At 38.6% G+C, this 109,759-nt stretch overlaps 4 protein-coding genes across 11 annotated transcripts; 2 read left to right on the top strand and 2 right to left on the bottom strand.

Annotated features, from left to right (window-relative positions):
• Positions 1–5,091: 5,091 nt before the first annotated feature.
• LOC120422189 (uncharacterized) lies at positions 5,092–12,549 on the top strand. Of its 7 annotated transcripts, none has more exons than XM_039585566.2 (14): positions 5,092–5,262; positions 5,365–5,416; positions 5,495–5,688; positions 5,752–6,792; positions 6,861–6,998; positions 7,057–7,518; positions 7,578–7,689; positions 7,745–8,010; positions 8,076–8,267; positions 8,520–8,561; positions 8,838–9,036; positions 10,578–11,393; positions 11,451–11,626; positions 11,693–12,549. In XM_039585566.2, exons 3-14 carry the CDS (start codon positions 5,598–5,600, stop codon positions 12,172–12,174), a joined length of 4,017 nt encoding a protein of 1,338 aa, XP_039441500.1. In that variant the 5' UTR covers positions 5,092–5,262; positions 5,365–5,416; positions 5,495–5,597; the 3' UTR covers positions 12,175–12,549. The 7 variants fall into 7 exon arrangements, with proteins under 7 accessions (XP_039441500.1, XP_039441504.1, XP_039441501.1 ...); XM_039585565.2 differs by having other exon boundaries at positions 5,097–5,239; XM_039585570.2 differs by having other exon boundaries at positions 5,092–5,416; positions 6,864–6,998.
• A 16,772-nt stretch (positions 12,550–29,321) lies between these two features.
• On the bottom strand, positions 29,322–86,280 carry LOC120422187 (short neuropeptide F). 2 transcript variants are annotated; one of them, XM_039585562.2, is made up of 9 exons: positions 85,979–86,280; positions 85,855–85,907; positions 49,922–50,012; positions 48,025–48,182; positions 35,390–35,800; positions 35,251–35,328; positions 35,110–35,190; positions 34,866–35,027; positions 29,322–30,215 (listed from the first exon to the last, which is right to left on the bottom strand). In XM_039585562.2, the coding sequence occupies exons 3-9, from the start codon at positions 50,007–50,009 to the stop codon at positions 30,165–30,167; spliced, it is 1,029 nt and encodes a 342-aa protein (XP_039441496.1). In that variant the 5' UTR covers positions 50,010–50,012; positions 85,855–85,907; positions 85,979–86,280; the 3' UTR covers positions 29,322–30,164. The 2 variants fall into 2 exon arrangements, with proteins under 2 accessions (XP_039441496.1, XP_039441495.1); XM_039585561.2 differs by lacking the exon at positions 85,855–85,907 and having other exon boundaries at positions 85,979–86,279.
• Positions 86,281–92,486: 6,206 nt separating this feature from the next.
• Positions 92,487–95,396, top strand: LOC120422192 (DNA replication licensing factor Mcm6). Its single transcript, XM_039585573.2, has 4 exons — positions 92,487–92,732; positions 92,790–93,823; positions 93,881–95,100; positions 95,163–95,396. Exons 1-4 carry the CDS (start codon positions 92,641–92,643, stop codon positions 95,265–95,267), a joined length of 2,451 nt encoding a protein of 816 aa, XP_039441507.1. The 5' UTR covers positions 92,487–92,640; the 3' UTR covers positions 95,268–95,396.
• Positions 95,397–100,095: 4,699 nt separating this feature from the next.
• On the bottom strand, positions 100,096–101,332 carry LOC120422198 (proliferating cell nuclear antigen). The gene is made up of 3 exons (XM_039585580.2): positions 101,152–101,332; positions 100,588–101,093; positions 100,096–100,525 (listed from the first exon to the last, which is right to left on the bottom strand). Exons 2-3 carry the CDS (start codon positions 101,081–101,083, stop codon positions 100,239–100,241), a joined length of 783 nt encoding a protein of 260 aa, XP_039441514.1. The 5' UTR covers positions 101,084–101,093; positions 101,152–101,332; the 3' UTR covers positions 100,096–100,238.
• Positions 101,333–109,759: the final 8,427 nt, after the last annotated feature.

A 109,759-nucleotide genomic window follows, 5' to 3' on the forward strand; every position in this document is an offset into this window, starting at 1 on the left:
CTGCGTCGTTCTGCTAGGGGTCGTTCGGGAACTCCGGAACACAATGCAACATGCTTTGCGTTACCGGTTTGGACATCGATATAATGGACGTATCAAAAGTACAACATCGAGAAATTAAAAGTGCAACATGGTTATGAAAACTAAACTCAGTTTCCACTTATTTCAATAAAAAAATAAAATAAAATTTGGCTAAAATCAGAATCTTGTACTCAAACATCATACAATGTTTATCGCAATCTATCAAGAAATTAAAAAGAGAGATGTGACCCGGTAACATAGGGTGAAACTTCCACAGCTGTCATGGAATACTTCACAGCAGCTTGACAGAAAGTTTAACTCCTTGTTGCACTTTTAATTTCTCGATAGATTGTGGTATATATATCCCAAGTAACCATCCAGCACTAAAAAAAGTCATACATCAGCAGTAGTTTGGCATTCCATTGCTAATCAGTCACAAAACAGCAGTTGCTAGTGCAAATCTGCACGTATTCAACTGCACTATGCAATGCTGACTAATTGCTGGTTTAGTGCCACCACTAGCAACACTGCCAAGCTGTATTTCACCAAACTGGCAACTCTTTTATCATTATGAGAGAAGAGTGAAAGAGAGAGTGTGAGAATATAAAAAAAACAAGATGTTTGTGTCTCGCTTCCTCATGGTATAAAAAATAAACAGAGCGAAAAGTGCAAGCGGACTTGCTTCATTCTCGTAAGTATAAAACTGTCTTAATTTCGATTATTTGAGCATAACAATTCAATGAATTCTTTCAGGAAATGGGTGCTAAAAGATATTCCAGCTCTTACTGCGGCCATTCCGTAGTTCATGAATTTATAGGCCAAACAGGAATGGTGCGATTTCAAGGCTGGAGATTCTGGATTTGCAAAGCCGATTTCAGGTGTGTAACGTTCGTGGAGTTCCTGGGACCCAGCACAGGATTGGGATGTAGTCAAGATGTAGTGACCACGGTAGTGACGATCGAATCGTATCTATTGTAGTGTAATAAATGATAGTAAAATTTACTGTTTATGTTTTTTTTTATATACAAAGAAAAATGATGTAAAATCAGAAGTGAAACTCTTCCGAAGTGGTGAATCGTCATTCATTTACAGCCAATATTGATAGCTCGATTGTTCCAATGCTGCAAAAGTTTAATTGAATGCTACACCTCTAATTTAGGCGTGGTGGCACGGGCGCAGGAATCATCAATCTACGGCAGCAATTTCCAACAAGTGACATCACATCTACCAACTAAAAATAGAATTTCCGACACGGTCAGCTGAGTCGATAAAGCAGAAACAAAAGCAATACCAAAATAGAATGGAGAGGAGCGTGCAGAAGGAGGAGGGAGAGCAATATTTTTGTCTCTCATTTTTTTTACATTTTCTGCAGGGTGGACAACAACAGTAGGGGCCAGCACTAAAACAGCCGAGTAAAGTCCAAACTCGGTCATTATTCAGCACTGAAGTAGCTGTTAGTGCTGTTTTCAAAGCTTCTCAGCTTTTACTCACAGCTGTAAATGCGCTTTCAGTGCTGGACAGTGACCATGTTTTAGTGCTGGATGGTTACTTGGGTAGACCTAGAGAGCCTGGAGCTTATTAGAGAACGGACATCTCAAACCAAAAGTACCAATCGAAGCACGACAACTGTCAAACGGAGGTACCAATCGAGCAAAATCCTTTGTCTTATGCTCGATTGGTACCTCCGTTTGACAGTTGTCGTGCTTCGATTGGTACTTTTGGTTTGAGATGTCCGTTCTCTAATAAGCTCCAGGCTCTCTAGGTAGACCACACTCTACACGGTTACTGAAAATCGCACTTTTGGGAGTTCAGAAATCGCACTTTTGACAGTTCGCTTAAACGAACTGAAAAAAGTGTGATTTTGCGAACTCGAAAAATGGTAAAAATCGCCAAAAACCGAGTTCAGTTAAGCGAACTCTCGAAAGTGCGATTTTGGACGTAGCGAAATTTTTGAAATTCGTTGAAACGTTTCGTCTTTATTGTTAGTTTGTTTTTGCGCTCCGGAGCTTCGGGTTGATTTTCGGGTAAATATAACGGACGGATTTTTCATGGCGAAAAGGACGGATTAATGAACAAGAGTGCAAGAGGAATCCGTCCGCCGGTGGACGGATTGCCTTCCAATGTTTGCGAAAAGGTTCCGGCCACCGGTGGACGGATTACGGCACAAGGTTTTGCAAGAGAAATCCGTCCGCCGGTGGACGGATAACGCACAAGGTTTTGCAAGAGGAATCCGTCTGACGGTGGACGGATTGCCTTCCAATGTTTGCGAAAAGGTTCCGGCCACCGGTGAACGGATTACGGCACAAGGTTTTGCAAGAGAAATCCGTCCGCCGGTGGACGGATAACGCACAAGGTTTTGCAAGAGGAATCCGTCCGCCGGTGGACGGATTGCCTTCCAATGTTTGCGAAAAGGTTCCGGCCACCGGTGAACGGATTACGGCACAAGGTTTTGCAAGAGAAATCCGTCCGCCGGTGGACGGATTACTAGACAAGAACGCAAGAGGAATCCGTCTACCAGTGGACGGATTACTGGACAAGAACGCAAAAGGAATCCGTCCGCCGGTGGACGGAATTATTTAATGATTTTTTTTTTTCAAAACAAGTTTAATAATTATTTTATTCTAGTTTCAGGCCGTTTCGTGATCGCTCGACCAAGATGTGCAAAAGAGGTGAACGTCGCCGGTTGAATCTTCCCGTATTTTCGTATCGATACCATCACCATCCGCAAGAACTCGAGGTCAACCGCTTTTGAACCGGTATGACCTAGGTTACGATCAATTATGTGCTGTACTAATTATTATGCAACTAACTTTATTATTTAGGCCGGCTCTAGAGATTCCGAGTCACTCCGAAACAGAGGATATCAGCAAGCGCGGCAGCACAGGGCACGGATTGGCCTACCTCGAACCGGAATTCCACGCTCCATGATTCGGTACTCGCCAAACTCGTTGGTCTCGCTGGTGAAAGCTTCTCGTAGCAGCAGTACTAGCGGCTCGTACGGACATCTGTCGGATAGTGCGCTGGGACCGGCGCTTTTTGCCGGGTCTACCCGGACATCATCTGCCTACAGCCAGCATGTTCCCGCTTCACCATCCGCCTCAGCTGGGACATTTTTTGGCCAAGTCGCAGGTAAAAAGCTTCTTCAGCTTGTTCTTCAGTGGATTTCCCGATCAGCACGAACTAACATCGAACTTTCTATTTCCAGCAAATCAACGAATTCTCTAGCAATAAGCAGGAATAGACAACCTCCGTGTCCAACCAGTGACACGACAAGAGGCGGACAGCACAAGCAATGCTCTGCAGAAGACATCCCGCGTTATACGTGAACCAGCCCCGCACGTCCTAATGCACAAGACAAGTCCTTCGAACGGGTCGGCCATGGTCACCTTAAATCATCAGCTAAACCCAATGTCAGGTTCTAACCTCGCTTCCTTTTTGTAGTTTGAAGTTTGCTTAAGAACCTCAAAACCCATCTGCGATCACACACCGGCGAAAAGCCGTATACCGGCGAGTACCCGGGTTGTAGAAAGGCGTTCAACAACGTGTCCGACCATGCAAAACACCAGAACCGCACCTACAGCATTGCGGTAAGACTAGTTTTAACAAGCTGTGCCTGTGCTGTGGCCTCACGCTAACCGTTGCATTACTTTCAGAATCACTACCCGGAGGACATGCAGAGTGGCAAGACAACGAGCATGAGCAGTCGGAGCATCAAGTTGGAGTCGGACGCACACTCGCCGGGTCAACCGCCGATCAGTAGTCCGATGTCGATCTCGGCGCTTACTGCTAGGCTGATGGACGATTGCGACGGTGGCAGCATGCAGCTGGGCAGTCTCGAAGTTGATCCGGCTTGGCCGTACGCGGACGAGGATTTGGAGGTGAGTTTGATAGTTGACCTAGTGACGTATTGAGCTTGTCTTACTTATGGTCTCTTTAATTCCAAGTCCCCGATCTGCCATTTGTCCTGCGGGAAATTGTTGACCTCGGTGGTCCGGCCACAGCGACAGCTGGTGCTCGCCTACCGGAAGTACTCGGAATCGGTTCAAGAACCAAGGCACGACTCCGTCATCGCCCCTCGCCAAGGACAACTGCCAGACGACGGATGGGAGTTTTACGACGTCTGCCGCTGTCGTGAAACACCAACACGATGATGTCGAACGCGTACCTGAACCCGGATCAGCTACGGCGGGATACTTCAACATGCGCTCGGCGGATATCAGCTGGCGGAGAAGCCAAGCATCGCTACGGAGCTCGATCTGGCCGATGCGCCCTTGCAGCTACTACAACTCGTCGTTCGACGATCCGATCCCACCGGGAAGTTCGCAGCGGTCCAGATCAATGTCTACGGCAATGGATGGAAGCCAGTCAGCAAGTTTCACCCCAACCAGTCGTGTTTGACGAGCTCGAAGAGGGTGAGATTGATTGAAATAAGTTGGACGTGACGATTTCCAGCAGCAGTCGCCTGACAAAACTGCTTCCTCGCCCCAGTTTCCTCCTCGAAGGAAGTAATCGGTACATCGGTGAACATCACCTTGGCGGCCGGGACAACCTCCAGCAGCAACGCTTGGTCCTTCTCCTGTTCATTCAGGTCACGGTAACAGAAAAGGTCGGATCTGCAGATGAATAATATATAAATATATTGTACTTCACGAAACATGCTTTTATGAATAAAAATAAAAAAATTCGCTGTTTATTTATTTTCAATTTCAATTTATTTCGGATTCCAAAGAAAAAGCTAAAGCGCCCAAAGATAGGCAACCTACAAAGCCTCTAAAGCTAGTGAAATATTTCGCCATGCTCGAACTCGGCAGTTCATGAAAATCATGATTTCGCCAGTTCGACCAACTTTACCAAAAAAAGTGTTATCCGAGTTGAACTCCAAAAATCATGATAATTACCATTTTTTTGGTTTTTTTTGGTAAGCGTGTAGAATTTCAACTGACATTTCCCAAGTGTATCCAAATCATGTCCGCGATGCTTTTGCGTTCCGTCTTTCGCGCACACGCCTTTCCCATTCATATTTTTTTTTCTCTTTTGTTTGACAACGACCCTTTTTAATGATTTGACAGCTGTTTTTGTGAAAATCATTAGCTCTGTCTGGTCTTGGGACTGATTGTGGCCGAATATTTTTGTGCTATTTTCGCGAGTAAATCCAACGTTTTCCGAGTAAATTGTGCTTAATTTGTTAGAGATCGACATCCTCGACAATAATATCGCAAAGGTGCGTGCGAAACCTACGGCCAGGTTGGAAAATTTGCCATTTTCGTCGCACTTTGAGAAACGGTTCCCTTTTCGTCGTAAGCTTTCTTTTTTCTCTCTTTTGATTGGCTGCAACAAAACAACAAGGCTGCCTTGGATTGGAACCAACACAGGCGAATGCCAATAAATAAATATTTTGGTAAGTTTAGTCGGGGCTTTAGCAAATCTCAGTCTAGAGCGAGTGTTTTCTATTTCGCACTTGCACTTCTTGTTTCAGGGTGTTGCAGATGAGTAATCGAACGACGACGACGTTGCTGTTTACGACGACTTGAGAATTTTTACTATAAAGGAAGTTAGGCTGCGCCAAGGCCGAAGCCGTCATGGATCCGAAGCAAATTACGGCGCTGGCAAAGTTGCTGAAGGAGAGTGGCGATAAAGTGCTGAATTGCGAGTATAAACTATCGTTATCGGGTAATAAAATGTTATTAATTGACTGGGGGTGGAATGGGATTAATTTGCATTGTTTTGTTTTAGGGTCGTTGATGCGAGCGCTGAATGATTCGTTCAGTTTGATTGTGGACAAGAATGAGATTCTTCCTCCGCAGGGTTTCCAGGTGGTCAAACCCAACAATGCCAAATCGGACGTGTTCCGAGACCTGCAGTTTATATATGATTTTGTCCAGAAGACGGTCATACTGAGTTTGAATCAGTTTATAAACGATGATCCGTACGAATTTGCGGTGGACATTGCCAAGTTTAGAAGCTTACGAAAGTTGGAGATTCAGAAGATTCCGATTAGTCAGGTGATGGGCATTCAGCAGATGCGGTCTCAGCTGGTTGAGATAACGTGCATTCGGAGCATAGCGAATGTGAAGGAGATTATCACCTCGTGTGGAGGCGATAATGGGAACGGCTTCACGTGGAACGAGCTCAAGGCAGCCAACTTTTCGTACAATATGCTGGACCATATTGATAGTTCGCTTGAGTTTACACCGTGGTTGGAGAACCTGAACCTGAGTCACAATCAAATTGTGAGCGCATCAGCAATCAAATGGCTGCCAAATCTGCGCGTGCTAAATCTGAGCTTCAATCGCCTCAGCCATATTCCTTCGTTTCACGTCGACACCATGAAAAAGTTGCAAATTTTTCACATCTCGAACAATTTCATCGAGGATCTGTCCGGAGTTTCGCGTCTGTTGAGCCTCAACGATCTGGACCTTTCCGGGAATTGTATCGTAGATCACACGGCACTCCTCCCGGTCAGCACGCTGTCCTCGCTGTGTTGCCTCAACCTGAAGGACAATCCGCTGGCCTGCCATCCGAAGCACCGGCAGGCGAGTGCTCGATATCTGAACCGGAACACGTCCAACGCGAAATTCGTTCTGGACGACGAACCGTTGACCAAGTACGAAAAAACGCTCACAGGAAACTACGACAGCTATCACGCGATTCTGGTGCCGCGGAGTCCGGGAAGTGTCACGTCCAGCGGGTTCAACACTCCGACGAGAAAGAGCGTCATCAACACGCCAACGGGAAGCATATCTTCGAAGAGTAGCTTCATGCTGGATGTTAGAGGTAAGTGTTTTAAGGTTCTCTTTTTGTTTTTTAACTGAAAATTCTACCATTTTTACCATTTTTTACAGAAGACATGAGCAGCTCAATCATCAGCCAAAAGAAGATCAAGGTGCGACGTGCAATCATTTCGGAAGACGAACCGTCCGAAAGTAACCAACCAAAAGTGACCAAAGTAGAGTTGACCGCGGCGTCGGCCAATAGTTTAGGTAAGATTGTGCGCTTATTATCTCAATTAGTGCTAACAACAATACTCCCAATCACCAGAAACAAGCCGCGACCATCTGGAAACGAAGAAGCAGCTGGAGAACCTGCGCAAACAGTACGGCAGCGAGTGGCTCCAGAGCCAGGCCGGCGACATGGTCAAGAACGTGATCGGCTTCGACCCGTCCACGGAGAAGGAGTTTGAGAGTGTGATGCACTACGAAAGTGACAGCAAACGATCCGTGACGACGGCCCCCATCGATACGAACCACTTTGACCAGTCCGGAGGGGACGCGATGATGATGACGTCCACGCCCGTTGATCGGGACGGTTCGACGTTGATGGAGTCGATCGAGTCGCCGATTAGGCGTGGGAAACGGTCTGAAAATGAGGCAAACGAGTCCGATTTTAAGAGTGTGCTTAGCGATTCGAACTACTTGTCGGTGACGGGGACGACCGTTGAAAACACCAAAAACTCGCTGGATCTGACCAATATCTATGGGAATGCGGCGGAGGTCGAGACAGGTGAGAATTATATTGTTTGATGGAAAGGACGATTTTAACTTTTTTTTTTAAATTTTCAGAATCGGAAGTGGAGGAAGATGAGCGTTGCTACATGGTGAAAATCAAAGAAAATCCGACAGAGTTCTGCCTAATAGTTTCGGAAGCGAGCATTCGGGAAAAGGACAACGGAAAGTGAGTTTTTCTATTTACCAACGTCCAACACACTTCCTACCGTTCACTCTTCCAGGACGAAGACCCGCTGGGGCATCAAAACGCTGCAGGCGTGCGAGCGGCCCACGTCCACGACCATAATCCTGCTGTTCGACACGATCAAGCGGGACAAAAAGTCGCGGACGTACGAGGCGGACGAGCTGACCTGCCAGGAGCTGGAACACTACCTGCGGGACATCCTCTCGAAGCGTCCGCTCTCGGAGATGAACCAGAAGCTGTACAAGTGCGTGGTTTGCAACGCGACGTTCTCCCGTGAGGTCAACCAGAACAAGTCGATGGACGGTGAGCGCGGTTGTTGTTGAGGCGGGGTGAAGTGGGGGTGTTGAAACGTTTTGGTTTGTTTGCAGATCTTCAGTGTCCGGAGTGCCAGGGAGGGTATTGCATCGAGATCAAGGAATCGCCGAGCAAACAGGTGCTGGAGAGTGATTTGAACGTCAGAACGGTGGTTCCGGAAGCTGATACGACTGCGGACGAGTCGGTTCCGGGAACGTCCGGACTGGGGGCGACGTTGAACCAGAGTGGATCGAAGAACAGCATTGGTAAGTTTGAATTTTTTTGGAATTTGAAAGGTCCGTAGCTAACTAGAGTGCTAGTAGTGGAACGCCGAACTAGAACTTCTTCCCCAGCAGAAGTTCCAGTTCGCTAGAGATCGGTAGAATGTGTCTGTGTAGGTCCAACCCTTTAGAACCGTAGCGATTGAAACAAACTAACTAAACACTAATCGTGAACGCTTCTTCGTCTGGTTTTATCTACTTTGTTTCGGTTTGAACTAAACGTTAACAAATCAACAGTACTGCCGGTAGCATGGAAGTCACCGGTGAAGAACAAACCGAGTAAGATGCTTGTTTTGATTTTTCTTTTCTTTTGAAACAGAGTAGAATCAATATTCAAATTAGAAGAATGTAATTGGTTGTAGGTGATTGTAAGTTGTCCAAAGTGCTTGAATATCTTTCTGCTCTTGTTGCGTGTTGTGGTATTGTGGTCAAAGAATCGGAAGTTTAAACTAGATTATCTCACACAAGGTTTAAACTCCCAGTTCTGAAAGTGTTGTCTCGATCCGGCAAACTTACCAACAAATCATTAAACCAAACAAAAATCTTCACCCACAGGATCGGCCAACTCGCTGAACGACTCATCGTCTTGCTCGCGGATTTCCGAACCGACGAGTTCGTGCGATTCGAACCAGAGTGTGGCGGGAAGTACCAACTCGGAGCGCGATCGGGACGTCGATCTGCAGCTGGGCAACGAGAGCGACATCGAGATACTGAGCAATCCTAGTCAGAGCAGCATCGAGGTGCTGGATCGGGGGTGAGTAAATTCCAAGAATTACGAAGAGCTAAGGTTTGAGTACATCGAGCGGATTAACGAGGGCACGCCCACGGGCAACTCGAACGAGCAATGGGGAGCCCTCCCGAGCATCGTCAACACAACGGCTACCGAAGTGATCGGCACGACCAGAGGTCGCAAACCCAAAGGGTGGTTCGATGCGGAGTGCCAGTGAGTAAAGGACGGGAAGAATGAGGCAAGGAAACGTATGCTGGTTAAGGGTACGCGCCGAAACTGTGACGGTAAAGTGAGTTGCGAAGAGCTGAGAAACGAACGCAAGGGGAAGATAATCTGTTGACAGATATAAGACAGCGGTAGCGGCCAGGTGGATGGTGCTCTTTCAACAGCTGTGTAAGACACGAGAGAGAATCATCGAAGTCGAGGACAGGGTACACGTTGAGGAAGATGGAATAGCTGTGAACCCGCCTACGTTGGTGCAAGTAGCTAAGGCTGTTAAGGAGATAATTTGCGGGAAAGGGCGGACTTCCGGTCGAACTTTTCAAGCACAGGAGTAAGCGGATGACCGAGATTCTGCACCAAATCATTCTACACGTTTGGTACGAAGAACAGCTTCCAATCGACTGGTTAGACGGGCTCGTCACCCCAATCTTCAAGAAGGGACAAAGACTCGATTCCTCAACTTAGTGTACAAAGTACGCTCGCGCATTTCTGTGGAGCAAGCTGAGATCGATGACCGAGACTTTTGTTACCAGTGCGGTTTTCGAGCGATCCTCGACATGTACCGAGAGTACAACCTGCAAACACACCATTTGTTTTGTCGATTTCAAGGTGGGGTACGATTCAGTCAAATGAAACAAACTTTGGAAAAAAAATCTAGAACACTGCCTTCCGGCGTAGTTAATTTGACTGATTCGTGCCGCGCTCGACGGAGCTAAATCAAGCGTTCAAATAGGTAACGAAACATCTGAAGCTTTTGTAACGTTGCGTTGGAGGAAGATGCTCGAAGGTCAGGCGTGCAAAGAAACGGAACACTCATCACCAAATCGCACAAGCAGCTTGGATACGCTGACGATGCTGTGTTCTTTCCGTTCAAGCGGGAACCTTCGAAGATCGGACTGGCCATCATCAACACTACCAAGACCAAGTATTTTACTGCTGGTAAGGTGTTTCGGAGGTGGTAATACATGGGGAAAGATACGCGGTGGTGGATGAATTTGTATATCTTGGTACAGTGATAGTAACCTGCGACAACGATGCTGCAAACAGGGCGCTCTACGGTCTTCGTAGCCAGCTAATGCCCCACAGCCTAAGAACGTCTACAAAAGTTTTGCTGTACAGGACCTTGATACACCGTGTTGGCTAGCCCGATTTTCAACAAGTTAGCTTCTTCTAGCTTATTCCGAAAAGGTCAACATAATTATTACGAGTCCGAATCCAACATATGGATGAGCAGCCCGGAACCTAGACCGAAGTGGCAGATATTTCAATATGTTTGAACATGCTAGTAGTAAGTCGATAGTGTTAGTTGACTAAATCATATTTCTCCCCAACTCTTCTCACAGCTTCCACCCCAGCCGAAAACACTCGGAGGAACGGCGCAACCTACAACTTCCACCGGACCTGGTCGCCACGGCGCTGGAAAACACCAGTGACGACTTCAAAATCGCATCGTCCACCCTCATCAACCAGGAAACGTCCACCCACGATCTCATTGCGAAGGCCACCGAAAGCTTTGCCAAGGCCGTCAAGCTGGACGATGCCGAAGGAGAACCGGAGGGCAAGGAACCAGCCTCAGCAGCGGCAAAGTCGCCACCTTCGGCAGCGTCGGCCCAAGCACACAAGAAAAACTATCTGACGGCGGCCAACCTGACCGAGAGCAGCTCGTCCGGGTCGGTCACGGACAGCGTCTGCACGGCGTACGAGTCGAATCAAGAGCAAAAGCAGAGTTCGACGTCGGACGAAACAGTCGATAGTGACAAGTCAAAGAAGGGTGACAACGGGCTTAAGACGACCGCGGCGCAGCAATCGCCCGCGGTCAAGGCGGAAACGTCCGTGATCAGCAACATGCTGGGCGGGTTGTTCCAGTCCACCAACATGCTCATGTCCAAAACACCCAAGGCGAACAAGTCGGAAACGTCGCTGAAGCTGAACTTTGAACCCATGCGGTACTCGTACACAGATTACGCCAATGTTGATCATAGGCTGAAGCTGTACCTGTATCAGAACCTGTTTGAGGACGCGAACGAATCGCTCAAGTGGCTCGTTTCGTGCGTCATATTTGACGAGAACAAGCTGGAAGAGTGGCCAACGGGATTCGACGGGCTGTTCATCATGTCCACGACCAAGTTCTACGTCATGAAGAAGACTGCGGCGGAAAAGTGAGTCGAAGTCGAAGTGATGCCTTGAAAGAGATGCTAATGTTTTTTTCTTTCTAGCGATGATCCTGCCAGCTGGATGAAGAAGCACTTGTCCGGAACAATTGATCGTGTTGGCATCGCTCAGGTGCTACCGTGGAAGATCGGCATGAAGTTTGTGGTGAGCCAAATCGGTGGAGTTCACATTATCTTGCAGGACATTCTGCGGACGGATTGCCTCATGCTGTTCTTTGCAGGTTCGTTACAATCATATCAAGCTCTCCTCTCAATACTAAAACGCCCTCTTACCCCTCCCCTCGTAGACAACCCACTCCCGGAGTACTGCACCCTCGACTATCAACCGTCGGAACTGCTCACCGGTAAGCTGAACAAGGCCACCAAAGGCGAAATGGTCAAAATCCTCATGATCATCAACTTTTGCGACGTGCTGTCCGACGACGTCCTGCAGAGCCTTCAGCTGTCCACGCTCCTGCTGACCGACAATCACCTGTACCTGTCGGCGGACATCAAGTGGCTCAGCGACAGCAGCAAGTACCAGATCGAGCCAAAGTACACCCAGCTGATGACGAATCTGGTCGAGCTGGAGGACATCAACAGTCTGTCGTGTCGGCTCAACTTTATGGACGAACAGGAGGACAAGTACGAAACGTGGCGGATAGATTTCGCCACGGACACCGCCAAAGAGAGCGCCGTCACGACGGTCTGTCACTCGTGGGAGAAGATCTTTGGAGTGCCTTTGATAAGTAGTAAAAGCAACAACAACAACAACAGCAATAACGAATAACAACGGCTGATGCGCGACGGAGGTTCAATTTTGGTTAGATTTTGCGTTGAATCTGGACCGGAGGTCTGGTTGGTAGAATTGAACAATATCTCTAAGAAATTTGCGTGTTTAAGTGGCATGTTGAAAGTTTGTTCGTTCGATCGTAAAGTGATATTAGATCTTACAGAAATCGTGTTTTACCAATTTTTTCGAGTGTTATCATTTGTGTAACAACATATTTATAATATTTTACCATTATATTTTACTGACAATTAGATAGAAGTAGGAAAGATTGTGATCGCTCATAGACAGTCTCAATGTGTTTAACTAAAATGTGTATAGTGATGTAAATTATATGGGCTACCTGATGAATAAAGTTTATCGTATTAAACCGTCGATCAAAAATGTTTTTCCTCTTCCTTCTTGTCACTAAACATTGATAAAACTAAATCCCTAAACAAGACCTTCTCATAGTATCGTCACTTGGAAGGCACGCCAACAGGTAAGTGAGAAATTCGTAATTTTTTGTAAATTACATAGTTGAGGGAGTTGTGTCGCTGAAATCACGGAAAATATGTCCAGAATAACGGTATCTCGTCTCAGAGGGTCACAAAGTATCCGAACCTTATTGTTTGAACACGAACAACATTCCAGATTAACGAATCATCTCTGCGGCATACTTCACGCAGTAGGCCTGGCCGCTCTGACGATTGCAATGTTTCAATACACTGTGAAGCAAAAGAAATGACTCCCAAATTTCAAGCATTGTTTTCGAAATTTCGAAACAAAAAGTATCGCTTTATTAAAGTTAAAGCTAGTAACCGTCTAACATATTTGGCCCTTTTTAAATGTTGCTCCAGAATTCATGACAATGTTTAAACTTTTTCCAAAACTTGTACGTCTTTTATTTATCGGTGGTCCCAAAATTCAAAATTTGTTAAAATACCGCCAGTGGGTTTGACTAAGGGTTAAAAGAAACACCTGTCGCTATTTCTAAATAACAAATCTAGTGTTTTTTTTGAAAAGGTCCTATAAACCAAATTTTCATTTTTCGCTTTTTGGATGTTTTTGAATACCCCTGACACAAGGCGATTCTAAAAACACCCAAAAAGCAAAAAAATAAAATTTGAATTATATGACCTTTAAAAAAAACTCTAGAAATACAAATTGAATGTTTTCAAGCACTTTTAATGTATGATTGCTTTTTGCAATTTCTAAAAAAACAAATATTAAAAGGTTGATTTTTGTACAGGTAATTTTTGACCAAAAACATACCTCTATTTTGACAGCTTGCCAAAATGACAAGATTTTTTTTAGTTTTGCTGATATGTCCTCTACACAAGCTTTGAACAATAAAATGTTTCATTGAGAAAAACCTGAGAAATTGCTAAATCTGTAAAAAAATACATTGACCCAAGCTCACCCCCCCCCCCCCCCAGACTAGAGGTGGGCAAAAAAAGAGAGAGCCGCTCAAAGAGCCGGTTCACTGAAAAGAGCGAATGAACCATGGCTCACAAAAAAAGAACCGCGGTTCTTTTTTAACTTCGGGCTTTTAAGAACCATTCCAGGATGGAATGATTCTCAAACTTGTTATAAATATAATTTATTGAATTTCGAACAAATTGTAGCATAAAATTTATTGTTAAGAGTTGAAATATAATTGTTTATAAAAAATAATCACAAAATAACATTGCTGGCAAACACCACTTAACAAAAATTAACTCATTTTCAGTTTCCTACTTTTCTTTTAAATTCCAAGAGTAAATGATTTTCTAAACAAAATGAAAAAAAAAATCATTGTGCAACTAATTGTACATTAATGTGTTACCAAAATACAAATTTGAGCACTTAAAATTGCTTAACATGTCAAATATTATCAAACATCTTTTTTAGAAAAAAAATGCTCTTGTCCGATTAACTTTGATGTTTAAAGACTTAATCGATTAAATCAGAATGTAGCAAAGAGTTCACAGATTTTTTTCTCCATTTTTTTGAAATTAAATATGTCTTTATTGAACTTTCTTATAATAATTACATTTCTTTTACATGATAAGTGGTATGGCCTAATGCTCTTCATCTTTGTTGTATTTTTCGTTTTATTATTAACTGATCACATTTATTTATTTGCTTCAAATTGTTTTACATTATTGCATTGAATTGAATACATTTGGGTAAAAAAGAAAAAAAACACTTTAACAACTAATCCTGACTTAAAACTAAAAAAATATATATTCATTGAAATATTCAAAATCACTAGAACGAGTAAACTACGAACTGTATTTTAAGATGAATGCTCCAAGAGTTCTTACTTGTTCCTGGCGAGTTTTGCACCCACGCAGAGTTGTTGTCATCTCGATGAAAATGTTCAGAAGTTCTTGTGGTGAAAACATGTCACTACTGCCTTCACTCGTTGATGTTGGTTGGTTTTCCCTCGGTTGCTGACTGAAGCCAGGAGGTGTTGTATTCTCTGCAACTTTTTGCCGCTGATTCAACGGCAATGGCTGCAGATTTGGAACCACTCGAACAGATCCCGCTCCAGGTGACGCCAAAGCAGGAAAATCCACGTCCGTGTATGCTGGTGGTGTTTTGCGACGATTTGGTTGGTGCCTCGTCGTCGCTTGCTGCCGAATTTTTACAAACTCAGCTCGTTTTGGGCAGCTTCGATTCTTGGTAGAATGGTCGCCGCCGCAATTGAAGCATTTTGCTTCGATGTTCTCGTTGATTGTTTCGCAAGTTTGAGTTTTGTGCTCACCTCCGCAGGTTGCACAACGACTCTTGATGAAACAGTTCCTTCCACCATGTCCAAACTGCAAACAGTTCGAACACTGTGTCACGTCACGGTGCACTGGACGATAACGTTCCCAAGTCACGATGATGTTGAAAATTGCCCGAACTGCCTTCAGCTCAGACAGCGTTGTTGATCCTTTCTCGAGATGAACCAGGTACAGTTGATCACGATACTTGATATCCTTGTTGTGTCTCGTCATCTTGAAGACTTCGATCACGTTCAACTTAAGAGTTTTGAGCTCTTCTTTCAGCACACTCACATCCATGTCGTACAGGCCTCGGAGGACCTGTTTCATGGGGCGTTTACCTGGATCGTCATGGCTGTAGTATTCAATCTTGGTGTTGTTCAGGAAATCCCGAACGTAGTTGTAATCCTTTCTGGTAGGTAGCAGAATTTTGAGTCCATCAGCACACAAGCGAATGGAAGCTCGTAAAGCACCAGATTTGATAAACCCGGTCAGCCACTTTCGCACCGAGTCCGATGACGATGTTTTCACAAAAATGGGTGGCAACTTTTCCCGTCGTTCAAATTCTTCCTTCTCGCTCACGTCCACAGGGAGGGTAGCGAACTGGTTTCCAGACAATTTTTGAGCGTCCTTGCTCAAACTGCCTGGCTTTGCAGGTAGCGCTTCGGCATTCTTTAGCTTCTTCAAATCTGCCGATCCTGCTGGTGAGGACCGCCTCTTTTTCTTGCCCTGAGGCATTTTTGCACTTTTTAAGCACTTTTCAGGAGCTAAAATCCAGGAGTACCTCACTGAATGATGGTCCACAAAGGAATGATTTTTTTCTCCAAATAAAATGCATTACTTCGATTTTGGCAAAAATAAACGCAATTTTAAAATTGATAGCGATTTCTTCAAAATCCTAGATTTCAGTTTGGATGCCATTCAATTATTTCAGTGTTTTGGTTCGAGTAGAAATCTTGACAAAGAGATCAAATTATTTATAAAAGTCCAATGTGTGAAATAACTTTAAAAACCATAGCATTCTAAAAAATAATCTTTTTATCAAAAAATTGAAAAAAGCGAAAGAGCCGTTCAAAAGAGCGGCTCCTAAAAAAGAGCGGGTTTGCCCACCTCTACCCCAGACCCAATGTCACTTATAATGACGGTTTTTTGTTTTATTGAAATGCATAAATAAGCGTACAATGTATACAACGTATACGCTCAACCTGTCTTTCAATTACGAAAATTTTGATACCCAAACATCTATAGGTCATCGCTGAAATTTTAAAGTTATCGTAGTTTTAGTGGAAAAAGTTGATTTTTTTTGCGGATTTCGTCATTTTCCCGTTTTTGCGCGTGGCGCGTCGATAAACTCAGTTTTTATATTCAAAAGCGTTACTTAATCTACCCTTAGGTGGTTGGCGCCTTCCTCACATTTAAAGGTTGCTATCCAAAATCCAAAAAGTGCGTAAATAACACTTAAGTGCTTATAACTTTTGATAGGGTTGTCAGATCTCCAATGTTTTGGGCGCGTTGAAAAGCTCTTTTGAATACCTATACAACGATAGGTCGCACGAGAGATCCGGACAAAGTTTTCATCAACAGATCTGAGATCCGGCCTCCAAAAAGCGTATAAATAACACTTAAGTGCTTATATCTTTTGATAGATTTGTCAGATCTTCAATGTCTTGAACGCGTTGGAAAGGTCTTTTAAATACCTTTCTGAAAATGTATAGCATGACGGGTTTTCTTACAAAAACCACCATTTTTACAATCTTCCGGACTTTTGTTAAAATCGTTTTTTTAGCATAACTTTTGAAGTACTTAACTAAACTGCATAATTTTGAATAGCGACTTATGGGACCCCAAGACGGATCGAATGACGCCAAAACGGACAAAATCGGTTCAGCCAGTGTCGAGATAATCGAGTGACAATTTTTTGATCAACATCCCTCCACACACACAGACATTTGCTCAGAGTTTGATTCTGAGTCGATAGGTATACATGAAGGTGGGTCTAGGAGGTCTAATTGAGAAGTTCATTTTTCGAGTGATTTTATAGCCTTTCCTCAGTAACGTGAGGAAGGCAAAAATCATATCTCCGAAACGTACGGTTTGACATCGCCAATTTCTTGATATGTTATGTGATTTTTCGAGGAATCCGATAAAAATATTTTCAGACATAGGTTCTTTGGTCCAGACACGGTCAAAGCGCCATTTTGAGTTTTCATGCGGCTTTTTGAAATATTAAGCTAGATTTTTGAAACTTCTTACTATTTTTCCCAAATAACCTCTCTTTTGCGTCCAAGACAGCTAAAACCGGATGAAATGGCGCGGAGATATGATTTTTCGAAAAAAGAGGTTTTAGCGAAAAATGACGAAAATTGCCATTTTTTGAACCACCCTAGCACGATGTCGGTCACCCTAATGGCCTAACAAAAAATTACGGGTCTAATTATTTTGGCCTATGTGGTTGATGCCTTCCTCACTTTTTACCAACAATGGGTAATATGAGTGGTTTGGACCCATATTTCAGCTATTTTTTTTAGATCCAGAAAAATAAGTACACAGTTATAACTTAAGCGGTCAATACTCGAGACAGGGTTGTCAGATTATCAAAGGGTTTTCGATTACCTAACCAACGATGGGTCGGATGATGGATCCGGACATCGTTTACATGCATATAAATGACATCGATCTAAAATTTGGCTAAAAATCAATTTATAAAAAAAGATTTTCTCAACGCATTAGAAAGAAGAACTCTTTAAATCGAGGAAACTTTTAGGGTTGGAACTGGGTGATGAATAAAGAAAATGCGTAACGTGATTTTCGAATGATCCCACTTTGTTTACATCTACAAAGTAGGAGGCTGTTCAAGCACAAGCATGACTTTTTTCTTACTGGTAAATGAGCTGTTTTATAATCAGTGGAATGTGTTTTATTCTTCTAGTTCTAGATTTTTTTTTTGCTGGAAAATTGTGTGTGTTTTCAAGTTTCGATCGTTTAGAAGAGGTTTTTCCTTTTTACGGGTGACGAAGAACTGTGACGAAAGTGTCATTCTGTGATGTCGCAGATAAATTCCCTGGCTGATTTTGGAATCCTGCAGCTCTTCCTGGTCTAGCGAAAAAAAAAAACGCTAATTCTAGTGAGCCTTATCCACAAAATAGAGAAGATTTCCACTAAACCTGTAGATTTTCAAACGGTATCAAACAATAAAAACAGCTTTTGGATGGATACAACCGCATCGACTTCATAAACAACTTCCATTCATAGTTATACAAAATTACGATCTCGCCTTCAACTTTCTTAGGATTTCTTAACTTCAACTCCAGGTCCTCAAAAGCCACACATTTTTCATTCTTGCAAAAAAAAACATTTTTTAATGATCGATAACAATACTCTTTACTTTTGGCGAACAGTAAATTGGTTCCACTTTGACAGTTCAAAATTGAGGCCGTTTTGCGAACCACTATTCAGCACCCAGGGTTGGAAGTGTGACTGCTATTTTATGGCAATGTTTTTAATTTTATTTTTTTTCCTGAGGTCAACTTTGGTTGTGTTTTGACAAACATTTACAATATTTTATGTGAAAATAAGTATGCAGTAATTTTTGTATGATCATAGACTCTGCCTCTACGCATTTTTTAAATTTAAATGATATTGGTAAAAAATGCAGAAACATGCAAAAAATAAATAAATGAAAAAGTGGATGTTAAAACATGAAAAATAGGAGTTGGCTTATCCTAGCCAAATACTATCGGAAACAAACATTAACTAAATATGATAGATAAAAATAAAAATAGAAACGAGAAGAACATAAAAGTAAAGTTTTTCGTAGAACAAAAGTAGTTCAAAGTGACTCCATGGGAAACATAAAAAAAAAGTTGAAAAAAATGCCCGTTACAGGGTTATCTACTTTTTGTTTTTGAGGGTTAACTGTGAAGCCGATCTAGTGTATTCTGAAATTACAGAGTGAACAGAACTCATAGAACTACTGATCCAGCGTAATATTTTACAAGCATGTGTAAATAATCATTGTGCTTTATATTTTAATGCTTCTTCATTAAATTCCGCAAATAAGGGATGTAATTTGCACAAGTTATTATTAAATAATAACTAATAAATAAATAAAATAAATAAATAATAAATTTTATTTCGTTTGAAATCAATACTTTGTATACTTCTCTCAAAAGATGTGACGCACACGTTTAGCGCAGATTGGAATTTGAAGTGTTGTCTCATCGCTGCATGCACATCCCAGGTCAGGTGTTCAACGAGGCGAAATAATGTGCACAGAATGCACCACCGTGGAAGGATTAAATTGAAGCAACATGAGTTGCATCTTTGCCGGAGGAGCGAGCTATTTGCTGCGATGCTGCGTTCTGATAAGATGACACGTATTTGATTGTCACTGCAATCGTTTAACGCAGGTGTAAGTACTTGTTTTTATCTGTTAATTTTATATCTTGTGGGTTACGGAAAAACTCTATTTAAAAAAAGTACTGTTTGTTCACTGTTTCTTTAATATCAAAATTAAAAGGTTTCAGTGCACTCCAACTAAACTTATGTTGCTGCAAATTGGTGTCGATTGCGGGTGAGGTGCTATAAAAAGGAAACTTGAACAGTTCAATTACGACCGTTTTCTTCAAATAGATCCTGTTTACTTTTTTCTTTGCCAGAGACACTTTTTGTTTGCCAAGTGGTGGCAATTTGGAGTGGCCAGTATCCATTAATTGAGATGTGTATTTGCTCTATTTGAGAAAGTATCACGCAGACATCTTTAAAGTTGTAACTTGCAGGTGGGAAAATCTTGTTTTAACCTATTTCTTCTCAAACACTATCACCTTATTATGCCTCAGCAAGAGGCCACGAATAATGAGGACGGATGACATATTTTCCCATCCTGATTGAATAACGTACGACCATACGAGTAGAAGTTGCACACGTGTTGTACATTACATTATCGTGCGTTACAAACTGTCTTACACACGCGTTCAAATTTAACTATTAAGTGCTTAACGATGCAGAGATTTGCAGCAATTTTCTGCCGGTGGACATTAAATTTTGCAACTAGAACAAAAGGATGTAACAAAATTGACTTTTTGGCGGGCATTCAAGGGTTTGTTCCGGTGGGCATACTAAGCCCAAATCCAAAATATGAGCTTGATTGGACGTAACAGGAGCAGGCGCTTTGCATTTGAATTTGAAAAGGGGTGTAACCCGTAAAAAAAGATTTTTTCAAAAATGTAATTTTTTGAGGCATTTTGGCCACTGAAGCGTTTATTTTCAACATCATTGGCGTGTAGGCCAGATCCTTGCGCATCTTTTGGAATTTGGAACACCCTGGAGCTCAGTACAGACCTTCAAAGTTTGGCATTTTTTTTCGAAAAATCGGCCCGGCTATAAATATATGCGTCCTAGACGCCATTTGATTTTGCTGGGGTAAATTCTTCGAAAAAATGAAAAACTTTGAAGGTCTGTACTGAGCTCCAGGGTGTTCCGAATTCCAAAAGATGCGCAAGGATCTGGCCTACATGCCAATGATGTTGAAAATAAACGCTTCAGTGGCCAAAATGCCTCAAAAAATGATATTTTTGAAAAAAAAAACTTTTTAACGGGTTAAATCCTATTTAAAATTCAAATGCAAAGCGACAGCTCCTGTTACGTCCAACCAAGCTCATATTTTATATTTGGGTTTAGTATGTCCACCGGAACAAACCCTTGATTGCCAGACAAAAAGTCATTTTTGTTACCTTCTAATACTCATGGAGGCGCGTGGTGTTTCAGGTTTTAGATTTCGCTATAAACTTCTTAACATTTAGTTTAGATTTCTGGAGTTTTTTTTGAAAAGGTCCAATAAACCAAATTTCTAGATTTTGCTTTTTGGGTGTTTTTGAAACCGCCTTGAGTCCAAAAAGCAAAAACTGAAAATTTGGTTTATTGGACCTTTTAAAAAAAACTACAGATTTCTGGTTTCACATACCGTTACATACGTTTATTTATCGAAACACAGTTGATTTTTTTTATAAAAGTTTATGGAAATATAAAAGGTCAGAAATGATTCTCCTGATTCTCTCGCCTTTTATCGTTGTATGTGAATTAGGTTTTAGGACCTAGATGCTCGTTATTACAATTACATAATATATTACAATTATTCAAATTCTGTGAAACTCCTGTCTCAATGCTGCTTAATTTTCCTCAGAATATTTCTATTGTACTCACTCTTCTCCAAATGCAAGGTTCAAATGGAGACGCATTGTGACCCATTTTATTTTGAGAACTGATTCTGATTTTAGTACGTGTGATGAAACAGTTCATTCATGTATTGGATTCTTAAATATATTAAAAAATCAAAGCAATCCACTTTCTGCTCATTTCAAGGCGTCCGAAGGTTAGGTGTGGTTAGTCACCCAAAACCTCTTTTAAGCAAATGGACCGACTTCAATTTTCGCTGATGAGCAGTTTGGTTTTCGCCTTGGGCATTCAACTACTCATCAGTTAATGAGAGTTTCGAATTTGATTCGAAGCAACAAAGCTGAGGGCTATTCTACTGACGCTGCTCTTCTATACATAGAAAAAGCATTTGACAGTGTTTGGCATAAAGGTTTGATTGCGAAATTGAAAAGGTTTAATTTTCCGATTTATATCGTGAAAATTATTCAAAATTATTTGACGGATCGTACTCTGCAGGTATGTTATCAGAATAGCAAATCTGATCAACTACCTGTACGTGCTGGCGTCCCTCAAGGAAGCATTTTGGGTCCAATTTTATACAATATTTTTACTTCTGACTTGCCTGATTTGCCCCCAGGATGTCAGAAATCACTTTTTGCTGATGATACAAGCATCTCCGCCAAAGGTAGAAGCCTTCGTGTCATCACAAGAAGATTACAAAAAAGCTTGGATATTTTCAATTCTTATTTGAAAGAGTGGAAAATTACTCCAAATGCTGCAAAAACTCAACTTATTATTTTCCCTTTCAAACCAAGGGCTGATTTTCTTAAACCAAAAAGTCATCACATTATAAAGATGAATGAGGTAAATTTAAAGTGGGAGGATCAAGTGAAATATCTTGGACTTGCTTTTGACAAAAACCTTACTTACAAGGATCACATTGAAAGTATCCAGGTTAAATGTAACAAATATTTTTATATTTTATCCAGGTTAAATGTAACAAGTATGTTGCAAGTTTCTACTCATTTCTAGGCGTCCGAAGGTTACGACAGTCGAGGCAGTCCATTTTGTGTCCTGTATGTTTGTCTATTCCTTTCTATTGACGTGGCTTTTTTTCTTCTTAGTTAGATTGTAAAGTTCAAATATCGCGATCGTCTTTCTCGTTAGTCAGTCGGGTTTTTTTGTTCTATGATTCGCGATTGTTTCATGGGAAAATTCGTTCTTAATTGCGTTAGCATAATATAAATTATATTTGACCTTTCGTTTCCCGCGAAATCACCTTTTAGCATTATAGCTCGTAAAGCACGGTGACAAAAATTGTTTCAACGCGATTGTTCAAGTCCTTCAGATAACTCATAACTCATCAGTAATTAATTGGTCGCTCATCTTATAAAAACTTAAAAGTATAAATAGTCTCAGGTCAACTCTACGTAAATGTGTTACGCTGAGTATAATATTTCACCTTTTAATTACACACAATTTTGATTCTATCTTTCCACAGCCGACTGTCTAAGATTAAATCATTTGTGCTAAACTCAACACCAAATAACCGGGAATGGTCTCATCCGATTGTTTGCCTTGAGAATACATAATACATCACCCTATCACTCAACGAAATTCATTGATTATTGGGCCACATCATCATCCTCTATGATGAATCCTGGCCATTACCCTTTCCCACTAACAAAATCCCAAGTAGAAGTAGTTTTCCGGCACACGCGGGGGTGTGGATATCGTATAGAACCCACCCTTGGTAGCAGCCTGTGCTAACTAACATTCCCGTCCCGTTCCCTCGAGATCTACAAACTGACATGGCGGGCGCCGTTGGTGGCCAATGACTGTTTCCTATTCGCACCGGCTCTAGTTTTGATAATCGTGATGTTTTATCTTTTCAGCGCATTCATGCATGCTGTTGATAAGGGAAACATTATTTGATCGTTGAAGCGTATGACCGGTTGTGTTGATAGGATATTACGGTTCTGTTCAGCAACGGAGAAGGACAACCATGGGTGGTCTCTCATGCTCATCCTCATGCTCATTTCTAGGCGTCCGAAGGTTATGTGTGGTGAGTCACCCAAAACCTCTTTTACGCAAATGGACCGACGTTTTACTTCCCCATCCGATAGAAGGCCAGGAGGATAAGGCGGGAATCCAATCCGCGCCCCACAGCAACTTAGGGATCGACAGCCGAAGCCGCTAACCACCGCGCCACGAGGCCCTCCGCTCAAGAATAAACTGTTAATTTATAAGCAAATTTTCAGACCTGCCATGCTTTATGCTGTACCGATCTCGACAAGCTGTTGCTTAACCAGGAAGAAAAAACTTCAGAGGATTCAGAACAAAATTCTGAACATGATTCTGAAACTTCCTCCCTGGTTCAGCACCTGTAAACTTCATCAATTAGCCGAAGTTGACACTTTGGATGTTATGTCCAATAGGATAATTGATGCATTTCGACAAAAATCATTGCAGTCTTCAGCTGCATTGATCCGCTCATTATATAGTTTATAAGTTAGTTTTAAGGTATCCCTTTTCCCTTTTGTACATGTAGGACCTCCTACTTTGAAATCAGTGAATAGCGAAAGCTACAATATTTCATGAATAAATAAAAGTTGCTAGTATTGAACATTGAGGTGAAAAGTCATCGATTGTGATTGGACACTCAATAATATTTAAACTGAATGAATGTACATGGAAAAGAAAACTGAATAAATATAAATTAAAAAAAAAGCAAATGGACCGACGTTTCACTTCCCCATTCGAGCCGAATGAAACTTTGTAGACATGTCATCAAAAAAAAAAAAAATTGACGGGCTTTCCGAAAAAATACACTGAGTGAAAAAAACACGCCAATTTTATGATATTTCTGATTTTTAAGTTTAAAAGTCAAATTTCGAGGGGGAGGCCATGATTTTTTTCGTTCGAATTTTTTGTGAAGATAGCCTAAGATGTTACAAAAAGACTCACGAAAAATGCAGGATGGAGCAACTCACCTAAAAATATACAAAAATCATTTACTGAAACTGTTTTTTTTTTTGAAAAGTGGTCTAAACGTCAAAATTTTTGAAAACCGAACACGGGAATCGATTCTCCAGACAATTTTACATAAAAGTCTCCATATTGACCACTGTCCTAAGTCCAGTCCTTGTGAAGTAACAGCGGTTTTAAAATAAAAATGCTGCTGGTTTTTGACAATTTCTATAAGACAGACTTGATTTTTCAATCTCGTAAATATTTTTTTCCGGAAAGCTCGTCCAATTTCCCATAAGATTGTCTTTGACCACATTTCAGTTGGAAGTATGGGCTCACAGATATAAGCTAATTGCATCACTCATAACTGAAAACAGAATATTTTTTTCAGTGTAGTTCAGTGGATGGTAGTAACCTGGATAGTAAATTAGCTTAAATCATCAAAAAACGAGTTATTTCGAAAAGTGGTCAAAGACAATCTTATGGGAAATTGGACGAGCTTTCCGGTAAAAATATTTACGAGACTGAAAATTTAAGTATGTCATATAAAAATTGTCAAAAACCATAAAAAAACGATTTTTTCAGCATTTTTATTTTTAAAACCGCTGTAACCTCACAAGGACTGGACTTAGGACAGTGGTCAATACAAACATTTCGAACGAAAAAAAATCGTGGGCTCCCCCTCAAATTTGACTTTTAAAATTAAAAATCAAAAAATTTCATAAAATTGGCGTGTTTTTTCAATCAGTGTATTTTTTTCGGAGAGCCCGTCAAATTTCCTACAAGTTTGTCTTTGACCACTTTTTGATACGATGCAACGGCTTCGAGATACAGCAATATTTAAATTCCGAAATACAAACATGTTTAAAACCCTCACGCCCTTCTCAAATGTCATTATCGAGTGAAACTGGCTCCATATACACAAAAATAGCTTATATAAGCGTAGCATAACATGTCTACAAAGTTTCATTGTAATCGGAGAGGATCCGGTACAACCGATTCCCTATTTGGCATGGAATAATTCAATTATTGCTCGAATGCAATATGTGGGAGTAACGAAAAGCACAAATTATCCATACAAACTTTGGAGAAAACCCTTTCGGCCCTGTCAAAATATTTTTGAAAAGTTCAAAGTGCACGTGTTTCTAGGGAACCCAAAATTCATACTTCCCCTTGAGTTGAGCCTGCGCAGAAATGTTGTTGGTCAGTGTTACAGAATGCCATAACCACTACCTTATCAACGACACCAAAGTTGCATCAATCGATACAGTAAAATAAACTGTGATTCTACCCGGTGCTAGTGCTAAGAGATCATAAAAATGCAGTTTACATAGTTTACAAAGAGCATACTTGTGTACCTATGCTGTTGAAACATAAATGGCGCGCAAAAATGCACTCTTCCTTCGTCTTTCTTTATTTTAACACGAGCCTCGTTGGCTGGTGGTGGCTTCATCGGAAAAGCAGGGAAAAACAAACAAAAAATCAGTCAACAAGGTCTCGAGGTGAGGTGGCGGGAAAATAATGGCCATTATTTAGAGCTCCGGTGGATTGTTGGCTTCTTCCGCTAAAAGCTTAACACAGAGCGGCCTTCTGATTGCTGTTTTGCTGTCTTTTAACGAGTTTAGCATGAGCTGGCGATGCTGCTGCGGGGGACCAAACAGATAATAAGGCAGAATGTTTTCGTTTTCCGTGGGGTTGTTCGACCAATAAGTACTGCATACTCTCTTGACCATCGCAATTGGAAAAAAGTATAAAAGTGCCCCGGGGTGAATGATAAGTAGAAGGAAAAACTTTCCGGGGAGAATACTTGTTGCATGCTTGTGACGCGCACCTTAGCCGGAAAATTTATAATTGAATGTAATGTTCTTGGGCAAATTGTTGTGTTAGCGAGAACAGGGGTAAATTGTTTAAATTATTTAATTAGTTGGCGATTACGGTCAGATTTCGTATTTTTAGCTCTAGTTTATTTTTCACAGAAATTAAACTTTTGCAAATAGTTTTCAACGTTTTTCCCTCTCCTTCAAAAACGATCCCAAAAAATCAGGAGGCTGAAAAACTTATTTTTTCCAAAAACCTTTAAAATTTTCAATGTAGTTTTAAGTGCAATCTGCTTAAAACAATTGATAATGAATTTCCTTGCGTTTATGATCATTTTAACATGTTTGAGTTCATTCAGAAAATATTTTTAATTTTTGTAAACTTTCGTTGTACAATACCGCAAAAAAAAATCCGCGAAAAAAAATATTCTTGATACAATTTTTAAAAACTTTAGAGTGCAAACCGACTGTACTTCTACATAATGTATTTTTAATGCTTTCTGGTTTTCATTGATTTTGTTTGCCACTCAAAAAAACTTGCATCGGCAGTTGTTTACATTTCAATGCCTCTGTGCAAGCTTAGTGCAAGAGAGCACAGAGACATCAATTTACTGATAGATCTAAACTAGCACAAAAGATAGCCTTTTCAGGTGGTCGCAGTGAACTTAACCCATTGGACAACAACAACAAAATAGCAGATTGATCTATTTGCTACAATATTTTAAAAAAGGCATGATATTGGATTATTTGTAACAAATCGTTTTCATGAACAATGATTTGTTAAAAAGTAACGTTAAAACTAAAATATGTTCAATCGAGTCCTCAAAAATTAGTGTGATCCTTTTTATTTCACAATCGTTCTGAACGTTTGCTGGTCGATTCTGCACGCAAAATAGGCCAATAGTTGAAATTTGAACCAAGAAGAACCCAGCGTCCAAGGTATGTGAATGTTTTGGCCATGTATGAAAGTCGATACAATTTTCTTGGGGATTCAATTTTCAATCAAATTAGTCGTCTTTTTGGGTCAAAATATAGCCTTGAAGATAATTTCAGCAAAATTATTGCAGATTAGGCGATTTAGCTAAACTTTTTTTAACTGTGATTTTCGGCTGAAAATTACTATTCTGTACAAAATAGTGCAGTTTTGTTCTACAAAATCGCCAAATCTACACCGATTTGGCTGAAATTTTCACTGGGAAAAAATTGTTGATTTGTAGGTGTAAAATAGGAAGGTTCAATATTACCCCTTTTATGATGTAATATTACCTCGATTTTGACTAAAAAGTGCCAATAAAGATGCTTACTTTGATTGAAAATGAAATGAGTTATTCTCTAGAAAAATCGGAAAAATAATCCAACCCTTCATTGATTTGGGTGAAATTTTGTCCTTAGGGGTAATTTTTTGTCCCTGATGACGAATCCGAGCTTCATTTTTCAGTATCTCGTTACGGAGCGGCGGTACGACCTTTTAAATTTTTGAACATTTGAAAAAAGGTGCGTTTTGTCTTCCTCACTGAGGTAAGGCTATAATCCTGCTCTAAAATTGAACTTTGTATAAAAACGTCGTAGACCCACCTTCATGTATACATATCGACTCAGAATCGAAAACTGAACAAATGACTGTGTGTATGTGTGTGTGTATGTATGTATGTGACCAACAAACTAGCTCACGTTTCTCGGCACTGGATGAACCGATTTGGCCCGAACCTGTTGCATTGACTTGAGTTAAGAACGCCATTTTGTGCACCTCACAATGCCACATCTTTTGACCTTCACAGATCCCCAAAATTCGATTTCAATCCTAAGATATTCAATGAAAACCAAAAAAGCTTGTCGTGATATCTTGTCACTCCCTGAAAAATGATGTAAGTGCGGCAAAAGGCCAAATGGATTTCAGGTCAGGATGCGTTTGACGCACGTACAAGCTAGACTACCGTAAACATGTGTAATTATAACTCGGGACTCCAGCAACCAATTTCAACCAAACTTCGGGACAATGCACAGAATGGTCAGCCAAACAAAACGTGTTTGTTATTGTAGACATTGCGTGCTCTCATTTTTGTTTATTCAAACATTAAAACGCGTTTTTCTCGGAACGTCAAAATGGCGGGTGCGACAAGATAGTTCGACGACGTCGATTTGGTGGTCTAGTGAAGGCGAACGAAGCGCTCATTCGCTAAAAATTTAAAATGTTACACAGAAAATATTGTGCATATTTGGAAGCTGTAATTTTGGAAGGTTGAATATTACCTCTTTTATGATGTAATTTTAACTCAATTAAGAATGAAAAAGTGGCATTACACCAAAAGGATGTTAAAATTACTCATTTTCTGAGATAAAATTACACATTTTTCTGACATAAAAGATGTACCCGTTCCCAGATTTAATATTACCATGATTTTTTGTTTACTGTGCCAAGCCCTGAACAACATGAATGCGTTTTGGTCTCACCAGAATTATGACGGTTTGCTTCAATCATTTGTTCTTGCTTTCTAATAGTTTATAAGGCAATACTCAGAACTACTGTACACAGCAAAAAATCCGATGGTAAAATCGCATGCAAAAGCATGCACATCACCTTGGATATAATAAACACTTAATATTACACGCTGCATGTACATTTTTTTGCAAACACAAAAAAAGTTGCAACCGACGGGATTCAAACCCAGCACCAAAGTAAGGACTGGTGCCATATTTCAGGGTGTAAAATCACATAAAACTGCGTAAAATAATACAATATTTATTTTACACCCAGGCCTTTTACACGCAGCTGGATTACTACTTTTTAGCTGTGTAATTCTAGGTGACTGTGAGTTAAAAACAAAGTTAATGGTATCTGTTTAAAAAACTTTCTATTCAAATTTCTTCAAAATAAATTTGACGTTGAGACTCACTTTAACTGTTTTGAAAAATGAAATAAAAAAATCTGTTCATTATTTCAACAAATTGATAGATATCTGTACAGAAAAAAAATACAGTCAAGTACCTCCACTTCCCCTAGCATAAATATTTTTTGGAGGCAGCCATAAAATAAGTCTACTCAAGTGAACAACGCTAACAAGGTAAAATCCCCTTACGCCTATGAAAAAAGTAATTATTTTTATCACAGATAACTAATCACCGCTTAGGCCAGACACTGCACTGTGCGGATTGCTCAATTGAATTATTGCCGCCGTAAAGATTATCCTTACCTGTTGTACTCGCGCACCACCAACAAGGTGGTATTTCATTCTGACGTAGGAGTTGGTAGGTCCTTCGATTGTACCCGCGTGGTCCATAAATGTCCGAACCAGACTCGGCTTCAGCCGACGGACTTATTTAGGGCAACAATTTTGCTGCTGGAGTAATTATCGCGTGCCATCAGAAGCTGCGCTGGTGTTGATGATAATGATAATGATGATGCAAGGACGATAATCTCGCCACGTGGGAATAAAGGGGAAATGAGTGTGCACGATGGAAATTAAATGCCCGTTGCTTCTTTTTTCTCCACTAGAAGTGAATGTAATTGTTTATTTATACACATGTACATGTTTGCTGCTGTTTGTTTCATTCTTCTCGGCTTCAAACATTGCCCAAATCGGGCTGAATTTGCTGCTGCTTTTCCTCGTATGTTTGATTACGTTTTAACCTGCTTTCTAATTGTGTAGTCACAGGATGTACAGTAATCCTTCCTAGTGCTAGTAATACTTCAACTTGGCTTAAATTTTAAAGATTAAAATTTGAACAAATACTCGTAATTGCAACGATAATTGAAAAACGCCGTTGACTGGTGCATTAGATGAATAAGTTAGTGCTGAAAAATAATGCTTAGATTGCGGTGGCGTTCCCCAACCCACTCTCGAAACATCAACAGTTGGGTCGAGCACGACACCGATCTTTACAGTTTCGTCTTTCTCTATTTCACAGCGTAATAGATAAATATATGTATATATTTTTAGAGCTTCAACCATTGGTATTCCTATTATTGACACTAACCATCACACTTAGTCTGCATTAAAAATTGCTGCTGCCATTATATTTAGAGAAAGGGTAGATTTTTGTCTCCGGGGGGATTAGATGACTTTTTATGTAATTTTCCTTGCATGATGTGAATGCAAGTGCGATTGTTCGATGAAAACGATTTCTCGGTTTATTATATGTGCGGGTCGTGCCTTCAGAGCCCAGCTAATTATTGTATGAGTATTGTTCTCTACGGTGTACTTAATTAAACGTAACTGTTGATTTTGGGGGCCAAATTAAGCAAAGAAACGCTAAAACACAACAGTACTCAACCGATAAGCTTAACCTCCGTTCCGTTGTATCAAGGTCCAAATCAGAGTTATTTCTCGTCCATGTTTGATGATCCGGTTTCCTCGGATGCTGCCGTGTGCTGAAAAGAAAACAGAAAAAAAATCAACTGAAGCAATCATTTAGATCGTTTATTGTGAAAGCTTATTAAAACAGTTGGACGTTATTTTTTAAATTTGCTTTAATTTAAAAAAAAAAAACAAAATTAAGATTACCTTGAAATGTTTAACCGTAAGACCTTCAACAATCACTTTCTGCATGTGTATCATCATCATAATCATCACCATCATCGTTTTTCCAGCTCGGTTAGTTGCATCAAATTGCAATGCTACAAAGCAGTAACCATGCTGGAAAAATAAGCACAGTACACGGTCGTCGTGCCACATCCCGAGTAAGGCATAATAAATCACAAAAGGCGCGCTCAATTCATTCATAAATAATGCGAACTTATGACTGCAACTGAAAGGTTGGTATCACATACATGCTGGAAACGCTACTTTTTTTTTTGTTTCAAATCAAGACACTTGGTTTTGGAGTTTGGTGAGTGATAAAGATTTTGTTTCAAGTATGATCAAAAACGCAACCAACTCTCCCCCCCACCACCTTCTCCACAGAATCGCGTGCACTTTTCCAAAAATATTCAGATCTGTCCAATGGTTTTCCCTTCCTCATTAAGGTAAGGCTAGAACCCTGCTCGAAAAATGAACATTTTCTGAAAAGAATGCCCAGGAATGCAATTTGTACAACACTTTAATATTATGTTTCAGCATCGCAAAATTTCTAAAATCGTACGATAATATCAATCAAAATTGTGAGAAAATTTGACTGTCATTTATAAATTGGCAATTAATAAAATAAATAAATGAAAATAATCTATTATTTTTCGGTACAGGGCCAAAGAAAAACACTCCCGCGGTGGCAATCGCTTTAAGCTCTCGCTAATTACTTGATAGGCAACCGAAACATAACTCCGTAATCAAATTAACACTCGGGACAGGTAAACGCTTCCACCAACCACAATTACTCTGGCAAAATTCAGCATCATAGAAGCAACAAGAAGGGGTTGGCATTGTAAGGATATGCGCGATTGCTTCTCATCGCACACACAAGACTGAATCTCCCACAGAAATATCTTCAGCTCATTCCGGCGAGATGGTATCCCAAGTTTGCCGGCTGCACTACGGGGTATCATCGTTACACGCGTTTATATACACTAATTTTATCTAAAGATGTACAATTTGTGATTTCACCACCCGAAGCGCTTTCATCCACTTAACCGTAAGTGATTTGCCTTTCACCCTTCCCTTCCTTGGGTGGGAATAATTTTGCGTTAGACTGTTTCATGTTAAAGAAACATTAGTTACATTAAATTACATGATTTTTCATTATTTAACTCGATTTTGAGGCGAAAAAAAAACTGAAATACGATTCCATGAAATACATCGAACCAGTCTAACATTTTTGAACACGCCCGTTCGCAACCAGCTCCACGTGGCCTGTATATTCGAATTTATATGTTGTTTGCATCCGTGTCGGTCGAAAGGATAATTTGCCCGTTTAGCCACCCTCACTTTTCCACTCCCATGGAACGTGAATGTTGTCAATTTGCGTATGGCTTAGGGTGTAAATTTAACGCCTGTGATAATTAGTGCTGAAACATAATACATGCTCACACAAACACACATACATACACATACAGCCGTGGTGCCGTGTAAGCACCCATGTGTGGTTAAGCTATTTTGCCAAGCTAATAATTGTTTTTACCAGTGCTTAAGAGCGTTTTTTTTTGCACTATTTCATGTTTGCATTTCCTGAAAATATTAGTTTTTCTTTAAGCTGAGAAAATATACTATACCCTCAACTTCATATTTGAGATAAAACCACTCAAATATATAGACACATTAAAATAATAACTAAAAAGTTTTAAAGAGTCACTTAATTTTCAAATGCCGATATCAATTTGTGAAATAAATTTCAATTCAATGCCGTCAAGATCAACATAAATAAAATTCATTAAAAAAGATGGAACGGTACTTTCAACTCGCTTGAAAAATTATCTTATTTAATATTTTTTTGTATTTATTTTGAGGTAATATCTCCAACCAAAAGTTGGATCAAAAATCTTAAATCGTAGATAATTGCCTATTTAAACAACTGAAAAAACGTAGTCGATAGCAAAATCAATTTAAAGTAAGAGTAAGACTTAAACAATTTGGGTGTCCATGACTAAAATAATGATTTTTAGCGCGTTGTCTACAACTTTTCCAAAGACACGAAATCGATTTTCGAGCAATTCTATACAAAATCGGTCTTTATTCTTAAATTTTAATTTTTTGATTTTTTTAATCCGTCTGAAACCTTTTTTGGTTCCCAAGCCATTTTGCATCATTAGTTTGTCCATATAGTTTTCCATACAAATTTGGCAGCAATGAAAATTAAAAAATCTGTATCTTTTGATGAAATTTTTGGTCGATTTGGTGTCTTCGGCAAAGTTATAGTTATGGATAAGGGCTACACTGAAAAAAATGATAAATGGTAATTTACTTTGCTGATTTTTAATTTCACTTTTTGTCACTAAAACATGATTTGCAAAAAAAACACTATTTTTATTTTTTTTAAATTTTCCCAACATTTCAGAAATTTTCAGAACGGGCAAAAAATTGTTTTTTGAGTTATGATTTTTTGAATCAATACTGATTTAAAAAAAACGAAATATTGACCGCAACTTAATTTCCATTTTATTTTTCGATGTAAAATCAAATTTGCAAGTAATTTGCAAATTTGCAAGTACCTTAGTGAAATTTTCATAAAGTGTACCGTTTTCAAGTTATAGCTATTTTTAGGTAACTTTTTTTAAAAATTAGTTGCAGTTAGTAATTAAAAAAAGTTAGTGCCCAAGTTTGCCTAATTTTGAAAAAAAAATTTTTGATATGCTGAGAAAATTCTTTGTTGCTTTGTTTCTAATGATTCTAAAGATTTTAAAACAGAAAAATTGATGTTTACTACCCAAACAACCCATAATTTTCTTATGTCGATATCTCAGCAACTAATGGTGCGATTTTCAATGTTTATAAATAAAACTTTCGTGAAATTTTCCGATCTTTTCGAAATCAATATTTTCAAAAAAAAAATTAAGACTAACATTTCAAAAGGTCGTAATATTGAATGTTTGTCCCTGTCTCTGATTCTTGTATGGAGAAAAAAATTAAACAGCTCGACTTTTTTGGACACACTGAATCATTGGAATCAATCATGCCTAATTAAAAAGAAAAGTTGCTTTAGTTTGGATTTTTATGAATATTTGGAATAAAATAAATATTAACTAGGAGCTTTCATAACTAGATATTTTCCTTAAAATGAAATGAAAATATTTTTTTCCTGAAACAAAACTTTTCTATTTAATTAATTTCAATATTTTGAAGCGCATTTAAATTAAATCATAAATGCTGTTTATAAATCAAAATAGCTTTAATTCTTAAAGCATATTTATTCTGGATGCAATTAATTGCACTGCAATTCCATAATTTTGAATACATATGTTTTACTAAGTTGCTTGTTTTGTTGAGAGTATTTTTTACTTTCTGTACCATTTCAATAAATTGTTATACTGTTATTATTTACCTTAAACTTTGTGATATCATACTTTTTTCACACTTTTAAGTGAATTTCTGTTTTTTTATATATTATTAAATTGGTTTTAATGGTGTTACAGCACCTACACAAATTAAAATGTTTTCTGTTTGACCCAATGTCACCCCCTCTAAAGGGTGAGTTTGAGTTAATTTTAAAACGATTGGCATTTATGAACGGTGTGATTATACTAGCTTGATACTAGCCATATTCTGGGAAAATGTTGGTAAATTCAGCAGCATTCCCCGACAATATTTATTTCGATATAATTTGAAATGTTTTTATTGTGTTAAAATAACAACAGTAATATCGATTTTTGACCAAAAGTCACCACCACTGACGGTACATCATTTGTGGATAAACATTTTTGAAATCTATACTTATTTTGTTTTTTTTTTAAGATTTTTCACCTGGGAGGAAAAAGCCACGTGGTCATATAGGGGGGAGGGGGGGGGGGGGTTGGCGTGAAACCACGAAAAACCATGAGGGGGAGGGGGGGGGGCAAAAATTCTCCAAAAAAAGGCCACGTGGTTTATGCACGACCCCCAAGGCGCGTCGAAAAACCCCAGTTTTTATGTCCAGAAAATCATATTTCCTAATCGTGTTAATGGATATTTGCCCCTATTTAGGGTCTCTATATATAGTATACTACCCGTGTTCAAATAAATGTCCGATATGCATTTTTAAAAAGATAAGAAACGAGCTTGAAAGTTTGCAAAACTTTTTGTCATGATTTGTTTGCATCAAAATAATAAAAACTGGACAAGGGCAAGGATAACCATCAAGTTGAAAACTATAGATTCTTGAATAGTACGTCCTGAAATTAGAAAGGGTGTGTTCTTTAAGTGTTTTATTTCTCAAAATGTTGGATTGCTACCCCGTAGCCCTAAGACGAAGTTAGTCGTTATTTTTTTTAAACTCGGTATATCAATCGAACTTAAAGTACCATGCATCTCCACCGAAATGAGTTCCCAGTACTAATCGACAAACTAAAAAATACGGGTATAACTATTTTGGTCAAGTTAATCCCATTTTAGTCAAATCGGAGCACTTTTGATACATAAATTCCCGAAAATCTCACAAAAACCATCTGCCCACTCACCTCCTCCGAATCGACTGCCCGCTCGGTCGAGACCGTTGCTTCGTTCTCTCCGTCGGGACGATGCTCGTTGAAGCCGGCCCACGATGGATCGCTCCTGCCAAACCGTAGCCGCAGTTGGGGTGCCCGAATGGTTTTTTGCTGCATCACATCACTGGTGGGGAACTGGTCGAGGGTTGAATGAGGAAAATTCGGAAGAAACAATTAGAGTTGCGTTTTGTAGGTTGATTATGAGTGTGATATTTACCATACCACCAGATCGACCCCAACGAAGACGTTGCGAGGGGGCCCGTTTCTCTTCGTCCAGGAAAGTGTCATCGTTGGACAACTGTTGAAAATTCAAAGTGTTTAAGATTTGACGGCCAATGATAGGTAAGCTAGATCTTACCATTGGATCAGATCGTCCCCAGCGAAGTCGTTGCGAGGGAGCCCTTTTATCTTCTTGCATCGAGTTGTAATTAGAAAGCTAGACAATAGATCAATGATCCAGGTTATTGAAGAAACCCTCAATCCATCTACCAGCTTACCAGAGGATCGGACCGACCCCAGCGTAACCGTTGCGATGGAGCTCGCTTATCTTCCGCGAACCTGTCCATTCCCGTGGCCTCTCGGTACAGCCTGTCAGCAACGTTATCAGAGTCGGAATCGAACTCATCATCTTCACCGCTTTCGCGGCCCCACCGAAGCCGTAACGTGGGATCACGGTTCAGGTCGTCTCCTCGGGCGAGAACGGCTTCCCGGAGGGCATTCTCGTTGAACGTTCCAGGCTGGGAGCGACCCCACCGAAGCCGTTGTGACGGGGCACGCTTGTCCTCGAGGAAGGCGGCAGCGGCTGCTGCCCTGTCCGCGGACGATGACCACAACGGATCGCTGCGGCCAAATCGTAACCGCAGCTGGGGAGCGCGGATCGTCCGTGCAGGTGGCATGCTGTCCTCTTCCTGTGGGAAGAAAAATTGATTGGAAACAATATAGGTACGATTTTCAAGTTGTTGTGCCGTTTCAAATGAATTATTGTTATCCCTTTGCCAATTTGAAGAAAAAAAAAAAAAAAACAATGAGTTGATTGGGAAATATTTTCGACTGCATTATGCATTAATCCACACAAGTTTGATTTCAAGATGATTCAATATAAATTTTAAGTATGAGCAAGGAAATTTTCAATGAATCAATGTTTTCTACGTATTATTCATGTTTAAAACGAGTCGTTTACAACGGGTAACAAGCATAACATTACTTTAAACGAAAATGCCGACAAGAACAAGCTGAGTGCCTTTAAGAAGAGCTCATAGTGCCGATGCATGCCTGCTTCTACATACTGATGTCCATATTCAGATGGTAGTAATCAACAGTGGATTTAGAAAGCTAAATCTTTAAAATTGAGATTTGTTTTGTGTAACCCCATTTGAACATCAAAGCCACATCGACTGTTCCTGTTCGCATAAATGTCCCATATGTATTTTCATCAGTTTTGAGTTATTAATGCAGTTTGGTTCAAAATCGTGTGGCTCGGTTGTGCCTTCCTGGCATTAATAAAGTGAATACACAACACAGCTTCAAAAAAGTGTTTAAATAACACTTATTTTTTCAAAACTTGAGGCCTGTATTAAAACACTCAAGTACTTATAACTTATTGACTTGTTGGAAAAGTTTTTTGATTACATATCCAACGATTCAAAATATTTGAGATCCAGCCTCGAAAAAGTGTATTAATAACACTTAAATGCTCATAACTTTTGATGGGGTTATCAGATCTTTAATTTTTTGAATGCGTTGGAAAGGACTTTTAAATACCTTTTTAACAATATATTGCATGACGGGTTTTCTTACAAAAAACACCCTTTTTACAATCTTCCAAAGTTTAGCTAAACCCGTTTTTAGGGATAACTTTTGAAGTACTTTTCTAAGTTTGATTGTGGTAATTGAATAATAGCATCATTGGGGACGCGTAGTCGTGATTATTCAGGTTAATTTTTTCTCGTGCTTTTGTGTCGCTGTTCGTATGGGGTGAGTGATTGTGGTAATTGAATAATAGCATCATTGGTGCGCTGGGGTGAGTGCATTATTTGTAAAGGTGGTGTAAACAATATTCGGAGTGAAAAGTTATTTTTTTGTGTGCCTTTTGTCGTGAATTGTGTATGTCTTAATTTATTGTTTTGTGATTTTCAAAGCCCTTCCTATATCATCGTTAATCGGAAGGCACGGCGTCGGGTGGATTGTGTGTGTGTGTGTGCAACCAACCAAACGGGACCACGCGGTCGCTTCTTACAAATTGAGTTGTTTCCATGTATTTTTAGCTCTCATTCTATACATGCAAATAACTCGCATAGGCATTTGGAAGGTGTTAGCTCTGCCGAGCTTCGGTGACCCATTTCTACGCTGGCTAGCCGAGCGCGAGGTACTTCAGCTTTATCGACAAGCTCCGCCCTGAAGAACGTTTGCACCAATCGGATTCAAACGTTATTTAGAACTTCCGAACCCTTGTCAAATGGACAAGGACCCAGCGCGTATATAGTTGATGGTGGTAACAGTATTCCTAATTCCAGTCATAGCTCACCAAGTCGCGATGGCCTAGTGGTAAGCATTTTTGCTTACCAATCCAAAGGACGGGGGATCGAACCCCGACTCGAGCGACTTTGATTTTTCGTACATGTTCAGAGTTTCAAGATTTATATTTCCTATACTTTCTCGTTGGGAGCAGATGGGAATCGAACCCAGGACCATTCGCTTACAAAGCGAACACCGTAACCAGTCAGCCACGGCCGCTCCCTTACACGGCGGCGGGTGGATTGTGTTTAAATTTTTCGAATAAGGTTTTATTTGTTTGCGGTAAAAAAGCCATTTCTATGTAATGATCGAAAGACGCACTAACAATTTGGATCGTCGAGTTAATAGTGGAGCAAAATAACTGCGTGTGAGTGATTTTGTGTTTTAACCAGAAAGACCTTCCCATAGCATCGTTGCTCGGAAGGCTCGCCGACGGGTCTGTTATGAAAGTCCTCCCCATAGCGTCGTAGCTCGGGAAGCATCGAAAAGCCAATACCTTATCCTACTAACCCAAAAAAATATTAATCACGTAATGCTTGAAGGAGATGTTGTGGATTCAACGGTCTCATGCGGTATCAACATGTATATAGCGAAAAACTATGTGCTTGATGAGTCTGCAACTTCAACTATCGGACTAACATTCCTCCCTTTCGTTGAACTGCAGGCTTCTTGGGAGGGCGCCGATATTGACTAAAAAAGTAGGGTTCTTCAGAGGTTAAACAGTGAACGGATGGTTGGCTCCCACTGATCATTTTTGATTAATTGTTTAACTTCAGCTGATCTGTCAATAACGGAGTAGCAGCTCATTGGCAGTCAACCATGCTCATGCTCATAACTTTTGAAGTACTTTTCTAAACTTCATAATATTAACTAGGGTCTTGTGGGACCCCAAGATGGATCGAATGAGACCAAAACAGTCCAAATCGGTCCAGCCAGTCCGGAGATAATCGTGTGCATATTTTTCGGTGCACGGACTTACAGACATACACACGCACAGACATTTGTTCAGAATTTGATTCTGAATTGATAGGTATACGTAAAGGTGGGTCTACGAGGTCGAATAAAGAAGTTCATTTTTCGAGTTTTTCTTCATCGAGGCGAGGAAGGCAAAAGAGGTAATATTCAACCTACCAAATTTTCCACTCCAACATTTTTTTTACTGTGTAGGTTATCGTCAAGAATTAAGTAAAAACTGTGCATGTTTAAAGTAAGAAGGGGAAATATACCCATTTTAATCACTCTAAGCCGTTCGACCAATTCTCGTCACTTTTGCCGTTTTCCGCTATTAAATCAATATTTTCAGATGTATCAACAATGGAAAGTTGCTTGCTCACTTTCGTTTGAGCTATTTATTACTTTGGAACAGGCAAAACACTTTATGAAAGCTGTAATTCATGATCAAAGTACTGATAGGCCGATAATAGAAATAGGCTGAGAAAGGGTATAGTTCCCCTAGGTCAAATTATTTTTACAAAACACACAGTTGCACAGTTTTTTGCATCGAAATTTATGTAACAAGCACTCAAGTATCTCTGAAACTGCAGGAACAACAATAGATACAATTTGTGTCAGTTTCCAAGATATTGTTCATTAAAAGATATACAACAAGGTTATACTATTTCCTGATGAATATTACCCTTTTTCTGTGTTTATAAGAAAATTTCTCAAGAATTAAAAAAAATGTATATTTGAAATCAAAATTTATTTGAATTGAAATATATTTATTTAAAATGCAGCATTAGTATCCACAATAGTTTAATTCGTTCAATATTGAGCGTAAAATGTATTTTGTCATTTTGATAGTGTAACAAGATTCGAAAGTGCCACATAATCTAAAAAACTCTATCTAGATTCAGGTGGACATTCTGAGTTAGGGCTTCGTCCCCATCGTAGTCTACATGTAGGAGTTTCTGGACTGCGTCTAACAAAAACGTTGTTGGATGCGGAACTATCATCATCAGCATCATCATTCAAAATACTCCGACGGTGTACAACCTCAACAGCAGGCTTGTCATCCGGAATACTTCGACGAAAGGGACTTCCAGCCTAAGAAGTTGTTAAAAACAAAAGTTATATATTAAAAAAAAAACAAAACAAAAACGAATAAACACAATATTGCTGAAAAAATGAAATCCTAATAAAACATTACGTTAACGTTGGATTCTTTTTTATTTGAAAATAGATGTTGCGCACGGTGTGTTTCCTAGAACAAACTTAAGATTAAAAAAATCGGCGAGTATGGTATTTGAAGGGTTCTTTCCCGACATTTTGCGGAGAGAGCCGAAACAGCCTTAATGGTCTGAAAGGCTCTCTTAAAAAAAAAACATTTTGCGGGGTATACCGACATATTTCGTCGGGTGTCTAGAGCAACTTGTTTTAAGATATTTTTAAAGATTTGATAAGATTTTTCATTAGAAAAGTCGTTGAAAATTGATGGATTCATATTCATACCCATAACATTTCTTATGAATATGCCTTAAGACTCTTAATTATATATTTGACCTGCAATAAAAGGTTTCCGAACCAAATTTACCAGAATTATAGAGTCTGCGATCAGCAGAGAAGCGAGTCAGACGTGCGTCCCTCACAAACCAAAAAAGTGCTTAAAAAGTGCAAAAATGCCTCACGCCAAGAAAAAGAGGCGGTCCTCACCAGCAGGATCGGCAGATTTGAAGAAGCTAAAGAATGCCGAAGCGCTACCTGCAAAGCCAGGCAGTTTGAGCAAGGACGCTCAAAAATTGTCTGGAAACCAGTTCGCTACCCTCCCTGTGGACGTGAGCGAGAAGGAAGAATTTGAACGACGGGAAAAGTTGCCACCCATTTTTGTGAAAACATCGTCATCGGATTCGGTGCGAAAGTGGCTAACCGGATTTATCAAATCTGGTGCTTTACGAGCTTCTATTCGCTTGTGTGCTGATGGACTCAAAATTCTGCTACCTACCAGAAAGGATTACAACTATGTTCGGGATTTCCTGAACAACACAAAGATTGATTACTACAGCCATGACGATCCAGGAAAACGCCCCATGAAACAGGTCCTCCGTGGCCTGTACGACATTGATGTGAGTTTGTTGAATGAAGAGCTCAAAACTCTTCAAGATGACGAGACACAACAAGGACATCAAGTATCGTGATCAACTGTACCTGGTTCATCTCGAGAAAGCATCGACAACGCCGTCTAAGCTGAAAGCAGTTCGGGCAATTTTCAACATCATCGTGTCTTGGGAACGTTATCGTCCAGTGCACCGTGACGTGACACAGTGTTCGAACTGTTTGCAGTTTGGACATGGTGGAAGGAACTGTTTCTTCAAAACGAGCTGAGTTTGTAAAAATTCGGCAGCGAGCGACGACGAGGCACCAACCAAATCGTCGCAGAACACCACCAACTTTCACGGACGTGGATTTTCCTGCTTTGGCGTCACCTGGAGCGGGATCTGTTCGAATGGTTCCAAATCTGCAGCCATTGTCGTTGAATCAGCGGCAAAAAGTTGTAGAGAACACAACACCTCCTGGCTTCAGACAGCAACCGAGGGAAAACCAACCAACATCAACGGGTGAAGGCAGTAGTGACCTGTTTGCACCACAATAACTTTTGAACATTTTCATCGAGATGACAACAACACTGCGTGGATGCAAAACTCTCCAGGAACAAGTAAGAACGCTTGGAGCATTCATCTTAAAATACAGTTCGTAGTTTACTCGTTCTAATGATTTTGAATATTTCAATGAATTTACTTTTTTAGTTTTAAGTTAGAATTAGTTGTTAAAGTGATTTTTTTCTTTTTTACCCAAATGTATTCGATTCAATGAAAAAATGTAAAACAATTTGAAGTAAATAAATGAATGTGAACAGGTAATAAGAGAACGAAAAATATAACAAAGATGAAGAGCATGTAGCCATACTACTTGGAATGTAAATGAAATGTAATTATTATAAGAAAGTTCAATAAAGACATAATTAATTTCAAAAATTTACCAGAATTATAGCTTTTTTGGAAATAACCCCAGAATCTAAACAGATTACCCCAATACGACCGAAACAAACTTTCTTTGTACATTTTTTCATGAAAATACAGCAACAGATTGCCCAGAAAAAAAAATGAGCAGCTGCTAAATTTGGAGTATTTAAATAAAAACCAATTTAATACCTAAAAGGTTCAACAAATTAAGTTTGTATTTAATCTTCTGCCATTATACACCATGCCATTAAAAAAAATCGAGTCAATCACATAGTAGAGAACAGTTTCCAGAACAATTTTCCTGAAAAATCAATATTGGTTCATGCTCAGGTTCGCAAAACAAAATATGACTTTCTTCAAAAATTTAAAAAGTTTTAAATTCATTTAGTCAAAGATACAAAGACATCTGGTATAAATATAAGGTTTTTACATAATTTGAATATTTTTTCGGTTAACTTTTGTTAATTGAAGTTTCAAGTTGACAGTATTATTTTAATGTCCTGCCAAGTGAGACAGTTGAATAACTCTGGCTGTAGAGGTCGGATCAATCTCATATTTTGGTCAATGTTAGAACACTTTCATAAATAGAAAATGCATCAAAAAGCTCATTTTAAAATGATGATGAAAAAATACAAAAATCGTTGAAAGTTGAAAACCAAAAGTGTCTCATTAATGAATACGCTACCCTACATGTATCAATCGATTTCAGCACCTTTTCTGAACAAAATTCCTATAAAATCGAAAAAAAATCAAAACATAAAAAGTTGCTTTAGATTCCCGACAAAATATTTCGATGTATATACCCCGCAAAATGTCGTTAAAGGGCCCTTCTTTTATGATGACAAATATCATACCTGCAGTTTTTTTTTATCTTAATGTTCTTGAACAAATGCACCGATTGCAAAATTTCCAATTTTTTGCCGTATAATCTAATTTTTAGATAAGATTACACCTAGCTTTCTAATTGTCATTGGGTAATTCTCCGCCAACTCACACAGCAGTTGCCCCGACCCCTCTTCGATTTGCGTGAAACTTTGTCCTAAGGGGTAACTTTTGTCCCTGATCACGAATCCGAGGTCCGTTTTTTGATATCTCGTGACGGAGGGGCGGTACGATCCCTTCCATTTTTGAACATGTGAAAAAAGAGGTGTTTTTCAATAATTTGCAGCCTGAAACGGTGATGAGATAGAAATTTAGTGTCAAAGGGACTTTTGTGTAAAATCAGACGCCCGATTTGATGGCGTACTCAGAATTCCGAATAAACGTATTTTACATCGAAAAAAACACTAAAAAAGTTTTAAAAATTCTCCCGTTTTCCGTTACTCGACTGTAAAATTTTTTGGAACATGTCATTTTATGGGAAATTTAATGTACTTTTCGAATCTACATTGTCTCAGAAGGGTCATTTTTTCATTTAGAACAAAATTTTTCATTTTTAAATTTCGTGTTTTTTCTAACTTTGCAGGGTTATTTTTTAGAGTGTAACAATGTTCTACAAAGTTGTACAGCAGACAATTACAATAATTTTGATATATAGACATAAGGGGTTTGCTTATAAACATCACGAGTTATCGCGATTTTACGAAAAAAAGTTTTGAAAAAGTTGGTCGTCATCGATCATGGTCGTTCATGGTCACCCGCGACAGACGCGGACGACGAAACAAAGAGAAACGCAAAAAGTAACTTTTTCAAAACTTTTTTTCGTAAAATCGCGATAACTCGTGATGTTTATAAGCAAACCCCTTATGTCTATATATCAAAATTATTGTAATTGTCTGCTCTACAACTTTGTAGAACATTGTTACACTCTAAAAAATAACCCTGCAAAGTTAGAAAAAACACGAAATTTAAAAATGAAAAATTTTGTTCTAAATGAAAAAATGACCCTTCTGGGACAATGTAGATTCGAAAAGTACATTAAATTTCCCATAAAATGACATGTTCCAAAAATTTTTACAGTCGAGTAACGGAAAGTGGGAGAATTTTTAAAACTTTTTTAGTGTTTTTTTCGATGAAAAATACGTTTATTCGGAATTCTGAGTACGCCATCAAATCGGGCGTCTAATTTTACACAAAAGTCCCTTTGACACTAAATTTCTATCTCATCACCGTTTCAGGCTGCAAATTATTGAAAAACACCTCTTTTTTCGCATGTTCAAAAATGGAAGGGGTCGTACCGCCCCTCCGTCACGAAATATCAAAAAACGGACCTCAGATTCGTGATCAGGGACAAAAGTTACCCCTTAGGACAAAGTTTCACGCAAATCGAAGAGGGGTCGGGGCAACTTTTCCCGATTTCGTGTGAGTTGGTAGAGAATTACCCCATTTCGATGCCGGTTTACTCTCTTGTCCTAATCTTGCGGGGATTGCTATTTAGATAGTACAAAAGAGCACACGGACATCGATTTATTAACATCTGTAATACGCCATAGCATCAGAATGCATTGAAACATCACAGAAGTTAAAGCGGTCAGGCTTACTCCGGGACCCTCTGGGATGGGACATTGTATTTCCACGAATGCCCTGGCACTATTTGCCGTGGTTATAGCGCCACAACTCGCTGTTGGTTGTAACAGTAGTCCTGATTCCAGTTTCAACTCACCACAGTCGCCATGGCTTGATGGTTAGCATTTTTGCTTACCAATCCAAAAAAAAACAGAGAATCGAACCCCGCCTCAAGCGACGAGACTTTCATATGCTTTTAACTATCTCGTTGGGCGCAGATTAGAATCGATTCCTGCCAAACCTCGCCCGGATAAAGCGTAAGTTTAATATTTACAAAAAAAATAGCCCTTTTCGGAAATCTAAACCCCAGTTGTGTAGAAAAAGTTTTCTAATTAGTAAAAACTGCTTCAGGAAAGGTTTTAAAATGCATTAATATTGCCTTTGAAATGCTTCACAGAAAAAAATCATGGTAATATTACATCTGGGAAGGGGTACATCTTTATGTCAGAAAAAAGGTGTAATTTTACCTCTGGAAATGTGTAATTTTACCACTTTTCTGTTGTAATGTCTCTTTTTCAGTCTAAATTGAGGTATAATTACATCATAAAAGAGGTAATATTCAACCTTCCAAAATTACAGCTTCCAAATTTACATTATTTTTTTCTGTGTTGCTATCTAAGAACATTTCTCTAAAAGCAAAAAAAAAATTATATTTGAAATCAAAATTTATTTTAATAGAAATATATTTTTATTTAAAATGCTGCATTAGTATCTTCAATCGTTGTATTCATTCAACATTGTGAGTTAGGGCTTCGTCCCCATCGTAGTCTACATGTAGGATCTCGTGGTGTTTCAGGACTGCGTCTAACAAAAGCGTTGTTGGATGCGGAACTATCATCAACAGCACCATCGTTCAAAATGCTCCGACGGTGTACAACCTCGACATCTGGCTTGTCATCCGGAATACTTCGTTGAAAGGGACTTTCAGCCTAAGAAGTTGTTCAAAACAAAAGTTTTATGTTAAAAAAAAAAAACAAAAAAACAAATAAACACATTTCGAGCTGAAAAAAAACAAAAAAACAAAAATGAAATCCTTATAAAACATTACGTTAACGTTCAATGCATTTTTGGATTCATTTTTATTTGAAAATAGATGTTGCACCTGGTGTGATTCCTAGCACAAACTTAAGATAAAAATAATTCGGCGAGTCTGATATTTGAAGGGATCTTTCCCGACATTTTGCGGGGTAATCTGACATATTTTGTCGGGTGTCTAGAGCAACTTGTTTTAAGATTTTTTTTTAAAATTTTATAGGATTTTTCTTCAAAAAAGTCTTTAAAAATTTATGGAATCATATACATATCCATAATACGTCTGGGATGAACCCATGTCTGGGATGAATTATGAATATGCCTTAAGACTCTTAATTACTTGTTTGGCTTGCAATAAAAAGTTTCCGAACTAAATTTACCAGAATCCTAGCTTTCTTGGAAATAATTTCAAAATCTAAGCTGAAAACCCCAATACGACCGGAAAAAGTGCCCTTTTTATGGTGACAAATATCAGACATGCTGTTTTTTCATCTTTATGTACTTGAACAAATGCACCGATCGCAATTTTTTCCGTCTAATCTTATTTTTAAATAAGTTTACTCCTAGCTTTCTTCTTTTCATTTATTAGCATCTGTAGTGCGCCATAGCATTAGAATGCATTGAAACATCACAGAAGTTAAAGCGGTCAGGCTTACTCCGGAACCCTCTGGGATGGGACATTGTATTTCCACGAATGCCCTGGCACTATTTGCCGTGGTTATAGCGCCACAACTCGCTGTTGGTTGTAAAAGAAGTCCTGATTCCAGTTCAACTCACCACCAGCCGCCATGGCCTGATGGTTAGCATTTTTGCTTACCAATCCAAAAACAGAGAATCGAACCCCGCCTCAAGCGATGAGACTTTGATCGTGCATATGCTCTTAACTTTCTCGTTGGGCGCAGATAAGAATCGATTTCAGATCTATTCGCCTACAAATCGAACACCGTAACTAGTCAGCCAAACCTCACCCGGATAAATCGTAAGTTAAATATTTACAAAAAAAAGTTTGAACAAACTTTCATTTTTTAAGCCCTTTTAGGAAATCTTAACCCCCTCTTGTGGACAGTTGTGTAGAAAAAGTGCTCTAATTAGTAAAAACTGCTTCAAAAAAGGTTTTAAAATGCGGTAATATTGCATTTGAAATGCTTGCTATCTCAGAACATTTCTCTAAAAAGAAAAAAAATGTATATTTGAAATCAAAATTTATTTTAATGGAAATATATTTTTATTTAAAATGCTGCATTAGTATCTTCAATCGTTGTATTCATTCAACATTGTGAGTTAGGGCTTCGTCCCCAGCGTAGTCTACATGAAGGACTTCGTTGAGTTTCAGGACTGCGTCTAACAAAAACGTTGTCGGATGCGGAACTATCATCATCAGCACCATCGTTCAAAATACTCCGACGGTGTACAACCTCGACATCTGGCTTGTCATCCGGAATGCTTCGTCGAGAGGAACTTCCAGCCTAAGAAGTTGTTCAAAACAAAAAAAAAATTAAAAACAAAAGAGAAAAAGAAATTGCCAAAAAATGAAATCCTAATATTGCGCAATTCTCACTAACTTGGACCTCGCACTTAATTATTGCTATCGATCGCACTATTGCGACTTGTCAAACTGGCTTGGGAAATTTTAATTTTCTCAAAAAATGATCAAAGCGAGCCGATGTTGCTCACCTGTCAATCGCAATTTTAAAGTGCGAATAACCAGTTTGGTGGAAACTGCGACTGGAAATGTAAATAAACAACTGCTGGTTGCCTAGTTTTTGGAAATTTTGTTGTCAAAAGTGCGAGAGAAAAGTGCGGGCCAAATCCAAGTTACAGTGCAAGGATCAATAATACTTAAATACTTTTTTGGTCACTTCTTTTTACAAAAAAAAAAGATATGTTAAATCCTGCTAGAACGGTAGAACGTTTCTGATAGAATTCTGTAAGAATATTCAGCTCTGTAAGAACTCTGTTAGAATCCTGCCAGAACGTCCTGTATGGGATGCATTGTCTTCATAAGATTTGAACCCCGATATATCTCTTATGAGGCGAAAACGTTACCAGTAGGTTGGCTTGGCCATATTGTTTCATTTTATAAGGGGAAAGATGAGATTCCAGTGCAAAAATGGTTCTCAAATGTAGGTGCAGCAATCGTTTCCAGCGCTGCGTGCCCAACGTAGTCTACAGGAAGGACCGGGAGATCTTCTCGGAGGGCATCTCGTTGAAACAAATAGTTGTTGGATTCACAATGAGCTCGTCGGGTGACATCGGGACTGCCATCACGGAGTGCTTCGTCGAATTGAGATTTTAGCCTACTATGTTGTTATTGAAATGAAACATATAAATAAAACAAAATAATTACAAAATTAAAAGAAACCTAGTAGAGCATGAATGAAAATTTATAGAATCTGATGACACTATTGTTTAGCGATTTTTGATATTTAACTGAGGAGGAGATGTGATGTGCAACGTTAAATAATCAAATTGTAATGTACATCCACAGAGTAACAAGTCGAACTTCTTCGGAATAAAAAAACGTAGACAAACCTCCACCGTGTGTCCGTTTCAGCTGAAATCCAAACTACACCCTACTACAAAATAACTCATTTAGAATATAGTATCTCATGAATTTGGTCGAAAACGAGCATCTCTAAATTTTGTTTCAAGTCAACATGGGTAAAATTGGGGAATGTTTGTTAAATTCTGAGTGAAATCTGCAATAAGTCATTAGAAATGAGCGTGAGAAAATGCGATTCTGTTACCATTTGATGTTACCATATTGCTTTGTCCAAGTGCAACTTCTTTGAAATTAGAGCAGTCACTACCTTCGGAATGAGCTCTATACCTATGGATTAGGAGAAAAACTTAACTAAATGAAGAGAACTTAAAACCGTTTATCTAGTTAAAATAAAGTTAAAAGCATGATGACAGTGCAAACTTCTGGAATTGCATTTTCTTTTCTTTTTTAAAGACTGCAATCGACTCATGATCAGATGCGTTAATATTCAACAACATTTTAAAGTGATTCGTCATCTCGAGATCTCGGGACCCACTTAAAGCTAACCTTGATGGGGTGAAATTTCAACCACGTGACCGACCGCGTAAAAGGGCTTCCGAGAAGTGGGTGCCAAACTTACCTCGGGCTGCACGGGCATGTCGGGATCACTTCGCCGGCCAAATCGCAACCGCAGCGAGGGCGAGCGGACAGCCTTTCGTTTAATTTGATGGTCTGCATACGAAACTGGGGCGGCATACTCTCGTTGTAGCAAATATTCGTACAAGCCTTTTATGGATCCTGTATACGGGTGGGTTGTGTAAGGGGGGGAGAGAGAGAGACAAAAAGGGTGGCATTATTCTTTATTTTATTCTAAGGTCCACCGACGGCCACATCCAGCTGCAAATCGGCCTCCGTACGTCATGACCCGTACTGACACTGGATGATGGCTGTGTGCACGCAAAGTCTGAGTAATTAAACAGATGTTCTTTAGGAAATAAAGTCTTGCTGGGTTCATTTCAGGTGTGGTGCATCACAAGTCTTTTGTCTCGAATTCAGCATAAAATATATTACAAATCATGAAAATGTTTATTTCAAGAGTTCTTTATAGCACGACTTGTGTAATCGAATCATAAAAAAAAGTTGATGGCTTTGTTGAAATGTATACATTTGTCACATTTTTACCCGGAAAATTACAAAATAAACAATGACAAATTGACAACAGCACATGGGACATCATTATTTATTACGAAACCCAATTTGATAATCCTGTAACAAGTACGACGTTAAAGTACTAAAATGGACAAAAGAAACAACCCCTCTCGTACCTGTTGTAAGCCAATCAGCATATTATCCCGAAAGGTCTAAATTTTGTTTCCTTTAAATGTTATCAATTTCCGCTCTCCGGTGAGGACGAGTGGTATCGTATCCGAATCAAATACCAACCAACACGCGGCTGTTCCTCCAACTGCCTCCCACAATAAAGGCCGTGGTGGTTGGTGGGTGGTTAATAGAGTTGAAGCCGACTGACTGAATTTTGCTCCACCACCGACACCGTGTTGCCGTTGGTTGGTTGCCGGAACACGTGAGCAGGTGTACCGTTCGTGATTCAATTTTTGCAACGTTTTTTTGTTGTTACCCTTTCGCGTCGGTTCCACCTTCGGATGATGGATAACGGCAAGTTGGAGGGGGAATGAGGGTTTAGGTCAATCGACTTGACTTTGGATGTTTTCTTGTCTTTTGCTTGCTTTGAGAGCACGAGCCGAGGTTTTGTGAATCGGCAATGGTGCGTACATAAAATAATGTTGCTTTTTGTTGTTTGCTTTCAAGGAACATATAACAAAAAATGTCAATCGAATATTTATTGCTTTGTGTAAAAATATTATTTGACAGGACAATATGAGTGCAGTTAGGTTGTGATAAATCTGAACAAGGTTTGAGTCAAAATCAACATCGCTACAAAAATTGTTTAAAACGGTGTTGAACTGTTTTTTTAATCCGATGTTTAATTTGTAATGTTGTTTTATATATTTTTTTTTCGTGATAAAAGATAAAACAAACGTAAACATGCTAGAATAAATAATTGAAAGTATTAACTAGTATTGTCTTTCAATTAAAAATAATTCAACTTGGTTGCAATTGGTAGCAAGCTCTCAAAAACCTCAAACCTTTGGTTTAAAACTTGCAAACCAATCTGTTGAAAATTTATCTCAAAGTAACGTATGAGTAAGACTTTCTCATAGAAGATGGGATTAATATTTCATAGGAATTGATGAAGCAAGATTGCATTTTTAATGAAACTCCTCTCTTGCAACTAGATTAATTAATATTTCTGGCAAACGACGCTGAGCATTGCGGCTAAGACCGGGTTAGTTCGTTATAACTTTCTGTAAAACATACCCCAAAACATGGCTTTGAAAAGAGTTCAAGGGGTACAGATCAATTTGATTTTTTGCATGTTAGTTCATAAAAATCTTTCCCCCAGTTCTGCGGTCACAATTCCAGTATCACCGGTTTCCCAGCGTGAAGCAAACACTTACCGTCAGCGTTTTTTGTAGGTTCCGACATGAGTCCATTCATCCCCAGCACCAGGAGCAAACTCAGCGTTGTGAAATTTATTCGGTACATGTTCTGCAATGAGGATCGAGAGAAAGAGAAACAAAAATTAGGACAAAAAGAAAAGGGTCAGTTTAATTAAACTCTAATCGCTGCACCAAACTGGTTGGTTGGTTGACAACACTTATTAAAACAGGGAGGTGAAAAATAAAGGGGAAGAGAAGGCAAGCCATTATTTTCAAATTGGGATTCCCTGATGACAGGTGTTGAAAGTTTGTTTTATAACAGGATTCGTTTGATTGGAACAATTTTGGAGAATATGAAATAGAAGACTTTTAGGAGAGTTAAAAAATGGTTATTTTCTGATTGTCATATCTTAGTTAGTTTTTTTCAATTTTGACCATTTGCAATATTTGTTATGCCCCCAACAGAGATCTTTAAAAAAATATTAAAATTTAAACCAGAACCCGAATCCGATTTGGTTTAGAGTTCCGATGAATTATATTTAATATTTAAAGTTTCGATAAGTTATTCATAATATTTGTATTATGAATAAAATTTCTCAATATCATTAATTTTTAAGCGTAATTGAGTCCAAAGGCCTTATGTTGACGTGGTTGGCGATCGCCCACGAGTTTTTTTCTGTATGGCCAATTGTTCACGAAGAGGGTGAAGGGGGGGAGGGGGGGCTTAGTATGAGATTTCTAAAAAAGGGTCCACGTGGTTTATGGATTGTTCCATACTGCCATTAATCAAAGCATACCAGAACACCGTTTCTAAACTTTTTTTTTTCTTGCAAACAACGTCAAGTCGACATTTTGCGATGGGTCAACTATAGTCCACTTGGAACGAGCTCTCAAATATGATACTTCTAGTCCAAAAAGAACACAATCCATTAAAAAAATATATAATAATCTAATTTAACCTTTATGTAAATGTACAAAGTGCCATTTATGTTTTATCGTTGTTTGTAACAAAATCAACAAAATCAAATCAAGTTAGAAAACAATTCACAAATGACTTAGCATTTTTTGGTAAGAGGGGGTTTGAGCCTGAGGGTGTGTGAGGATCTATATTAAAACTATTGAAATCTGTTTGAGAAAATCCTACAATATTCTTGACTAAATGCTACGTCATTTGTGAGCGACGCTTTGCTTTCGAACATAGTGTTTGTTTTATGGAATGTTAGTAAACATCTATCAAGAATGGGCATCACAACTTTGAACGTGGTTGTAGCTTGCATAAAAACAAGGAAACTCAGAATATTTTTGAATCACCATTGGATTTGATTACAGGTATTTAAAGATAGTTTACAGATGACTTAATCAGAAGAAGAAGATGATTCAAAACAACCATGCGTTTCCATTGAAATTTCACCACCAAAACATTTTAATGGGGCCGCATGATTGTTATTTTAACGAATTCTTGTGGTTTTGATTCATGCAATGAGTTGCAATCTGATTCAATTCGGATTGCGCCATAATCCGTTTGTTCACGTAGGTGTAACGATGGTTTTGATTGCGGCAAAGTAATTGAAATGCAGCACGATCGCTACATAAACTCCTCGAGCTTATTTGCATACAGATTCTTGCCATAACTTTTAAGACTTGGTGCCGGTGGTTTTTTCTCAATCACCCATTCATATATCCCCGGCTTCAGCATCGCCGTCACGTAGGAAGCTTTAGATTCATAAACCTTAAAACGCCATCGCGTGCTAAAAGCTGTATTTTTATCTCATTCGATGTTGTCCCCTTTTGGTGAGGTGAGGCTAGGAAATTGTGTCCACATGTAATCTTCATCTTAACTCCTTTCTGTGTTTTTCCTCGTCGATGGTGACGGTTGTGGTGGCTGGCAGGTGTAAAATCAACAGGTAGACAAGCGGTATCTTTTCCTCGTGGCAATCGATATGGGTTCATTTCCTGATGATGCTGCTGCTGCTGTTGCATAGCGTCAGAGTCATGCCCTCGATCTGCCGGCAGCAGGCTTCCACATAAACAATTTCTAGCGCGTATCCCTCCAACATGGCGACGACACACGAACACTGGAGCAGAAGGAACTGAGATAACATCAGTATCAGGTGTATGGAAATGATGTAAAATCAATAAAATATTAATAACCGAACGTTTAGCAGGGCTGCAAGGGGTCTGTCGCACAGTTCAGCTCGGTTCGGTTCAGCCCGCTGACAGTTATTAGTCCAAGCAGCATCAGCAAGACAGTTTCGAAATCAGATGAACACTTGCGGCGTATTTAACGCCTTCAGTATCTTGTTCTTGACAAGCTGGTGGTGGCGTCTTGGTTGTAAGTCGCACATTTCCTCGTCTTAATCGAATTTACAACATGAAATTGAGGTTCGCTTTGGATGTGTATTATAGTTTCGGTTTACGTCGTGGTGAAATGTTAGTCCATTTTCACCCTTCATTGAGCGTGAAATGTGGGAAACCATAGGAAAGGTAGTAGCTCTTAAAGAGAAGCGGAAATGATTCCTTTGGTTGACCAAGCAAGGGTTTCAAGTAATTATAACAAACAACTGCCAATAAAAGGGAAGTAAGGCCTTAAGGACAACTCCTTTCAAATGTAGCTCCGTTTCCTGTTGCTGTATGCAATTTCGAAGAAACATTACTGTGCCATCCTGTTTTCAGCAATACGACTTTTCGACATGTTTCAATGACTTAATTTAATTTATTAAAAACAGCTAGCTAAACATATAACATTGTATTAGCAAACTAAAACACCAGCTTGTAGATCAGAAACATGTATTACAGTTAAAAAAAATTTCCACTTTTTTGCGAAAAGTAAACTTCCCGAAATGATACATCACTTTGGGGGGTAAGAAGAAAGGTATTTTTTAACCTTCCAAGGGTAAATTCAGTGTCTAGAATTGTTCACGGTAGGCTGACCCTGAAGGTTGCCCTTATAGTGCTGCGAAAAAAAACCTTTCAAGCTTTTTATATCATGCGGTGCAAATTTCATAATGATCGGAAAAAAGTCACACCATATTTTATTCTATTTTCACATCGCTTCCAAAGTTTTTAACACCACGAATAATCGGGGCCGTCTCGTAATTGATACTATGCAGACATCGGAACACAAAATGCTGGATAAAAACCCTCTTCCTTAAAATGTATGAATCCCTAAAAACCCACGTTCAAAACTCATAAAACCGAATCCGAGTCACGATGACTGGCGCTTTCCCGAGTCGGTTCTCTCGGGTAGAGTCGTCGTCAGTCTTAGGTCGAACACGTGAATTATTGCTCCAACTTGTGGCGCACGTTTGGTGACCCCGCCAAGAATGATAATTAATTGGAATTTATTGGTAAATTAGCCGGGGCAACTTTTCAACGGCTGCGAACCGAAGCCGGCCCCGAAGAAAACCGTGCGTGGGTGATAATTGCTGGGTTGGCTGAGAACAGAACGGTTGTTTAGAAATGATACAGCCTTTTCGAAATGTCATAATAATGAAAACTATCTGTCAACGCTTAGCCTTGAACAATGAACTATCAATGTGTGCTGATTTTGATGACACTTTTAGAATTCAGTGCTGTCAAACTTGAAATTCAAAACTTTATTTTATTTGTTTTAAACTTTTTTGAGCGTTAATTCAAGTGAATATCAGTGGATGTGTACATTAGGAACGAGCAGGACAGACTCTTTGTTTACACTTCAACTTTGGCCCATTAACATTGTTTTGCTTGAAATACGTCTTTGAGTTTTCAGGTATAAAAGCTAGTTTTCTCTTAAACCTTCATATCAACACATATAAAACACCGATATAGAAATTGTCTTTGGTTCTTCCTTACTAATTTGGGCACGGTCTATATTCGACACACTTGCTCCGTTGGAAGTTGTGGTTCTATCGTCGTTCACGAGATGCAAACCGCAATAGATGATGCCTCTATCAATCATGTTTCCCAATTAGCGCAGAACAAATGTACCGAACCGAACCGGTTGGTTTCCCGTTCCGACCGATGGCCACCGATAAACAGACCATACTGGAACCATGTGAGACCATCGTCATCTTTGGCCGGGTGTATTGCACATGCACATACACACACACTTGCGAAATCTAATTCATAATGAATATACCGCTCAGGTGGATGTGATTGTGGGCAGGGCAATCAATTTGCTACCTACCACAGTAATCGTAAGGATCGGGTGTCCTTTTAATGATGCCACACTGTGTAGCAAGCTGTATCAATCATTCACAAGAATTAGTATAAGTTTGTATGTCGAGGAGTAAGTTCCTAACATTAAACTCCTATTTTGGCACATCATATTCGCGCGAGACGAAACAAGCGGGTAAGCTTAAACAAATTACTGTTTCAATTAGTTTCGTCATCCTAAACCTACAATTCCTCTGAAAATCTCCAAAAAACAGTTTAATTTAGTCAATTATCATAATCGCCCACGCTTAATGTCCTTCGCGCTCCGTGGCCACGCTTGGCTTGTCGAGAGTGCCAATTTTATCAACCTATTAACGAGGGCTCTGTTCCGCATTTGACTACACAGAACTAATGGCTTGTCAAACAATGATGGGCGGGAATGTCTGCCCTCCCTTGAACACTTCCAAAAAGGCAGAACGAACGAGTTGATAAGAGTTAATTAGAGTTACGGAAATTCGAAAGTCCAATTACGTCGGCTACCGTGTGATAAATCATTTCAACGCACAGATTCGAGACATCTCCCTTCCAGTTAATGGTTTATTTACACAAAGCCCAACCTTTCATTGTAAGCCGCTAACACAGGGGTGCTCAAAGTTTCTGGAAGCCGGGCCAAATTTTAAGCTCAAAAGAGCTTGCGGGCCGTACAACGTACAACGTACAAAGAGATTATTTAAAAAATTAAATTACATTATTTTTATTTAAAATATACTAAAAAAGTATTAAGTATTTGGAAATTTCTGTTATTTTTTGAACATTTTCATTATTTCAAAAAATATCAATCAAAAATTTACATTTTTCCATCAGATTTGTAGATTTTATTGTTTATGGGTCATTCCATCTCAACTGTGCACGAAAAAGTGCAAATTTGAAAATTACCCTCTCCGATCCTGCTCAAATTTGGCAGAGCTGTTGATACTATCAAAGCATGCAAGAATCCCGAATTTCATCCAAATCGGACCACCCCCTCCATTTTTGTACCTCCCCAAAAAATTGACTTTTTGGCGATTTTTGACCAAACCTCCTAGTTTCAAACGGCGATAGCTCAGGAACCACAAATCTCAGAAGGTCGGTCTTAGACTCAATTTTGAAGGAAATTGGACGTAGAATCCATTTCCGTGATCAAAATTTTGATTAATTTATTTTTTCTACCTGTATTGCGCAATTGAAAACTTTAAACGGCCGTATCTCAAAACACCCCAACTTATTTTTTTGATTTGACCTCACCATCGTGTTCCCCGGCCAATTTTACATAAGAATCACTTATCGACAGAAATGAATATGTTTCGTTCCAGAGATATCGAATTTTAAAGTTTTGTGTTTTCTAGATTACCTACATCAGCTTCATTCGCCGCATCTGCTAGAAGCACACAGGCGAGCTGATCAATAACTGCTACCTGGTGTTCTGGGAGATGATTAATTTAATTTATATTTTTATAATTTTACGCAAATATTTATTCAAATGGCTAATAGGGAAAATTCTCGTATGTTTGCCAGGTTAAGTCCTCGCTCCTAGTTTCATCCAATTTGCTCATTTTCACTATTTGAACAACAAAATTTGCAAAACTTTTGATAGAAACTTGCTTGTTCACTTCTCATTGAGCTATTTATCACTCGATTTCAGTTGAAAACGCTTTTAATAAGCTATGGCAACATTAGAGGAACGCTGAAATTAGATGCTGTTCCCCTACCTTGATCAATCTATTTTTGTGAAAGGAATATTTATTGGGTTATTTTGAATGCACCGTTTTTTACGTGTTGCTAACCGTTTTAGAGTACCTTCGAGGCCATGACTAGGGCCTTTGTCATGGGCGGTAGCAAAATAGTGCCATTCAGCAAAACCCCAAAACCTGCTTTATTATTATTATTATTATTATTATTATTATTATTATTATTATAGTTTATTATTGACACTTTGCCATAATTTGGCAAATCTGATTTATGGTTTAAAAGATTGATCATTCTCCATTTGATTAAATGATGATTTTGGTCAAGGTACATTTAACACTCAAACGCTCGGGTAGTCATTTGACCCCTATTTTTTTTCTTAAAAATCTCATAACTTTTGATAGAATTGACCAATTTGGATGCTTCCGGGTGCAAAAGATCCAGATTTGTCTATATTTTCAACTGTCAGACGGAGGACAAATGTGGTCCATTTTTACCGGAGATATTCCGGATTCTGTTGGGGTACCTCGGCCCTCCTAAATGGATATTTGGCCAATATAATAAAAACTTTTCAACAGAATAAAATCGGAAATGATGCAAAACTTCAAGGAATCATCCTAAAACATCATCCTGCATAGATACATGACATGCTGAAGACCTTCGGGCACCGGAACAGGTTCTATCCGGAAACGGTTCACTGAGCTGATGTCAATTGTTGCCCAACTGGAACCGGCTCCGCTGCCCCGTAGGACTTAACCATGTCAATTATTTTTGCAGGATGATGTATTAGGATGATGCCTTGTAGTTTTGCATCATTTCCGAAATTTTTCTGTTGAAAAGTTTTTATTATATTGGTCAAATACCCACATAGGAGGGCCGAGGTACCCCAACAGAATCCGGAATATCTCCGGTAAAAATGGACCACATTTGTCCCCCATCTGGCAGTTTAAAATATAGACAAATCTGGATCTTTTGCATTCGAAAGCATCCAAATTGGTCAATTCTATCAAAAGTTATGGGATTTCTAAGAAAAAAAATAGGGGTCAAATGACTACCCGAGCGTTTGAGTGTTAATAAAAAAAAATCCTTATACGTGAGGACAGCAGCCGTATTGTGTTCCAAGAATCTAAGAATTAAAGAAGAAAAACAAACTGTAGTTCGGACGGTGTCAAAATCATCGCAACTAAATTTGGGGAATTAGCCACTTTGCAGCAGATCAAACTTTGTTATTTTCTTAAATTTTTGGTGGAGTATGAAAAGGATTTCTGGAAGGTATCCAGAAATCCTTTTCATACTCCACTAGAGTACAACGTATAAACAATTTTTTTTCATATGTTTTACTCAATAATGTATCGTGCACTTATTGTTCATTGTTACTAACAAGATTTCATTTTCCTGCTCGCTTCGTCGGATTCCAATTCTGCCCTTAACTGTGTGTCGTTATTACTCTATCCTATGGGTTAGCACAGAAATTCACTTCATTATTTTCTTTGAGCAGATACACATTCGCGATTAAACTCCAGATTCCTACAGTGTTATACAGTTATTTTTTGCCCAATTTGATAAAGATTATTTATGATGAAATATTATTTCAATAAATTACCAGGTAGCAGTTATTGATCAGCTCGCCTGTGTGCTTCTAGCAGATGCGGCGAATGAAGCTGATGTAGGTAATCTCGAAAACACTAAACTTTAAAATTCGATATCTCTGGAATGAAACATATTCATTTCTGTCGATAAGTGATTCTTATGTAAAATTGGCCTGGGAACACGATGGTGAGGTCAAATCAAAAAAATAAGTTGGGGTGTTTTGAGATACGGCCGTTTAAAGTTTTCAATTGCGCAATACAGGTAGAAAAAATAAATTAATCAAAATTTTGATCACGGAAATGGATCCTACGTCCAATTTCCTTCAAAATTGAGTCTAAGACCGACCTTCTGAGATTTGTGGTTCCTGAGCTATCGCCGTTTGAAACTAGGAGGTTTGGTCAAAAATCGCCAAAAAGTCAATTTTTTGGGGAGGTACAAAAATGGAGGGGGTGGTCCGATTTGGATGAAATTCGGGATTCTTGCATGCTTTGATAGTATCAACAGCTCTGCCAAATTTGAGCAGGATCGGAGAGGGTAATTTTCAAATGCTGTTCCGCTTCAGATGGAATGACCCTTATGTGTATTTAAAAAAATTGTATTGAGTTGAAATTCATAGAAATTTTGAAGTTTGTTTTAAATTTCAAATTGGTGACATGAAATATGAACAATTTATGTAACGGCGTAATTTTATCTTTAGTGTAACTAATGAAAAATCGTTGCAAAATTATTTTCCCACAATTAGGCCGATGCTAATATTTAAAAAAGTTTTTGTCTCTCCACTCTAGCCATGATTGAGTGAAGGCAGAAAAATAAAAATATGAAATTACAAGCCAGAATATCCACATGTCAATAAAAAAATTGAAAATGTATTATACACCCAGCACAGTTGATTACCAATAATTATTTTCCAAAAATGAGGATTCGACAAAAAAAGCATTTCAACGTAAAAACACTTCATCGAAAATTCTTCAATTCAAATTAGTTTTGAATAAACTCAAACATGCTCAAAATTGTTCTTAAATTTTCATTGAAATTTTGAAGTTTTTTTTTTAAATATTATTTGTCTCTTATTTTTCGAGCCTATTTTGAAGGGTGAGGGAGGGTTGGACAGAAAAAGCTTTGTAAAATTTTAGAACGGCCTTATTTCTCCAATTTCAACATTTTGTCTGCCTGAATCAGATGGTAATCAATGAATTCAATCGTAATGAATTTGAATCCCGAATAAAAAGATTTTTGAACAAAATATTTGTGTCGTAAAATGGGGATCAAAATATGGATAAATCATTTGATTTATACCAGCAAAAAATAGAATAAAAAAGTTTTAAATAAAATTTCATTTGAAAAATTATAACTCACTACAAATGGTCAACGGGCCATTTTACATGATCATTCAAAATGGGTCCGCGGGCCACAACAAATCACCTCGCGGGCCACGTTTGGCCCGCGGGCCATACTTTGGTCACCCCTGCGCTAACACCTGAGCTAAGGGCCGTAGGACAATAGACGATTGATGTTTAACTTGGGATTTAAACTGGGATGGGGAGGGTATTTTATACAATGAGACTTCATAGAGTAATTAAAAAAGCGTTTTGACAAATTTGATTGAACGCAGAATTTCATCGAGAGTGATTAATTTTTCTGTTAATAATTGCATGTTAATGCACAGGGAGTTCGTTGGTTTTTTATCTAGTAAAACAGGAAAAAACAAGAATTCATCAATTTGCTTGAACAAAATCTAAAAAAAACTGTAATCATAAAATCAACATTGACTTGATTTTTGAGATGTATTTGAAAATTTTCTCATACTTTGTTATTATTATTTCCAATTTAATCAGTTTCAGGTACAAGTGGAGCCAGAAAGTATGCAGGCATAAGTTTCTCCAGACAGTGATGAATTAAACAACATGTGCTTCCACTTCAATACCACAGACAAGTTGGAGCATATTGTCTGCATTTCGTTAAAATATTTCATAATCCAAATAAATAATGTCAAAGTGAACAACTCAAAACAATTCAAGTAACAATTAAATTTAGGTAAGAAGTGGGAAATCTTCATAAATCAAGCAACTTTGCATTATTTTCAATATTATTTTGTCAAGTGTGGGGCACATTTTTCACCACAACACAGGGCTTCACTTCAAAAGGATTGAATCCAAGCAAAAGCTCATACCAGAGTACATGAGTAATTCCATGAAAGAAATCTAGACCCTCAATTGAGCAGCAGCAGCAGCAGTAGTGGCAAGAAGATGGGTATCATACACGAGTTAATCTCTCCATTCACAGCACTGACTGCTTCGGCAAAGTGGAAATCGACGCCGTTGTGCTATCATGTCGTACGTTGCTTTTAGACGTTCCTTGAATAAACAAAAACTAGAGCACGCGATGCAAGCAATAACAAACACGTTTTGTTTGGTTGACCATTCTGTTCTTTGCCCCGAAGTTTGGTAAACGGTAAAAAACACGATTAGAAACCATTTGTTACCACTTTTTTTCATCTTAATGCAAAAAAAAAATTGACAAGACAACATTTTTTCGATGGATCAACTATGGTCCCCTTGGAAAGAGCTGTCAAGTAGGACCTTTTCTATCAAGATGAACCGTGAAGTAATTTTTTTTTAAATTGAATTAAAAATCCATTTTAAATCCTCTGCGGTCGTTCAAAAGGTCATTGTACTCAGAAAAATAAGCTTTATCGTTGTGATCACAAATTTAAGCTAAATTTTAGGACCCAATATGGTTACCGGAGTCCCGAGTTATAATTGAAAATGTTTACAAACATCCCTCATCTTCGGAACAGTTTACAGATCGGCCAATGTTAAAAAAAATCATAGCAAATCGATAATTGAAGATAATGATTTGCTTTTACCTTCATGTTAAAGCTTTTCTTAGGATCTTTCGATTGATGTATTTTTTACGTTTTATATCAAGTTTTCAAAGAAAAACATTGACCCTTGAAATCCACAAATTCGGAACACTTTTTTCTTACGGAGGTAAACACAATTTGGTTCCCTCCAGGAGTACTTATTTTTTACAAAATAATGAATACACACACTGAAGCCAATGAAACTCAAGCTTAGTTATGTTTTATGAATGGTCTGATAACTTTTTTAGGAAAATATTAGTTAAATTCAGGGGTTCCACAATTGTGGGAGGCACAATAACATCCCACAATTATGGAACAGAGAATTTGGAGGCAGTGTTTTGCTGCTCTGGATAAAATGGTCTTAAAATGTAGTTTTTTTTTTGTTTTAAAGGGCCTACTTTCACTTGTGAAATAGTAAGAGAATGTCCAAATAAAGGTCCTGAAAATAGTAGGGTCGACAGAAAATATATGTATTTGGCATGCTATTGACAAATTATCACAGAAGTGTTCCGAATTCGTGGTCGTTCCGTATATGTGGGATGACTGTACGGTAGTCGAGCTTGTATCGGTGTCAAACGCGTTCTGACAGGAAATCCCTTTGGCCAAATGTCGCATTTGCATCAATTTTCAGCCTGTGTCAAGATAGCACGACTTTTTTCATATGTAGAGTCACAAAAATTTTCGGAGCTTTTTTGGTTTTTATTGAATATCTCAGGATTGAAATCGAATTTTGGGTATCTGTGAAGGTCACAAGATGAGGCATTGTGAGCTGCACAAAGTTTGGCCCAAAATGCACGTGCGACAAGTTAGCACGATGGCGACGAAATACTGGATGAAGGAGATATGGAGCGCGTTTGATAGCATGTTGCTGCCACCGATTTTTCCTTCCATTCGTTAAGAGAAGGTAACATGGTGGGACACTCATCCATGTGATGGATCTTTTCATGGCTTATAAATAGGAAACTTTTTCCCATCACACGGTTGCTCACCGCTATGTGCGCCAACTCCCTCTTCAGATGTGTGTGTTCCATTTTGTAAAGCGTTATTGAGCACCGGTTCGGTCTTTAGCGAATAGAAGAGAAAATAAGGGTTTGGGAAAATCTTTTGCTTTCACGAATTATTTGCGTAACTGCAATCACAGAGTGCAATTTGGCATTAAGGACCACCGACCGACCGTCAGTGGAAGATCCTATCGCTTTCAGTCCATTAGCATGCGTAGATGCTGCAAGATTTGTATGTTAGGAAGTAGGCAAAATGTCATGACCTCGTAACGCAAACGTCGTGAAAACAAAAAAAAACATACTAACGTTATCATCTTCTGAGACTAAATTTCTTTAGCATCGACAAACACGATCAGGTCATTACATTTAACGTTATAATTAAGTATTTCAATCTCTGTCAATCGACATTTGTGAAATTCTATCAACATAAAAATGAATCATTTATCTTGACTCCACCGACATGCTCAATGAGCATGGCATAGCTTATATTGTGCAACTGTCTATTCTGCTCATCGGAGTGTAATTCAAACTCGTAATGCATAGCCATTTTCCATATTCTGAATGAACGCATTGACGCCCTCCGGAAGAATAGAGGAAATTTTGATTTCCTGAGCAACGTTTTGAGCAAAGTAGCCGATTATCGACATAGATTTAGTGTCCTATCTTGACAACGCTTATCAGTATGCTTTGAACAACAACTATCATTTTCATATTTATTTTTGTTACTAAAATGAAATGCGAAAATAGCACATGGTCAATTTCTGGACCTATTACCCTAAATACACAGCCTACAAACCGGCTCCATGAATGTCGATAACGATTCCTGAGCTCTAGTTAATCAGTGATACCAACAAGAATTTTGAATGGCCTGTCATTCCGATGGCACTTTTCAGATTCGATTCAGTAGAGCCATCCGCAACTTAGAGAGAATGTATGTGTCTAGTCACGTGTCGATTTTAAATTTTTCAACAGCTATTACCACCCCCGTTCAACACAAGCGTTCAGGCTTCGGTCGGGTGGTTCCCCTGGATGTTTTCTCATTCTGAGTTCAAATTAAAATCAAACCCTGAAGGCATTGTTTCCAAGCTGGTACCATCTAAGGGTGGCACGAGAAGGCTGTTACGTTGGAAATCTGTTGACATTCACACCTTCGTTCAAGCGTTATATTGGAGATTATCTCGGTGGATTCGAATGAGATACGATTATTACGTTTATTGTTTGCAGCACGCTCAATACCCATTAGGGTGCCCAGAAAAAATGACCCCCTGCCTTACAAGCGGAAAGCGGTTTTTGGGTTATTTTAAGTATCTGTGTAAATTTTGAGCGAAATCGGAAGATATTAACCCATTGATACCCGAGCCAAAAGATAGCGAAAAAAAATTTTCGTGCAAAAATTTCTTTTTTAAATCGCTAATAACTTTTTAGGATCGAGTTTCACAGCTTTGGTATGTTCTACAAAGTTGTAAATTGTAGCGCACCGTGCAGACCAAGCCGTAAGAAACTTGGGTTTTCCATACATTTTTTCGATTTTTTCCATACAAACTTCACCTCCGAGTATCAATGGATAAATCATGACCGACTTTGCTCATATTTGGCCCAAAGTCTTAAAATTGGTCAAGGCACAATATTCAGCTTGTGGAGCGAATTCCCATATTTTGGGCACCCTAATACCCATTTATGTTTACTATATACTTTTTTTCATTTTTTTACAAGACTTTTTTTTACCATACTGATGTTATTGATTCTAAAAAAAATCGTGCAATTTCAGAGTAACATGCACTGGGTTGATATTGATAGAAATTATAGATGTATATTTTTAAATTATGTACTCAATTTTTGCCCCCCCACTCAAAGGTGTCCACGTGGTTTATGATACTACTAAAAAGGTATAACTGGAAGATATTTTGGAATTTTGTTTCAATTGAGAAATTTAAAGTGAGTGTGTGTACATGCATCATGGAGTATAACTTTCTGTGAAGTTGCTGTGAAGATTACCAAAGCACTTTGAAAAGTTTAACTCCATGTTGCATGCACACAATCTCACTTTTAATTTCTCGATAAAATTTAAAACTTACTTTATCTAAACGAATTCTTGTGTTCAAATGAACCGTACATGCAAGAAATTATCCGTTTTTAACAAATTTTGAAGTGTAAAAATCATGATACTTTGTAAACGTTGAAATATCAATGTTTTTGAAATGATACTCCTTGAACAATTGGGTACTAAACTGCCCATGGTCACATAAATGTCCCATATGCAAAAACAGCAAGCAGAGAAAAACGCATTTGAAGTTTGTCCCATACATAAGGATACGTGAGCAACTCTCTACGAAATCGGCCGATTTCGACCATTTTTATTTTTTGTATTTTTTTATTTGACTCAAACTTTGTGGGGGCCTTCCCTATGACCAAATAAGCTATTTTGCGTCATTGGTTCACCCATACAAGTCTCCATACAATTTTGGCTGCTGTCCATACAAAAATGGTATGTAAATATTCAAACAGCTGTAACTTTTGAGTGAATTTTCTGATCAATTTGGTGTCTTCGGCAAAGTTGTAGGTATTGTTGAGGACTTTTGAGAAAAAAATAGGTACACGGAAAAAAAATAGCAGATTTTTTTATCAACATTTTTTTTACTAAAACCCAATTTCCCAAAATACGTATTTTTTTTATTTTAGAGATTTTTTGATATGTTTTAGGGGACAAAAATCCGCAACTTTTGAGCCATAGAGAAACATGGTCAAAAAATCTGCCGCCGAGTTATGAATTTTTGAAAAAATAGTGATTTTTGGAAAAAATCGAAGTTTCATGCAAAAACAAGTTTGACATTATTTTTTAATGCATAATTGAATTTGCAATCGAAAAGTACTTTACAGATTTTTTGATAAAGGGCTCCGTTTTCAAGATATAGCCACCGAAAGTTTGATTTTAGCGAAATATTTGCAGTTATTTTTGCTTTTCTGAAAGATCACGCGATTCTGACCAAAACTGCATCAATAACTCAAAAACGATGAAAATGCATATGGGACATTTATGCGATCAGGGGCAGTAAAGCCCTATGTCATTTTTTATGTACAACGGTAAGAAACACGATCAAAATCCATTTCTGATCACTTTTTTTCATTTTAATGCAAAAAAAAAAATAAATAATGACAAGACAACATTTTTTCGATGGATCAGCTATGGTCGCCTTGGAACGAGCTTTCAAGTAGGAACTTTTCTGTCAAGAAGGACCGCGAGGTTAATTTTTCAAAATTGAATTAAAAATCCATTTTAAACTTTTTGTGGTCGTACAAAGGGTCATTGTACTCAGAAAAATAAGCTTTATCGCTGTAAACAATAATATCAGCAATCTAAGCTTCATTTTAGGACCCAATTGTTTCGTCAAGGTATGATAGATTTGGGCTCCCTTAGCTCGCTCCAATCGGCATTATTGATTTTTGGTGAATTTTCGACAATAAATTAAATTGTAATTTTCGGGTATAAATACTTTGCAATGTAGGGGTTTTTTTATAGGGGGTAACCGAAATAACAATATTCACATCAGCTACACAGGAAAAAAAAAATGATTCATCAGGAAATGGTGACAGATTTTGTTAAAAAAATGATTATTTTACCCCAGAAAATGATAAGTTTTCATCAGTTTTTGATGAATATTCATCAGGTTCACATTTTTACACATTTTTTATGTAATATTACTAAAAAAAAACTAACTTAATCCACCTATGTGGTTGATGCCTTCCTCACTTTTTACCAAAAATGGGTAGTATGGGTGGTTTGGACACACATTTCAGCTTTTTTTAGTTCCAGAAAAAAACACAGATATAACTTCCCTGGGCTTTGTCATAATGAGTGTCATAGGTTTGATGCTTGTTTGGCAAAGAGTATGATTTGATTCGATGTGGAATTAAAATCGAAGTGTTCAGTATATTGCTGAAGCTTCCATTTTTACACATGGACACCACTTCATGCTGCGAGAACCCACTTTGGCGTAGTCTCAGGGCTTAATCAATGGCCGGTAAGCTGTCATCGAGACAAGGAGGTTCTCTGATAGTGGAAATATCACATTTGTACAATGAACCGCTACATATGTGATTTTTCCCTATCTTAATGTGGGTGTCAGGTTAGGATGCGGGTTTAAAAAAATAGTGATTGTAGAATTTAGGATTTTAACTATAAATATCAACTTTTTATACTTTGCCTTTAGTTATTTAGGGACAAAATTAGTAACAGTGAATTTAGTAATTCTATCAGAATCGGTGATTTTCATTCAAGTAGCATAAAAACCATTCTAATTTGTCAAAATTTTCATAGAGTCTCGATCAATCAATAGTGAAATGATATCGGACTAAATTCGTTGATCTGTTGAACTAACGGTTGTCGGATTATGATTGTATCGACCATTGCTGCGAATCGAGGATCTACTGGAATTCTGACGAACAAATGGTCGTCTCTTTTTCAATTCACGACTTGTAAAATATCAACTGTTTTTTTTTTGTTTTTTTTTTTGTTTTTTTAAAAGAAGCCAGACAGGTTTTAAAAGAAACGTTTTTTTTGTTAATAATTAAAATGTCAGGGGATTGAGATAAGAGTAGCTTTCGGATAGGTTGCTTTAAATCTTGTATTCAATTAAAGTTAGGTAGTTATCCGCAAATGAATATTTGGACTTATATGAATAATTGAACATTTTGGACTAACACACAACTGTGCATTTATTCTATAGTCAGATCCATACAGCGTCAGTGTTTATTTGGTCGAAGTGTACGAATTCATTGGCAGATCTGATTCTAGTTGTAATGTACGACAAGACTACTGACGGACGTGACAGGACGAGGGCCCAGTTTAGAGGTTTCGACATCAACGATGTGCGGCTGGATCACCCTACCAAAAAAAAAAAAAAAACACAGATATAACTTATGTGGTAATAACTCGAGACAGGGTTGCCAGATCTTCAATGTTTTGGACTCATTGGAAAGGTCTTTCAATTACCTAACCAACGATGGGTCGGATGATGGATCCGGACATAGTTTACATACATTTCAGTGAGATCCGGCTTCAATAAAGTACATAAATATCACTTAAGTGGTCATAACACGAGACAGGGTTACATAACTTTTGAACTACTTATCGAAACTTCAAACAATTCAATAGCGATGTATGGAACCTTAAACCGAATGCAACTGGTTCGATCAAAATCGGTTCAGCCAGTGCTGAGAAAACTCAGTGACAATTTTGGTCACATACATACATACACACACACATACACACACACATACACACACACACATACACACACATATGCACACAAACACACACACACATACACACATACCCACACATACGCACACAAACACACACACATACACACACACATACCCACACACAGACATTTGTTCAGTTTTCGATTCTGAGTCGATATTCATACATGAAGGTGGGTCTAGGAGCTTTTAATAAAAAGTTCATTTTCATAGCAGGTTTCAATAATAGCCTTACCTCAGTGAGGAAGGCAAAAGAGGTAATATTCAACCTACCAAATTTTCAACATTCCAAAACTCATTCAATTTTTTTGTTCTGTGTAAGCCGATCCAGTTGACCTGAAAGTCTCCGCTGCAACCCCGCATCTGTTTCGTGCATCACTTTTAATGACGAAAAAAGGGTTCTTCGGGGGCCGTCGTCGGCGTCGCACATCGTCGCGTCGCATCAAAATAATATTCTGGGATTTTGTTTTCCCAGCCTAACCTAACCTGGCTGCCGTGTGGAATGGTTTTCTTTCGCTCGTTTTACAGCTGTCATCTTGGGCTTGATGAAGTTGTCTCCTTGTTGTAAATATTAATTAATCTTAAGATGAAGCAGCATCTCATCTCATTCCGGCAGAGTCAAGGAAGTACAATGTCTAACTTTGCGTTCTTGCAAAAGTTTCCGACTCGGTCCATTTAATAGGACAACACGGTCATGGAAAGGTATGTTGCAACTGCGGAAAGCCTCTTTTGAAATGCAAAGAACATCAGAGGGAGAGTTAGAGCTTGTTGCAGTTTCATATTGGTCTGGATGAGTGATCTCTGGGGGAAGTGGGTTTAATTAAACCGCTGTAGGAACGTGACCCAAAAACTTGTTTATTGAGTAAAACTCACCGAATAAGAATTGATACTAGTTTAAAGCAAATTTATATCATTTGATAATGAAAAATAAATTTTCTTCCTTACAAAAGTTTCACAACCGCATGTGAGTAAAACAAACACGCTGTAAAGTTTGTTTGAAATATGCCACTCAAAGAAACTTTCTGAAAATGGTTTTACTACTCCCGCAGCATTTTAGCAATGTGCAGTGCAGAGTCCAGTGTGTAATGCAAGTCACTTGGAAAGTGCGCGTAGCTAATGGAGGATGCAACCACAAACTCGCTCGTTATATCGCGTTTAAGCATGCACCCGAGGTATACGCTCAAACCTAAACCAAACCCGTGGGCTTTTGCGCGCTATTTATTTGCGCGCGGTTACGGAATAACCTTCTAACCACCGGTAAGTGCACAAGGTTTTACTACTACACAACAACAGTGGGCGCGATAAAATTGCCCCACTATGTGCACATTTTAGTGTTGAGGTGCAAGAATGCCTGCGACTCACAGGTGTTTGTTTGGTGGAGTGCATCATTGTCACCAAAGCGTAGCGGGGTGAGTGGGAGATCTCGCGCAGTGATGCCACAATTGATGACTGTGCGCTGCTGAGGAATTAACATTCGATAGCACCAACCAACCAAAGATTTTTCAGCTCAGCTATTATTTAAAAAAAAATCAGGGTATATTTTCATTAATATATCAAATTTTAGCTACTAACTATGACCGTATGCGAGAAAGCATATTTATGGGATCTTGTATTTTGCTCATTCACGTTTATGTTTGCGCTAGGTTTGCTACAACTAAGAGAATCAATTTCTCAAACCAAATAAGATATAAAATTCAAATTTATATGAAGGATTTTCAATGTGTATCTCTAAGATTTTTTTCATTAAATTTTAAAAGGTTTATCGGTGACGTCTTAATCAATGACAGAATCAGATTTTTTATTCGTTCTCATTTATCCAGAGCAGCCAGATCTGCAATGTTTTGTACTCGTTTAACACTGGAACGCCCAACGCATGTCCAACTTACACGGACGCCCAAGCCTCCCAAAAAAGTTGGAACGGTAACTTCAACACCCCCGTTCTTGGGCATAACTCAACCAATCGGGACGATTCTTGTTCCCAGTGATTTGTAAGAATGTCCAGATGATCCTAAAATTTTGCAGAACTTAATTTGAACAAATCTGTAATTTCTGCGACCGAAAACATCGTTGAAGTTACCGTTCCAACTTTTTTGGAGCCTTGGGCGTTGGAATGTTAAAAAAATGTTAAAAAATTTAAATTAAAGACACAAATTTAACATATGAATGAAAATAGTAGTTTATGCAACAAGTTGCAAAAAGAGATTTTTTTCAGCACGAGTCGTACATTTATCCAACGAGGTTCACCGAGTTGGATAAATACGAAGAGTGCTCAAAAAAACAAGTTTTGCAGCGAGTTCCATACAACATTTTTTGCAATTCCAAAAAACACACACTGAGTGAAATTTTATGTCAAATTTTCATGTATTTTGTCAATAAATTGTTTAAATCAAAAAAATGTTGAAAAGTGTTACTTTTCGAAACAAATGCTGAAAAGTTGAGTGCTGAAAAGTAGAACTTTTCAGCATTTGTTTTGAAAAGTGTTGCTATTCGATTCTGTTATTTTTGGTATAGAAAAGTAGGCTATTTCGTCGTTCAAGAATGACAGGAAAAGTAAGTAGTTTCACGACGGAATTGCAAAAAAGTATTTTATAGGGGAAGTTCTCGTATCTTTGGCAGGTTAAGCACTCACTCCTAACTCCATCCAATTTGCTGATTTTCACTATTTAAACAACAAATTTTGCAAAACTTTTGATAGACACTTGCTTGCTCACTTCTTATTGAGCTATTTATCACTCGATTTCAGTTGAAAACGCTTTTAATTAGCTTTAATTGAATGTCAAAGTTCTGACCTGCCAACATTAGAGGCACGCTGGAATTAGATGCTGTTCCCCTAATGTATTAGACACTTGTCCAGTTGTTTTGCAATCATTTGTTTCCAAAACGTTTTAATATCTACGAAAAAAAATTCATAGCAATTCAATTTTTTTTAAGCGAGCCCAAGCATCCTAAATTGCATTCTGGATTGTTTTCAGTAGATTAAACTTCTATTTACATTGATTTTTTTAAGCTTTTGAAAAAAATGTTTTTTGCCCCCTACCGTATGGGGGGGGGGGGCGCCATAACTTTGAAAAATGTTTACAACGGTCTAATCTAATTGTAAATACTTAAACAAAACTTAAACAAAAAAAATTACATTACGAGTCATGGTATCAACATTTTAACGAAAAAATAATAAACATTTTACACCAGCTCAGATGTTTTGTAATTATAAGTTTTCAAAACATCTATTTCTTATGTAAATGTAAAATTTATTTTTCGCAAAAAAAAACTGATTACGGTATTGAATATAGGAATTTCACAAAAAATCTAAATATTTTTGTTCGAGCCCAAATATGATATTTAGAGCGTCCAATTTCACGTCCCGGGAAATTTTTTCCCGGAATTTCCCGAAAAAAATATTTCCCGTTTCCCGGGAAATTTTGTAAATTTCCCGGGATTCCCATCATTCAAGAAAAAGATTACATTTTCTTAAATTTTAGGAACATTTGTTTTTAATGCAAAAAAAAAGTGAATGAGGTCAACTCAAAGAAAAGTTCAACAAGAACAGTAAATTGTATCGAACAACTTACTGTTCTTATTGAACTTATTAGTTTCTCTAAAAATTTCATGACAAGGTTTATTTTAGGTGACATTAATTTCTGAAAATGCTTCACAACTGTGAATAGATCTTGTTTATTTGTTGGACAACAAAAATTAAGATATTATGATGGAATGAAAATGAACAATTATACTGCCCATAATTGAAAATTCGGCTATTATGCCAAATCAAGTATTCCGAGAAAAACGCGTTTTTGTGTTTATCACAAAATCTGCGTCAAGGCAATTTCCCATTAGAGTGGCATATTAGCCGTTTGGTTTTTCGCATCGGCAGCCAAGTCCAAACATTATTTTAGCATAATTCAAGTTCCAGAAGATGCGTTGGAACATCCTCTATCACCTGGTGCTAATATCTCGTTTTTGTCAAAAGTGGATATTAGCCGTTTTTTCAATGGTGGGCAGTATAACTTTAATTAGTTATTTTTATACGAAAATTGTCTCAAAGAGTGTTTTGCTAGAAGAATTAGGTGTTCGAGAAATTACAAATTAAAAATGAAAATTTACTGCCCACCACTTTTGTCAAAATCGAGATTGTCCCTCCAAGTGGGAGAGGACGTTCCAATACATCTTCTGAAACTTGAATTTCTCGGAATGTTTGATTTGGTTTAAGAGGTTTCAATATGAAACTAATATCTACTTAATAACAAAAAAGTCTTATCAAAAAAATACTTATAATTATTTTTTGACATTTGTACGAAACCAGCTTATAAATTGAGAAAATTTAAATATTTTCTTTGATGTTTTGTGTTTTTATACAAGCAATCAAGTCATTAGTTGATTCTCACACTTATTTCAACCATAGCTATTGCTATTCTACACAATTTTGTTGCAAAATAATAATCTGAACCAGGATCAGATAAATTTTCAAACTTCCCTGGAATTCCAGGGATTTTCCGGAAATTTTGTTGAAAATTTTCCGTTTCCCGGGATTTTTGCAACCCCAAAAAATTGGACGCTCTAATAATATTCAATGCAGGAAAATGTTTCACCTTATGGCTCTGAAAGGTGTCATTCTCGGTCGGCAATTTAGCGGCCATTTTTGTTAAAAAAAAAAAACATTCAAACCTTGATTCAGAATGTATCAATCAAAAACTGGTTTTCTTTCTGTAATTTGTAATTTGCATATCAATTGATTGTTTCTGAACCCCGAATTCAGTACCATCAACACAATCCTGTCAAGCTCGGCAAAGTCAGATTCCCTTTCAAGTATAACAATTCTCACTGGGAACCGGTAGGGGTGGATTTCAACTAGCGGGGCAATCTAGACAAAATCTGTATTTGGCTCTAGGTAGCAAGGGCTTCTATAAATAAAGTCTTGATGAATTTTCCAATAGAATTCATATATTATTTGGGATAAAAAAAAAAAAATTACAATGAACACATATTTTAGCTGTGGGTCTCGTGGCGCAGGGGTAGCGGCTCCGGCTGCCGATCCCGATGATGCTATGAGACGCGGGTTCGATTCCCGCCTTATCCACTGAGCTTCTATCGGATGGTGAAGTAAAACGTCGGTCCCGGTTTCTCCTGTCTCGTCAGAGGCGCTGGAGCAGAAATCCCACGTTAGAGGAAGGCCATGCCCCGGGGGGCGTAGTGCCAATAGTTTCGTTTTTTTTCGTTTCGTTTTACATATTTTAGCTGAACACAGTCAAAACACCAGAAGAATATCATTGAGTGTTCTGGCAACACTGAATAGTTAATCCAAGCTCCACGTTAATGGTTTTGGGGACCATAAAATGACGTGTAGCTCATTATGTGATTAAGGAAAATATCACGATGGTACACCGCGCGTTAGTGGATAAAATCCGCGCTCATGTGATGACACGAGTGTGTCGTCGTCGGTCGGAGGAGGGCTTTGGGCCAATTGGACCAGCAGCAGCACCACCGTACATGCAAATTGACGCTGGCTGCTGGCATCGTTTATCCGGTCTAGCTGCGGTCACCTACTATTATTGCGTACACCCGTTTGTTCGTGTGCATCGATTCCTGCAGGAAAGAGTCAACGTGCGGCGTGTGTTTGCGTTCGCAAAGTGTAACTGCAATTGACATGTGGGATGCAAGGCGAAATGGCCATAGACAAATGGGATCGGACATCCGGCCTACTCATTACAAACGTCCCACGGGGCACCTGGTCACCACTGCTGTATACTGCCTGCCTGACTAGAAAGAGTTGAGCACGTTTTTTTTCACTCCGGACCTGCTCTTTTGGACCGAAATACCTGTTGATAGTGCCGGGCTATCCTCACCGGGTAATGTTGATTTAATGGAGTGCGAAATAATCTGTTTCACATCCGCAACAATCTCATCGTAGTGCAGGCACACGCGGCATTGCCATTGTCATTACACCAATAAAGGAACACAGTGGCTTCCGTTACGATCCCACCTGTAGCCCTGTCGATATGTCCCCGCCCAAATCGACGTCGGTCCGTTGGTGGCCTTTATTGGATGGTGCAATAAAACGGTGCGTTAAATTTAAAAATACAATTTCGTCGACACACCGCCGCCAGCGCGCGAGGCAGCTTGTCAAAGTGTCAATGAAAAACGTGGTATCGAGGGGGAAAAAATAACATGCGCTAAACATCAGCTAATAAAATCGACAAAATTTTCGCTTGCTCCATAAATCATCTAGAACCATGTTGTGTGCTCACACCATGGGATGATAAAATATTGACGCTCACAAGGAAGGCAGAGCGCGAAAGCGTTTGCGCTCCTACACACCGAGCAGTGCAGTTTAAATAGTGCTCAGCTGCGTTTGTGTCACCAAAGTTGGGAGCTCAAAATGCATTAGAAACTAAAATTAAACATTGTTGCCGAGGGTTTTCACTGAAGCTAAAACTAGTGTTTTCAAATCCTGAGCAAGTTAATTAAAACAGCTTGTTTAAAATACCTTCAGTATATAAGGATAACAAAATGTTTTTGGAAACAATGAGGGACATAGGTTTTTTTTAGAAAAATACTTTGCTGAAAAAAATGCCGTTCCTTCACAGCATACGGTTTCTTTAACAGCTGTTAAAAGCAGACAAACAGATGAAATCATTGAACATAATTATCACAAATCTATCTATCAATCTCTTGATCAATCCTAACAAGAGCCATCTTGTTAACATGCATAACATGCGTCCATCTTACAACTCGACGTCGTCGTGCTATCTTGTCGCACCCGCCATTTTGACGTTCCGAGAAAAACGCGTTTTAATGTTTGACCTTAAATATTCAAAAACGAGAGCACGCAATGTAAACAATAACAAACACGTTTTGTTTGGCTGACCATTCTGTGCATTGTCCCAAAGTTTGGTTGAAGTTGGTTGCTGGAGTCCCGAGTTATAATTACAAATGTTTACGGTAGTCTAGCTTGTACGTGCGACAAACGCATCCTGACTTTCCTGGCCTGAAATCCCTTTGGCCTTTTGTCGCACTTACATCAATTTTCATGGAGTGACAAGATAGCACTACAAGATTGAAACTACTTTCATATGTAAAGTGACAAAAATGCACGGAGTTTTTTCGGTTTTTGTTGAATATCTCAGGATTGAAATCGAATTTTGGGGATCTGTGAAGGTCAAAAGGTGAGGCATTGTGAGCTGCACAAAATGGCGTTCTTAACTCAATTTGGCCCAAAATGCACGTACGACAAGTTAGCACGATGGCGACGAACTGAGCAGTTCTCTCAGATTTCGGTCATTGGATTTTTTTTATTTTTTTATCCGACTGAAACAGAAAACGATTTGCAGAAAAAACACCATTTATATTTTTGTTTATTTTTTGATATGTTTTAGAGGGCATTAAATGCCTGCGCAAAAATGGTCATTTTCAGAAGCAAGGCCGTTGCAATTATTTTTTTAAGTTTATGTCCCTCAACTCTGGCCAAAAGAGGGGGGGGGGCAAAAAAAAGAAATAAAAAAAAATAACAGGCGCTGGTATTAACATTTGAATGAAAAAAGTGTTTTAAATGCATTTTACACCTGCCCAGTTGATTTGCAATTATTAGTTTTCAAAATATCAGAGTATTGAAGATATTTTTTTTTCGCCGAAAAAAAAACTTTTTGCGGTGCTGTATATTGGAATTTTACAAAAATTGAAAAAATAATCGGATCGATCTCAGACATGCTAAATATGATTTAAAACGCGGGAAAATGCAATTAAAACTGAAGTTTTTTGTAAAAAATATGTTTTTGCCCCCTGATTTTTCGGAGCGGTTTTGTAAAGGGGGGAGGGGGCGTCATAAACATTTAAAAATATTTGAAACGGCCTAACTTTTCAGCAAAAAATCCTTAAAATATGATGTTTTCGGAAAAATTTGTCAAAATTTAATGAAGGTTCTACATCTGAGAATTGGTAAAGATTGGACAACTATTGCGCCCTCCACAGTTAAAAAACTGAAACAGTTGCTTTTTCGATTTTTCCCATACAAACGTTAAGCGATTAGAGGGAGGGGTAAAAATATGCTAAAATTTATAATTTAGCCTAGTGATGGGTCAATCTTTGATTTCAAGGGGTAGCCTCGAGAAAGCCCGGATGTGGGCCACCCTAATTTACACATCCGAATGTTTGAAAAGTGACTATCATCCGACCCGACCTATCATTGGATAGGTTATCGAAAGACAAAAAACAAGTCTTACAGTTTGAAGATGTATGTATGTATGTATGATTACGGTACTTTTGTAGCTGAATTTTAGTTGGACTTTGGTTGTTCTATAACAAAAAACATGTCCTCTGCGCATTTCAATATTATTCAAAAAAAAAAAAAAAATAACTCACAAGTAAAGTAATTCCAAATCTCTTGTGTTACCCATTTTTACTAAAGAGTGAGGAAGGTGCATCATATTTTTTTATTACAAAGAAGAACTTTTTGATATTTATTGAAAAGTAACTAATTTTCTTTAGTTCTTTCAATAAGTAATACTTGTTTAATCTGACCAGATTAGCCGCGTGCCGTTACACTACCTTCCAATCTCACCTAGAATGGAAAAGATCACATGTAATTTCGTTACGAGAAGGGATGTAGATGCCATTATTATTCAAAATTTTGGCTAGTGACCAAGCATCTCCATTAAATTGTTCTAATGAAAGAGGTCCAGAGGAGATACTGCTCAAAAAGAACAAAAAATCACAAATCGCCTTTCAAAAAACGCACATCAACTAGAACTCAACCGTTTTAAAGAAACGTTTCAGGAAAATTAAGCAAGCTTGAATTGTGGTTAAATTTTTACGTCACACGAAGATCTAGTTACGGTTCACTAGGTGTGTGGATCCGTTTCATGCATCGTAGCGTGGTATACAGCAAAAAATAGCACTGCTAGCCAGAAAGTTTTTTTTAAAGAACTGAGCCATCTCTCTTTACGGGTAAACATGACACTCAACAACACTTTACCCATGGCAGATGACTGTGCACACACACACACACTTCTTTGTGTCGCAAGCAACAAAAAGGATTCATTCTTTCATTTCCACACTGCTTGTTAACACTCACTGTGACGTGGTGGCTTCCTCGTGACACGGCGTGCGTTTCTGTGTTTGTTGGTTAAGCCAGGTGTTGTATTGTTCAGTAGTTTTACGAAAAAGATACTGCAAATGTGGGTTATTCTGATTGAACTATTTAATAATATTTTTAATGTGACGTAAATATATATTTTTTTAAATTTCGGTAATTTTAATAATCACTTTATGTCAATTCTTGTGATATTGTCTAAATAGAATTGTGAGAGCACTTAGTTCAAATAAAAGTTAAAATAAATGTGCACCACCAATGTTTTGCAACTTGTATTCCCAAGACTGAGTTATCCGTTATCCCACCAATTTGCGCTGAAAGATCACACTTTACATTCCCATGACAAACATTGACATTGACGTATAAAAAATTCCGCCTCCAAAACTATTCGGTCGTGAAATTTGAAGAACGACTTCACGATGAAATAGATACAAACACTGACTGGCATCCGGGGAATTCCGAGCAAACATGTGGACTGTTGTGTTGCACCTGCACTTTTCCCCTCCTTGATGGAAAACGTTTCCGCATTGGAAACAAAATTGTTGTATTGTTATGCTGTTAACAATGCGAGAAATTCCGCCTTGTCGGGAAATATGAAATTTTCTGAGCAGTTTAGCAGGTCGTATCAATTTCGATAATCTAATTCGAATTGAGTTTAGTCCTTTTTGCTATGATTGGATTCGACCCAAATCTGCGAGCTAGCTAGGAAGGGAGTGTAGATAGATCGATTAATCACTGTGGTGAACAGAATCGATACGTTGCCCCTTTAGCATAACGATAATAAGATATTTATCAATTTTGGTTGTCTGCTGGAGGCTAGCCGAAACCTCATCTCCGAATAAAGGCACTCTTGGGGTGAAATTTGACTGAACCGTACTTAATTATTGACACCCTATCGGCACCTTGGTGGATTCAAAATTTGATTCGGTTTTGTGGAGGTATTTTGATTTATTAAGCATTTTGGAAAATTCTTTTTTGACTTAATCTCAAAAAAAAAAACTGCAAATCACAATAAAATATTGCCAATCCTCTGGAAATTGAACAAATAAAGTAGAGCCAATCCTGCGCTTCTGCGAAACTGCACCTGATGATGTTTTATTTTATGATTAAATTATTCAAATAATTGAATTGTTTCTCCCACTTTGGCCTTAGACGTGGCCGAGGTGAACAAAAAGTTGGTCGTATCGTACGCCAGCCCACTTGCTCACCAATGACCGTTGAGGTGGGCAAAAGGTGGAAAACTCTCCGCTTCGGGTTCAGATGTTGCTGGCTGTGCTTTTTCCCGTCGCTGAATTTTCCTGGCCGAAACATATGGAAAGAGGAATTTTGCTGTGCCGTTGCTTTCTGTGTGGGGTCGAATAGTAGGATAGTAGTGTTGTACGAGAGAATTTACACTCCCATTCCAAGAAGGCAAAGTGGGTGCCTGCTAACCGCCTCATGAATTAACGCAAAACTTTGCAGGTGAGAAAACGCGTTCGCATCATATCATTTTGCTTGAAGCTGTTTGCACAAATCCTTAACGTTTTGCATATAAATAATTGTTGGGTAGTGTTTTGCTGCGAGAGTCCATTTCCACCCTGTACAGAAGCTTAGAAACTTTTTGAATCGATTCAAATTTGCATCGTCTGATTACCAGTGACTGCAATTTTGCAACATTAGAAAATTACACTGCTCAGCACAATAAAACCGACCGTCTATTTTTTAAAAATGCATGCCTGAAGGGTTTTTAAACAGGTTACTCTTGAATAAATCTCGTTACACTTTCTTTTTTATCGTGTCGTGTCTAAAAAGCCAGTAAATTTTAAATAATTATACATTTTTCGATGGGATTTTTGGACTAGTGTTTTCTAACCTGTGTAGCGACTATAACATTAATATATGAATGGGTTGTATCTGTTGGACTGTGTGGTTGAAGTTTGAGTAATCCTAATCCTTCACAAGTTCTCCTCACAAAGGACTCCAATTGTTCGAATCCTTTCAATCAATGTGGGTAAAAAACCCCTTTCATGCTCGATCTTGCGCTGCATCAAACACCTGTGGTAGTGTGCCTTAATGGAACGCACCAAAAGACTTAAGCTTAATCAAACACATGCTATTATCAATTTCCAAACTGAACCGGTTTCATTGCCAATCAATCGCAAATCGTCTCTTTCTTAGTTCAATCCGTGCTAGGGATTCTCCAGCAGAGCGATGGTGTGATAGACCAAGTGCCTAATCCTGAATAATTTCATCGCTGCACATTGCCCTCACTTTAGATTTTCTAGTTGGAAGAAGCAAAAAGTGTGCCAAAGAAAAACTTCTCGCTGCTGCTGCTGGGATGATGTTCCTTATCGAGTTTTATGGAGAACTTCTGCCTTCCCTTACTTCTATTCTCATCCCTCAAGTGAAAAAGATATTGCTCACTTCAGTGTTTGTGCTACGTTTGTTCTTGGGGCAGTGTGGAAAAGAGCATTGTAACAGGTATGAACTGAACTGTCTTACACACGCATCGGAGTTAATTCGAAGGAAGACAGATAAGTAGATACTAAACTGTGAATAGAAGAGAGATTGCCTTCGGTAGATTTATTTGTGATTCAGTGCTGGCTCGATTATTTCATTTGTCGTAACGCGATCTGTGCTTATTGACGCTTACTGATTTTTTTTTTCTATTTATGTATAGTGCTGATAGAATTGGTTGAAGTTTCTAATGGTAACTGCATGAATAATATATTTGTGTTGCTTCGTCAATCTTACATTGCTTTCATTTTTTCCGAACCAGGAACGAAAAAAAAACAATCAATTCCGATGAATACAAAGAGACAAGTTGTTCCTTTTAATTCCGCTATATGTGTTAATATCTTGGTGGAAACGTATTTCGTCTACTACTTTTTTCATTTTTTTCAATAAGTGTTTATTAGAATTTAGCAGTTCTGTTCCAGGATATTACATTTGCAATTCAGAGATTTGGCGAACCTTTCAACTGAGATCAATTCATAAGCCTTTGCAGGGAGGATACATATTTCTACTTTTATAATTTGCTAGCTGAGTGCTCTTTTAGGGAAAATAAATTCGTCTACTACTTGCAGACTTCATCAGTGTTCTATTTTCTCTGTGTCGAGAACAGAATACTGATGAAGTCTGCAAGTAGTAGACGAAATACGTAGCTGTCAAGATATTTAAATATATAGCGGAACAAAAAGGAACAACTCGTCTCTTTTTTCATAGTAATGAATTCTGCTAAAACGCTCAACCAAACCAATAATAAATAATAATAATTCCGAATTTATTCAAAAGAATGAATTTATCTAGGGGAAATAAACCCATTTTAAGCATAATAAACGGTCTTGTTTGAATGATGCTGGATAATTTGGAGTGTTCCTTGAAATTCAGTAAAACCAAGTACACCAACGAGTAGAGCAACTTTTTGTGAACATTTCTGTTTATTTTCACTTTTATTAAAAGTCATGCTATTCCTTTTACAAGCATTTTAAAACAAATATTTCAAAAACGCATTCTAATCAGTCGTGTGCATTGGGCCACGCTCATTTTTGTATTTTCAGCTTAGTTCTTTTTTTCTTCCAACGCTCGTTTGGGTCTACTTCGTGCTGCCAAAATTGATGAAATTTTGAGCGAACACTCACGAAAAGTAGCATTTATAGAGAAAGTTTCCTGGCAACACCACAAGCGCTGCTGATGGTGTTGGTGGCCACCCTTTGTTCTTTATTTGCCTTCGCTTCTCGCTCGGTTTCTTCAGCCTTCGATTAGAATGGATGGTCAAAATTGAAACGTCAAAAGACTTAGCGCGTTTGTTTTTTTGATGGCGCTTGCTAATTATTTACATTTTTCGGGATTATTTTTCAAGTGAGTGACTAAGTAACGGTCAAAAGAACATATAGCCGGTAGTTGGAAGCAATTTTATATCTTAAGCGCTTTGAAATCGTTAGCGCAAGTGAAAAGATATTGATGGCGACTTTCGTTAAGCAGTTAAACTCTGATCTTGCATGTGGATGTGTGTGCCACCAAAATGATGAGAAATGGTCTCGCAAAATAGAAATTATGATCAAAAGTGCATTAAATTTGATCTTTTTGGCCAGTAAGTGGCATACATTTGCGTGCTTACTCGAGGCGGTGCTGTTGCTGGTAAGTTTACAGCCTAAATAGTATTTTTGGAGCTTTAATCGAGCATCAAACTCTCCATATGACGAAGATAGGTGTTTGATTAGAAAAGGTATATTTCCCCTAGTTCCTTAGAATGTTTAAAAAATTGGACAAAATTATTCAGAGTCAATAAAAAAGGAGTCAATAAAAAAGGAAATGTTCAATCGGAGATAGCTTTAAAAAATCATGTAATTTAAGAACGATCTCAAAGTTCGATTGTATTGCTCGAACACTGCTCGTAGACGGCTAGAGGAAATATACCCATTTTAATCACACTAAGTTGTTCGACCAATTCTCATCACTTTTGCCGTTTTCCGCTATTTAAATAAACATTTTCAGATATATCAACAATGGAGAGCTGTTTGCTCACTTTTATTTGAGGCATTTATTACATTGGAACAGTTAAAAACACTTTATGAAAGCTGTGATTTATGATCAAAGTTCTGATAGGTATAGTTCCCCTACCAGGTAAAGGTCTCTTTTAAGAGACGTAAAGGGAAAAACAAAACAAACGTAAAATTTATGCAAGCGAAGCGAAAAAGTCCTCGTTGGATCAAACCATGCGTCTGGTTTTTTTACGTTGATTATATTACGTAAATTTACTCATTTTTGCTCAGTGAAGCCTTTTCAAAACACGTTTCTGCTTAAGTAACTCTCATTGGCGGTCTGGCGGTTTTTCAATATCTTTAAATGTATTTGTAAACATAGATTCATTGGTTTAGTTTTATGTAATTGTAGCTTTTCTATCGCACTATTACAAAAGCAATTTGGAAATTTACATATTAGTATTACTGAAGCGTGAACATAATATAGGTATGACACATGCAGCTTTCGCTACGTAATAATTGACCGAGAGAAAAATGTTGATCTCATTAGAAATTCATTGCTTCATTACTTCACACTCAATTTGCATTCTAGTCACTCGCACGCGTCAGGCCGTCAAAAGCACTATGATAGATGCGTGGCTGAAAAAAAAGTCCCCCCTCTGAAGGTGGATCAACTATATTGAACAATTTTCGCAAATCTGTACCTCGTCAACTCAACGACAGGTTCGATAATTGCTTTAATCAAATTTGCCCCACCAGTGTACTAGGGTTTGTTGTTTCTATTAGTGGAACAAATTTGAAAATTGCGTGCTTGAAGCGTTTTACACGGGAACTGGTCAAGCAATAAACGTGTATTTCCATACGAATAGGCAAACATTTTTGTTCGATAGTACATTATCTTACGACATTGACTGGTAAGTACACCTCAACTCATGCCGAAAATTGTGAAACAAAATCAATACCGTGAATAATAATCCTGAGACTGACATCCCGTGCGAATCCACGTGGAAAATGAACAAACCTTGACATTTGGGTTTGTGTTTGGGTTCGAAAATTGCTCAGATGCGAGGCAAGACACTTTTATTGCGTTTGCCCATAGCTTTGTAATCCCTTCTGATCCCCAACAAACGTAACCAACCATTCTTACTTGGCAATCCTTTCCGCGGAAAATGTATGATTTCATAACATCACAACCTCGTACCTTCATAATGCCACGCTAAGATGACAGCATCAAATATAGAATCATAAAAAAAACAAAAGACTTTTGCGGGAAAATCACGCACCTAATTTGTGTCCCTAAACCGCGACATAAATTCTAGTTCAATGCAAAACAGTATTCTTAGAAAATAAGTTTTAACGATATTATGAAATAATGAAATATGGCCAGTTCAAATCAAACTTAAAAGTCCACCTGCAGGTTCAAGGAGCATTTTAAATCCAACAGCTGTATCGACTTAGGACAATGGTCAATATGGAGACTTTTATGTAAAATTGTCTGGAGAATCGTCTCTCTTCAGTTTTTGAAAATTTTGTTATTTAGAGCACTTTTGATAAAAAAAACAGTTTCAGTAAATGATCCTGCATTTTTCGTGAGTCTTTTTGTAACATCTTAGGTTATTTTCACAAAAATTTTGAACGAAAAAAAACGTGGGCTCACATTAAAAAAATCTCATAAAAGTGGAGTGTTTTTTTCTTTCAGTGTATTTTTTTCGGAAAGCCAGTCAAATTTCCTACAAGTTTGTCTTTGGTCACTTTTTGATATGATGCAACGGCTGCGAGATACATCAATATTTAAATTACGAAATAAAAAAATATTTAAAACACTTACGCCCTTCTCAAATGTCATTATCGAGTGAAACTGGCTCCATATATACAAAAATGGCATTTTATGCTGTCTACAAAGTTTCATTGGAATCGAATAGGGTCGGGTACAACCGATTCCGGTTTTTGGCAACCTGAGTTTATTTTTATGTTGCCGTTTACGTTTTCGCGAGTTCTCGGATATTACGGTATTTATAAATATGACAAGCGAAGTGCTTGGCGCGTAATCTAACCTTAAGACTTTCCGACATACTTTAAATGGACTGGCTGCGTCTGTGTTAGATTATATTAGAACTTGTGTTGTTTCTACTCTCTTTTGTCTCAATTCTCTATAAATAACTCCCATTTTATGTGATGATTTTACAAGTTTTGTGAAATATTTTTCGTGCATGTTTTTTCAAGTTACGAAGGAAATAAGTGAGAATAGATGTTAGAGAAAATTATTAAGCTCTCGTAATTTCAAAATTAAATTTGCAATAATTTACCAACAAAATTACAAAAGCAAAAACAAGTTTGTAGTGAACTGCAGACTGTCAAAATGACAGGATTTGGTCTATTTCATGTTTCATTTTTTAATAATGTTTCATTGCTAGATTCTGAAATATTGCTAAACCTGTAGAAAACCATTTTAGCCAAATCTCATATCTAACGTTTATATTGTAGTGCAGTGTTAAATAAATAGATCATTTTAACTGGGTGGAAATTGCTCAACTTTCTAATTAATTCAGATTAAAAGGCGTATATAAAAATAATTGATATTGCTTTAACCACGGCAAGTAGTGTCCAGGGCATATGTGGAAATACAATGAGCACCCAAACTTTTTAGCATGGTGGCTCCCAACAATTCATTATATGTATAAACAAGCTAGAACGTGAGCGGAGGATAACCACGTTTCTCCAGGATACTTTTGAAAGGATGGCTGTGCTAGTTGGATTGGATTAGTATTTAAAAAATGATATTGCAACTAAAAAAATGCATTAAAAATAACTTCATGTCTACATAATGATTTTACCAAATCAACATTTTCCATTCAAGCACAAATTTGGTGAAGCTGTGGACACCATCAAAACAAGCAAGAATCTCGATTTTAGTCAAAATAGGACCAATCCCTCTTTTTGGAACCATCACAGATTTTGCAAAAAAAAGTTTAAATCCTCCATTTTCAAACTGCGATACCGTAAAACGGGGTAGCTTTAATAACCGGGATTACTTTGACAGGTTTCCGCAAAATGAAGAGTACAAATTAAATACGTACGGGAAGGCAAGGAATCAAACTGACCATGGTAGAGAAGTGTTGAACACAGTACCTCAAGAAGAACTTTTGATACAGTTTTGAAAAATAAAAAAATAGTTTACTCTAATTAAGAGAAATGTTGATAAATAGCATTATTTATATCTTTTCTAAGTGCCATGATTTTCTCAATGAACATGATTGTAAATCGTAAAACGGAGTGCATTTTCTGATTTTTTGGACAATTTTCCACTACGAAAAGGTATATTAAGTTTGAAAATAATAAATATTATGTGTTTTTTGATAAATAATAAAAAAAACTCTAGATTGATATGCATTTTCAGTAGAAACAATTTCACATAAAATGTGAAAACTTTTGCTTCGTGTTCCGAATTTTGTTTTAAATGCAATATTAAGTTTTAGTTTTAGCAAATTTCAGGCAAAATTCAGACTTTTTTACGATTTTATCTAAAATTTAGATGTATTTTGTTAAAAAGCTTATAAACCTAGTTAACTAAATTCTAACATTAATTTTTTTCTTAAAAACTATATCAGCACTATATAGTATAAGTTTGAAGTCAAAATAAAGTTTTAACACCTTAAATCTGATTTTAACAGAAAAACGTTACTTAATCCACCTTTAGGTGGTTGGTGCCTTCCTCGCATTCATACACCACACAGCCTTAAAAAAGTGTATAAATAACAATTTTTTTATCAAAATATCAGAGTCCGGCCTCAATAAAAGTGAACTAAAAACACTTAAGTATTTATAACTTTTGATATGGTTGTCAGATCTTCAATCTTTTGGGCTTATTGGAAAGGTCTTTTGATTACCTATCCAACGATGGGTCGCATGATAGATCCGGACAACTTTTTTATCAACATATTTGAGATCCGGCCTCAAAAAAGTGTATAATTAACACATAAGTGCTCATAACTTTTGATAGGGTTGTCAGATCTTCTATCTTTTGAACGCGTTGGAAAGGTCTTTCAAATACCTTTCTAACAATATATAGCATGATGGGTTTTCTTACAAAAACCACCCTTTTTTACAATATTTCAAACTCTAGCCAAATCGTTTTTTTAGCATAACTTTTGAAGTACTTTTCTAAACTTCATAATATTAACTAGGGTCTTGTGGGACCCCAAGACGGATCGAATGAGACTAAAACGGTCCAAATCGGTTCAGCCAGTCCGGAGATAATCGTGTGCATATTTTTCGGTGCACGGACTCACATCCAGACACACGCACAGACATTTGTTCAGAATTTGATTCTGAGTCGATAGGTATACGTGAAGGTGGGTCTAAGAGGTCGAATAAAAAAGTTCATTTTTCGAGTGATTTTAAAGCCTTTCCTCATTGAGGTGAGGAAGGCAAAAACTATGACTATCAAAGTCAATCCGGAATTTAAACTAAGAATTTTTAACGTAACTATTTTTTTAAACGCTAAATAAAAAACTATTTTTCAAAAATAGTACGTGGACTTTGTGTGGCCTACCCCAGTACATGTTCTAAACATTATAATCTTGAGAAAACCCTTACCAGTTGGAAAATTTTCCAAAAATAAATTGAAATCCTATCAATGTCACCCCGATTTACGGCATCTTTAGAACCACAAGCCGAACAAAATCAGGCCAGGGCTCATTTTAAAGAAAAATGGGTGTAGAATTGATTGACATCGCCCATTATCCAATTAATTTTGTTTCATTGAGAAGAACCTGAGAAATGTCTAAATCCGTAATAAATCACACCCAATCTCACCCTAATTTATGTTACCTCAACTTTAAATGACAGGATTTGTTCTATGAATGTGACTTTTTTTTCTAATTACATATCTGGAGTTTTTTTTGAAAAGGTCCAATAAACCAAATTTCCAGTTTTTGCTTTTTGGGTGTCGCCTAGAGTCAGGGGTATTAAAAAACACCCAAAAAGCAAAAACTGAAAATTTGGTTTATTGGACCTTTTCAAAAAAACTCCAGAAATTACGATAATTTCCATTTTTGCGGATTGATCTTTATCTTTGTAGCCACTCTACTCGTGTGAAGGTTTTTTTTCTCCACTTAAAATCAATATTCAACACTGCTTTTTCATTCCGTCAAAACGATTAAAAAACAGAAAATAAAACTGTGAATCACACGTTTCCAATAAATCTATATTTTTTGTCAGCTGGCCATTAATTACTAGACCAGACCAGCTGGTGGGACGTGGTTCGCGGTCAATGCCACCGTCATCGCAACACCCAGCGGAAACTATTACTGGCTGGCCGTTGCCGTCGGTCGGACACGTTTCGGGCACGGGAGACGTGAGTTCCTTCCGAGTGGGACGCCGTTAGTTGCCCACCACTTGGCGCCCGAGAACAGAACAAACCCATTAGCTCTCGGGCTGACAATTTGAATATTTTAATTGCGATCCACATGTGGTGCTAATGCTTTTCCGATTTCTACTCATCTTTACATGAACAACTGGCCAGAGCCAGGGCTGACTATGTTGGCCAGCATGTGGAATGTACGTGGGACAATCACACATCTAGAGCACACCACACCGTAATAGTTTCCGTTTTCCGCAAAACCTGCTTTCAACATTCTTCACTGGGTAAAATTGTTGTGGTGACGGTTATCGGGGAGTAAAGAGTATAAAAAAGTTTTTCACTGTCCCTTAGGCACGATAAACAGCGAGTTGAATTTGGGAACATGGAGCCTTTTAATTATTAAAAAACTTCCTGGTCTGCTGTCCAGTAGTAACAAGAGAGAAATGGACATAATTTAAATTTGTTGTTCTACCTTTCATCAGGCACAGCTCATTCAAGCATTTCACGAACGTTTTTCTCTAAAAACTTGAAGCACAAGAAAATCTTGAAAACATGCCAATTTGCTATTCACAATAAAAACTTAAAAAACCACTTGCCTTTCTTCTATGTTTTCTCCGTTTTTCTTTCAACACAAAGCACCAAATAAATATCACACCACTTTACACAAAACACTGAACCGAACTGAACAGAACAGGACCAAACTCCCCCTTCTGGGCAGTTCTGAATGGCAACTGTTGCTTGTGTTGCCTTTATAGAGTCCGATTTGGGCCCAAGGCGGGATCACTTTTCCCACCTCCACCAGCCAAGCACAGTTTAGAACCAGAGCTTTTCCGCACACACAGGTTGATGCTCAGTTGTTTCTCTTTCGGTTGGCACGAGCTTTATGTCATTAGCAGCATTGGAACACGCCGTATTTATAAAGCAACGCGCCGAAAAAGGAGCACCTTTTTCTTCGGTTTACACACGTTGCCTCTGTGCGCTGCTGCTGCCTGCTACTGACTGGCGCGCGAGTTTTCCTCGGTTGATGATGACGATTCGTCACAATCATCGATGACTGAAGTACGAGGGTGCTTGCTACACTCTGTTGCTTCTCTGAGAACAACAGTCGGCAACTGTTGCATATCTTTTCATTAGGATACGCCGGGCTTGATTCAACAGATGATATCGTCACAGAAGCTGCAGAATAATCATGATATTATAGGAGTATTTATGTTTTCAACCAGGCTTAAATAATCAGAATCTTCTTAAAAAACATATGACCTGCAATTTTTTTTAAAGAAATTTGCCTAGGAAATTGTTCCGTTCACACAAAAAAAAATATTGAGGTTGAACTTGAAACAATCTTTTTCACAGAGAATCTAAATTTGCTTATTTGATACGTACGAATTGATTAGCTATATCCAGAACGCAAATGGCATCGAAGGTCAATGATAATTTCTGTGGAATTGAAACAAATCAGCGCATAGTTTAACACTTCACACTTCTTATCGAACAATAGCTGTAACAAATGTGTAAATCTAGGTTCAAAAAATTAAGCATGCAATGTATGAATTGAGACAATAAATCGAGATTTTAAATAATTCTTTGTATAAATTATAATAAAAAACGTTACTTAATCTACCCTTCCTCATATGTATTTATTAAACATTTTTGCCTTTCTTAAGGTATAGGTTTTACTTTATGGCTGGACGTCATTTTGATCCTCGTAAATAAGACGATTCAGCATGAATTTTAATCCGAAAACTCGCTTAAAATTAACACTGCATTGATTTTTGACGCTCTATCGATTCATCTTGACAGAACTCGTCTATCTCCAACCCTCGAATTTTGAGAAAATAAATTCCGTGGAGATCGAGTGATGTTCGTGTGTGGTAAAATTTTGCCAAATTTTGTGTCGGGTCAGCTCAGCTCCCTTGAATCCGAATTTGATTCTTCTGAATGCAGATGAAAGCTAGTGTGCTGAACCTGGGCGAGTTGCCGCTCAAATTTCGAAATATCCATCTGTTTTCGGATGTGGCCAGACTTTTCAACAAAATACACAGTTTTCAAATGAAAATATGGTTTTCATTTTCATATCTTTTATTTATCTCAAAAATTGCATTTTTCGAGCTCTACAACCTCCTAAATTTTCATCCAGATTCAAAATATGGTTCTGGAGTTAGAGCCGTTTGATTAACCTACCATAAGAAAAAAAATCCCTAAAAAAAGGTGAAAGCCCACCTGGTGACCTTCGCCAACATTTTGCGTTTCTAATTTTATCCGAAATTTCTTCCTACACTCATAGTACAGACCATGAGTGAGCATCTGAAACAAATTTGACATCTATCGGCAATCCCGATCAATTTTTAGAACGATTTATTTTTTGCCTTTCTTACTAAAGAAAGGTATAGGTTTTACTTTACGGCTGGACATTATATTCATCTTCGTAAATAAGACGTAACAGCATGAATTTTAATCGAAAAAAATCGCTAAAAATCATACTGCATCGACTTTGGACGCTTCGTCGGCAAGTCGACAAGTTGTCAAGTCGAGCTTCGAATACTGGCTAAATGTTTTTACATCAATAAGCCTCAATACGTCGTCGTGATCGTGCTATCTTGTTGCTTGTCAATTTTGGTTTAAATTGAGTTAAAATCGCCAAGTGTGTGCATTTTTTTACTATCGCAGATTAAACAAAACTATTTTAATCTTGAGATATTTAACAAAGACCGTCAACTCCCTGCAATGTTGTCATTCATTAAAAGAAAGTAGCGATCTGATCGTACTATTTTGTCACATCCTGCAAGTGCGACAACTGGTCAAAAGGAACTTAGCCGTAGAATGGAAGCTAACTTCAATCAAATTGTGGGACAATGCATAGAATGGACCATGGACCAGTCGCACGAAACGTGTTTGTAATTGTTATTGGAAAACGCGTTTCTCGAAACATCAAAAAGTGTACTTTTTGTCGCACGTCATGATGTGCGACAAGATGGTACGATCATGTCTTAACATTACGACATTAACATAACATAAACTTGGTTTTTTTTGCAACGATCTAAGAGAATACCAAAAAAAACTTTTTTCGATTATCATTCCAGACCAAAAACTTAAAACCCCTAGGCCAATGAACTCCCTCTGGATCTAGCTTAAATTTGCACACAGAATCGAGCACCACCCTATTAGGTTTTACGCCGTGACGTCATTTGACAGCTAGTGTGCACCGTTCACATGGTCCATGTAAATAGTGCACTTCTTTCTAACTTCCAAAACGAGTCGGCGTAAAACCTAGTTGCATAATTAAAAAAAAAGTGTTCTGAGTGCCTATGGGATATTTAGGCAAACATAGGAGTGAGCCAGTTTTATCCAAAATCTATCAAAATATTGAAAACCAGTTGTCCCGATTCACCCCAATTATCCAGATTTAGTCGTCTTTAATTTTACTTCAATATCATGAACACGTTATCAATCACGAAATAAGGGCACACATTTTCAATTCGGTCACGTCACTCCCCGTCGCATACCGAGAGTTCAGTGTTCGGGTATTATCTACAGGTAGAGAAAGGTTATGTTGCCACAATGTTGCTGTGTGCTTATGCTTCCCTATCGAAAGGATGAGACACACTTGGAACATACAGCTCTGCAACAACACGGAGATGTCGTTTGATTACGATGATGATGATACACGACCCCACGTGCTTTCGGTTGAAGGAGGCTTCATGCGCGCGCTATCGGAATCGTTGTTGGACGACGTGGGAAAACATGGAATGTTGAAAAGCGCGCCAATCGCTTGTTGCTTATCAGAGAGAGTAAATGTGTTGCAATGTCTTTTTGTCGTATCGTATCATCAATGTATCCGAAACACTTGAAAAGCAGTAGTGATGATTTTGTGATGTTTTAGTATTTGATTTCAATTTAATTACAGCACCGCACTGTTCAAACAATCTTCTGCTTCAATATTGTTTGATCGAGCTCATATCATTGGTTAAAAATAATACTATTGACAAGGCCCTGAAGTAACCGGGACATTTAATTTGCTTTGTTTTGTGCTATGATGAGTTACATGGGAATATTGTACTCGATAAGCAAAAGTTTTTATTAATTATCTCTTCAGTGGAGAAATCTTTTTATATATATTCGATAAATATTTCAATTCAATTCGGTTTTATTGGTGAATAATCAAGATACAATGAGTTATTTTGAAGTGCATAACAGAGTTTTGGAGTTCCTTACAGCTGTGTGTTGCGTCATAATCCATTTAGGAACAATTATTTCTTTAACTAAGGCACTAGCAAGAGTAAGAAAAAACTATAAAAAAAACTTACAGAAATTGCAAAGGAAAGGGGATAGAGGAAGAGAAAGCTTATATCTAGATCACAGGTAATTTATCCTTTGTAGATGTGTTTGATCATCAGTTCCCCAAGGGCCAGGAATTGTTCTGCCTTGTTCCGGCAGCTCCGAAACCGCGTCATCATCTCCCCCGCGAGAGCAAAGAATTCCGGCAGGGTGAAGAGATCTTCCCCGGTGACTTCTTGCTGGGCCGTACTGCCGCTACCGGCAGCGACCACGCTGGCGAACGAACGCCCCCAACCAGGAGGGAACGCTGAGTTTTCCGCTGGAACCGTACGCTGTCCAGCTGCAGGAACGGCTGCGCTCGTACTTCGCTGAGGAGGGTGGGACGCTTTCTTATTCCTCTTTTCCTGCTCCTCGAGGTAGACCTTGCGCGCGACGCATCCGCGGTAATTGCCGGTATGGTGACCGTCACAGTTCGCACACTTTACGCGCAGCTTAGTTTGTTCTGCCTTGTCCCCCAAGTCCGCCTTACGTGGCAGTGCGCACGCCTCCGAGAGGTGTGACTCACCGCACTTCACGCAGCGGGGCCGGAGGTTGCAGTTCCGCGAGCCGTGGCCGAATTTCTGGCAACGGTGGCATTGCGCTACGTCCGTCGGGTTCTTGGTGTAAAACCGCCAGTTTACCCAAAAACCGTCCAACGTCTTAGTCCGCCGCAGGTCTTGGAGCTTGACGGTGCCGCGGTCGAAGTACAACAGGTACAGTGTGTGCACACCCGTGACTGTTGTCTTTCGCGAGAGCACTTTTATCTCCCGCGGTTTTATTCCGGCGTCTGAAAGGTGACCCTTCAGGTCGGAGATCGGACGGTCTTGATAACCCTGCAAGACGACCTTAACAGAGGGGGCTTCTCGGGGTTGAATGTGTAGAAGTTGAAGTTGCTACGCTTCAATTCTTCAAACACCAGGTTGAAATTCTTTTTGGTCAGTGTGATCACTTGCACTGCCGACTTACCGATTTTCAGACAATATCCGAGGCCTTCCAGCAACTCGTCAACATCGTCCGCTAACGTGTCCAAAATAAAAATTGGAGGTGGTCTACGCACTGGAGAGTTGTTCTTTTTTGACGTCGGCACTTTTTTCCGTGCACGACCATCATCGTCGTCGTCGTCGTCGGTAGTGCTGCTACCGTCAGAGTTGTTATTTTCTTCGTCGTCGCTCAGCATCTGGAACTCGTTCCTGATGGGGATGTTGGCGGATGTTGATTTACCACTGGTCGTGGCACCGGAAGTACCGGAACGGGTTCGCACTGGTGATCTTGGGACATATCCGGGGTGTAGTAACTTTTTGTCGATGCCTTCAGCGCTGACGCTCCCCTGCGCGATGGCGGCCGACACGGCGTTGGTTTGTTTACCTTTTTGCACACGGCCGGTAGACGAACTTCGCGGGTTTTTCGAGGCCGCACTCGAACTGCCACGGCCACGGCCGGCCTTTGGCATGCTGGAGAAGCAAACTCGCGGGTAACCACAATCAATTACGGCGAAAAAAATCGAAAAAACGATGGAGCACTGAGCACTAGCTGCATGCTCTCGTGCGTACACGGAGGGAGCTGTTCGATAAATATTTAGAATATTTATTTGGCCCTATTGAAATGTTAATTATGTTTAAAAAAAAAATAAAAATATTGTATTCAAAAAAATCGGAAATTTTCACGAATGTTTCATATTTTATTATTGAAATTATTACCACAAGTTGATGAAATATCGACATTAGAGAATAAAGGGTTGTTCGAGTGAGATTTAAAAAAAAAACCAATTTCGGGAGCGTTCTTTTATTACGTAACGCAATTGGTGGAGAGGAAGGGTCGGAGGCCATGATATGCTCCATACAAAATTTTTAAAATTTGTATGGAAATTTTGTTACGAGGGGGGGAGGGGGTCTAAAAGTCCGATTTTTTGCGTTACGTAATAAAAGAACGCTCCCTTTCCTGTTTCTTTTTCTTTTATACGCTGTGTGTATGTTTCTTAGACGAAATTGTTGGAAATTTTTCTGAACTTTTTGAAAAAAAAAAATTACAAATGATCAATCATGGACACTATTTTAATAAATCAAATGACCAAAATTTTTTGGACAAAAATTAACTTTGAATTACTATATTTTGAAAACGGCGCAGTCAGTAGTTTCTTCGAAAAGCCAAAAAAAAAAAATTTTGCGAAATGCGAAAATCAGATCAGCTTAGGTCTTGTTTGCATTACTTTTGTACAGGACCTAATACAAAAAGTGGGACTCTATCTGTTTTCTATTCAGAGTTATGACAATTTCCGTAAAAAAAGTCGAAGCAAAAAATGTTAGCGTGTTGTTGTTGTGTTGTTTAATCAAAAATTAAAGTATTCGATTGATCAAATGTCACGCAGACTCGTACGGCTGTTACGCTCCATACAACGTTTTAAAAATTTGTTTTGAACTTTTGTTACAAAGGAGGGAAGAGGTCCAAAACCCCAATTGTTTTGCGTTGCGTTTAAAGAAAATCACTGCCTTAAAATAAAATATTTTTTAAATTTACATAGAGTTATCTACGTGCGCATGTATTGCGTGTACGTACACGAAAAAGATTGAGGTTAAATTTTGTACCCTCCAGCAAAACAAATGGCGTGCTAGTGTGCGTGAGATCGGGCTTAGATAACTCTATTCTGCGTTTAGCGGTGCCTTCGAATGATCATGCTCTCAGCTTTTAACGTGCAAATTGTGATCCACACAAATAGCGTCCAGCGCTATCGAGTGCGGCCCTGAAATTCCATTATCCACAAACGTCACTTTCGGGCGGCATCAACAAACCGAATTTGGCGCGCTTTTTGCTGTTTGATTTCGATCGGTTTCATTTGCATCTGCTGCGTGCCCGTGTTGTTGCTTGTTATCCGTGGCCTAGCTCGCGTGTTTAATTTATTTGTTAGATATTCTTTTTGGGAAACAGTTTGATCAGGTTTTGAGCCGAAATGGATGTAGCAGACGCACACGTTGGCCAGCTTCGCGTTAAGGATGAAATTGGAGTCCGGTGCCAGAAGTTGTTCCTGGACTTTTTGGAAGAGTGAGTTCTTGGAATGGTTTTTGGTAATGGACGAATATTATAGGACATTTTTTACAGCTTCAAAGAAGACGGCGAGATTAAGTACCTGAAAACGGTGGCCGATTTGGTGAATCCGGATCGTTCGACGCTGGAAGTTAGCTTCGAGGACGTCGAAAAGTACAATCAAAACTTGGCCACCACCATCATCGAAGAGTATTATCGGATATTTCCGTATCTGTGCCAGGCGGTTTCAAACTTTACCAAGGACCGGACAGAGTTGAAGAAGGAGAAGGAATGCTACGTGTCCTTCACCGATGTCCCCACTCGGCACAAAGTGCGTGAGCTGACGACGTCTAAAATTGGCACGTTGATTCGGATTTCAGGCCAAGTTGTGCGAACTCATCCCGTCCATCCGGAGCTGGTAACGGGAACGTTCGTATGTTTGGATTGCCAGACGGAGATTCGTAATGTTGAGCAGCAGTTTAAGTTTACCAACCCGACCATCTGCCGTAATCCGGTGTGCGCGAATCGGCGTCGTTTTATGCTGGAGGTGGACAAATCTCAGTTCATCGACTTCCAAAAGGTGCGCATCCAGGAAACTCAAGCCGAACTCCCCCGCGGATGTATCCCGCGTTCGGTTGAGGTGATTCTGCGAGCGGAAATCGTCGAAACCGTTCAGGCAGGAGATCGCTATGACTTCACGGGAACTTTGATCGTCGTGCCGGATGTTGGAGCGCTACAGATGCCGGGGGCCAAGGCGGAGATTGGATCTCGCCACAAGCACGGCGACAACGCAGCCGAAGGCGTACGTGGTTTGAAGGCGCTCGGAGTGCGCGACTTGAACTACAAAATGGCATTCCTGGCGTGTTCCGTACAAGCCACGTCGTCCCGGTTCGGCGGAACCGACATGCCGATGAGTGAGGTCACGGCTGAGGACATGAAGAAGCACATGACCGACGCCGAGTGGAACAAGGTGTACGAAATGTCGCGCGATGCGAAGCTGTACCAGAACTTGATCAACAGCCTGTTCCCGTCGGTTTACGGAAACGACGAGGTCAAGCGGGGCATTTTGCTGATGCTGTTTGGAGGAGTGGCGAAAACTACGCATGAAAGTATGTAGAATTGCTTTTAAATTGAGTTGCATAATTCTCACTGATTTCTCTTTCCAGAAACAACACTTCGAGGAGACATCAACTGCTGCATTGTGGGAGATCCCAGTACGGCCAAGTCCCAGTTCTTGAAGCAGGTGGCTGATTTTTCGCCGCGCGCCGTCTACACCTCGGGTAAGGCGTCTTCGGCGGCTGGTCTTACAGCGGCCGTGGTCAAGGACGAAGAAAGTTACGACTTTGTGATCGAAGCTGGAGCGCTGATGTTGGCTGACAACGGAATCTGCTGCATCGATGAGTTTGACAAAATGGATCCTCACGATCAGGTTGCAATCCACGAAGCGATGGAACAGCAAACCATTTCCATAGCAAAGGCTGGCGTTCGTGCAACGTTGAACGCTCGGACGTCCATCTTAGCCGCGGCCAACCCGATTGGAGGTCGTTACGATCGTTCAAAGTCGCTCCAGCAGAACATTCAACTTACTGCGCCCATCATGTCCCGTTTCGATCTTTTCTTCATCCTTGTGGACGAGTGCAACGAAGTCGTGGATTATGCCATCGCGCGTAAGATCGTCGATCTGCACACGAACATTGAAGATCGCGTCGAACAGGTTTACTCTCGGGAGGACGTGCTTCGTTACATTATGTTTGCGCGCCAGTTCAAACCGATCATTACTCCGGAAGCCCTCGAGCTGTTGGTCGAAAACTATGGCCACCTTCGGCAGCGCGACACCGGTACTTCCGGCAAGGGAACCTGGAGAATCACAGTCCGACAGCTGGAGAGTATGATTCGTCTGAGCGAAGCCATGGCCAAGCTTGAGTGTTGCGAAGAAGTGACGGAAAAACACGTGAAAGAAGCTTACCGACTGCTCAACAAGTCCATCATCCGGGTTGAGCAACCCGACATTCATCTGGATGACGAAGACGACGCCGAACTAGCCCTGGCAATGGATGCGGAAGAAGCGGCCACCCAGCAGAACGGTCACGGCCACGAAAATGGCAACGGCGAAAACGGTCACGACGAGACGGCGCCCAAGAAGAAGCTGACTCTTTCGTTCGACGAGTACCGCAACCTGTCCAACATGCTGGTCATTCACATGCGTAACGAAGAGGCCCGCGCCGAGGAGGTTCAGGAGGAAGACGCCGCTCAGTCGGAAGGAATCAAAAAGTCTGAGCTGATCAACTGGTACCTGGAGCAGATCGCGGACCAGATCGAGAGCGAGGAGGAGCTAATAGAGCGAAAAACGCTGATCGAGAAGGTCGTTGATCGACTGATGTATCACGTAAGTTGAAGAAATTCGGTATCCCTTGACATTTTTTTCTTAAACGAATTTATATTTCGCAGGACCAAGTTATAATCCCACTCAAAACGGCCAACCTTGGCGACAAGGAAAGCCAAGAAGAAGATCCGGTGCTGGTCGTGCACCCGAACTATGTTGTGGAGTCGTAAGTCGATTGCCAACTGCAGCAGCTGTACGTTACTTTTCTATTCCTCTTATACTCTGTTTTTGATGTTTAAGGATATTTGACAAATCTTAGGTTATGCATCGTTAATTATAGACAGAAAATGTGTGTAAAAGCTATCCTTCATTTGTTCCGAAAATTCTATCAGACTCCGGCATTTCACATTTTGTGGGAAGCCTACCGGAACAGGCGGCCAATCGTGACTTAGTGCAGGAACTGTATGCATCTGGTCCAAGTAACCAGTAACTGTCACCTCAAGGTCAGATGCAACAGCTGTGGGGTGTGGGAGTCCGGGTCTGCCAACTGCTCTGGAGCCCATAAAGGCACGGACATTCAAAGAATGTTTACATGACAGCTGCGGTCGCGCCTATGTGGGAAAGGGAAGTAATTTGTGATTGTAGACGGTATTGTTTTGATTCGCAGCATGTTGAGTCAACAAAAACTCAACTTAATATTTTCCCTCACAAACCAAGGGCTGATTTTCTTAAACCAAAAAGTCATCGAATTATAACGATGTACAAGGTAAATTTGAATTGGGAGGATCAAGTGAAATATCTTGGACTTGCTTTTGACACAAACTTTACTTACAAGGATCACATAGAAAGTATCCAGGTTAAATGTAACAAATATATTAAATGTTTGTATCCCCTTATAAACAGGAATTCTAGACTTTGTCTCAAGAATGAACTGTTAATTTATAATCAAATTTTCAGACCTGCCATGCTTTATGCTGTGCCGATCTTGACAAGCTGTTGCTTAACCAGGAAGAAAAAACTTCAGAGGATTCAGAACACAATAGTGATTCTGTAACTTCATCAATTAGCCGAAGTTGACATTGCATTGATCCGCTCTTAATATAGTTAAAAAATAAATAAAAAATAAATATGAAAATCGAAATAACAAGCCATGGCCGTCCGTCGACCCCAGTCACACACGAATACGTTCAGAGAGGAGAGAATCTAACAACATACCAGCTCGATGCTCTTTTAGCCTGCATTACCACAGTTTGCCGTAAATTTGTTTTTGGCATGATAGAAATTACTTTTAACTGTGTCTTTGATGTTGTGTTATAAACAAAATTGCAAAACATTTCAGGTAACATAGATTTTAAGCAGTTTAATATCTGAGTAAAACAAATACGATCGCAAACTCTTCGACTGAGCGACTAAGCGACATAACGCAAACGGTCTCTCTGAACCATTCGCTGTACTAACCCGATTGAAGTGAGAGGGAGAGCAAAGAGAGAGTATTCTGTAACGATCTGAGTGGAAGCGACAAACGGTCAGATCTGTGTTTTGTCGCTCTCAATTTGTGGTCGCGAGTGAATGAGTCGTTTTGGAGCAATCAGGACCCCAGATTGGACGAAAACAAAAATTTTAGCGAAAAAAAACTTTTGCGATACTAAACATCTAAAATTTTCAAAAATTAAAAAATAATTAAATCAACTCAAAAATGATAAAAATGATTCTAAACGCAGAGGAATACATTTTAAATTTATTTCGGCTTATTGCACTTCCCTGGGCTTTGTCATAATGAGTGTCATAGGTTTGATGCTTGTTTGGCAAAGAGTATGATTTGATTCGATGTGGAATTAAAATCGAAGTGTTCAGTATATTGCTGAAGCTTCCATTTTTACACATGGACACCACTTCATGCTGCGAGAACCCACTTTGGCGTAGTCTCAGGGCTTAATCGATGGCCGGTAAGCTGTCATCGAGACAAGGAGGTTCTCTGATAGTGGGAATATCACATTTGTACAATGAACCGCTACATATGTGCTTTTTCCCTATCTTAATGTGGGTGTCAGGTTAGGATGCAGGTTTAAAAAAAATAGTGTTTGTAGAATTTAGGATTTTAACTATAAATATCAACTTTTTATACTTTGCCTTTAGTTATTAAGCGACAAAATTAGTAACAGTGAATTTAGTAATTCTATCGAAATCGGTGATTTTCATTCAAGTAGCATAAAAAACATTCTGATTTGTCAAAATTTCCATAGAGTCTCGATCAATCAATAGTGAAATGATATCGGACTAAATTCGTTGATCTGTTGAACTAACGACTGTCGGATTATGATTGTATCGACCATTGTTGCGAATCGAGGATCTACTGGAATTCTGACGAACAAATGGTCGTCTCTTTTTCAATTCACGACTTGTAAGATATCAACTGTTATTTTTTTTTGTTTTTTAAAATAAGCCAGACAGGTTTTTGAGTCGTGTGGGGGATCGGTGTGTGACGTCGCGCGCGAGAATCCGCGAGAAAGTTATGGAGACTTCTGGATATCATTGAAAAAGGGATTCACGTCGTCGTGTGTATATTCACTTTCATTTAGTTTTGGAAGCCCTTCCCATAGCATCGTTGCTCGGATGGCACGACGGCGGTAGAAGTGAAAAATCGCGATTGAGGAATTGATAAGTCCTTCTCATAGCGTCGTAGCTCGGAAGGCAACGATTATGTTTCCTTGATCTATTTAAAATTGCACGTCGCCGAATTAATCGATAAATACAATAACATTTGATTTTGAAAGTCCTTCCCATAGCGTCGTTGCTCGGATGGCACGCCGGCGGTAAGATGTGAAAAGTCCTTCTCATAGCGTCGTAGCTCAGAAGGCAACGATTATGGTTCACAGTTCACATTCTGGTCATATCATCTACCAAGATGAATCCTGACCTTCCCTTTCCTTCCCCTACTAACACAATTCCCCCACTTCCCGTGATGCTTGAAGGAGATGCTGTGGATTCAACGGTCTCATGCGGTGTCAACAGGTATAGAGCGACAAACTCTGTGTCTGATGAGTCTGCAACTTCAACTATCGGACTAACATTCCTACCTTTGTTGAACTGCATCTCCTTGGGGGGGGCGCCGGTATTGACTTGAAGCAGAGATCTTCAGGGGTTATACAGTGAGGATGATTAGCTCCCACTAATCATCTGTTGGTTCATTGTGTAACTTCAGCTGATCCGTCAATAACGGAGTAGCAGCTCATTGGCAGTCAACCATGCTCATGCTCATGCTTAAAATAAGCCAGACAGGTTTTAAAAGAAACGTTTTTTTTTGGTTAATAATTAAAATGTCGGGGATTTGAGATAAGAGTAGCTTTCGGATAGGTTGCTTTAAATCTTGTATTCAATTCAAGTTAGGTAGTTATCCGCAAATGAATATTTGGACTTATATGAATAATTGAACATTTTGGACTTATGAATAACACACAACTGTGCATTTATTCTAGAGTCAGATCCATACAGCGTCAGTGTTTATTTGGTCGAAGTGTACTAATTCATTGGCAGATCTGATTCTAGTTGTAATGCACGACAAGACAACTGACGGACGTGACAGGACGAGGGCCCAGTTTAGAGGTTTCGACATCAACGATGTGCGGCTGGATCACCCTCCCAAAAAAAAAAAAAAATTATTTCGGCTTATTGCACTTAAATTTCCATTGAAATTTTTAAGTTTTTAGAAAAACTACTTTTTGACCTTTTTTTTTTTGGTTTGTTGATATAAATAAATTTAAAGCCAAAGGAGCGGCCGTGGCTGACTGGTTACGGTGTTCGCTTTGTAAGCGAATGGTTCTGGGTTCGATGCCCATCTGCTCCCAACGAGAAAGATTAGAACACAGAAATTAGAAATAATGAATATGAACGAAAAATCAAAGTCGCTCGAGGCGGGGTTCGATCCCCCATCCTTTGGGTTGGTAAGCAAAAATGCTATGACGACTTGGTGAGCGTGGACTGGAATTAGGAATACTGTTACAGAGAGCGAGTTGTGGCGCTATAACCACGGCAAATAGTGTCCAGGGCATTCGTGGAAACACAATGTCCCATCCCAGAGGGTCCCGGAGTACCAAACCTTCTTAGCATGGTGCTCCCAACGAATACAACCAAAAATCTCGGAGCGTATGGTGGTGTGTCCCCACGCTTCTTCCTCCCCTGTCGACTCAGAATTATGTTGTTGTTCGAACACTCAGTGCTCAAACTCAACCCAATTACGAGTCATCTCTGCGATACGGCTTTACGCAGTTGGCCTGGCCGCTTTAACGCTTGTGATGTTTCAATGCATTCCGATGCAATGGCGCACTACAAATGTTAATAAATGACAAGTAGAGTGCTAGGCATCATCTAACCTAAGGCACTCTCCAGGATCCCTTCGAAAGATTGAAAATACCTGAAATTTCAAAAAACTTCAACTGATAAAATCATTGTTTAAGTCTCATAGATTGAAATAACGTGATTTCATAAAAAAAAACAAAATAGTTTTACATTTAAAAAGAAGTTTAACGTGAAGACTTCCATCATTGCCATGTTTTTTTGTTCAAAGATATAAATTTTGCGTCGCTTTCAATATTTTGACAAAATTCCTTAAACAAGTTGTCTAGAATAGTGCCCTACACATGCTGATTCCTTATGGTAGCGATTATCCCATTCCTTGTAAAGTTATGGAAATCGTCATTAATCAATGATTGCCAACCAGGACGTTAATGATTGTACCACCAAATTATATAAATTTGAAACACAATTGCTTAAGATCAAAAATTCTTTCAGTGGCTTCAAGAAGGCAACAATCGGCACATGCTGATTCATTTTGGTGCAGAAATTCGTTAAAATGAATTTAATACGGAATATTTTATAGTGGTGATCAATTTTCTTCGAAAATGATCAACGGCTTCACCGTTGTTCAGTTCGATTGTTGTCGCGTTGAACTATGAATGTATTGCTCAGGTAGATTGTTGGAAGGTAAAAAATGCTTATCAACAACATCAACAAAGGCAAAAGAAAAAGATATGTCAACCATGCAAAAAATAAACAAACTAATTACAGTATAACTTAGGTATTGTGTTTATTACGGTGTATGGTAGATATAAAAGGCCTTATGTGTAGATATCCAATCAGTATCAGCATGTGTGTGTGTCTCGCGCACAAAGAGTAAATAATACATGGTTGGACAAAGAACCTTTTTAGTTCTCATCATCCTCGATCTTTGGCGCCAGGTAGTACCGAATGTGTCCCAGGTCTTGGATTTTGTACTCGACCACGAGCGGCACATCGGCAGACATCGACAGCTGCACCTGGTTGGATAGCGGCGTGGCCTTTGTGAAAGAGTTCAGGTAGCGACAGGCAAAGGTGAGCGTCACCGGTTCCTGCATTTCGATGATGACTGCCTCATCCTCCTTATCCACGCTTGAAGTCTGGGCCAGCTTGATGTTGGCCGAACCGGCATCACCGGAAGCGGAGAATTTCACACCTGTTAGAAAACATACAAAGTTAGAAAAAGCCCATTTAGCCGACCAATAGCATTGAAATTACCTTCTTTGGTGCAGGAGATGACGACAGACTCTCCAAACTGGGACAAGTCGCGGCAGATGCGGGCAAATTCAATCGCTGGCATACGGACGATGCACGCGTAGTCTGTCTCGGGGATTCCCAGATGTTCCTGGTCCAGATTCATCAGCTTCATCTCATAATCGGAAACCTTCTCCTGATTCTGGGACTCGAACATGAATGTGACGGTGTCAGCGTTGTCCTGGGCCTTCATGGTAACCGTGTCGTCGTTGTTAGCGCACTTCATAATCTTGGACATGTTGGCCAGATTCATGCCCATGGACAGATTCCGGTCGCACCGGTACTTGTCGAATCCATCCGAACGAAGCGACAGCGACACCAGCGAGACGTGAGAATTGTCCATCGCCTGGAGCTGGATGCCCGAGTCACTGCAGTCGAACGTGGCCTCATTCAGCAGATCCTTGATGGCATCCAGAACCTTCTTCAAGGTGGTGCTAGCAATGAGACGTGCCTCAAACATTTTGGAGAATCTGCAACAAAATCTTTGATTTAATATCAAGCTGCAATAACTAACAACGCAGAACTTACAGTATTTCAACCAACTACAACTATTTAACAACGTTTTTTACAATGTAAAAGGATCAACCTTTTCAACACCGCCGGAAATACACGTCCGAACTTGAATGAAGCTGAGTGTAAAATGAATGGATCGGAACGAAAAATCGAGGGAAATCACTCCTGATGCCAGCTTCAAATGCGCGCGAAATAAACAAGCGAGACGACAGCTGTCAAGAACACGATCCACACATTAGACATGGCGGCCACGATAGAGCTGGGCGGTATGATGAGACGTTGCGGGGAGTTGACTTCGAAGTTCGAGAATTCTCTTGTTTCTAGGTTTTATGTTCTAAGTTCTGCAGATAAATATGGATGTTAGCAAACTTGTAGAAATAATATTTTTTAAGATGGAGAAAATTTATGCTAACACGCTTAAAAATGTTTTATAGAATCAGCCTGTACGAAGTTTAAATCAACAACTAAATATTGTTTGTTGAATATAATCAACAATAAAATTGCGTTGAAACATACCTTGATTTTGTCAATCCAACAAAAGTCTTTTTTTGTTTTGCTTTGAAGTTTAGCGTTGATTCAACAAAAATCATGATTTTCAAATCAACAGAACGTTTTGTTGGTTCAAATATGCCTTATTTTTCTGCGTGTTAACATAAATCTGAAGCAACATTTGAAAGGGGCGGTACGACATTGCTCTAACGGCCTTTCATTACACGTGTTTAAATTAGAGAGCCTGGAGCTCCATGCTTTCTACCAAAGTGTGGTTAAATTTTATTGCGAGTTATATTGCACACTTTGCACCAAATTCTCCACCCTTGCAAATGACTGATTCTTAGCGAAGCTACACCGAAATGTCACTTTTTTCAATTTTCAATGTGAGTTTTTATATGAAAAATTTCATTTTAATTATGATCTAATAATTGCAATGTGCTTTAAATGCGTTTTCTTATCTGAAATGCCAAAAATATTGACCAAATAAGGTCTGCAAGTCATTGAATGGGAGAGGAGTTTTTTCATATTGTGAAGGCAGACAAAAATCAAAATACGAGCGCAACCTGTCAAAGCCTGTTGCGCCACAGGCTGATGTACACGCTTACGACAAACCACTCAATTTTTGTACGGCGCAACAGATTTTTTCGCGCAACAGAAGAGATGCGCACTTCGGTTTGGTGGTGCGCAGATAATAAATCTGCTCCTTTCATTGTCCCGTCACGAAAAGAAATGGCTGGCAAAAACTCAAATCTCAACCAAATCTTTCAGTTCAAGGAGCAAAAGATTCGTTTTTCAATTTGTGATAATGTGTAGAAAAGCTAAAGTTTTAAAAAAACAATCTGGCAAGACTGTGTCGATTTTTTTGGTGTGCCTTTTAAAATTCCAGTTTTACGATGTTGTCCCGTCACGCTACATTTTCATTTCAGGAGAAGCACAGATATAATATTGCTCATTATGCATGTCATTTCTATGTTGGAAAATCAATTATCTTTTCAAATATGTAATAACATTGGGGGGTTTCTTCTTTAATTGTGCCACTAAAGCAAAAATGCTGAAAAAAACTTGGGAATTTTTTGAAAAGGATCCGAAGAATCGGTCAAATAATATCTGCACACCAAATATTTGCACACTTTAAATCCTACCCCCACCGCTCGCTTAGAGTGGTGCGTGTCTCGACTGAGCTTTGTTGCTTTCGACCACTTTAGAATAGAGCTTTATGACGTTTCGCGTACGCACACTAGCGCACCATTTGATTTTGCTGGCCGGACAAAATTTAACCTCACTTTTTTTCGTGTACGTACACGCAATACATACGCACGTAAATAACTCTATAGAGACCCTAAATAGGGAGACTGGTCGAACATAGCTAAATCGGTCTGGCAACGTATATTTTGAGCTTGCCAACACTGCCAAGTTTTGCTGGGCGTAAAGGCAAATGCTCGTTTGGATACGTCAAACTCGTGTCTGTTTGGGTTCGTCAAATTCACTTCGACCAGTCTCCCTATTTAGGGTCCCTACTTTAGAACAGTTTCAAACTAGGGTGCGTGTTTTAGATAGTTTTTTCTGCTGTAGTTTGAGGTGTGCACTTTTGTATAGAGCTTTCCACAACTTGCAAGGTTGTCTAAAAATCGCTGCAATCTGCAATAAGTTAAAATGTTAACAGTGCTTGGACGTGTGTCATTCGCGTTCTGACGTTAATCCCTGTGGGACGAAATTTCGCCTATTTAAATTTTTTATTGTTGTAAGTTCACTTGGACATAATTTATGGTCACAATTGTTATAGAAAATGATGCAGGGAATATTTAACCTCAATCTAATCTAATCTAATCTAATCTAATCAGACCCTAGCGCAGCCAATCTTTCGAAGGGATCCTGGAGAGTGCCTTAGGTTAGATGACGCCTAGCACTCTTCTTGTCATTTATTAACATTTGTAGTGCACCATTGCATTGGAATGCATTGAAACATCACAAGCGTTAAAGCGGCCAGGCCTACTGCGTAAAGCCGTATCGCAGAGATGACTCGTAATTGGGTTGAGTTTGAGCACTGAGTGTTCGAACAACAACACAATTCTGAATCGACAGGGAGGAAGAAGCGTGGGGACACACCACCATACGCTCCGAGATTTTTAGATGTATTCGTTGGGAGCACCATGCTAAGAAGGTTTGGTACTACGGGACCCTCTGGGATGGGACATTGTATTTCCACGAATGCCCTGGACACTATTTGCCGTGGTTATAGCGCCACAACTCGCTCTCTGTAACAGTATTCCTAATTCCAGTCTTCGCTCACCAAGTCGTCATGGCCTAGTGGTTAGCATTTTTGCTTACCAATCCAAATGACGGATAATCGAACCCCGGCTCGAGCGACTTTGATTTTTCGTTCATATTCACCATTTCAAATTTCTGTGTTCTTAACTTTCTCGTTGGGAGCAGATGGGAATCAAACCCAGAACCATTCGCTTACAAAGCGAACGCCGTAACCAGTCAGCCACAGCCGCTCCTCGCAGGGAATATTTAACCTCAAGCATATAAAGTGTGGAAATAAGGGAAAAAAGTTTTAAAGGTTCAGGGCTGCGGAGTTGGGTCATATTTCAAGCGACTCCGACTCCGGCTTTCTGGGATTAGCCGACTCCGACTCCGACTCCGGTTCCGGCTTTCAGATCCAACCGACTCCGACTCCGACTCCAACTCCGGCCCACCAACTCTAGCCGACTCCGAATATGACTCCAGCTTTCAAAAAATGGTTGGCTCCGACTCCGACTCCACATATTTTTTCGAAAACATTGATATATAGGATTATTTAAAAACTCTTTAAGTGAAAAAAACCGGAAAAAGTTTCTATTTACAAGTTTTAGACGTTATTGAAACAGAAATAAAAAAACGCCAGTTTTGAAAGCATTTTCAGAAGAACAGTTTGGTAAGTAAATTTGGATTCATTTACTTAACCTCAAATTTTCATTAAATTGATTAAAAGCTAAAATATTAAATTGTTATTTTTTTAATGATCATTAAAAGAAAGCTGGCCTTATTGATTGGTTTAACATATAAATTCATTTTGCTCACTTTTAAGTTGACATTTATAAGAAGCACAGTGACTATAATAGTCACCTTGTATTTTTAAATAACAATTTTAAACGAAACTATTTTTTAAAGCTCCTTTGAAATTTTTAAGACGAACATGGACATCACGCCAAGGCTGAAGAAATTTATTATTACAAATCAATGTATCTAAAAAAAATCTTAGTGGTAAGAACGCTTATGAGGCAGTATTTGTAGATTCTGCTCGGTTTGTTCTAGAGGTCGTATCGAGGTGCTCCGATTTGGATGAAACTTTCAGAGTTTGTTTGTCTATACATGAGATGAACTCATGCCAAATATGAGCCCTCTACGACAAAGGGAAGTGGGGTAAAACGGGCATTGAAGTTTGAGGCCCAAAAACATGAAAAATAATAAATATGCTCGCATTTCCGTAAAACTTCATCAATTCCAACTCTCTTAGATGCATTCGAATGGTCTTTTGAAGCCCTTCAAAATGTGCTATAGACACCCAGGATTGGTTTGACTTTTTCTCATAGCTTTTGCAAATTACTGTTAAAAATGGATTATTTTAAAACCTTAATATCTTTTTCCAACAGCCTCCAACACCCATACTCCCATAGGTCAAAAGTTAGGGAATTTCATGGGCTATAAGCCTACGGTAATAACTTTTTGGCCAATCGCAGTTTTTCTCATAGTTTTACGATTTTTCTATAACAAACATTTTACAACGTTGGTTTTTGCCCTGTAGGCCTCCATAGCGGCACTTTTTGGTCTCAATTTTGACATATTCGGAATCCTCAGGAAATTTTACATAAGATTGAGATGTTGGAGTTATGAATTTGATAAAGAAAATAATGAAATAAAACATTTATGAAAAAAAGTCTGATTTATCATACCCTGTGTTCAATACGTCAAATGCTGTATCAAGTAGGCGAATACCTGTTTTACCCCTAATCCAACAAATTGTTAAAAAATATTTTAATTCATTCTAAATAGCATTTTTTCCAATCAAATTCAAAATTCCAACACCTCAATCTAATGTAAAATTTTCTGAGGATTCCGAATATGTCAAAATTGAGACCAAAAAGTGCCGCTATGGAGGCCTACAGGGCAAAAACCAACGTTGTAAAATGTTTGATATAGAAAAATCGTAAAACTATGAGAAAAACTGCGATTGGCCAAAAAGTTATTACCGTAGGCTTATAGCCCATGAAATTCCCTAACTTTTGACCTATGGGAGTATGGGTGTTGGAGGCTGTTGGAAAAAGATATTAAGGTTTTAAAATAATCCATTTGTAACAGTAATTTGCAAAAGCTATGAGAAAAAGTCAAACCAATCCTGGATGTCTATAGCACATTTTGAAGGGCTTCAAAAGACCATTCGAATGCATCTAAGAGAGTTGGAATTGATGAAGTTTTACGGAAATGCGAGCATATTTATTATTTTTCATGTTTTTGGGCCTCAAACTTCAATGCCCGTTTTACCCCACTTCCCTTTGTCGTAGAGGGCTCATATTTGGCATGAGTTCATCTCATGTATAGACAAACAAACCCTGAAAGTTTCATCCAAATCGGAGCACCTTGATACGACCTGTTTCACATCGGTGAAAAACTCGCTCTTAAGGGGTTCTTTTCAAATAACCGTGACCTAGAAAATATTTTACCTCGGAATTTTGGATTTATTTAAATTTTTAATTTTTTATATATATTTAAAACAAGGCTACTTCTTACATCTTCACCTAAAACGAAGCTTTATGAATGGTCGTGCGCCTCCATGAAAATATATGAAACAACTTACAATTGGATAAAAAACAAAAATCCACAGGATAAATATTTTTTAGATCAAGGATATTTTTTTATCTTGAAATCCTGTCCTATCCTGAAATCTTGAGATTTGTTCAACGATAATTTGCAACAATATCAAAAAAGTTTGCCTAAGGATCAACATTCTCAGATACTTTTATTTTTTTGTACAAAGTTATAAACAAAATGCGCATGTTGAGATCCAAGTAATAGATCGTTATAATCGTTGAATATTTGTTGGAAGAGTTATCCTGTCAGTGATTTTTTTGTTTTCGATTTCCATAAATAGTGATTATTATTTATATTTTTTGATGTACCTCGTAACTTTTTTCCTGAACATTGATTAACTGAAAACCACCAAGACATTCGATATCGGGGTATAAGATTACTGTGTGTGTACTTTTTTCAGAAAGAACTAGATTAAATTTGGTCAAATTTGAGTTTAAAGGGTACATAAATATTGGCAAAAGGATGTAGTCAAAAATCAATTAAATATTTCTGACTACAAAACCAATATTGTTTTTATTTTTTTAGTTATGATGCTACTACATACTTGGGTAAGAGCTGATTAACAGGTTATCATTTAGAGATCTCTAAAAAAATAAAAATGGCAACGCAGCGCATGCAACTTGAAAAAAATAAAATATATAAGAAGTTTTGTATATTATTCTGTTTTATAGCAAATACTAAAAAATAAACATAATTTTTGTTGAATTTAAGATAACTCCGACTCCAACTCCGGGTAATCAGAAATTTTCGGCTCCGACTCCGACTCCGACTCCACCTAATAAAATTTAGCCGACTCCGACTCCAGCTGTTCGAGTTTTTACGAATCCGACTCCGACTCCGACTCCAGGCTTCCCAAAAAGACCCGACTCCACCGACTCCGGCTCCGACTCCGACTCCACAGCCCTGTAAAGGTTTTATTTGAAATGTGGGTAATTTTGTGTTAAAATTTCATACTCCTTTTCTCAAAAACCGCATTTTTTTTATATTGAAATCATTGCTTTGATGAATTCTCTTTTGAGAAATGTTTCTAGGCTCATTGAGTATACTATACATATCACTACAGAAAGGTGTAATTGATGAGGTTTATGAAAGTATTTTAAGTATCAAATGTTTCCATGATAATTTAACCAAAAAGATTATTTATTTGTGGTTTTGTTTATCAAAACAATTTATTTATTCTACTCAATACTTATTCGTTTGGCATTTTTTTAGTTTGTACCCCGGTGGTCGGTCAAAATCAAACTAAAAAGTGACAAACTGTCACTTTTTACACGGCGCTCACGTATACCATTAAAACAAACGTTTGGTAGTGTGTGTGAACTCCGTGTAAAAGGGGTGCCAAACTAAAAACTGACCCCGTTCGTTTGACAACAGTAGGTGTCAAACAATCGGGGTTTGAGTGTAAACCCGAGCAGGGGTAAATAACACGGGAATACCAAATTTTGATATTACTTGAGCAAAGAACAGCGACCAAAATGTGCCCTTGGTTGCCCAGTAATAGATGGTAAAATACCATGAAATCATACCAAAGTCTAGTATATGGAAGGGCACAACAATACCAAACCATGTTATTCCAAGGGTAAAATAATACCTCAAAATAAAACCATTTCAATACCAAGTTGAGGTCTTCTGAATTTTTGAACATTGCTTGAATACCAAAACTTGGTATTGCCATGGTTTAATTTTTAGGTATTCCCGCGCCCTTGGAAAATCATATTTTGGTATTCCTGTGGTCTTCCACATACATGATTTTGGTATGATTTGATGGTATTTTACCATCTATTACTGGGCAACCAAGATCACATTTTGGTCGCTGATATTTGCACAAGTAATACCAAAATTTGGTATTTTCATACAATTTTTAGTGCAGCAGTTGCAGTTAGTGAAAAAACGGAAATGATCCATATGCAACAGCCAAATCTACTCACCTGATGATTCCATGTTGTTCTTAGTGATATTCTTCACCACACCGAATGCATTTGTCATTGATGAACGGCCTGTGCATGAAGTTCTTGAAGATTCTGAAAAATAACAAGATTGAAAAATAAGTGTTATGAAAATAAAACTGGATTGAAGTTAACCAAAATTCAATAATCTTTCGATTGGCTCGTTTTTCAAAGTATTTGTTTTTTTTCAAGTCATTTTAGCGCAAAATTTATTATCTTGTCCAAATTGGTCAAAATTTTCCCATAGTTTCAGAGGAATTTGATAAAACACTGTAATACCAAAAGAATACCAAAATGTGCCATCCTGACTTAGAAAATTTTCCACAATTTCAAGTCAACCTTTTCGGCTCAATTTTCACATATTTGATCGTCAAAATTACAATTGTTATTTTTTTCATGGTTTCTTTGATGGAATCGGTTCTCAGATGACCAGTGAACATAACTTTTCCATAAGTTTGAAAAAAATATTTATTCAAGTCGTTTTTATCCACATTTTACGTCAAAAATCAATCCGGCCCGCGGGCCGGACCAATTTTCCACTTAAAACTTACATAAAAACAACCTGCAAACATATTTTTTCAAACTTTTATCAAAGTTATGTTCTCTGGTCATCTGAGAACCGATTCCATCAAAGAAACCATGAAAAAAATAACAATTGTAATTTTGACGATCAAAAATGTGTAAATTGAGCCGAAAAGGTAAGGCAGGCCTGATGTAGGGGGTATATCAAAAATGTTTAAAATCAAGTTTGAAATTTCCGGTTTTCAATAAAAGTATTCGCTTTGAGACATCATTTTAGTGCAAAATTAATTATTTTGTCAAAATTGGTCAAAATTTTCCCATAGTTTCAGAGGAATTTGATAAAACACTGTAATACCAAAAGAATACCAAAATGTGCCATCCTGACTTAGAAAATTTTCCACAATTTCAAGTCATTTATGTAGGGGGTATATCAAAAATGTTTAAAATCAAGTTTGAAATTTCCGGTTTTCAATGAAAGTATTCGCTTTGAGACATCATTTTAGTGCAAAATTAATTATTTTGTCAAAATTGGTCAAAATTTTCCCATAGTTTCAGAGGAATTTGATAAAACACTTTAATACCAAAATAATACCAAAATGTGCCATCCTGACTTAGAAAATTTTCCACAATTTCAAGTCAACCTTTTCGGCTCAATTTTCACATATTTGATCGTCAAAATTACAATTGTTATTTTTTTCATGGTTTCTTTGATGGAATCGGTTCTCAGATGACCAGTGAACATAACTTTTCCATAAGTTTGAAAAAAATATTTATTCAAGTCGTTTTTATCCACATTTTACGTCAAAAATCAA

The sequence above is a fragment of the Culex pipiens genome, chromosome 2 (assembly GCF_016801865.2).
Source record: "Culex pipiens pallens isolate TS chromosome 2, TS_CPP_V2, whole genome shotgun sequence".
Lineage (NCBI taxonomy): Eukaryota > Metazoa > Arthropoda > Insecta > Diptera > Culicidae > Culex > Culex pipiens.

What these genes read in the sequence shown, in the direction of transcription:
- LOC120422189 (XM_039585567.2), top strand. Translation starts at nt 5,598, where the DNA reads ATGGATCCGAAGCAAATTACGGCGCTGGCAAAGTTGCTGAAGGAGAGT. An exon ending in CTTCATGCTGGATGTTAGAG is followed by an intron (nt 6,793 to 6,860) that starts GTAAGTGTTTTA and finishes CATTTTTTACAG; the next exon opens with AAGACATGAGCAGCTCAATC. An exon ending in CGGGAAAAGGACAACGGAAA is followed by an intron (nt 7,690 to 7,744) that starts GTGAGTTTTTCT and finishes TCACTCTTCCAG; the next exon opens with GACGAAGACCCGCTGGGGCA.
- LOC120422187 (XM_039585562.2), bottom strand. Translation starts at nt 50,009, where the DNA reads ATGTACCGAATAAATTTCACAACGCTGAGTTTGCTCCTGGTGCTGGGG. An exon ending in GGGGTCGATCTGGTGGTATG is followed by an intron (nt 35,028 to 35,109) that starts GTAAATATCACA and finishes ACCCTCGACCAG; the next exon opens with TTCCCCACCAGTGATGTGAT. An exon ending in GGGCAGTCGATTCGGAGGAG is followed by an intron (nt 30,216 to 34,865) that starts GTGAGTGGGCAG and finishes TTTTCTTTTCAG; the next exon opens with CACACGGCAGCATCCGAGGA.
- LOC120422192 (XM_039585573.2), top strand. Translation starts at nt 92,641, where the DNA reads ATGGATGTAGCAGACGCACACGTTGGCCAGCTTCGCGTTAAGGATGAA. An exon ending in TTCCTGGACTTTTTGGAAGA is followed by an intron (nt 92,733 to 92,789) that starts GTGAGTTCTTGG and finishes CATTTTTTACAG; the next exon opens with CTTCAAAGAAGACGGCGAGA. An exon ending in TTGATCGACTGATGTATCAC is followed by an intron (nt 95,101 to 95,162) that starts GTAAGTTGAAGA and finishes TATATTTCGCAG; the next exon opens with GACCAAGTTATAATCCCACT.
- LOC120422198 (XM_039585580.2), bottom strand. Translation starts at nt 101,083, where the DNA reads ATGTTTGAGGCACGTCTCATTGCTAGCACCACCTTGAAGAAGGTTCTG. An exon ending in CATCTCCTGCACCAAAGAAG is followed by an intron (nt 100,526 to 100,587) that starts GTAATTTCAATG and finishes GTTTTCTAACAG; the next exon opens with GTGTGAAATTCTCCGCTTCC.